At 46.3% G+C, this 144,179-nt stretch overlaps 1 protein-coding gene across 1 annotated transcript; it reads right to left on the bottom strand.

Moving 5' to 3' along the window:
* Window positions 1-51,287: 51,287 nt before the first annotated feature.
* Window positions 51,288-118,115, bottom strand: LOC146782749 (extracellular calcium-sensing receptor-like). Its single transcript, XM_085637226.1, has 5 exons — window positions 118,014-118,115; window positions 103,540-104,364; window positions 70,350-70,574; window positions 52,303-52,426; window positions 51,288-52,210 (listed from the first exon to the last, which is right to left on the bottom strand). Exons 1-5 carry the CDS (start codon window positions 118,113-118,115, stop codon window positions 51,288-51,290), a joined length of 2,199 nt encoding a protein of 732 aa, XP_085493352.1.
* Between the last annotated feature and the right edge of the window lie 26,064 nt (window positions 118,116-144,179).

Genomic DNA, 144,179 nt, shown 5'->3' with positions numbered 1-144,179 from the left:
TGCCTCACCACCAACACTGCTTCAACACAATCGATCATTAGACAACTTCTATTTACAGCAAAACGGGAGATTAATCAGAGACTGCATGCTAGTACCCTTATTTGCTACCACAAAGTTCAACGCATACCAAGAGGATTACGCATTCCATTGAAGTCAACCCTTTGTAAAAACAACACGAGGTTCACTGAGCGTTGGTACGCCATTCTAAACAAGTGTTCATTAGATCTTATTCTTCTGATAGTTGAAGAACTATCTATCCTTCTGGAAGAACTGGACAAAGAAGTGACGCAACTAAAACAGGACTTAAGCGAAAAAATGACCACTGAAGAAATGACCAAAACTCTTGAAGACATCAATGGCCAACTTGACAAGTACCAAACTGAAATCAACGAAAGAAAACTACGGAAATTCAAGAGAGACACCGTTGATTATAAGCTGGGAGAGGTGTATACATGGGCAGACGTATACGCTACACGCAGACAACAAAGATCTTATAATCGATCTACAGATGGTGAAACAACTTCATCTGATGACTCACAAACACAACCCAGGAGACCTATGCCCAAGCAAACAGCTGGATCAAGCAATAATCAACCGTCTACCTCTACAGAAATCCCTAACGAATCAGTTCCTTTTTTAGGAAGAGGCTCATCCGCAAGAGACGAACCAGGAGGTCCCAACGCAAGAACAAAAGATACGCCCATAGCGAAATCAACAAGGAGCCAGAGAACCTAGTTATCAACATCTCCAAAAAAGTTCTAACATCACAACAAATTCAAACACTTCAAAAGGGGTCTTCTTTTGTACCAACATATCACACTAACAATTTGGAAACCCAAGTCAACTTGTTCAAATTCATGCGAAACCTTCGACTCAAACATTTTTTTACCAACGTCATTGAACCCACCACGATCCAAGACAAAGGAACACTTATGGACTTACGTCCAAAAAGTAAATTCATGGCTCCCACAAGCCATAAAATCCTAGACAACTTTGAATTGATTGTAGGAAAGGAGTTAACCCAACTTTTTTCCGAACAACAACCGAAAGCCAGTAATTTGTCTATTAAAGAACATAACACCATCCAACAATTGTCAAGGGACAATAACATCACATTTTGCAAAGCGGACAAAGGTGGGGCTCTTGTTATTTTGGATACTTCTTTTTACATCGACAACGTGGAAAGCCATGTAAACGATTCTAACACCTATCAAAAACTCAAGACAGACCCTACTACAGAATTCTCCCTTATTTTGTCAACCATCATCAATAAGGCATTACAGTTTGGCACCATCAACGACAGAGACAAACGTTTTCTCTTAGTAGAACATCCTAATGTTCCGTATCTGTACATGATACCGAAGATCCATAAAAATCTGGAGAAACCACCATTCAGACCAATTGTCTCCACCAGAAACTCAATTCATGAACCCATTGGCAAATATCTTGACAGACATTTGCAACCTCTAGTTCAATCTATGTCTACGTACTTGAAGGATACTACAGACTTCCTCATCAAACTCAATCACATTCAGATCCAAGAATCCGATCAGCTCCTCTTATGCACCATTGACGTCAAGTCTCTGTATACTTCCATCCCTCACAATCTAGGTATACAGGCCATTGAATCATTTCTGATTGACACTGACAAAGACGAGGACATGAAAATTTTCTTACTCGAACTGATGCACTTCACTTTGTATCACAGCTATTTCACCTGGAACAATAACTACTATATTCAACTCTCTGGAACATCCATGGGAAATTGTGCTGCTCCAGCATATGCCAATCTTTTCATGCATCGCTTTGAACTTGATCACATACTAACACAGGAGGCTTGGTCAAAAAACTTACTGATGTTCAACAGATACATTGATGATATCTTCCTGATTTGGAAAGGTTCCAAGACGGAATTACTATCCCTAATCACCCAACTCAACACCATTAATGAACGTATTCAATTCACTCATGAAATCAACCTCAATCACATTACTTTTCTGGATGTTGACATTTCCATATCTAACCGTCAGTTCATCACATCTGTGTTCACCAAAAAGCACTGATCGCAATAACTTATTACATTTCTCCAGCTTTCACCAAAAATCACTCAAAAAACATCTACCATATTCTCAACTTTTGAGAATTAAACGCATTTCGTCTACGGATGAGATTTATCAAGAACAAAGCCATCGTCTTATTGATAAATTCAAGAAAAGAGCATACCCTGATCCCATTCTCCAAGAAGCTGTTGAAAGAGCACAAACCAAAAATCGGAGAGAACTACTACATACACAAGTTTCCACTACTCCTAAGGACTCACGTACAGTTTTTGTATCCAAATACTCAAGAGAAAGTCAAAAAATTAAAACAACTATCCGAAAATACTGGCCGCTGTTACAATCTGAGCCTGACTTTAAAGGCATCTTCAATGATTTGCCTATCTTTGCTTACCAACGAACACAGAATTTACAACAACTTCTTAACAAGAACCCTCCAGACTCCGCTAAAACATTCAAAGGCACTATCCCTTGCTTAAATTGTGGTGGCTGCAACAACATCATTAAGGGCACGACCTTCATGCATCCCTCTAAAGGCACACCCATTAAACTCAGAGTTACAGCCACGTGTGACAGTAACAATGTTGTGTACCTGCTCAAATGCCCATGTGGACTCCCTTATGTGGGTAAAACAGAAAGAAAAATGAAAACGAGACTCATAGAGCACAAAAGCAACATCAGAACTAAGAACACTAAATCCACTGTTGCAAAACACTACATGGAAAATAATCATAACTGCAGTCAACTAAGATTCCTGATTCTGGAACAAGTCAAAACGCAAAGAGGCAAAGACAATGGAGCTGTGTTATTACAGCGTGAACTTTACTGGATCCACAAATTGAATTCAGTTTACCCGTATGGGCTTAATGAACGTTTTGAATACAGCTGTTTCTTGTAATCATGATCTTGTACCTTTTGATGCAGTTCTGTCGCTGTACTTTTCTAAACACTCACCTTCACTCCACCCCTTTTTCTACTCTTGTTTTTCTGTTTAATTTTTTTCTTTTTTCTTGTACACTTGGTTTTTTGTTTGCTTTTATTTGTTTCCTTTTATTTACTCACGCGCCTCATTTCCCATCTTTATTATTCTTTATTTTTCAGTATTACTCTATTCTATTTTTTTCACATCCAGTTACTTTTTTTCGCCAGTCTTTCTTCTTACTTCATTAGTCACTTGACCGACTCGCGCGTCGTCTTCACGTTCACTACTTCCGGGTTACTCATATTTAGTTCCGGGTTTCAGGTGGCAAGTTTTCACTCATTCCGACGAGATTCCTTCGCTGTTCACACGATTGTGGCCATTCAGGTATTTATCTGCTCGCGGCAGTCTTGGGATTATCTTTGTTACACTTGGTAACCACACGCTTTACTTTTTAGCGGCCATCACTCACGCCACTTTAATTACGTTGCATGCAACACCCTTTGCTAAATCTTTATTCACGTCACGATAACCGACATTTGTCTTCCTTGTGTAGCACGTTTACCGTTCTAGTTCTGTATACGATATGCTTCATGTGCTATTCCATTCTCTGGTACCAGCTTTGCTTTACTGCACTGTTAAGCGCTCACCTCGCACGGTCTCTGTGCCGTTACTAATTCACCGTTTTCATGCTGTTTATTTTACCGCCAATATTCTTTACATTATTACCGTTGATTCTCTCTGTATTCAGTATACGTCCTGGATTTCTGCCTTACGTCCTCCTTTCATTTATTTTTTTCGTAGAATTCCCCCTGACGAAGGGCATGTCCCGAAATGCATCGGGGATATCTGTAAATAATTGGCTCTACATTACTTGATGGATATACTGTAATCCTATTGTGGTCTGAATCCACTATAACGTCAGTATGAACCACAAAGTACAACGTAAATGATCATATGAACTCAATATGAATTAAAAAGTATAAAATCAAGAAATATCGCTTGCATCACTTTCTTACAGCGGCTCTTCCGCTATTTGAGTGCTAATGTGAGGACGTCTTTCCCAGAGACGCATATTCTTTCAGGCAGTCAAGTCACCCCATCCTGGATTCCCCTGGGTGTCTAGTTTTCAGAAATGTATAGGTTTGCTAGGTTTCCCTAGGTGCCGGCAGGGCTAGGGTACAAAATCTACAGCTAGTCACTTTGCCAAAAAAAGGGTCATTTTTCACTCCAAAACCACGTTGCGTTTTGCGCCGTTTCCTGTTGCGGGCACTAGGCCGACCCGCACAAGTGAGGTACCATTTTTCTCGTAGGACTTTCGGGAAAGCGGGGTGGGTGGAAATTTGTGGATCCACGCAGATTCCAGAACTTTCCATCACAGAAATGTGGGGAAAATGTGTATTTTTTGTCAATTTTTTACGTTTGCAAGGGATTCTGGGTAACAGACCATGGTGGGAGGCAGTCAAGTCACCCCATCCTGGATTCCCCTGGGTGTCTAGTTTTCAGAAATGTATAGGTTTGCTAGGTTTCCCTAGGTGCCGGCAGGGCTAGGGTACAAAATCTACAGCTAGTCACTTTGCCAAAAAAAGGGTCATTTTTCACTCCAAAACCACGTTGCGTTTTGCGCCGTTTCCTGTTGCGGGCACTAGGCCGACCCACACAAGTGAGGTACCATTTTTCTCGTAGGACTTTGGGGAACGCGGGGTGGGTGGAAATTTGTGGATCCACGCAGGTTCCAGAACTTTCCATCACAGAAATGTGGGGAAAATGTGTTTTTTTTGTCAATTTTTTACGTTTGCTAGGGATTCTGGGTAACAGACCATGGTGGGAGGCAGTCAAGTAACCCCATCCTGGATTCTCCTGGGTGTCTAGTTTTCAGAAATGTATAGGTTTGCTAGGTTTCCCTAGGTGCCGGCAGGGCTAGGGTACAAAATCTCCAGCTAGTCACTTTGCCAAAAAAAGGGTCATTTTTCACTCCAAAACCACGTTGCGTTTTGCGCCGTTTCCTGTCGTGGGCACTAGGCCGACCCGCACAAGTGAGGTACCATTTTTCTCGTAGGACTTTGGGGAACGCGGGGTGGGTGGAAATTTGTGGATCCACGCAGATTCCAGAACTTTCCATCACAGAAATGTGGGGAAAATGTGTTTTTTTTGTCAATTTTTTACGTTTGCAAGGGATTCTGGGTAACAGACCATGGTGGGAGGCAGTCAAGTCACCCCATCCTGGATTCCCCTGGGTGTCTAGTTTTCAGAAATGTATAGGTTTGCTAGGTTTCCCTAGGTGCCGGCAGGGCTAGGGTACAAAATCTACAGCTAGTCACTTTGCCAAAAAAAGGGTCATTTTTCACTCCAAAACCACGTTGCGTTTTGCGCCGTTTCCTGTCGCGGGCACTAGGCCGACCCGCACAAGTGAGGTACCATTTTTCTCGTAGGACTTTGGGGAACGCGGGGTGGGTGGAAATTTGTGGATCCACGCAGGTTCCAGAACTTTCCATCACAGAAATGTGGGGAAAATGTGTTTTTTTTGTCAATTTTTTATGTTTGCTAGGGATTCTGGGTAACAGACCATGGTGGGAGGCAGTCAAGTCACCCCATCCTGGAATCCCCTGGGTGTCTAGTTTTCAGAAATGTATAGGTTTGCTAGGTTTCCCTAGGTGCCGGCAGGGCTAGGGTACAAAATCTACAGCTAGTCACTTTGCCAAAAAAAGGGTCATTTTTCACTCCAAAACCACGTTGCGTTTTGCGCCATTTCCTGTCACGGGCACTAGGCCGACCCGCACAAGTGAGGTACCATTTTTCTCGTAGGACTTTGGGGAACGCGGGGTGGGTGGAAATTTGTGGATCCACGCAGATTCCAGAACTTTCCATCACAGAAATGTGGGGAAAATGTGTTTTTTTTGTCAATTTTTTACGTTTGCAAGGGATTCTGGGTAACAGACCATGGTGGGAGGCAGTCAAGTCACCCCATCCTAGATTCCCCTGGGTGTCTAGTTTTCAGAAATGTATAGGTTTGCTAGGTTTCCCTAGGTGCCGGCAGGGCTAGGGTACAAAATCTACAGCTAGTCACTTTGCCAAAAAAAGGGTCATTTTTCACTCCAAAACCACGTTGCGTTTTGCGCCGTTTCCTGTCGCGGGCACTAGGCCGACCCGCACAAGTGAGGTACCATTTTTCTCGTAGGACTTTGGGGAACGCGGGGTGGGTGGAAATTTGTGGATCCACGCAGATTCCAGAACTTTCCATCACAGAAATGTGGGGAAAATGTGTTTTTTTTGTCAATTTTTTACGTTTGCTAGGGATTCTGGGTAACAGACCATGGTGGGAGGCAGTCAAGTCACCCCATCCTTGATTCCCCTGGGTGTCTAGTTTTCAGAAATGTATAGGTTTGCTAGGTTTCCCTAGGTGCCGGCAGGGCTAGGGTACAAAATCTACAGCTAGTCACTTTGCCAAAAAAAGGGTCATTTTTCACTCCAAAACCACGTTGCGTTTTGCGCCGTTTCCTGTCGCGGGCACTAGGCCGACCCGCACAAGTGAGGTACCATTTTTCTCGTAGGACTTTGGGGAATGCGGGGTGGGTGGAAATTTGTGGATCCACGCAGATTCCAGAACTTTCCATCACAGAAATGTGGGGAAAATGTGTTTTTTTTGTCAATTTTTTACGTTTGCAAGGGATTCTGGGTAACAGACCATGGTGGGAGGCAGTCAAGTCACCCCATCCTGGATTCCCCTGGGTGTCTAGTTTTCAGAAATGTATAGGTTTGCTAGGTTTCCCTAGGTGCCGGCAGGGCTAGGGTACAAAATCTACAGCTAGTCACTTTGCCAAAAAAAGGGTCATTTTTCACTGCAAAACCACGTTGCGTTTTGCACCGTTTCCTGTCGCGGGCACTAGGCCGACCCGCACAATTGAGGTACCATTTTTCTCGTAGGACTTTGGGGAACGCGGGGTGGGTGGAAATGTGTGGATCCACGCAGATTCCAGAACTTTCCATCACAGAAATGTGGGGAAAATGTGTTTTTTTTGTCAATTTTTTACGTTTGCAAGGGATTCTGGGTAACAGACCATGGTGGGAGGCAGTCAAGTCACCCCATCCTGGATTCCCCTGGGTGTCTAGTTTTCAAAAATGTATAGGTTTGCTAGGTTTCCCTAGGTGCCGGCAGGGCTAGGGTACAAAATCTACAGCTAGTCACTTTGCCAAAAAAAGGGTCATTTTTCACTCCAAAACCACGTTGCGTTTTGCGCCGTTTCCTGTCGCGGGCACTAGGCCGACCCGCACAAGTGAGGTACCATTTTTCTCGTAGGACTTTGGGGAACGCGGGGTGGGTGGAAATTTGTGGATCCACGCAGGTTCCAGAACTTTCCATCACAGAAATGTGGGGAAAATGTGTTTTTTTTGTCAATTTTTTACGTTTGCAAGGGATTCTGGGTAACAGACCATGGTGGGAGGCAGTCAAGTCACCCCATCCTGGATTCCCCTGGGTGTCTAGTTTTCAAAAATGTATAGGTTTGCTAGGTTTCCCTAGGTGCCGGCAGGGCTAGGGTACAAAATCTACAGCTTGTCACTTTGCCAAAAAAAGGGTCATTTTTCACTCCAAAACCACGTTGCGTTTTGCGCCGTTTCCTGTCGCGGGCACTAGGCCGACCCGCACAAGTGAGGTACCATTTTTCTCGTAGGACTTTGGGGAACGCGGGGTGGGTATAAATTTGTGGATCCACACAGATTCCAGAACTTTCCATCACAGAAATGTGGGGAAAATGTGTTTTTTTTGTCAATTTTTTACGTTTGCAAGGGATTCTGGGTAACAGACCATGGTGGGAGGCAGTCAAGTCACCCCATCCTGGATTCCCCTGGGTGTCTAGTTTTCAGAAATGTATAGGTTTGCTAGGTTTCCCTAGGTGCCGGCAGGGCTAGGGTACAAAATCTACAGCTAGTCACTTTGCCAAAAAAAGGGTCATTTTTCACTCCAAAACCACGTTGCGTTTTGCGCCGTTTCCTGTCGCGGGCACTAGGCCGACCCGCACAAGTGAGGTACCATTTTTCTCGTAGGACTTTGGGGAACGCGGGTGGGTGGAAATTTGTGGATCCACGCAGATTCCAGAACTTTCCATCACAGAAATGTGGGGAAAATGTGTTTTTTTTGTAAATTTTTTTTGTTTGCAAGGGATTCTGGGTAACAGACCATGGTGGGAGGCAGTCAAGTCACCCCATCCTTGATTCCCCTGGGTGTCTAGTTTTCAGAAATGTATAGGTTTGCTAGGTTTCCCTAGGTGCCGGCAGGGCTAGGGTACAAAATCTACAGCTAGTCACTTTGCCAAAAAAAGGGTCATTTTTCACTGCAAAACCACGTTGCGTTTTGCGCCGTTTCCTGCCGCGGGCACTAGGCCGACCCGCACAAGTTAGGTACCATTTTTCTCGTAGGACTTTGGGGAACGCGGGGTGGGTGGAAATTTGTGGATCCACGCAGATTCCAGAACTTTCCATCACAGAAATGTGGGGAAAATGTGTTTTTTTTGTCAATTTTTTACGTTTGCAAGGGATTCTGGGTAACAGACCATGGTGGGAGGCAGTCAAGTCACCCCATCCTGGATTCCCCTGGGTGTCTAGTTTTCAAAAATGTATAGGTTTGCTAGGTTTCCCTAGGTGCCGGCAGGGCGAGGGTTCAAAAACTACAGCTAGACTCTTTGCAAAAAAAGTGTAAATTTTCAGTGTGAAAATGTTGTGTGTTCACCTTAGGTTTTGAGCCACTTCCTGTCGTGGGCACTATGCCTACCCACACAAGTGAGGTACCATTTTTCTCGGGAGACTTAGGGTAGTTCAAATTTGTAAAGCAACTGTTATTACCTATTGATTTTTGATGCATTTCTCCCTTCCAAATGAAAGACATTGTGTAAAAAAAAAGTCATTTTGAAAAATGACCAATAATTGTCATGCAAATATGAGTATTCCCAATTTCGAAAATGTGCAAATATGCACTGTTTCTGAACTCTGTAATTTGTTCCCATTTCAGAAATACATAGGTGACTTTCATACCGATTTTTCCAAGTATACATTTTCACACAATAATTGCTATATACCCGGACCAAAAAAAAAAACATTACAAAATGCTGCTCATTTTTCTACTCTGGGTTCGTTGGGCTCTTGGTGAACCTACAAGTCCTATATGTCCCCACAACCAGGATGGTCTACCGGATGTAACGGTACATTGCTTTCAAAGAGATGTCATAATTCGAAGAAGTTACAGGTAAAAACGTTGACTCAAGAGGCTGCTTTTTTCAACAAATTTTTAATTTTTCCTATATTTGCCTGTAAATTTCTATAAAGAAACCTTGATGGATCTACGCAAATGACCCCTTGCTGAATTCAGAATTTTGTCTACTTTTTAAAAATGTATAGCTTTTCAGGATCCATTATTGTTTTGTTACCCTTTTCTACCGTTAACTGGAAGGAGGTTGAAAGCACAAAAAATAGCAAAAATAGGGTATGTCCCAGAAAAATGCCAAAACTGTGTAAAAAATGTTGGTTTTCTAACAAAAGTCTGTCATTCCCTAAAAGCTGTAGAAATTGTGATTTCAGCCCCACAAACCCTTTTTTGATACCATTTGCAGAGAAAAACCCAGAAGCTTTCATTTGCAGCCCGTTTTTCACATTTTTCACAAAAAAAAAAAAAAATTGCTGTATTTTGACTAATTTCTGGGAACCCTCTAGGAGAATCCACAAACCCTGGGTACCTTTAGAATCCCCAAGATGTTGGAAGAAAAGGACGCAAATTTGGCGTGGATACCTAATGTGGTCAAAAAGTTACAGGGGCCTAAGCGCGCACTACCTCAAATAGCCCAAAAAGGGCTTAGCACAGGAGGGGAAAAGGCCTAGCAGCGAAGGGGTTAAGTTACCTACCTGCATTCTAAAATAGCATGGAAAAAACACCATTTGGCCACGTACAGTGCAACACGTAAGGCGGCTCTGCATGGCTTGCTAGGCCCGCTCACTACACTGCTGACTGCGTTCAAAAAAGATGCATCAACTAAGATTGTGTCACACAAAGGTAAAGTGTCGAAATCTGTGGCCAAGGGACATACCCATGCACAAGTGCACTGTGAGAGGAATGCAACCCAAATCCAACCACCCAGAGGAACTGTGCCAACTAAAAAATGAATGAAACATGGATGTCGCATGTAACACAATTAACATTGTCTCTCTCACACACAGGTCAACGTCGTTGATCTCCCCCCAACACTGGGGGGCAAGACTCACAGGACCAGGCTCTGCGTGAAGAGGACCCAACCGGCAGCGACGACTCTCACCACTCCGTGGATGACCCAGACCAACCTGGCCCCTCTGGTGTCCAACCACCTGCAGCACCTGCGTCAGGTACAACTGTGCCAACCACCACCCCCATTCCTGCCACATCCCAGGAGACACCCAGGAGCCCTGCCCGCACACAACAACACAGCCAGTCTGTCCAGGAGGGACAAGGTTCTCCGGGCACCCAGGAGGAGGCAGGCGACACCGCAAATGCCATCCCTCAGGGGTCCCGGAGATCCGATTTGCCCACAACGGCAGGCCAGGCGCAAGTGGGCTGGGGTGGTGGGAGTGGAGGACGGCGGAGGCGCGAACCTGACCAGTTGGCTCAGGAACCGGTAATGTCACACGTCAGCAACATCCTGGACACATTCCGGCATGACACCAGGGGCATGGTCCAGATTGCGTCCACCCTCACAGACATCAAGGGGACCCTCGAGGAGATGAAGACCCTGCAGGCCGAGCAACATACCTGTCAACAGCGACACCAAGGACGGATGGAGGCAAGACAGGCTGAGCTCGTGGCGGTGCAAACTGACATGACCCGTGTACTCCGTCGGATTGCCGAAAACATGGGCAACCCTCCCTGTGCCACCAGGCGAAGAACATCACCACCCACAGGGAGGGATCAGGAGGAGGAGGATTCATCCGACGGAGCATCACAAGCATCGTCACGGCCTGCTTCTGAGGGTCCCCGCAGGAAGGTGGGTCGTCCACGCAAAAGACCGTGAGAGTCAGCGGAACATCACCATCTCCCAGGTCACCTGGCCTGGCACCTGGCCCTCTGGCCCAACAGCAGCACATCATCACATGAAATTCTCTGGCACATGGACTTGCTGGTCACTGTCTGACCAATGTTGGCAAAGACTGTGGCATAGACTCTGATGACTTCCAATGGCAAGGATACCAACTCCCCCTGTGAACTTTGGATTCTACACTCCCGCCAAGCACCTCTTGTCATCCCCCCAAACACGTACCCCACCATAAATACAAATCATCACAATCACGAGATGATGCCGTCATTTTGCATTATTCCACTACATGTGTGTGTTGTAAAGTCAAACCATGCCTGATTTCAGAAGTAACTCCAACCATCCATTCCCTGGGGTCTGAGTCTGACACAGGACACACATGGGTCACAATGTATCATCCAATACAGACATGGAGCACCATACTCACCCGTGATGGGCCCAACCAGCTGAGGGGGTGCCCGCACAACTGTGCCTACAGACCTATTTAGAAGAGCAACAGTCATGCGCAGAGGTCAGGGATCATGTGGAGTGTCCTGTGGTGCTACTCCCAGGTATGTGTAGACACGTGGCAGAACCATGTCCTGCATGCTTGAGTCAGGTGGATGTGGAGAATGGTGGGCCGGCCAAGGTTGGATGCATGGAAATGGCACAATGGGGTGTTGGATCACAGAGCCACAAGGTTGTGTTGTGGTTGTGGGCTGCATCCTGAGTGTGTGCGTGGATTGAGAAGGTCATCCTGCAGCTCTGTTGGACGTTGATGTGGCTTGGTTGCCGGATGTAGAAGCAGAGCTGTGCAGATGCACCCTGGATGTGGACAAGTATCATAGGAGTTGTAACGCACATGTCCGTAGAGTGCATGGTAGGATTAGACACGGATGTTGTAGTTGACCTGGGGGATGGTCTCTCTTGCCTTGAGGTGGATGGAACTGGGGATCTTGTGCATAATACAGAGTGTGCTGCAGCATGAGGCACAGATGCTGCTTATCAGCATAGCACATGTCAGCAAGCAATCCATGATGAACACCAGCTTGTTTGCGTGGACACTGGGTGCCCTTGCTGCAGGGCCTGTAGCAGCATGCGCCATGTCAAGAAAACAATGCCACAAGTTGCACACAAAGACAAGGATCTCAGGAAGGAACTATGCAAAAGGTGTATGTCAAGGAAGGAATGTCTGGTTCAACATGGCACACACACACACAATGGATGCACATGCAGCACAGTTGCCGTCGTGGAGACTGACATGCCACAATACCTACACAGCCATGAACATCATGCACAATACAGATTCTAATCCCTGACAAACATCTTGCATCTTGCTACTCTACACATAGACTCATATGCACTATCTCTGATGACTATGCCAGACAGGCCGCATGCACAGTGGCAACAGACCACCATTGACTGAGATGAGGCACCTTGGAGGCAGAGGGACACCTTTATTAGTCATGTGTGTCGGAATGCTAATGCAACTCTGTCAACACATACACAGGTCATGTGGATGAACATGTGGGACCGACACTGGCACCCCCCTTTGCACCACAGATGCTGGTAATCCATAGAACTGGCACACAAGTGACGGGTTACAGCTAAACACCCCCTGATGCTCACGGAGAGGCTGCTATACACCATTGAGCCTCTAATGGTGAATTCACACACCATGTCAACCCGGTGCAACCCGTATGTTTCCGAGGGCAGTGTTACACACATTGATGGCTTCATCACAATCCAGTATCCCATTACAGATGACTGTCACCAAGTCTGACCATCAATTCAGGTGAATTCACCTCCATGTCATGTGCCCCATGGTGATTCTACATGTATGCAAAGTAACCAAACATGAACAGGAGCAGTGCACACACATTCCAAACAAATACCACACCCATAAAGCCGTGCTGCATCCCTTACCCTAAGGAGATTTTCAAACTTGTCTGTGCATGTAACGCTGATTCAGCACATGTTGCTGTGTTCATGAGGAATAGCAGGAGCACAACAATGCCACCAGCAGACAGCATGCGCAAGTACCTGTTGATGAGAGACACACAAGGAGTCAGCCAAAAGAAGCACATCCGCATGCATGTGCATGTACTCGACACGTGTAAGGTTGTCAACATGCTAGGTGACAATGATGACTCTGGAAAAACATTCTTCTATTGCACCATCACTCGAGTGACACATCCAAACACACCTCTGACTCACTTTGCAGACATGCAGATGGACACACACATTGCAACACATGCCACACACGGCCCAATGCGTGCACACTCAGACACTGGAACTCACCACTAAGCAAAGAAGTCGCGTATGAGCCGACTACGGATGTCCTCCACCGCCTCCTCCTCCTCCACATCACTTGCCTCATCACCAAGCCCTTCATCCTCCACGGGTGGATGGTCCTGCTCATCCGGATCCAGGATGAGTGGCACACCTTTCTCCACTGCCATGTTGTGCAGCATGCAGCACACGAGGAAGATCTTGCAGACCTTCACCAGCGCATATGGGAGTGCGCCGCCGGTTTTGTGGAGGCAACGGAATCGGCTCTTCAGGAGGCCAAACGTCCTCTCTATCACTCGCCTGGTCCGCCCATGGGCGTTGTTGTAGCGGTGCTCGGCAGCCGTGCTGGGGTTGCGGAGAGGCGTGATCAGCCATGGCATGTTGGGATAGCCAGCGTCCCCTACATGGAAACATCATGGACAAAAGTGGGTCAGGAGAAGCAGTAAGACAGGAAGATGACGCTAAATACAGGACTGCCAGAGTATACCCACCAACAATACATGCTCGTTCATTGCGCAGCTGCAGCATCATTTCAGGCACCCTGCTACGCCTCATGATGTAGGCATCGTGTGCTGATCCTGGAAAACGAGCACAGACATGTGATATCACCATGTTGGCAAGACACACCACAAGGGCATTAATGGAGTGGTAATGCTTGCAGTTCCTATACGCTACCTCCTGTGCCTGTGGTGGTACCAAAGCCACATGTGTTCCATCTATGGACCCAATGACATGGGGCATCCCTCCCAGGGCATAGAACTCACGCTTGACACCTGTCAACTGCTCAGGATTTGGGAATTTAATGAACTCATCCAGGTGATCCAACATGGCCTCTAAAAAATCATGTAGAACATGGCTGAACATGGTTGGGACATGCCACCAACATGAGCAATGGTCTATTGAAAGGTACCCATTAGCAAAGAAATGTAGGGCTGCCATCACCTTCATCTTGGGTGTCAGTGCAGTAGGATACCTGTGTAGCGGTTGGAGGTGTGCTTCCAGCCGGGCAGTCAAGTCCTCAATCAACGGTTGGCTGAAGCGGTAGCGGCGTATACAGTCATGTTCCCTCAGGGCAGCCAAGTCTGGCATTGGTCGGGGGAGAGGCGGAGCCCTGCAGTAAATTTGAAGGGACAACGAAGAGTGAGTACAGTACACCACCAATGTCAATGTACTGAGCACATGTTCAACAGGCAATACACATATGCTACATACAGAGTCAGGTCTGTGCAACATATCCTGGACACGTATGCCAGGCAGGTGACACTCCTACCAAGAGCCAGCCACAAACGTTGATTCTCAAGCTCAACATGGCATGGCATGAAACTAGCTGTGGGCCAGTGTGAGTGAACAGGCAGACGCATCACAGGAGTGCCAGACATCCGCATATGTGCAGAATTAGTATGTTAATCATACAGACAGGTTGCGGAACACTAGAGGCACAGGTCACATGTCATAGAAAAAGGACAGACCACACACCTTGCCATGAAGGAGTACATGTCAAGACTGATCACACATACATTGAGAGTATGCAGATATGTCCTTGTTTTGAAACTCTGTGTCGATGCATACATACACACCTTACGTCGGATTACACATGTGGGCTTATGTGCGTAACAGTGTGCCATGCCCATCTGCACACAGACACATGTTGGTTGCAGCACCTGCCGATGCATTTGACCAAACACCTACAGCAAACCTATGGGAACACATGACACACACATGACATAGTTACAGTGTGCAACGCGGGCATTCACATCTCAGGTGTAATATTCCGTGTCCCTGGCATCAGGGGACAGTTGTGGGTGTCGGTGACTGTGCCATGCCAGTGACGCATGGCTCAACAAGTCTGTACTACATGCACACATGTCAAATGAGTGAAGGGGATGTGTGGCACATAGTGCACCATCACACATGACATGTGTACACAGCTCATCATACATTTATTTGCTTCACACCTCAGGAGTAATGTGCCACATCACAGCCTGACACACCTGTGCCCGACACATGTAGTACTGCACAGACAATGCCTTGATGTCCAGCCTTGGCCAAGTATGAAAGCTCTATTCCTGTCTGTGTGCCACCTGTCACCACTGTCAGGTGTGAAACGCACCGTACATACGCTCTGAGGGCGTGTGTACGGTCCCTATCACTATGGGAGTGCTCGTGTATGCGTACGCCATAGTAAGAAGAACCGTACAGGCGTGTGTACGGTCCCTATCACTATGGGAGTGCTCGCGTATGCGTACGCCATAGTAAGACGGACCGTACAGGCGTGTGTACGGTCCCTATCACTATGGGAGTGCTCATGTATGGGTACACCATAGTAATACGGACTGTACAGGCGTGTGTACGGTCCCTATCACTATGGGAGTGCTCCCATATGCGTACGCCATAGTAAGACGGACCGTACAGGCGTGTGTACGGTCCCTATCACTGTGGAAGTGCTGGCGTATGCGTACGCCATAGTAAGACGGACCGTACAGGCGTGTGTACGGTCCCCATCACTGTGGGGGTGCTGGCGTTTGCGTACGCCATAGTAAGACGGACCGTACAGGCGTGTGTACGGTCCCCATCTCTATGGGGGTGCTGGTGTATGTGTACGCCATAGTAAGACGGACCGTACAGGCATGTGTACGGTCCCCATCACTATGGGGGTGCTGGCGTATGCGTACGCCATAGTAAGACGGACCGTACACGCGTGTGTACGGTCCGTATTACTATGGCGTACGCATACGCCAGCACTCCCATAGTGATAGGGACCGTACACACGCCTGTACGATCCGTTTCACTGCATTTGGGGTGCCCTAGGTCCGTGGAACGCACCGTACCTGTGTGTAAATATTGAAATAACATAGGGGACACATGAGTGACAAGAATAAGGGCCTAAATGCATGCTGGTTGTCATGGAGACCTAGTTTAAAGTTTGAATTTTTGCATCAGGTGGCCAGCAGAAGTCGGTTGGAAACAATATACTTTGTTGCAAAGTGGTTGTTTACTTGACATCATGCTCAATTTTTAAACCATGCAAAGCCACTCACTGGGGTAGGTTTAAAGGGATTGGAGGAAACGTAGGATGCTAATGTGACTGACCAATCACTCTGTACTCCTGTAAATGAAACAGCCCAGCAAGGCAGATATAAGGCAGCCAGGTCCCATGAGAGAGCACTTGCCTGCATATCCCTTCATTCCACAACACTGCTGCTGCTCGTGATTCCTCTGGCACCATGTCCAGGTCTGTGGAGAGGGCCCAGCCAGTCACCATGGAGGAGAATATGGCGTTGGTGGATGTGATCCTCCCACAGTACAGCATGCTGTATGGTCTACCAGGGGAGCAGGTGGGTGCTGACTCCACTAGCTTAGACTGTGCCCCTTTTTTGTGACTGTGACTTCTGGCATTGTGTCCATGTGTGACAGACATGCAATGTTGTTTAGAGTGGGTCCCAGGGTGGGGAATGCCTCATGTCTCCCATGCAGAGCATGCTGTAGTTCCTGTGTGCACTCCTCACTTGCATAGTGCTTACTGTGACAATCAATGCATGGTGCATGCAACATTCAGCCTGGCTACTCCTCCTGGGAATGTTGTTTCTACAGTCCTGATGTGATTCTGTGGTCCCCCCAGTGTGACAGGTGACAGTACCCATAGATGTGTGTTTGTTTAGTGTACCTGTGCTGATAGTGTCCAAATGATGTGTTCGTCCCCTGGACATTGGTGTGTGTGTGTGAGTCTCCTGTCATGTGGGTGAGTGCATATGTGGAGTGTTGCACACCAGCTGCATGAGGGATGGATATACCCTGCCCATCTTATGTGAGCAGGGAGCAGTGCTGTGTGACTGCCGTGCTGAGCCAGCCCCACACCTGTGACACCCCACAGTCTAGTGGCACATGGGCAGAGTGAGGTTTGTACCCGCAGTTGTCAATGGCAGGTGATTGTCCTGTGCCTGTGTGTGTCTGTGTACTCTGCTGAGGTTGCGTCAGTGGGCTGGGGCATGTGACTGCTTTGAGGTGCTGTACATAATCCTGGTGTAGCTTGTGATGCACAGTGTGATCCAGGATCATTGATTGTGTGGCAGCCCTCATGCCACCTGTGTACTTTCAATGCCACGTAGTGCATTTGGCCTTCCCCAGAGGATAATGTCCCTATGACAAAGGTGCAATGAGTTGCCTGCATACCATGGCCTGTTCAAACAAGAAAAATTATTAATATGTGTGTCTCTGTGTCATTGCTCAGGTGTATTAAAGTATTCTCACTTTTGCATCCTCACAGGTAGGCGTCCATGCCAAGGGGGAGATATGGAAGCAAGCCGTCAGTGCCGTGAGGATTACGGAGGGTCGGAAGCGGCGCCTAGCCCAGGTGAGGAAACGCTGGCAGGATATCCGGTGCTGGATGAGGAGGATCGCACGGGTCCTGCTGGGGGACTCACCTGAGAGCCACAAGAACCGTGGGCGCCGGCGTCTGACCCACATCCATCAGCGTGTGCTGGCGGTGGTCTTCCCCGACTTGGATAGGCGCTTTTGGGAGAAGCAGCAGCAGGAAGGGGGTAGGTACATGTGTGTTTGTTGCGTGTCACCAGCTTTTGGAAGTGCGCAGTTGCATGGATGCACTGCCAGGGTTTAAATGTGCAGTGCATAACCTGTTCCCCTAAGTAAACCGGTGCTGTTCTCCCTCCCTTCCCCTCCTTGCCATGTGTTCCCTGGTCTGTGTGTAGTCACTCTTGCACAAGGTTATCTAGGCTGGCAGTTAATCCAAGTGCCCAATGCTTGCAGCATCATGTGTGGGGGTGGTGTGTAACAGGTTTTGGGACCTTGCCTGTGCCCTGGACAGTTCAGTCATTGTGGGGTCCATGTCAGTTGGCACTGATGGTGAGTCCTGACATAGGAGTGTGTCTTAAAGGTGTACTGCCTTACAGCATGCATGTCCAATGTTGTGCCCTCTGACATGATGTGCATGAGTGGGAGTAATGCATAGTGCAGGGACGGTTGCTTCAGTTGCAGTCATATCCATCCAGGACCATGGAGGAGTGTGGCCACTACCGTGCCCTGGGGCACCTTTCCCTAGGTATCATGTGTGTCATCCAACAATGTGGACATTCTCTGTGTCTTCGGCATAGGTTGGGCTCTGTGGCATTTTACCCTGGCCTCATCTGTATTTACATAAACTGTGCTACATGTGTCCACTGTACAGTGTGACCCAATTTTGCTTGTGCATACTCACAGTGGGCAGTGCCTGTGTGTATTGGTACGACAATCTGATGATGGTTGATTGTCAATGATATATGTGGACAGGCGCACCAGGGGTAGTTTGTGTACAATCAGGATTTAGTGCAGGCCATGTGTTTTCATCCCAGAGTAAGAGGTGTAAGTACTTCCTCTGTCTCAATCACATTGTCTCAGCTAGGGGGTGGTTTGTGCGGGCAAGGCCTACATGTCAAAATATGGAGTCTCCTTGCTAGGTCTGGCCTGTGTGTGATGTTTGTTTGCACATACACTCAAGTTGCAGTGACCCAGTCATGTTGGGCATGGTTTAATGTATTAGCTTTGCAGCATGTGCAAAAAGTTGATATACATGGTTCCTGCTCATCCCTTTTTTGGCAACGCTGTGTGGTGCAGATGCTGGGCACGATTATCAAGTAATTTGCTGTTGTGTCATGCTCTCCATTGTTTCTCAGTGGCATGGTGGGTCAACCAACTGTGTGTTGCAAGGCCTACATATGTACCTTGTATTGTAGATGGTACTCATGTTGCTTTTCAGGCTATGCACTGTGACCTATGTAGATTTGACTCATGTGACATATGTATGCAGGTGTCTGATTATTTCCTGTCCCTTCACCTTGCCCACAGCATTGTCGGGGGACTCAGAGGGAGACACGGGCACGGACCGTGAGGAGGGAGCGAGCACCAGTGCCAGCAGTGCTGTCTTGTCTGGCGCATCGAGTGGCACGGAGGCCGAGGGGAGTGAGGCGGAGGACCTGTCCAGTCCCACCACCGACTATGACGCTAACGGGTCCGAAGCTGAGCTCCCAGAGGGGGCGGAGGCAGCTCCCACAGCTGAAAGCAGCACTCCATCTCAACCCGCCCCCTCCATTACCATCACCGGCCTCCCACTTGCTCGAGTCCCTTCCCGCCGTGCTAGGTCACCACGTGTCTCCTTCTTGCCAGGCACCGCACCCCCTGCCCCTGTCTCCACTGCTGCCGTGAATGCCGAGTCTGTGGACATTCTGCGCCAGTTGCAGGTTGGTCAGACTGCGATGCTTAATGTCCTCCATGCCCACACCCGTGTGCTCACCCAGATGGAGGCATACATGGAGGGCATCTCAGCTGCGCAGTCTGACCAACGCCAGTTGCTGAGGTCCATAGAATCGACACTGACTGCAGCAGTGGATCTCCTGCAGTGCTGCGTCCCCCCCTACCCCTGCACCATCCACACTTCCCACTCCCATGCCTGTCCCACGCATACCCAGACGTCCCCATGAAGGCACCCCACCAGACACAGGCACCACACCACCAGGGAAGGCCAAGCACACACCTCCTCTCACTCACACACAGGGTGAAGTAGGCACACCCACTAGGTCGGGGGGCAAACGAAAGACACGCAGCCACAGTGGGAGTCCACATTCCTCACAACCCACTCCCTCCGAATCCACTCCCCTCAGCTCTCCTGGCCATGATTCCAACAAAGATTCCTTCATGGCCGCTCTGTCCCTGAGCCCCAAAGTGACACCACCCCACAAGCGGTCAAAGGTGTCCCCGGTCAGGGTAGTTGAGTCCCCCCCCCTGTCCACACCCTCCCCCAGTAGCGCTGCGACCCATCCCTCCGACCCCCCCTCCTTGGGGCCTGTGGTTCCTTCGGGTGCAGGGGAGACGCTGGGGGACCTTGCAACCGTGTGCAGCGCCATTCTCACCACCACCTTTGGCGCTGCCCCACCCGCTGTGGTGGAGTCCTCCGTCCCTGCACCCACAACACCTGCCCTTGCCCCTCCTGTCCCTGTGGTGCCTGGTCCTTCCCCCCCACATGATGCCCCCCCCCCCTGTGGAAGCAAAGGAGGTATGAACTGTGCAGGCAAGCTAAGGGACATGCGCCCCTATGTGTCCCCCACCAGGAATTGGACTATGGACTGCCCTATGGGCCTTGTACATATTGCACTTTTATTGACAATTTTATTTTTTCATGCTGAATAAAGCAATGATTTTTTTTCCTTTGTACACTACTGCTTTTCTGGTATTGCTGTTGGTGGTGCTGCTCCATGATTTGGGGTGGTGATAATGTGTTAGGTGTCTGGGAAATGTTGTGGTATGCTGCTCATGGGGTGGACCCTGGTATCTGTGTGCCATCACAAGGGCTCTGCAAATAATCTTTGCTCATGTGTGTTCTTACTGTATGGTGAAATTGTCCCAAGGTGTGTTCCTCCCTCTGTGGACCCTGACATCTTCCCTGCAGGGTGTTTCCATAATGTTGTGCTGAGCTGTGTGTACATTTCCTTGGTGTGTGACGGATCCGTTCAACTTTGGCCATGCATGCTGGGCAATGTCTCCACCTGCATCATTAGTGGCATCCTTGGTGGTCACTGTACTTGTGTATGCAGTTTATTGACATTACTTCATGTGGACATGTTCCCTTTTACACACTATGCATGTGTGTACTCCCAGCCTCGCACACATGTGTTACGTGTTCTGCAGGGTCTTTGGGCACCTGACTGACATTTGTGGCTATTGTATCTGTGGGTACTCCACCCTTTTCTTTCCATGGGCACTGCTGGGAGGACTCTGCACCCACCCCTTCTGTGTCTGGGCACTGCTGAGAGTGATAGGCACCCACCCCTCCTATGTCTGGGCACTGCTGGGAGGACTCTGCACCCACCCCTCCTATGTCTGGGCACTGCTGGGAGGACTCTGCACCCACCCCTCCTGTGTCTGGGCACTGCTGGGAGTGATAGGCACCCACCCCTCCTATGTCTGGGCACTGCTGGGAGGACTCTGCACCCACCCCTCCTGTGTCTGGGCACTGCTGGGAGTGATAGGCACCCACCCCTCCTATGTCTGGACACTGCTGGGAGGACTCTGCACCCACCCCTCCTGTGTCTGGGCACTGCTGGGAGTGATAGGCACCCACCCCTCCTATGTCTGGACACTGCTGGGAGGACTCTGCACCCACCCCTCCTGTGTCTGGGCACTGCTGGGAGTGATAGGCACCCACCCCTCCTATGTCTGGGCACTGCTGGGAGGACTCTGCACCCACCCCTCCTGTGTCTGGGCACTGCTGGGAGTGATAGGCACCCACCCCTCCTATGTCTGGGCACTGCTGGGAGGACTCTGCACCCATCCCTCCTGTGTCTGGGCACTGCTGGGAGTGATAGGCACCCACCCCTCCTATGTCTGGGCACTGCTGGGAGGACTCTGCACCCACCCCTCCTGTGTCTGGGCACTGCTGGGAGTGATAGGCACCCACCCCTCCTATGTCTGGGCACTGCTGGGAGGACTCTGCACCCACCCCTCCTGTGTCTGGGCACTGCTAAGAGTGATAGGCACCCACCCCTCCTATGTCTGGGCACTGCTGGGAGGACTCTGCACCCACCCCTCCTATGTCGGGGCACTGCTGGGAGGACTCTGCACCCAGCCCTCCTGTGTATGGGCACTGCTGGGAGGACTGTGCGCCCACCCCTCCTATGTCTGGGCACTAATGGGAGGACTCTGCGCCCACTCCTCCTATGTCTGGGCACTGCTGGGAAGACTCTGCACCCACCTCTCCTATGTCTGGGCACTGCTGGGAGGACTCTGCACCCACCCCTCCTGTGTCTGGGCATGTACGCTCGGAACATACACGGGTGGGGGTACGCTCCGTACATGCACGGGTGGGGTGTAGGTATGCTCCATTCATACACGGGTGGGGGTACGCTCTGTACATACACTGGTGGGGTGTGGGTACGCTCCATTCATACACGGGTGGGGGTACGCTCCGTACATACACTGGTGGGGTGTGGGTATGCTCCATTCATACATGGGTGGGGGGACGCTCCATACATACACGGGTGGAGGTACGCTCCGTACATTCCCGTACCCACGCTCTGCAGGCCTGGGTACGGCCCGTACCCATGCCTTTGGAATGTGGGTACGGTGCGTACCACCATTGTTGGGGTGCCGTAGGGGTCCGCATCGTACCCAGGCCTTAAGAGCGTGTGTATGGGTCGTACCACGCGTACCCCTACATCACTCCAACAATGGCGGTACGGCCCGTATCCACGCTCTTCAGGCCTGGGTACGGTGCATACCCCTACGGCACCCCATTGGGGGTCCGCACCGTACCCAGGCCTGAAGAGCGTGAGTACGGGCCGTACCGCCATTGTTGGAGTGACGTAGGGGTGGGCGTGGTACGACCCGTACCCACGCTCTTAAGGCGTGTGTACGGTACGTACCGGAATTGTTGTGTTGCCGTTTCGCGTCAACATCCACTTCCGTTGTGGCGGACGCTTGCGTTGCTGGACACGCCCCACCCCCTCGAGGTGACCAGGTCCTGCAGGTCAGGTATGTCCAGGGCATGTCTGATTTGGGACTTGGGTGGGGGTTATGTGTCCTCCCACTGCCCCCCCCTTTGCCCCTGGGTGTTGTTCTGACCTTCTGCGGCGTCTGCGTCGGTTCCTGTAGAGCAGGTGGACTGCTATGAGGGCTGGGATGACACGTAGGTTCGGGTCAATGGCTGTCCGTCGCGTACAGGTGCTCCTTGTGCGCGTCGTCCTGATTTCCCGGTAGTTTTTGGCAGCCGGAGAATATAATCCGTGCGGGGTGACGTTGGTGCGGATCGTACTTCCTGGTTCGTGAAACGAAGTCTGAATGCGTCCCGACGTCACGTCGGCGCTTTCCCGGATCACATTTGTATGTATATTTTCGTCGGTCGGTGTTTTGTACAATTCGTACGGAACTAGTGTTTCCATGCGAATCGTACCTGCATTTTTGTAATGGTTTTTGGCCGGGTACGAGTCGGACGGAGAAAATGCTCCGTCCGACGGTTTGTACCTGGTTTCTCCAGGATCGGAATCGGCCCCTAAGTGTGGACCGATTGTTGAGCAAATAAAAAGGGAGAAATATGTTTGCATTATCATATCCAATTTTGTTATATGCATGGTAATACCTGAGTGATTCTAAGACAAGGTGTCTTCTCAGAAACAAATCGTATGCATCTCTGTTGTTATGCTGGAGGGTTCTTTTTTGCTGGAAGACTGTCAAGTCGTTTACTTTTATATGTGTATACCTATCCAGAAAAAAGTCATCAGCTCCCCCAAGAGGCCGGAGCTTATATATACATAATGCACTGGGGAGGACTGGACAGGTTCATAACTGGTGTGCAACTCCACCACTTAGCAAATAAGTAACACAAATTTCACTTCATTAGTCATGGTTGTATGTGCAGGAATCCGTTCAGACATATGAATTATCACAATGGGGCACATTTACAAGCCCCTTGCTCCACTTTTGCGTCACTTTTCCCGTGTTAAAAGTGACGCAAAAGTGGCGCAAAGGGCTTGTAAATCTGCCCCAATATGTTTAGAAAAAAATGTGCGAGTGCAAAGGAAAATCTGGAAGCTTTACAACTTTAGCAATGGGTGCCAATCAGGAACTTTGCAATAGTCTGTAGGTGAAAAAAAATAACCTTGCACTCACCTAATCATGTCATAAACACCCTCAAGAGAAACAGAGGCACTCAATGCACGCTACATCATCGGAGTAGCATCATGTCACTTCCCACTTGACTAGGCATCATGACGGGTGGTGGTGTTGCGACTGAGGTGAGAGCAGAGTGTGGTGTGTCAGAGAACAGCAGGCCATGCTGAGCTACAGTGATAGGGCCAAGAATTATTTGCAACACTGGCAAGTTGAGATTCCCCCAACGGAAAGAACGGGGAGAAAATCTCTGTGGTATGGCTTGAGAGGGTGAGTGTACTGTAGAGTGGGCAAGCCAGACAGCTAAAGTTGAATTTGTTTTGTTGAGATTGTACATTGGCGGCGTAGGAGGGGTTGAGATTGATGCCAGCAGTAGTCGTGTGACTCCCCCATCAGTGGCTTGGTGGCCATTATTGAAAGGGGTCAGGGATTCATTAAGTTTCCGGAGCGACATTCAGTAGACATTAAATAGGTATACAGAGGTGTATTTGATGGGGGCATTAGTAGTGAGTTAAGGGCTAATATTTGAGGACATCACCTAGTCTGGACTTACCCCGGGGAGCTCCAGACTAGGTTATGCCACCTAAGGAGCCTCAAACTAGAGCCATGAAGAATGGCAAGCAATAGCAGTAGTCAATTATCTCCAAGTCAGCCTCAAATTTATTATGATGGACGGAATGCTGACAATGCAGACATTCTCCCCCAGTCAAGAGATCTGGGTTAAATCCATTGTTCTTTTGCCCACTACGCCACCCCAGTTCAGACATGGCCATATGCAAATCAGTCTTGACCCTGTGCCTCATGGGAACAGTCCAGCCCGAACTGCCAAGCCATGTCTTCCCTGGACCGGAATCAAGCATCCTAGGACCGGTTTCTGGCTATCAGCCGTCATCAGCCAGGATAGCTTGCCTCCAGTGGCGTAGTGAGCACGGGTCCCACGTCTGGGAATACCCATCCCACTTAGGGCGAAAAGCGTTACAACAAACAAATGATGGACGGAATGCTGACAATGCAGACATTCTCCCCCAGTCAAGAGATCTGGGTTAAATCCATCGTTCTTTTGCCCACTACGCCACCCCAGTTCAGACATGGCCATATGCAAATCAGTCTTGACCCTGTGCCTCATGGGAACAGTCCAGCCCGAACTGCCAAGCCATGTCTTCCCTGGACCGGAATCAAGCATCCTAGGACCGGTTTCTGGCTATCAGCCGTCATCAGCCAGGATAGCTTGACTCCAGTGGCGTAGTGAGCACGGGTCCCACGTCTGGGAATACCCATCCCACTTAGGGCGAAAAGCGTTACAACAAACAAATGATGGACGGAATGCTGACAATGCAGACATTCTCCCCCAGTCAAGAGATCTGGGTTAAATCCATCGTTCTTTTGCCCACTACGCCACCCCAGTTCAGACATGGCCATATGCAAATCAGTCTTGACCCTGTGCCTCATGGGAACAGTCCAGCCCGAACTGCCAAGCCATGTCTTCCATGGACCGGAATCAAGCATCCTAGGACCGGTTTCTGGCTATCAGCCGTCATCAGCCAGGATAGCTTGACTCCAGTGGCGTAGTGAGCACGGGTCCCACGTCTGGGAATACCCATCCCACTTAGGGCGAAAAGCGTTACAACAAACAAATGATGGACGGAATGCTGACAATGCAGACATTCTCCCCCAGTCAAGAGATCTGGGTTAAATCCATCGTTCTTTTGCCCACTACGCCACCCCAGTTCAGAAATGGCCATATGCAAATCAGTCTTGACCCTGTGCCTCATGGGAACAGTCCAGCCCGAACTGCCAAGCCATGTCTTCCTTGGACCGGAATCAAGCATCCTAGGACCGGTTTCTGGCTATCAGCCGTCATCAGCCAGGATAGCTTGACTCCAGTGGCGTGGTGAGCACGGGTCCCACGTCTGGGAATACCCATCCCACTTAGGGCGAAAAGCGTTACAACAAACAAATGATGGACGGAATGCTGACAATGCAGACATTCTCCGAATGTATGACATTGTTCTGCATTCTGTCCATCAATTGTTGTTTTTGCATTTGTCGCCCCGAGTAGGAAGGGTATGCCCAGACGTGGCTCCCTTGCTCTCCATGCCACTGGAATCAAGCTATCCTGGCTGAAGAGGGGTGAAACCCCGAAACCGGTCCTAGGATGCTTGTTTCCAGTCCAGGGAGGACCTGGCTTGGCAGTTCGGGCTGGACTGTTCCCATGAGGCACAGGGTCAAGACTGATTTGCATATGGCTGAGTTCAAACTGGAACGGCATGGTGAGCAAAAAAACGATGGATTTAGGCCCAGATCTCTGTACTGGAGTGAATGTATGACATTGTTCTGCATTCTGTCCATCAATTGTTGTTTTTGCATTTGTCGCCCCGAGTGGGAAGGGTATGCCCAGACGTGGGTCCCTTGCTCTCCATGCCACTGGAATCAAGCTATCCTGGCTGAAGAGGGGTGAAACCCCGAAACCGGTCCTAGGATGCTTGTTTCCAGTCCAGGGAGGACCTGGCTTGGCAGTTCGGGCTGGACTGTTCCCATGAGGCACAGGGTCAAGACTGATTTGCATATGGCTGAGTTCAAACTGGAACGGCATGGTGAGCAAAAAAACGATGGATTTAGGCCCAGATCTCTGTACTGGGGTGAATGTATGACATTGTTCTGCATTCTGTCCATCAATTGTTGTTTTTGCATTTGTCGCCTCGAGTGGGAAGGGTATGCCCAGACGTGGGTCCCTTGCTCTCCATGCCACTGGAATCAAGCTATCCTGGCTGAAGAGGGGTGAAACCCCGAAACCGGTCCTAGGATGCTTGTTTCCAGTCCAGGGAGGACCTGGCTTGGCAGTTCGGGCTGGACTGTTCCCATGAGGCACAGGGTCAAGACTGATTTGCATATGGCTGAGTTCAAACTGGAACGGCATGGTGAGCAAAAAAACGATGGATTTAGGCCCAGATCTCTGTACTGGGGTGAATGTATGACATTGTTCTGCATTCTGTCCATCAATTGTTGTTTTTGCATTTGTCGCCCTGAGTGGGAAGGGTATGCCCAGACGTGGGTCCCTTGCTCTCCATGCCACTGGAATCAAGCTATCCTGGCTGAAGAGGGGTGAAACCCCGAAACCGGTCCTAGGATGCTTGTTTCCAGTCCAGTGAGGACCTGGCTTGGCAGTTCGGGCTGGACTGTTCCCATGAGGCACAGGGTCAAGACTGATTTGCATATGGCTGAGTTCAAACTGGAACGGCATGGTGAGCAAAAAAACGATGGATTTAGGCCCAGATCTCTGTACTGGGGTGAATGTATGACATTGTTCTGCATTCTGTCCATCAATTGTTGTTTTTGCATTTGTCGCCCCGAGTGGGAAGGGTATGCCCAGACGTGGGTCCCTTGCTCTCCATGCCACTGGAATCAAGCTATCCTGGCTGAAGAGGGGTGAAACCCCGAAACCGGTCCTAGGATGCTTGTTTCCAGTCCAGGGAGGACCTGGCTTGGCAGTTCGGGCTGGACTGTTCCCATGAGGCACAGGGTCAAGACTGATTTGCATATGGCTGAGTTCAAACTGGAACGGCATGGTGAGCAAAAAAACGATGGATTTAGGCCCAGATCTCTGTACTGGGGTGAATGTATGACATTGTTCTGCATTCTGTCCATCAATTGTTGTTTTTGCATCAAATTTATTTATAGCACAGAGCCACCTAAGGGGCACGAGGACACAGTATCTCACTCACTAGCTGCTCATTCTACTGAGTTCTACCCACTACCAACACAACTTAGATATAAAGACATCTGTATTGGCAGTAATATAGTCGAAAGTGACAGAACTGTGTTCAGTGTGATCATAGCTAAAGCTGCAGATGAAGCGGTGGTGGGGGGCTGGTAACACCCTCGTCTCACTAGAGACTGATGGTTTTAACGGATTGCCATGTTTCATAAAAGACGAGCCTGTGCACCCTAGGATCGATCTAAGCAATGATATTGTCGCCGACAATAACAATGATTTTCTGTTCCTTCCTTGTGCCAAAAGAATCAGGTGTCAAGGCTAACCAGGCCATTTTCAATGCCCCCTCCCCATTGGCGGGAGACTATCAGTAATTTTGTAAATGCCACTTTTTGCCAGGCGAGAGCCTCAGAGACGGGATCAATAATGTTAACATTGCTTTGTAACGCGAAACGGGGGCGGACCCACAAATATGTCAAGCAATGGTGTTGGGTGAGTAGGTGTTGGGGACAAAAGTAGGCCTGATGACTGTATGACCTTTACTATGGGAGCCTCAAGCTTAATAAACAAACAATTTCAGAAGCCTGCCTCACACAATGGGCCACATGATGTCGGTCGGATCGTAACCGACAGGTGGTTGCTTGCGGTCCAACCAACATCTGGTGCCACAGTCTGACTGCTGCATTATGGTGCCACAGTCTGACTATCGGTCAGAATGTAATACCTTACAATAGGGTGTGCCTGCTCAGGCACTGCCGTAGGGATTACGGTGTCCCTTTCATACAGCTCTTCAATGGCGGTCCGACAGCCATTGGAAGGCTGCCAGAAACTGTTGGAAATGGACTGTGGGGCCCCTATCAGGGCACAGTCCCTCTACTGCCTACGCCACCCCCAAACATCCACACAGTGCATGGATATTTGCAAACATCCATTTTTCCAATGAAGCTTGTGCTGCAGCCCTTTTCTGGACGCAGCACAATCCACAATGGAAAAATTGATGTTTCCAACCGCCTCATGGGTGGTCACATGATAATGTTTCAGATGGGACCGCCGATTACTTGTAGGTCGGTTTTCATTCTGAGATGATGTTGGTCAGATGCGCGTCCATCATGCACTGGCATCATAATCGGGGCCAATATGTTAAACTGCTGTTTCTCTGGTTCTGTTTTATTGCTCAAAGATGTTCTTCATGAGATTAAAAGCCTTAGGCCACAGCAACTTATTTTGCAAATGAGATAAAGCAGTGCCTGAGTAAGATAGAGGGTTAAATAACTCGGTTTGCTGATTGCTGTGAGGAACTGGAGCTGCGAGTTTCAAGTTGTAAGGATAAACTAGAAAAAACCTCTACGTTGAACTTAAGACTAGAAAAAGAGATCGGTTTCTGTCTGAAAAGCAGGAGTATATGGAGGACCACTCGAAGTGACGAAGTTTGAGAATTGTAGGGCTGCATGAAGGGAAAGAGGACAGTATGGGCATGGCTGCATTTGTGGATTCATTGAATCTCCACAGGATTTGACCATAATGAGGGCCCACAGGTTGCCTTTTTCAAAATCCACGGAATGCTAAGTACCTTTGCACTATTTTGGCTAACTTCTCTGATTATAGGATCAAAGAGAAGGTGCTGGACAAAGCAATTAAGAGAAAGACTTCTTCTGCCCAAAATGAATTCATCTTTAGAATATTTTCGAATATTACAATTGATATAGCATGGAGGCGTTGAGATTTCAAGAACATGATTGGATCATTCAGTCCACTGGCACCCATGAGTCCTTCATACAAATGGCCAAGAATAAAGTGTTGTTTAAAAGACACGTTCATATCTTTTCTCAGATAGTAGAAGCACAATCATACCTAGCAGACATAAAACAGAGGGGGAGGGGGTTGCAGCTTGATATAAGGGATTGAGTTTGTGTTAGTGTTGCATCATTTTAGCCTACCTTTAAGATACCCAGATTACCTGGATGGGGAGGGTGGAGGAGAGGAGGCTGAATGGGTCTGAAAGGAAACAACACCCTGTTGGTCACCTACAGGCTCAGGGACGGTGCTTGGTTGGGAGGAAGGGTGGAACTCCTGCTACAGCCAAGGGGGGAGCAGGGGAAATTGGGTGGGAACTATGGGGGGTGTTGAGGTACATTGAGAAAAAGGAGGTTCAGTGCCAAGGTTTTATTAGGTTTCATGATAAATGCATTGTAGATGGTTTATTTTGGGGGTTCTGAGGGCTAGCTAGGCGCTGTCAAGGCAGGTATTGAAAGGTGCCTACTTGGATTTCTCATGCTGGTAAATGTAATGCAATTAATAAGGAATATATAACACACTTTAATAAGAAAGGCATTTTGGAGTGAGCTTTTTAGGTGGAATACATGCACTTTACAAATTCTATGTATTTTAGAAGGCTTCTGCAGAGGCTTATAACTTTTCACTTTGCACTTCTGAGTACACAACAGGCTAGTCCCATAGCTTTAAGGATTTGTGATTCCTGTCGGTATAACAGAGGGGAGCATATGTGTAATGAGTTGAATTGTTTTTTGTATTTTGACCTAAGGGTCGTAGTTTGTAGATCCTGGGGGGCAGATCTACAAGGAAGTGCCGCAGCATGGCAACACAAGCCCTTTGGCTGCGCCACACCGCAGCACTTCCAAAGCACAGGAATGCAACATATTTACAATAATATGTTGCATTCCTGTGCTCTCCCCTGCACTGGCGCACAAACTGCAGCCATGCGCTGGCGCAGGCACCCTTGCATCATGGGGAGATTGTTTGTGAACAGGAAGGGGCACCTTCCTGCACAAAAACAATCACTACAGGCATTTTCCTCCTTCAATGCGTGCTGTAGAATGCAGCACGCTTCGAAAGAGGAAAAAACAAGGAGAAATGAAAGCATTTCTCCTCGTTGCGCCTTGCTACGCATTGACACGCATTTCCAGATTTACGATTCCGCGTACATCTGGAAATGAGTCTTGTTCCATGGGTGTTGGGTGGGAACACCCAGAGCAGCACCCATGGAACGCTCCTTCCACGCAAAGTGCTGCGTGTGAAGGGGCCATATTTACAAGGAGAAGAAAAGTCACGCAGGGTGGCTTTTCCTCTCCTTGTAAATATGGAGAAGTGAAATGCGCCTCCAGTACGTCACAAAAAGTGACGTTCTTGTGGCGCAGGGGGCTCATAAATCTGCCCCAGAATTTTGACTGGCTAGTGCTCCTGGATGGGTTTTTTTGATTTTGGAAAGAGAAAATGGTGAACGTTTAATTGTTCTGAGTTGAACAATATTAGAGAAAAATAAGCAGTTGAAACTTGGATAAAAAACCACTTACCAGGATGACCGAGTTCGCTTTGTTTAAAGAAGGGCTGGTTTTAAATGTTTCTCCTCGTTGTGTGCAGCACAGAGGAGTAGCTATTTAAATAAGTCAGAACGCTAAAGTACGAGTTCACAGATGGCAGTCAGATACAGAAGAACGGTGGTGTTGGGCAGACTGCACGATCAACCTATTGCGAGTAACATTGCTTAATTTGCATTCACCGAGTCCCAGATCCCTATTTTTCCAACAACACAGTCTCGATCTAGAATCCAGATTCGACGTCTCTAACTACACAGTATTTGCTGATTTTAATTTCCACCTTGAGAACTGTTCAAACAAAGACACTGAATTAATAAGAGAAACCATTGCTAGTTTAGGATTAAATCAGGTCATTGGCAACCCCACCCTTGTAGCAGGACACACCATTGATGTGAAAAAGAGCCTCCTTCCACATTATCACTTACAACAAAGAGAATGCGTCCTTGGCACAAATCTATTCTCAGTAGAATATTATCGACTCATGATGGAAATTTGGGCCAAACTGTTGCCAACTACCATTCCTGGTTATACATCACTGTCAATTAACTTGTTCCAGTGATAAAATCATCAAACCATAGATTTATACCGTCTGAACCCTAGTATTTAAAGGAAATTGTGCCTCAACTAGAAAGACAAAAGAAGCAGCAGTACAATATTGCAGATAAAGATTTATAACAATTCCTTAGAGAACTATAAGGTTAATATTGGCGAAGAAAAATCATAAATTCTTCAATCAACAAAGTGAGTTCACCAAAGATTCTATTGAAGAAATCACTATCTGACATGTCCAAGAATATCAACTCCAATGCCAGCCAGATTTTTGTAATATACTTGCCTCTTTCTTTCAAATTAAAGTAGAGGACATTTTTTTCAGCCTTCTCAGCAAAACTTATAGTGACATCTAGATCATCTGAGGATATAGCCCGTATTATGAATTCAGAAGTTTTTAACCTATTTCTCCCCACTCACAACTGAGTAGGTACTCAAATTGACAAAATCCATGTAATCTGGCTCTCCCGAGGACCCATGCCCCCCTAAAATGTCTGAAATAATTTCTGGTCAGTTGAAAAATATTTTTAATGTTATGTTTCTTTTAGGTTATTTCCTGAAACTTTGGAAGAGAGCTTTCATCCTACCTCTAATTAAAAAAAACGTATCTCCTGTCATCTGATTCAAGTAACTCGGCTGACATTTCCAGCAAAGATCAAAGGCACGGCTAAGAACCAACAGTTGACAACCTTTTTTTATGCCAATGATCTTTTAGATGCTACCCAATTTGACTTTAGGCGCCAACATAGTGTAGAAACTGCATTCATTTTTGCATTAGAGAATATAAGAACCCATATCCACAGAGGAAAATGTGCTGCCCTAATTTTGCTAGATCTCTCTGCAGCTTTTGACACGGTCAATCATAATATTTTTTTGACTCCTTGGGGCTCAGAGGTACAGCCCTTGCCCTCTAATCATCCATTTTGACTGAACGAGAGCAATATGTAGCAAATGATTTTGTATCTCATTCCTACACTCTTCCATGTGGTGCTCCACAAGGTGCTTCTTTAAGATCCACTCTTTTTAACATATATAGTACACCACTGACCAAACGTATTAAATCTTTAGGGTTCTCAGTTATGTCCTATGCAGATGACACCTAAATTGTGGTGTCGGTATTAGGCAACCCAGATCACGCTGTTACCAATTTCCATAATTACAAGAAAAGCATTGGAGAATGGATGAATGATAATTGTTTGAAACTTAACTCAGGAAAGACTGAGATTCTCCTTTTTGTAAACATCACATTCTTTTGGTCCTCTAGCTGGTGGCCCCATGATATGGGTACATTGCCAAAGCCACCAGACAAAGTGAAACATTTTGGTGTACTCTTTGACAATCGACTGACTTTTAACAGCCAGGTCAATCAAATTGCCTTCTTGCCTTTTACATCTTAAAAACAACTAGGAATATTTTCACATTTATACCTAACAATCTGAAAAAGACAGTTATCACTGCATTAGTCCTCTCCAAATTAGACTATTACAATGCGCTGTACATTAGCATACAACAAAAGTTGCTAACCAAATTGCAAACACTGCAAAATGCGGCAGCACGTCTGGTGTTTGCACTACCCAAACATCAATCAGTAACTTGTGCACTTAAGAAACTACACAGGCTATCAATAAAGAAGAGAATTGCCTTTAAGGCCTTGCACATCGTCTTCAAGGAGCTGTGCAATATGAGACCAGATTATCTCATTCAAAACATTTATTGGTAAATCCCCACTAGACCACTGCATTCCATGGCTGAAAAAAACTATGTAGTTCCCCTCAAATTTAGGAAATCTTTTTGGGGAGGCAAGAGCTATATGGTTGGTACAGCAAAATGGTGGCATTCCCTTCCTCTCAAAGTGGAAAACTTAATAATCTCCTGCAGTTTAGGAAAGGCCTTGAAACATGGCATTTAACTTTTTAGACTGACTAGGAAACAGACTTAATCTTAAATTGTTATCTAACAAGGCAGCACCAAGTCAGCCCCAGGTACACTAGAGCTCTACAACACTAAATAACATAACATCAGCAACAGTTGATGGAGGACTGATTGTTGGAGGGGATTTCAACTTCGTCCAACAACCAGGCTTTGATATTTCTTCCAGTAAAAAGGTGCAGTTGAAACCCAAAATTGTGAACATTCTTGGGGAATAAAACTGAGAATTTTGGGGCTGATTGATACCTGGAGGACTGCTAATCCTAAAAAAAAAATGAATATACTTGTTTTTCAGACAGTTATATAAGAGCAGCTCATTTATATTCTTTTCTAATATCCTCCACAGTGGGGTTTAAGCATTTAAATATTTTTCCTTACGGTTTTTCTGATCATTCCACTGTGGAGTTATAAATTGCTTCTAAGGAGTGTGAGCAGTGCCAAACAAGATGGCCGACCTAGCCCCGGAGCTCCGCATCGCAGGGGGAATGCCGCGATGATTTTTGCGGCTTAATTATCATCTTTCCTAACGAAACGGAGTGTTTCCCATGTTGGAGGTACCCCTGAGCGGTATTCTTCGAGAATTATGATTTTTCTTCAACTTTAAAGGTGAAAACAGCGCAAAACTGCTACAGCTTTTCTACGGCCACCATTTTGATTTTATCAGAGGGATTTCCTCTTTACTTCTCCTCAGGTATAATGCTTTCTCCTGACTTTTACCATTATATTCCACATTGCCCGCCACTACATGCCTGACCAGCCTTTTTCTGACTTAAATGAGAACTAATTATTTTTGCCTAAACAGATTGCGCAATTAACTTTTGACATTTTTCTCTTCACAAGTTGTGGAGTATTTGCTGGTTTTTGCTGGTGATTTTCTCTTACTCCAACGCAATTTCTCTTCCCTGTGCTTTATGGGTAGGAGTAAGAAGATATTACTTACAAATAAGAGATCAACTGTTCATACTCCTGTGTCTGAACCTGCGCTTCAAGGAAATAGCATTATGGCGCAATCCGGATCTTCAAGGTTGACGGTCCTGCCACCATCCTCAACCAAACCACAAGCTCCAGCTTCTGCTAACAAACGTCTCAAACAGGACCCTCCCTCTCCACCAAAACTTGTTTCTCCGGTATCTTTAAACATTGTCTTAGAGGAAATCCGTGCTTTGCACCCATTTATTGAAGAAACAAACTGCCGTTTGAAATTTACAGATTTGCTACTAGTTTTAAATGCACCTAAACATAAACATAAAACAAACTTGTCTGGTCAGGCTCTACATTGTTTATCTCTCAAGATGTTTCTTCATTAATGGATAAATGACGGAAATAATTTCTTGATCTCCGACCAGCTCTGCGAACACTTGGAACGCGATATGGATTATTTAACCCCTGTTTATTCAAGGTTACTTTCCAGAACAACACCTCTACCTTTGATGATCCGGCAGAACTGAGGAAATTCATCCATTCGCACAACACAACGTCGATGGAAATCTCTGGTCCTCTTTCTTCTACATCCTCCATACCTTGACTTTCTTCTTATTTACTACAGGGTTTAGTTTGCTGTGCATTTTCTAACACTTTCTTTCTTTACAGTTTATTGTTAACAAGTGATATGTAACATGTCATTCTTATTTCTCATTTTTATCTTCTCTCCCTCTATATCTCTGCAGGTACTTATCTTCTTGATTTGTCTCTTTATCCATTTCCTATTTGTTTCATACGATCCTCGCTGTGATGCTTCCTACCCGGTTGGTTGTGCCGTCTTCTCCCTAGTGTCGCTACTCCACGTATTTTTTCTCTTGTCTTCCCTTACAAGGTACGCATTACAGTCGTCAATCCTTTCATTTCTTTATTTGAATTCCTATTTGTTAATGTTGGATGTCATGTACTGACTTCTCTTACTCTTTTTCCCATTGCTCTCCTCCTTTTCCCTTCTTTTTTCTCTCTCCTCTCCTGCTCTGCAACTTACTCCTTTTTTCTACTGTTTCATCTACCTATGGTTTTTATGGTTGATTATGTTATCCATTATTATTATCAATGTAACGTTGTTGTTGGTTCTCCTATTCTATATATATTACTTATTCTCTCACATTTAGAGTTGTTACTTGGAATGTAAAAGGTTTTATTAACCCTATAAAAAGGCAGAGAATTATTTCTCATTTAGCTTCCTATAATCCTGATTTAGCTTTACTACAGGAAACTCATTTGACAGAGGCTGAGGCTCTTAGACTCAAGCGCAATTGGATTGGTTCAGTTCTTGTTTCTCCGACCACTTGTTTATGGTCCTTCTCGCCCACTACTACAAACAAGTTTTTGCCACACAAAAATGCATTTTTTATCGTAGGGGGCGATTGCAATCAGATCATGGACCCCTTTATTGACCATAAATCTCAGAGGTGTTTTGTCCCTCACAAAGCCCACAAACAATTTCATAGTACCATTACACAGACACATATCGTAGATGCTTGGAGATTATGTAACCCTGACCAAACAGAATGTTATTTTTTCTCCCCTCCACATGGTTCCTTAACCCGATTAGACTATCTTTTTCTGTCTAAACCTTTAGCTCAAAATCTCATTTCATCTGCAATTGAGCCTATTTTGATTTCTGATCATACCACGGTGATTGCTGATTTTGATGTGCTCCCTCCGCAATCCAGGTCTTCCAAGTGGAGATTTAATAACTTCCTTCTACAAGACCCAGTTTTTTCTTCTTCCTGCACCTCTTTAACTGAGGAATTATTTTCTTTCAATGAAGGTCCAATCGTCTCTTCTGCCTTGGTGTGGGACAATTTTAAAGCGGCTGCTTGTGGTTTCATTATTTACTTTGTTTCTAAAAAAAAGAAACATGCCCTCTCTCAACATAAAGTTCTACTTGATAACATTAAATGTTTAGAACATTAATTCTACACTTCCTCATCAGATTCCACTTTACAGGAGCTTGTTCGCGCAAAGCTGGATTTTAATAGAATCTCTACTCTCCGTAGTAATGCCCTATACTATGGCGGCTGTAATAAGGTGGGTTATCTTAGAGCTAATTACCTCCAATCTAGAAAAGAAAGATCTCTGATAGATTCTATTCAGTCAGCAGATGGGAAGACTCTTTTTAAAGACCACACCATTTTGGATGAATTTGCCTCATTTTTCGAAACGTATACACCCCAGAATCTCCAGCATCGTCCGCTCTGATTGACTTGTATCTTGGCAATGTTTCTCCCTCTTCATCTTCAGATCTTGACTTCGACTCACTGGATTCGGATATATCGATCCAGGAGATTTCTAATTCCTTAGGCTCATTAAATAAAAGCAAACCCCCTGTCCCAGATGGTTTTGCTCTCGAATTTTCTCTCCATTTTTCTAATATTTTACTTCCAAAACTCTTTGATCTTTTTCAGTTCTTTTGCACTACTGGTGCAGCAAGTGGTACTTTCTTGGAGGCTTCTATCTGTCTTATCCATAAAGAGGGTAAAGATCCGAAATTTTGCAAGAATTACCGTCCTATTTCTTTGATAAATGTAGATTATAAACTTTTCGCTAAGATATTAGCTTTACGCCTTGAATCACTCTCACCTCATTTAATTGGCCCAGAACAGTGTGGTTTTGTCAAAGGCAGACTAAAATCCTTGTGATTCACATTTAGGGAATCACAAAATGCTATCTACATACATCTGGCTCTTAGCGAGGATGTAAGGTGACGTCATTTTGAGTAATTGCACATCCGAGGAGCTCCTGAAGGAACTTAGAGGCTGTGTGCAGGGCCGGCCTAGCTTTACTTGAGGGTATATTTTAGCAGGGTCATGAATTAATTATATGATTTGAATTATAGACTGCTGTTAATGAAAGTCAAAGGTTTATTAGCCAGATGGGCATCACTTCCTCTCACACTTTTAGGCAAGGCTGCTTTAATAAAAAGGGCAGTCCTCCCTTTGAGACATGTTTTATTTGCAGCTGCCCTACACACAATGAGTTAACATTTTTTTGCAAATGCAAGTTCGATGATCTCTTCTTTCCTATGGAATAAGCCTAAGTACCGAGTACTTCATATAGGCGTATGGAGGAAGGGGGGTTAGTCCCCCTTTTTTAGGATTGAACATTATGCACACTTTGCACAGTAAATATTTAGGTTTAATAAGACATGCACTTTATATAGTCACCTTCAGAATGTATTATTAGTTAGGATGCTGGAAAGAAAGCCAAATTGGAGACCTTCCAAGACTTACGAAATATCCCAAAATCATACAATATAAGACAAGGGCTCATTAAAAATGAGCACAGTTCTACTAGGCTTTTGACATTCCCCTATTATTCTAAAATTCAGAAACTCAATTAAACCAACCTGAATTAGAGGGAGGGACCACTATGGATCCAGCAATAGTAGCTAGGTGGGGAATTCATGGATTTCTGAAACTGGATGATTTTCTGCAGAATGATAGATGGAAAACTTGGTGAGAGATCACCAGTGAGAAAACATGCCTTCAATGGTCCTACAGGATCCTGCCTGAGGTGCTATGGAGCTTTGATGCCAAGGTCTTGTACAACAATGAGGAGCAAGGGCTAAATCTAATTGATGAAACAGACATGAAGAAAATGAACCTGTTGAATCTATATTTACTATCCTGTGAGAAAGTGGATATGCATGAGCAAATTTTGACAAAATGTCTCAGGGACGAGAATGAAGTAGTACCTCAAGATGTTTGGTTAATAATTAATTAATCACATTTTTCTGCCTTAAAAGGGGGGGAATTTCATAATATTCAATTTTTTGCAAAATTGCTGATCTATAGGACTCTCCAGTTTTCAAATAAAATAAGACAGGATTGTTCGAACCAATGTTTTAGGTGTGACATGGGGTAGGGTGGTCTCACATAGTGTATGGTACTATGGTAAGCTGTAGTTTTTGAGAAGGTATCTAAATAAAATCAGCTGAAAATCCAAATACCACAAAACCACATGCTGGCACTTGTGGGGGACTGCCCTATGCCGGGTACACCTTCAAAGCTCCAGAAGCTGGTATATATTGTTATTTTGGAGGCTTGGTCATTGATTTTGTAGAGATGGAGAGCCAAGCGTGTTCCATGCTTTGTGGGTTTATGGGGGAAAATGAAGATGGTTAGAGAAAGAGAGAAGGTGTTTGCTGCTAGGTCAGGTAAAGTAAAGACATTTTGTAAAATATGGGGTTCCTTGTTGGCAAATTGAGGGCCTGATAGGGTTGGAATTTTGCTTGGGAGGGTGTGCCGTGTCCTTCCCACTTATCCGTAGGATCTGCATGTTTGTTGGACAACATAAACTTTTGTCACCATCGCATCGCCGAAGCGCCTCGCATCACCGGAGCAGAGTGTCGCAGCAGATGCCGTCGCATCACCGGAGAAGCGTGTCGCTGCCGTAGCAGCTGTCATTATATCGCTGAGGAAGCGTGCCGCTGCTGCTCCTGTTGCATCGCATCACCGAAGCACCCCACATCATTGGAGAAAAGTGTCGCCGTCGCAGCTGATGCCGTCGCATCACTGGAGAAGCGTGTCGCAGGGCCTGTCGTGGCTCAGAAGATTCATTGAGTCGCCGGACGGCCGTTCGGCATGCATGCATTGTCGTCGCAACATCAAGAAGACGCCATTGTGTTTCATTGCACCGGATCTTCATTGCATCACTGTATTGCTGGTGGCATCGCCACGGAAGCGCAGTAAGAAACCGATACATCACCTCCCCACACCGAGAAGAACCGACGCATCATCGTCCCCTACGCAGCAGTAAGGAACCGACGCATCACCGTTCTTGTGTGTAAGGAACCAACGCATCACCTTCCCTGCAACAATTTTGTTGTATAGCGATACGCATCCAAAGGTAAATTGAACATAAGAGTCGTATTTACCATCTTAAGAGAACTACGCTATTTCTACCATTTTTAAAGTACAGTATTGTGGATTTTTGTAGTTTGTGGTCTTGTGATAAGTCTATATAAAGAATACTTATTTTTTATATACAACTTGTGTGGTGTCCATCTGTAGTGTTGTCACTGGATTACTGTATGTGTTCACAAATGCTTTACACAAAGCCTTTGAGATAAGCCTGTATGCCCGTGCCAAGCTACCAAGGGGTGAGCAGGGGTTATTTTAGGAGTGTACCCCTTACCCTGACTAGAAGCAAGGGTCCCTATTTGGTCAAAGGTACCAACCTCTGCAACTAGAGACCCCCAGTTCTAACAATTACCATTTCCCCATTTGGGCATTTCATTACGAACTCAGGTGGCCAGTCTTTTTCAGCCAAAAGAATATCGTAACCATATGTCAGGTTCTCTCAAAAGATAGCTTTGATGTTTCTTGGTATGTCCCTCTCCACTTGGAGTGTTATTTTGTATAAATGACAGGGAACACTTACTCTAGTATTAGGTGTTTTCACCATGATATGCTCACTCAGCGCTACTGCCACCATATAATCCATTAGGTTCCGGTGAGCTATTGTGATTTCTACCGCGCTGTCCAGCATCGCCACTGCCTATTCCCCATTCAGAAGCAGAGTCCTCAGTAGCCTGGGCATGCCTTTTTTTAATCCCAGCTACCTTCTTCTTTTGTGAATTGAGGTTTAGTGTTCTTTGGTTTGTGTCTTTTTTAATGATGTAGTTCGATGAGTGTTGTGATTCCTTCTGCGGTTTCACGCGGTCTTATGATCTGCGCACTGACCATCTACAGCTAGTGAAGGAGTACCATGAGTTTTGTGTAGACTACAGCAAAGACTGTACCCCAAGTGGCACAATCTTCCTTTCCAGCCCCAAGCAAATAGTCAATATCTGGGGTTTTCCTGTGGGCCCTTATGGGAAAAACTGCTTCAAGCTGGCTTGTTTTTTGTAGGGGTGGGTGGAATTTGTGTAATTGCACTACGCAAAGCTCCACGAAATGGTAAAAAATCTCCGTGAGCAAGCAAATGTTCCGCGAACATGCGGAATTGCTTGTTCCACCCGTTCGCGATGCTTTTTTTTTGTTCGCGGACGCTGTTTGCGTGCTCGGGGAGAAATATCTTTCGAACACTCATTTTGAAAGTGCAAACAGGCAAGAAATTTCGCAAAGCCGCGGATCACAAAGATTTTGGCAATTCCACGTTCTCTGCGGAACGCGAAATTACCCAAATTCCGCAAATTCCGCAAGCGAAACGGAATTCACCACCCAGGCCTAGATTTTTGTGCTATCCAGAATGGAAATTGCTCTTGACTGGTGGGAATCTTTCCCATAACAGCATTCTGTGTTTGTGGGCTGATATCCGTGGTAGCCAATTGTGGCTATGTAGCCTGAGCAGTCCGCGCAGGGTTAACTGTGTTCGCATTATGAACTGTGTAAGATTTCCATAAATCTTTACTAGATTTATGTATAGTGTACGCAATTCTGCTGCAGTTAATCTAGCAGTGTCAGAATGCGGTGTGTATGCAGCTAAGACCGGTGAGGTCGCTCCTTCTTTTCTGTAGTGTGTGGGAAGGCACCTTCAAGCCACTTTATATGTTTTCTTGGTAAGATAATGGAATTTCTATGTCCACATATGGAGTGTATTCTTCTGGTGTTAATCAATTGTGTATTGGTATTTGCAGCCGGGATAGAATTCTTCTGTTCTGAATGCTTCGTGTGCCTCAAGGTAATGAAGGTAACATCTCCACATGTTGCCGGGAGACCATATTGTAATAATGTTATTAATTTCATAGTAACTGCATGTCTGCAATTTTCTGTAAAGTTTAGAGCTTCTATTTCTTCTCCAATGTTTTCTCCATTATCTCCATTTGCAGACATTGTTTTTTAAAGAAGCAGAAAATTAATAAAGAATTGATGGAGATGGCATAAGCACAATGTGGGAAGTTTTTCTATCCTTCAAGCTTGAACAACCTACAGCCAATACGTAGGGTATACCTACTCAGCTGAGGTGGATTTCCCTACCACCAAAGACGTCTCCTGTTTGGAGGTGAGTAGGGGTATCTGTGAAAGCACAACTGAACTACTGAGGTAGACCATTAAATAAGTACCCAACCAGCATTGGTGACTCCATGTTGTTTAGTTCCCAATAATCCATAAGGTATGCACATTTATTGGACAGCATAAACATTGAGTGAGGTGCCTAGACTGATTCCAAGTACCCTCGCAGGATGTGCAGGCCTTGAGACTAGCTAGCTCATGGTGCCATCATAAGCCCCCTAATCCTACCAGGGAGCGAATGGTTTCTGGCAACCACTCAACATGACAACCCTGACCCTTCAGGGATTGGGGTAACAGATCAGAAACTCTTGTTCAATACATTTATTGAACCAACATTATTCTTGAATAAAATACATGTGCTGCAATAATCAGTAGACAGAAGCAGATGAAAGTTATTACAAGCACCAAGAGAGAAGATAGTAGATATAGTTCTACCATGGTGCTAAAACAGTGTTTATATGCAGGCATATAAAACCAGGTAGTAATCAAGCATACTCCTACTATGCAAACCCTACTCAAGTCAAGTCAAAGAATCTTTATTCGGTGATTAAAAAACACCATAAAAGCACACTCATATTTACATTTTAAAAAGTCATTAAACATTTCAGGGTTCTTTGTACAGTGAATTAACAAAACATAAATACAACAATATAGCCATATTTAACACTTAAAAGTTAAAGTAAAAACATTTCAGTCTTCTCCTCTAGTAAGCCTTAAACGAAGTGCTACCTTGATAAAGTTCATAATACTACACAGTGTTTGGGGTTCCTCAGCTTTCTGTAAGAATACAAGTGCCTCCCTAGCGTGGACCAAATTAGCATTTTTCAAAATATTTACAAGGTATCTGCGTCTGGGCATTGAGTAAAAGGGGCAGAGTAGAACAAAATGAAGGGAGTCTTGCGGAGACCTGTTGTCGCAGCCGCAGGGCCCCTTCTGTTCTATTGATGTAGCAAACCCCGCTGGTGATGCCAACATAAATGGGAGAAGGTTCAATCTGAAACGGCACATCAGGAACCTATCCTGTGCATTGTACATGTGGAACAAGTATGGCTCCATACCTTCCACGCTCTTCACTAGGTGATGGGCCCTCACTGTCTTTTTACACCCTTCAGCCTCATCTCTGCGTAGGTTTTTCCGCTCTAGAAAAATTCTCCCTACATGCAGTTTATTCTGGGCTACAATAGTTACAGGATGAGTAAAGAGGTTCCCAAAACATAGCTCCTCCAGGGTATTCTTCACATAAAGGAGCCAGGGGATGCGCATACACTTGTCCCTTTTTAGGCAGTCCAATAAGATTTCTCTACTAAGTGTCGCATCAGGATTGTACCAGATTTTTAACCAAGCGATAATAGGCCTCAATTTTATCAAATCTTCTATATATGGTCTCCCTAGCTCCCTATGGGCAATCAAACCAGCAGTACTTTGTGGTACCCTCAAGAGTGATTTCAGATATTTATTTTCTTCACGTTGGATACTAGTGGTATTGACAAAGCCCCATACTTCTGCCCCATAAATTACCTTGGAGCATGATACTGAGCTGTACAGATTTATCACCTGTTCCGGGGACCATCTTCCTAGCCTCCTGCCATAGCTAGCAATTGCCCCGTTAGATGCAATCATTTTACCACAACGTTCCTCCACCAGGGTATCAAACCGCAGGGCACCATCGAATGTTACACCAAGGTATGGAAACGTTTTGACCTCTTCCACAATGTGACTCCCTATTTTGTATGTAAATTTAGAGGTGGTTTTTTTCCCCGCCAGGAGCACATAGGATTTACTCAGATTTACAGAAAGGTCCAAGGCACTCATGAACCTAACAAAACCATCAATCAGGATTTGTAGGCTCCTTGGTGTCCGTGCGATCAGTACCGCGTCATCTGCATAAAGCAGAACAGGAATATGACGCGACCCAACCCTTGGGCAATCTGCCTTCAGACCCAACAGAAACTGCTCCAAATTATTAATATAAAGGGAAAACAAAAAGGGAGCAAGAATGCAGCCTTGTCGGACTCCACTCTTACAGGGAAAAGAACTAGTCAGCCCCCCCTCCCTATTAAAGCGGACTTTGGCGATGGTGTCACTGTGCAGTTCCCTCAATATATTAATTAGACCACTCTCTATCCCCATACTAAGCATCATGCCCCACAATTTTTCCCTATTGACGTGATCGAATGCTGCTGCCAGATCCATGAAACCCATGTAAATGGATTCATCACTAGCCATGGTATACTTGGCAGTCAGCAAATAAAGGTTCAGGCACTGGTCACTAGTGGACCTCCCTGCCCTAAATCCGTATTGAGTGTCCGAGAAGATGTTTTTTTCCTCGGTCCACTCGGACAGTCTATTAAGAATTGCCCTCCCCAAAAGTTTTGCTGACACATCAATCAGGGAGATCGGGCGGTAGCACTTTGGGTCATCCCTGTTGCCCTTTTTGAAAATCGGCACAATTACTGCCGTGGACCAAGACGGGGGCAGGCCACAGATGATAGCAGTATTAATAACCCTTGTCATTAGGGGAGCCCAGAGTTCGATGTTACTCAAAAACAGATCAGGGGGGATTCCATCAGGCCCCGGAGCTTTATTTTAGGTCAGGCCCTCAATCCCTGCAATGATCTCCTTAATGGAGAATTCTACCAGTGGAGCCTCAGTTGGAATGGCCGGTAGGTCTACAGTAGAACCAGGCTCATGATTGTACAGGCCCCTATAGTGGTTAACCCACTGCTCTGGGAGAATATTGGCCCCTATATCCGGGGTATCTTTTTCCTGGAAAGTTGGGTTATTAATTATTTTCCAAAAGCCTGCTAGGTCCTTTCTTTCCCCCGCTTCTCGTAAATCTGCCCATGCTTCCGCCTGCAAGGCAAGTTTCCTCCTCTTAATTTCCTTTTTATAAATTTCTCTGCACACCTTAACTTTGTGGGGGACCCTTGGTTTAGTTTTAAGGCAGCTTTTCAGCTCCCTCAAAGCTTTAGAGCAGTCTTTGTCGAACCATCGGGGATTCCCGTGGTTCTTAAATGGGACACTAGTCTTTAGCAAACCATCGACCAGATTAGCGATCTGGTCGAAAGCTTCCATTATCCTCGGTCCGCGGACTTCTGTGTCCAAACAATCATTAATAGCAAGTATGCCTGCGTCCACCAGGCCCTTGTAGAACTTTTCCCCGTCTATTTTAGCCCATTTAAGTCTCCTGCCTTGGTCTGTTGCTCTCTCAGTGAAGGTGCGTTGAACTCTAATACTTAGACCCACCATATACTGCAGCTCCAAAACAAGAGGGTTATGGTCACTAAAGCCACTCCATTCGATCCCTACACTAGTTGTCTTATTAATTAAGGACCTTGAGACCAGAATGTAATCTATGAAGGAAGAGCATCCTCTACCCTTAAATGTGGGGGGGAGTGTGCCATCCTCCTGCATCCCTACCATATTAATGGTGTGTTCAAGGTCATATTTAAACCGTAACATTCTGAAAGCTGAGCCCAACGGCGTATGAGAGAAATGCGGTCCCTTCTCCATAGGGCATCGGGACCAATCTGTACTTATTTGGACCAGTACCGGGCACAAGTGGCAATTATAATCACCCATAACCACCAACCCATGTGGCTGCCCATTTTTTTGGCCTGTTATGACCTGGCCCAACCTATTATCTAATTCAGTAACAAGAGAGATGTTAGATCCCGCTATCTCGTTGTTATAAAGGTTTACTGCAACAAATCTAAGACCTTTCCCAGTGAACCTGACTGCCTGAATCCTGTGGGAATTCCAATCAAGGCAAGTGTAACTTCCCGGAAGGCTCAGATCTATATAAATAGCTAGACCTCCCATGGCTCTCCCTGATCTTGATTTTTGAGCAGGAACAAAAAAACACTTATACCCTTGCAGGTGGAAATTATTCTCCTGGGCCCAGGTCTCCTGCAGACAAATTACATGGAATTTTCTGATATAGTCAAGCCACTCTTTGTTATTAAATTTCCCAGCCAGGCCAGCTATATTCCATGAGATGATTTTTAGTGCCTCACCCCCCTGGACCCCTCCTCCCTGTGACCCACCAGGTGATTCTCGCACTTGTTTTCCCAATTCCGATCCCTGTGCGTCACCTATACATGCAATATCTACAACCCTAGGTTCATCCAGCACATAACTCCGGGCGCAACTTGATGACTTTTGTTTTGTCTCGGGGCTGTGCTTCTCCCACTCAGCATTTGGAACCCCTCTACCCCCTATACCCCATATACCATTATCTCTTTGTCAATCTACCCCCTCAAGACCATCCAGGCAGTGGAACTGATTGAATGTATGGGAGGGTAGCTCTGGGCGGCTAAATAATGGCCTGGGATTGAACTCGTAATGAACACCCCTTCGACCCACCCTTTCCCAGTTGTCATATGAACGGGTCACGTGTACAGGGGCTGGGGTGGGGGGAAAGAAGAAAGACACATGAAGTGTTTGAATTGTTGTTACCTGTGATCTATTCTTTCCCTGGCATATGTGAGCAACTGTTCCAGCATCCCTGAAGCTCACCAATATGCAATCCCCTATGATGGATTTGCGTGTTCTCCCTATCCAAGGCACCCTTCTGACCATTATGATCTCATTGCTTAAGTGTACGGGTAAGGGTCTATTCAAATTTAGCCACTTAATCACCCTACTTTTCAGAGCACAGAAATCCTCGGCTTCACCTGCCTCTAGTGGTGGGACGCCCGCCATGACTACTGTAAAGTCATTCGCCTCTGGTGGTAAATTGGGTCTACGTGGCCTGGGGGGAAGCTTCATTAGTGGAGTCGGTGCAACACTATCTGGGGGCTGTACCGGGGGAACAGCATTTGCAGGGGGTATAGGTCCTATGGGGTTAGGTGGCTTATTTGGGGCAGGGTTATTCCTCTGGGTTTGTGGTGGGGCGGCCGCAGTTGCAACCTGTGAGGGAGCAAGATGCATAACACTTTTTGGAGCTGTTGGGGTGGCAATAGGTTTAGGAGCCCTCTCATGAGAATTGGCCGGATTTTTCATACTGCTTAGTGTAGCCTCAAGAATGGTTAGTCTGATTTCCACTTTTTTGATGCTTTCACTAATTGGTAACAAAAGTGACCTAAGCAGGAATTCCAAATTACCCAGCGGAGCAACAGAGAGGGGGGCATTAACAATGTTGCTAGCCGTCTCTTTAGTCAGGACGGGAGCCACACCGTCCTGTGCAGCGGGTTTAGAATGTAAGTCAGCCACCGTTGTCACAGTTGATATGGAGGGTTTGGATGACTTCCCAAAATCAGAATGAGGGATCTTTGGTTTGTTTTTAGCCTGGGCACCCCTCGACTTCCTCCTACGTTTGTTTTGTGGGTTCCCAAAAACCCCTTGTGCTACAGCTATTTTAGGTTTGGCTTTCCTAGACTTTGATGCTGGGGGCGGTTGAGAAATTAAGTCAATCGTCCCCCTACTTGGGCTTGTGCTACTCACTGGGGTTGAGCTCATAAGTACCACTGGGGGCGTTTTTGTAACATCCCTAAGCAGGATCGGAACATCTTCATTTAGTGTCAAGTCTTCGCTAGGTGTGGGAGGATAGTCTCCTAGAGGTCTACCTTTCAAATTATCTATAGAGCGTCTCCGCTCAGCTCTGAGCCGGCTTAATGTGTTCTCCTTGTCCCCATCTCCCCCCGCCCGAGGAAAGTAATTCTCTAAGGTCATATTTTTTGTTCCTGCCTGCCTTATGGGGGTACTTTCCTTTACCGGGGACGGCATGGTATCTTAGAGTGTGATAATAGCTATGGGGCAATTTATCAGCTTGTTGTGCTAGGGACTTAATGGCAAACGGTAGAACCAAGAGGGTAGGCCCAGCCCGGCCTACTCCGGCCTATGACGGCCACAGACGGCCCCGCCCTTGTCCCGGGCTTCTCCCGGCGCCCTCCCGCGCGCTCCCGCGCAGCGGGATCCCAGTGCAAAAATAAAAGAGAAGGAGGTGGGGCGGGGGGCGTGGCAGTCAGGGAGAGCGACCCAGGTGTTATGGGTTGACCTCACGCAGGGGCTCCTGGGAGTTGGAGTCCCTGCGGGTCCGCTCGCAGCCCTGTACTTGCCTGCCAAAGCCCAGAGTCCGGTGTCCAAGTTCAGAGCCCCTCTATGCTCAAGGCGCCTCTCTCCACACCGCGAAGCGGGACCCGCGAAGAGCTGCGGCAGAAGAAAAACACCACAGGTGCAGGGAACAGCCCACGGCGAAGTCCAGGCAAACAAGGTATCCCACGTCGATCAGGAAGGGGGCTGCTTTCAAGTGCTAGGGCGGGGGCGTGGCAGGCCGGGAGAGCGACCCAGGTGTTATGGGTTGACCTCACGCAGGGGCTCCTGGGAGTTGGAGTCCCTGCGGGTCCGCTCGCAGCCCTGTACTTGCCTGCCAAAGCCCAGAGTCCGGTGTCCAAGATCAGAGCCCCTCTATGCTCAAGGCGCCTCTCTCCACACCGCGAAGCGGGACCCGCGAAGCGGGTCCGGCGAGGAGCTGCGGCAGAAGAAAAACACCACAGGTGCAGGGAACAGCCCACGGCGAAGTCCAGGCAAACAAGGTATCCCACGTCGATCAGGAAGGGGGCTGCTTTCAAGTGCTAGGGCGGGGGCGTGGCAGTCAGGGAGAGCGACCCAGGTGTTATGGGTTGACCTCACGCAGGGGCTCCTGGGAGTTGGAGTCCCTGCGGGTCCGCTCGCAGCCCTGTACTTGCCTGCCAAAGCCCAGAGTCCGGTGTCCAAGATCAGAGCCCCTCTATGCTCAAGGGGCCTCTCTCCACATCGCGAAGCGGGACCCGCGAAGCGGGTCCGGCGAGGAGCTGCGGCAGAAGAAAAACACCACAGGTGCAGGGAACAGCCCACGGCGAAGTCCAGGCAAACAAGGTATCCCTACTCAGTGTATGTCTAGAGTGCATGTAGGTGTGACGTCAAGACTCCCCCCAAGTGACAATCCAATGCAATTACCTAGCGAGAGAGAATGTAGGACCCCATCTCATTCACGGACTGGACACCCCTCATGGAGATGTCAGACAGCTGCTTGGTGAAGTATCAGCATGCAGGAACCCTCAGTGTCAGCTGAAGTGCTTCCTTTGCTAATCCTATGAGATGCTGATTATTTACAATAAAAAGCATTCTTGTGATGTACAAATAGATTAGCAATGTTATGGATGTGTGAATAGCCCTGTCGACCCGTGGATAAAGATAGACATTTGTACATTCGTACTTAAAAGCCTTGTACAATGTGTTTGAGACATTGTGTTAATCTTATACGTAGCCAAATGTGTAAACAGAAGTAGTTTCAGAAAAACGAATCCAACATTGACACACGTGAATATGTGCAAAGGTCACAGCAGTAATTTTATTAGGAAAAAGAGGACAATGTAAGAAACGAGCAGCTTCGCTACATGGGCCTAAACCCGAGCACATAACTGGTGATTCCATGGATGGTCGGTTGCTTTCTACGGCACTTTATTTATTTGTGTATTTATGAAGTGTATAGACTGTTTTTGGTAAATAATGTGTGTGCACTGTACCACCAAATAAAAATTTAAATATAAAAAGAAAAAGAGGTAAACTGAGCCAGACTTCATTCTGTGCCAAGGAAATGAAAGTATATTTGGGAATACTGTACCTGGCTAGACACAGTTTCACCTTAAAACAGAATACAATCCTTCACCAAGCAGCACCATTGTGTTCACTATCCAAATTAGGCAATAGTCACATGTCTCACTGAAAAGTGCAAGAAAGTTAGGGTCAAGTTCCTAGTTCTTACATGAGCTTTGATTGTAAAATTACATTTTATGTTGTTGGTCAGATTTCAGTGTCCAGTTATTAGAGTCCCATCTATACAAATATTGTCAAATGTACATGACCATGCAAATGTGCACTGTATGTGAGAATGGTTTCATAAACTGATAGGCATCACTATTAGGTGACTCTCCATATTCACTGATGCTGTCAATCTTTTTTCTCAGCGGCACACAGTTGCAGAGGTCACCAAGCATGCATAATAAAGGAACGCTCTGAGTCCTCAGTAACCTTGGGTACTGAATCTACAATGAAAAGTTAGCTTCACTATGCCTCCTTGAGTCTCCTGGTATCATAGTTGCTATAAAAGTTCCACTATCCAGCTGCATGTGTGGGTGCACTACACTTCAATAATAGCCAAGATATGTTTGAATCTATTTACAATGTCAATAGAAGGTCAGGAGATAGAAAGTGCACAATACCAAACACACAATGAAAGTATTACAATATAATTGCTAAACAAGAGCCGCAGGCTTTACATACTTAGTAATGCGCACAATCAGTAGATCATTACTGAAATACGGGGACACCCAGTGAGACATTAGTGGAACCCGGGGACCCTCTGCCTTAGCCATTCCTAGAATTTTAACTTCAAAACAATACACGAAAATAAAGAATCAAGTATACGCCAAGCAAACTCAGATATGGAAACAATGTGTTTAATTCACAATCAAATTTTGCTTCCTTATTTCATAGAATTTATTTCATTTTAATTTATCAATTATAATATATTCAATTTTGAAACAGTTGTGGACCATTTAAGTAGGCCTAGCAGACCACTGGGGTCCTTGGAGCACAGGTTAAGAACCACTGTAGTATATGATTGTAAACCTTGCCTCATCCCTGCAGTGAAAACCACAAAGCCACCACATTGCTGTTACCTAACTGTTAAAAGGTTTAAGAGATATATGCGCGTATGTGATATTTATAACATAGCCAAAGTCAGAGGAGCACTATACGTGGGCAAAGATGCAGTTAACAAGTGATTTGAGAGGCGGCTGATTTGATGGTGTTCTTTAAAGTACTTCTTCATCTCTCTCCTGAATTGGAGCAAGATTGGTTTGCTCCTGATGAAGATGCTCCCAAACAATGCAATGGTTGCCATTAATATTTGACAATTATCTATGTGCTGCAAAATGGAGGACTGGCATTCCGCCTTCCAAAATGAATCCTAAGGTTTTCCTTTTTCCTTATTTCCCCCTATATAGTAATTTCTACAATATGGTAATTGTCCCTGTAGATAAACCTCTTTTGTATCACACCTTTTTAATTTAGATGTGTTATGTTCCATTTTCCAACCTGAAAAAAAAGATTTACTAGTGCCTTTTGTCTGAGAAAATCTCCAACCATTTTCAGAGTGGAAAATATGTAGACATTTTATTAATTCCTACAAACCTGCAAGAATCTGTCTCAAAATGATTCAAAACAATCAAAATGTACATGAGGCAAACTATGTTTATTTTCCAGTTTGATCATGACTCAAGCAGAAACAGTGCATCCTTTCTTAACAAAGACCATTATCTGATTGCCTGAAATAAAAGATTGTAGGATTTATTCATTGATTTATGCTGGATCAGTAATACACAGTAGTGTTTAAGGACTTGGCATCAAAATACTCTGGAGACCAACATAAAATAGTGAAACATCCCTGGCAGCTGACATGTTAGGTGTATATTTTAACAGCTGTCTGGAGGTAAATTCCTACTAGGGGATACAGATTATTTTAGCTAAATAAGCGAATAAAGAACTATTCAGAAGTGAGTTCTAATCCACCTGGGATTCCATATGATCAATGCCCTTTAGTTTTGCAAAAACCTTTTTCAGGATGCATTTATATGGAAAATAAAGGATATGAAAAGTTAAAATATATAAATGTTTGTGACATGCGCAAAAACAAAAGCTTCACCTGGATAGCTAAATCGCAGTTCACAGGCTGTGTGTCTTTTGATGTTGGACTAACATGCGGTATATCTGTTATTAATTTATAAACAAATAATACCAGTAAAGGTCTGAAGCCACATTGATTTATACAGTAGTTCAAGGATTGCACCACCTTAAAGAAATCGTGTGTCCTAATGTGGCATAGCTATGGTTAAAACGTCTTCTTAATGTGACCTGGATCCCGGCTCATTAGATATGCTTTTGTGTTTCTGTTTGGTCTAAAAAGGATGTTGTAACACTTTGGAAAAAATATACAGAAAACTAGTGATGAACTTGAAGATAAAATAGCAAAAATCTCCATGGCCACCATGTACTTGCCGTTAGTGCTGAGGTAGGCAGGAATAAATGAGATCCAAACGCTGAGGAAGGCGACCATGCTGAAGGTGATTAGTTTAGCCTCGTTGAAGCTGTTGGGGAGATTCCTGGCCAGAAAGGCAATTACAAAACTTATGGTCGCAAGAAATCCAAGATATCCCATCATGGACCAGAAAGCAATGGTGGATCCTTCGTGACATTCTACTGTGATGATACCAGGGTGAGTGTGGATGTTATAGACTGGAAAAGGAGGTGCGACAACCAACCAAACACCGCAGAGTAGAATTTGGATTAGAGTACAGAAAAAGATGATTGTGTATGACAACATAGGCCCAACCCACCTCCTTAAGTCACTATTGGGTTTTGTGGCAGCAAATGCTATGACCACCATGATGGTTCTGGCTAAGATGCAGGAGACACAAAGGGCAAAAGTGATACCAAAGCCAGTCTGGCGAAAAAGGCATTTCTCTGATGTTGGGTAACCAATAAAAGCCAATGAGCAAAGGAAGCACATGGTGAGAGACAGGAGCAAGAGGCAGCTAAGGTAACAATTGCTTGCTTTCACAATAGGTGTGCTTCGGTAATGAACATAAAGCCCAAGGATGGCAACAGGAATTGCCGAAGACAAAAGACTGACTGCAGTCAAGATGGCTCCAAAAGTTTCATTGTAGGAAAGAAACTCAGTGATCTTTGGGATGCAACGGGTACGATTTTCTTTGGACCAGTGATCCCAGGGACATTTGAAGCATTCAACAGAATCTGACAGATGACAAGAATGAAACATATTCAAGTTTGTATTTGTTGACATCTGAAAATCATAAATCAAGCTCTCATGCCAAAGCTTCAATTACCTGTTTGGTTGGAAATCTCTCCCGGTAGACAGCGAAAACACAGGTAGCAGCAAACGGGTTTTGTTGGTATGGCAGATTTTCTGAAGCCTGGAGGGCAGCTGGGACTACAAACAGAGCCAGGGATCTGTAGATATCAAACAACGGTACATGAAAACGAAGGTGAAACATAATTCTGATTCTGAATACACCAACTCCAAGGGGCAAAACTGCAGAGACTGAAGGCACAATCGAAGCACAAAGGTAAAAAAAAAAAACATGGGTAAGAGCAAGGTAACTGCTGGGCCACCATTGGGTTCTGAATGTCATCCACGCACCACTCTTGACAGTTTTTTGGCATTGACAGTGAATCTTTTCTCAAATGAAATCAAAATGACAAAGCCTTTCCCTTTCAACTGAGGTTTTTGGTTCTTTGCCCTTGACATCTTCAACTCATTCTCTACCCCACTACAACATAGAGCCCTCAACTTCCTCTGTTCTCCCTCCCACACCATTAGGACTGGAAGTGCTGGAAAGGGATAAGGAGAGTGGTCACATTTGTACTGACTTGGAAGAGGTTGGAGCAGAGACAAATGATGGATGTGGGACCTTAGCCTATTCACCAAGCCCAGATACTGGTCAGTCAGCTAAACATAGGGAAAAGGCACAAAAACAATGCCGCTACAGTCCAAAGTAACAATGAGGGCACGTAAGCTGAATGACCAAACGAGCGAGCCCACAGAGAATGTCGACCCTTGGGATAGCCTGTCCATTCAGTTAGGTGAACTGTTGGATATCAAACTACACTCAGTCTAGGAAGGTAATGATTGACACACAGGCCAGGAGGGATTCTGCTCTCCAAATGTTGTGGCTTGTTGGGAGCAACCTTCCTGTCTCACCATCCCCAAAGTTGTGTGTCGGTTTCTTCATTGATGGTGACCTCAGGCTCATTGCATATGGGTTCTGATTTTGCTCCTTCCATGTTGCCTTGTGATGATCCAGAGTAGTGTGTGGTGATAGCCTGAATGTGTGCAACTCTAACATTAAGAGTGGGTGGGAAACTCCGCTCCACTGGTGGAGTATGTGAAGGTTTGCAAACTTCACGTTCCACTTGGAGAGCGAAGTTTGGCAAAAGTACTCCACCTCCTTTGAAGCGTAGTAGAGCCTACTGACGCCGGCCCACCCCCATCATTGTAGGTGTGGTTTCAGCTATATGGGGAAAGTAAACAGTGTCAGAACTTAAAAGAGTTCAGATTCTGTCCGATTTAAGGCCCCCACAAACTTGTGCTTGGCAATGCCAATGGCCAGTCGGACTCAGTCTCTACTCTACGCTTCAAAAAATTGAATCTCCAGTGCGGCCTACCCCTCCAAAAAGGAGAAACGTGACCATCAGCACTGAAGCCACAAGCACCAGGGGAAACTGTCACCTATTCACCTTTTCCCCTGCAACTGCACCTGGAGTACCACCCTGAGAGTGCCCCCCGTGTCAACAAAATGGCTGTCAGTGACCATATCCTGCTCCAGTCCTGAGCTAATTAATTACTGAGCAGTCTCTGTACACACTGCATGCAGCTGGGGCACAGGCAAGACAAGTAGGTGAATGAATTTAAGGCAATGTATGTAAGTTACTGAAGTTCTTTCTAACCTGCCTGTGTGATCAGATTTTATTTTACAGCCCTGCACAAGATGCGCTTGGAAGCATGTCTTGTGCAGACTCATAGTAAATACCTGAATTTGACACCCATAACCATGAGCTAGTGGTTTTCATAGCTAATCAAAGTGTCATAGTTAAAATACATCAATTACAGCTCATTAATCATTCACAAACACAATATGTGCTCTGCTGTTGTGTAAAACTGCCTGTCGCCACTTCCAATTATATGAATGCAGCTTGTATTAGGCAACAGGAAAGAAGATTTAGAGTAAGGTATTACGATGAACTGTTATACAGACACTAAGGATAAAATATAAAACAATCATTAGGAATAAAAAAAGAGCCTATAAAGACAGTTGCTGGGCAAGTTTGCTATCGGTAATTGAAGACAAAAATGTGAAAGGTTTGTGGAAGTTGGTACAAGAAAGCTCCGGTAAAGTATGAGGGTCTTTGCAGTGTTCGGTCCTCAAAGATAATTGAGTGCATTATCTGGGGGAAATTTATGGGAAGTGGCCAATGTTAGATAAAGCAAGTACAATAGCATGGCCAGGAGTGAGGGAAGAGATAAAGGAACACTTTACCTCCAGCCACATTAGGAAAATAATATCTAGTCTAAACCTAACCTGAGCAGCTGGCCCAGATAATTTGCCAGCAGTAATTATAAAAACTAAGTCGAAGTGGTGGTCAGAGTTCTTTGCGAATATGTTCCAGGGGATCCTTAATACAGGGATTGTGCCAGGTAACTGGAGAGGAGCCATCGTAAGGCCAATCCATAAAAAAGGAAACGTAAACACCTAAAAAAATTACAGATTAATAAACCTTCTAGACATAGGTGAAACATTTTTCCCCAATGTAATTTTGGGATTACTTAAGGACTGGGTGGAAGAAAATCGGATTGTGCCCCAAGAACAGGGAGGGTTTAAAGAGGGACACTCAACAGTAGACCACTGTTTTGCACTCTGGTCCATTGCGCGGGAGTCAATCGAGCAGAGGGGAAGTCTGTTCTGCTGCTTCGTGGACCTCCGAGCAGCATTTGATTTGGTGGACATGGAGCAGCTGTGCGAGACTTTGATAGGGTATAACATCCCAGGGGATATATTGGGCCTGATTCAAGCACTGCATACTGAAAATTGGGCCCAGATAACCCTAGATGTAATGGGGAGTTTATCTAGAAAAATCCAGATTGGTAATGGGCTGAGGTAGGGGTGCATATTGGCCCCGTGCTTTTTTCCTTGTTTATTGCAGACTTGCCCTCAACCCTATGTAATGCAAGAGGGGCAAGCCCGAAGCAAGACAGGAAACATATTTAATGTTTACTTTTTGCGGATGACCTGTAATTATGGACCAGACGGAGACCGGCTTACAAAGAAAATTAAACAAGTTTAATGAATACTGCCATGTCAAAAAACCTTGTTGTTAACATGGATAAGACAAAGATCTTATGTTTTGGTAGAAGAAAAACAGGGTTCTCTTGGTTTCTGGGCACCGAGAAGTTGGAAAAGGTAACAGAATATAGATATCTGGGAATGTGGTTCGAGAGAAGCCTCCAATAGCATACCCATTTTAATGCACTAAAACTGAGGGCATCGGCTTCAGTGAAGGGATTAAAAAGATTTAAGAGTGTGTATGGCGAAATGTCCGATCGACCGGTCCTAAATGCTTACTTAGCAATGGTACTAAAAATGGGTGGGACGTGGAGGAGGGAAACATTCTGAAAAATCTATTCTCGTTGCCTAAATCGTCAATGGTACAGGCAGTGAGACTAGAATTGGGAATCACCTCATGGGGTATAACAGCTTGCATGGCTCTATTGTGTTTCTGGCAGCGCTTGGGATCAGGAGATGATGCTAAAATCTCTCAATGGTGCAGAAACAAGATGGTAAACAGTGAACTAACGTGGGCAAAAGGGATCAGAGCCACTATGAATAAGACGTGTCATTTGATAAAGCTCATGCTGTGCACCCAGTCCCTCCAATTTAAGATCGATCAGAGGGAAATTAGGAATCTGGGAAAAGAAATATGTCGATCACAGGACCAAGATTAACTCTTGAGGAAAAGCTCAGTTCTCCATATGGCCTTAGCATGGCAAAATGAACTACATTTTCCTTATATTGACAGGCTACCTAGTTGCCCGTTAGGGCGAGAAGTGCTGAGGTTAAGAATCAGGGTAAACCCATGCTATGCGAATAAAGGGGTAAAAAGATATTTGATAAACAGTAAGGGAAAATGCACCTGCACCTTAGGAACAACATGTGATATCATGCATATATTACTGGATTGCCAGAAGGTTTTAGAAATCCGAAGAGAGTTTTTAGGTCCGATTTTTAAAACGTATGATATTAAAAATATGCCCCAAGCAGTAAACCTTTTAGTGTTAATGATTCATTTAGACATAGCTTGTACCATGGGGAAATATATAAAAAAAGTTAAAGAGTTCCTCAACTGTAATTAGTCTTGAGGTGCCTATTTTAATAGCCCTACGTTGCGAACGAGCCATGAAAGGGTAAAAGTAACGCGGAAGGTAATATACACATTTTTTATGAGATTAAAAAAATGAATTGTGGCTTTTAGAAGTTTTTTAAATAATTGTAAAATGTTTTGAGGACCATTGGCCCAAATAATTTTGAATATAGAGATATTACCTTGTGACAGTTATGAATTACAAGATAGGATGTTATTTTATTATTTTTATCTACTCATTTTCACGAATGGCATGTTGTCTATTTTGTATACTTTTATGGTTGTAAAAGATCGAATAAAGTTTCTATTGAACTGAATGCAGCGAAAGTGCGGCAATGAATTAGGCATCTTTCATCTCAGTGCCTCGTGGTGGTGCATACTTGATTTATCTTGGTACGCTCTGGCTGCAGAGAAAGAACTGGTTAAGTTGTGGCACAGCTGTGCGGTTGGTTGTCTCCGTACAGGATGGCTCTTGTGTGATTCTCGCCCACAGTCCTGCCCACTTGCAGTTGTCCAGTTGTAATGGCTTCTCCTGGTGTGTGTTGTTGTTGTTTTAGCTGTGGTGGCTTGCTGGGCTGCACCCGTTTAGGAATCTGACACCCCAGTGTTGTGATGGTCTTTCGTCTTGCGAAGGGACTGGGAGTTGTGCCTCCACTGGAGGCTGTCCGAGGCCCCGGGAGGTAGAATGTCACATAGTCATGTTATCTTCTTCGGAGTGGGGGGGTCTGCACTTTAAGTTGATGAGCCGGCAGTATGTTCTGTGAGCGTGATCTACTTATTCAGGGCAGAGTGAATTTCTTCTTTCCTTCATTTGGGTAGGTTAAAAATAGGGAGGGGCAGGCATGGAGTTTTTATGCTACTCTGCGGATTTCCGCGTAGTGCTACTCCGTGAGCTAGGCCCATTCCTAATATTAAACTCCTTGGCTGGAACATTGCTGGTTTCACCACAAAAATGACCCGTGAGGGATGGCAGACTCTTATTAAAGGCTATGATATTGTGCTCATGCAGGAAACATGGGCTGCAACTGAGTTTTTAGATGATGGATTTTCATGCTTTTACTCTCCAGCCATGCCTTCTCCTATGGGTCGTGCCAAAGGGGGATATGCCGTTTGGTTTAAGGTGGATATTGGTTGTAAAATTATTTCCATAGCAACTGAAACAGATACGCTACAGGCTTTCGACTTATGCTGGCCTAATAAGTACAGCATTTAGGTAGTGAACTTTCTATAATAATGAATTTTCATATAGGTTTAATTTGCTTTTCAGTGTTTGTTTTCATTGATTGGCTCCCTTGATGATAGGGAGTCCCAGGCCGGCAGACCTTTTAATTACCTTTTGGCAGGTTTTTTTAATGCCAAATTGGGCATATTGCCGCATTTTTCACCATTCATTTGGGATGCCCTCATCATGAAAGCAGATCTTGATGCTATGTATTCCAGGGGACATTTATTGTAACCGCATCTGGCGGCCTATGACCTGGAGAATGAAGTTTCCTTTAGTGCCACAACAATCATACCTGCTTTCACTGACAGGGGACCCGGGTCCACAATTGATTACTTCTTTACATAACGGAGTCTACTATCATTTATTATGGGGGTGAGGTCCGTGCATCGGCGTTTAGTGACCATAATCTCATGTTGTTGCTGATTATGGTCCCAATGAAGCACCAGTATGCGGTTGCTGAAAGTAGTCAGACACTAACCACTAAAGACACTGGTCATAAAGTAGTCTGGCGCCACACTGACATGAAGCTAGTCATGAATTACATTGTGGGCACTAGTATGGACCTACTGACCCTCTATTCATCAAACGCACAAGGCCTTGACATGGCCTTAAAAAACTTTGGGAAACTTATCTCCTGTGTAAAAAGCTTTATAATCAAGCCCATGGCAGGGCTCCCTGTCAGGACAAGCCATGCAGAGTGCTAAGTGACAATCTGCATAAGACTATAAAGCAAATTCCTAGAAATCAGATTTTAATTCCACCTGCCAGGAAAGTTTATGCCATACCACTGAAAAAGTGAAAAACTGTAATCAAAGATGAGAAGTGGGAGGCGATAGTGGTAGCCTGTCAGAATAAAGACTCTCAGCCATTTTGGAAGGCGGTGCAGGAATGCATGTTATGTTATGTTATGGCAGTTTGTAGAGTTCAATGGTTACTCCATTACAGAGTGTCCCTGTGCTGAATTCCTTCAGAGGCTAATATCATTATTAAAAGCAAGAGATAATGAAAATTCTAGGGAGCAAGGTTTTTTCAAACAACCAAGTTTTAAGTTGCTTCCTAATAACTAATTCTGAGGGCTCCTGTCTTAGGTATATAGTTAGAGATGTCACCGGTCCTGCCCTAGACAAAGTCACTGTCCACATTACCCCAAAAGAGTGGCTAGATAAGTTTCATTTCTTTATGCCTCCAAAACTGTGACCATAGATGAGGGACTGACTGAAGCGCTTTCCTGTGGCAATTTGTCATTTAGGGAGGATGAAGTCCTCAAAGCCATCCATGAAAGTCTGTGTAAAAAAGTGTCGGGCCCGGACGGGGTACCTATGGATTTATTCAATGAGGACCTAGGATTTTCGCTACCTGTACTTACCTCTTTTATTAACACAGTCTGTCTTTAGTGTGGGTATTCCACCATCTTGGCGCCTTTCAATTGTTGCACCCGTTTTTAAAAAGGGCAACGGCAACAATCCTAGGTTCTATCACCAGATATCCCTGCTCGACTCCACCACCCAAAAAATAGGCAGAGTTGATCAACTCCTCCTGTGGTTAAGGAAGATTGACATTATATCCTGGGTTCAATACGGTTTCTGGAGGGGCCTAGGAACTATCGATCAGTGTTTGAATTTACATCTTACTGTGACCAAATACAAATATGCAAGGGGCACCCCAATTCATCTTGTGTTCATGGACCTAACAAACTCTTTTGATTGCGTAAATATGTCAAAATTATGGGAAACACTTGAGCCTAATGGCCTTGCGGCCTACTTGGTCTCATTTCTTAGACTCCTCCACCAAGTTCTAATGGTCTCAGTAAGGTTTGGAAAGGCTGGTGAGTGTATTCCATTATTCTAAGTCATTTGTGTGAGTACATCACAGTTGCGCATTCGCCCCTATCCTCTTCTTACTATATGTGGAGAGGACGTTGGATGTTGCTGGGGCAGATGTCCTGATTGCCGGGAATAAAGCTGTGCCTGCTCTATTATATGTGGACGATACGGTGCCTCTCGTTAGAATGGTGAATGGCCTGAAAACATTGATTAGTGCTGTTGTGTAATTTATAAAGGGCCTTGACCTATAAACCTACTTTTACAACATGTTTAGTATGGTGTGGTGCCCTAGGAGCACTAAAACGTGTACCCTATAGATTGGAGACAAAAACAATTGATAGGGTTACCTCTTTTCCATATCTTGAACTGGAATTTGATGATTCCTGCACATGGTCTGCATGCTTTAGAAGCAGGTTGACCCGCTTCTCTACTGTTGGCACCATTGTTTCTATTACTGCGTGTTGTGGTAGAAAGCCAGTGGCCTTGGTATTAGAAATCTACAAAGGAAGTGCCTCCTGACTTTGACTTATGGCATGGAGGTATGAGGCCACAGAGATGCTGCTATCATCTAAATAGAGGAAAATATACGTTGTTGTCGTCTGCTGGGAGTTTCTCCCTCAACCTCTAATTTTTTCTTACATCAAGAACTATGGTTTAAGTATCTTCAGGACCTTATTGCCGCTACTCCTGTGGCTCTTTGGTGTTCCATCTAGTCAAACAAGGAGGCAAAGCTTAATCTGGAAGTCGTTAGAGATTGTCTTTCATATGACCATGGATTGAACATCTCAGGGTTAAAGTATGTAGGAGATACCACCGCCGCCCTGGGGTGTGCATACTTGTTTGGAGAACCCAGATAGCATTAGCAAGAAAGAAAAAATCTAGGTTCCTTAAGCACAGACAAGTCACTAGGAAGGCTGTGGAAGGGGTGAAGCCATTTGTAAAAGACTGCTGTCTGGTCCAGATGACAGCCGGGATTGCCCCATACTTATCATTTGTGCAGAATGTGTATGAACATACGTTTCTAACTCAATTTAGGCTAGGGACTATAGGATTGTTATGTTTTCCCATAGGCCAATATCCACAAGACAATATTTGTATCTGCCCATGTGATGAGCAATCAAACCAGACTTAATTACAATGTGTTTTCTTTTGCAAAAATTATCTCATTTTGCACCAGGAAAGTTTGATTGTGTTTTATATTATGTTTTTCTTTTTTACAGATCCACGCATGTGCGAGAGATACCGTTCTGACAGAAAGGGACAGGGTCAAATATCAATAAAAACTAAGAAGAGTCCCTTTTGTATTTCACACTCTTACTTTCAACACCAAGGGCCTGATTACGATGTCAGTCGGAAAGGCTCTGAAAGGCATTCGGATTTTCCTATATAATTTCCGAACCCATTCGTAATTGGTCAGTCCGACTGACTGATTATGATGGAAAGGTAACTGTTCAGTCATTCAGAATCGGTTCCGACAGGAATTTAGAAACTCCGAGTCAGTCAAAGCTGATTCGTACAGCACTATGGACCGCATTTTCAATGGACATATTACGATGTCGGATTTGGACAGCCTTTCCGACTCGGACCGTCCAACATGAAAAGGCTGTTGGAAACTGACGTTGGGGGGCCCTAGCAGGCCCCGCTTCATCCTGAGGCCTCCAGTTGGAGGCCATGGGGGTAACCAAAGGACCCCCCTGTAGAACCTTGCACTGTGTGACAGGGCCCATGGGGAGCCCGCCACAGGGTGGAAGGTTTTCCGAAACAACCCCTTTTTTCAATGGGAGCCTGTGTTTTTAGTCAGAACAAGGGTCGGAACCGCTGACTGCAAGTTGGTTCGATCAGATTCCAACAAGGAGTCTGGAGGTTTAGTTTCTGACCAACATCGTAATGAGGCCCTACATCTTCATATACACCATCAAAGGGAAATCCAACATTCATGTGCATCCACTCAATTATCTTGACACTGAACTCTGTTTTATGTAAAAATGACGAATTTATTAAATATAACCAGTTCTTTATCGATCCACAATCATCAAAATTAAAAATACTTTATCCAGTATTGCCTTGCTATAATACAATATTGTTGTATCAATTCTAAAAAACATTTTTATAAAAAAACAATGTACATATTTTATGCAACATCACATTACTGTCAAATACCGCCCTAATCTGATAATCAAGTATCTTGTCAGATCAAATTCCTTTGATCTATACAGTCATAGAGCTAAAAAATACCATCATGTAGAAAGAGAAATAAATATAAAGTAGTCGACGCAGCGTTTCAGTGGTATTGAGTTGGTTCACCCCATCTTCTTCAGGACAAAGTTTATTAAAATATAAGTGTATCTTAAAAGATAAAAAACAATAGTCAAACATCCAATCTCCTCATTCCTACTCCTCTTCTCTCCATCCACACCTTTTCAAACTTACTGGACTTTCCACTTGTATATACACAATCATCCGCTCCAATGGCAGAACATTACTTTCTCACAGAATTGTTCCTTATTATTTACCAGACAAGCCATGGGTTATTCCTTAAATGCTAATTTAAGGAATAACCCATAGCTAATTAAACATTGTTCTTATATTCTTTTATACACCTGTTATTGTTATCGGGATTCTAAGAGCTAATATCTCATGATTGGTGACCACCTTTAATCAATGTTCCCTATATATTTGATTTCTTTTTCTCCATATAACTGTCAGGCTTGCTGGAGATGGCAGGTCCATGGCACCTTGTATGTGGGTTTCATTTCTATATTTTAAAATAAATATATTTTTGAATGAAGAGAAGAGGAGTAGGAAGGAGGACAGTGTCTTTGATTTTAATAAATAAATGTCTGTTTGGTTGAAAATAATGTTAAATCTATATGCCACTGATTTGCTTTATTCATTTGGAAAACCTGCCAGGAGATTAAGTTTTGCTGTAAAGTGTTTTTGGACACAGAGAAATGAGCAAGGTTGAGAATTGATGGGAATTAGACATGCACATAGTCAAGGGCACTACCAGAACATTCCTTTGCACAAGCTTCAAATATGGGAATTAGACATGCACATAGTCAAGGGCACTACCAGAACATTCCTTTGCACAAGCTTCAAATACAGACTTTACTCCTTAATGCCAAGGTGCTATACAGAGCAATGTTCTACATGTGTGTGAATGGTTACAGTTCCCCACCCAGAAAGCCGAACTGTCCCATGGATCTCTTTCTCACAGCAGAATGCATACACTTCCTCAAGAGGTAGCAGAAACCAATCTTATCTCAAAACCCAGAGCAGCTGATTCAGAAATATGCAATGGAAGCTAGATTCTGCTTCAGGGAGATTTTTTTTCCACCAACATTAACAATTCCACTTACATCATCAAAATCAATGAACGAGTGTCAGCAGAGCTTAAGACTTATTAGAATTCTAATAATGGGCAGAACTGAGACAGAATCGGGTGCATGCCCCTGGCTCTTCCAAATCCTGTACCTGCACCAGAGCTATTACTTTCTTGTGTTGGAGAAGTAAAATTACCCCAACTGAGAAGGCTAGCTTGAGCGTCTAAACCATGCATGTTGCTTACATATGACTCACTTGGCACTTCAAGGCAGCTATCATTATATCTCATCAACAAGAATGCATTAGCTAAATCTGTAAGGGAATTACCCTCTTCATGTGATTAGAAAGTGTGATGATTGGGTTATAGGGTGTGAGTTCTAGGAGAAGAGTAGTTGCTTGCACCGAGCTGCATGACTGCGCAATCCTTGGGAAGTTGGTATATACACTACAAAGGTGAATAGTTGACATACTATCCATTGGAGGATGACTACTTAATCCAAGGGAACATTGTTTAGAATCCATTAGGGCATACATGTGATATCTGTGGCTGGAATCCCCCTATTATAGCAGCCTGTGTCTCCCTTTTCTGCACACTAGATTCACAATTTCTTCATGTTTCTTCACGTAGTGGTTTGCAGCTCTAGGTACTACCAGGTCATGTAATTTCCCATGCACATAATTGCAGACACAAACGTATAAATCAAAGTAAATGCACTTTTACTTCTAAAATGGTTAGCCCTTCTGGGTTTGCCAATACATATTTCTATTTGGCGACGCCAGGTTGAACCAACTGGATTACCAACCACAGTTTTGTTTTACACTTTCAACTCTCCCAAAAGGATTGCAAAATAAACTGGGAAAAAATGTTCAAAGAATGCCTTTGCTCTTAATCTGAAATATAGCAATTTCAAGAGATGGGGCAAGAACAATTGTTCAAGAAAGCCTTTGCTCTTAATCTTAAATATAGTAACCGGAATTGATAGGGGCAAGAACAAGTCTTGGTCCATATGAACCTGCCCGCTATACCCTGAAAAAGAATACCTTGAGCTTTTAAACTTCTCAGATTGTTGTAATATCCTTGGTTGTTCTGGGCAGAACCATCTAGGTCTTGTGAGTACTTAACCAAGTTACAGATTCTTGCACTGTTGATATAGAAAAGTCATTTAGTGAATTACATAATTAATGTGAAGTGAAAGATTGGAATGCAGGTTGAGTTCTGAAGAAATATGGAACAATTCCTCTCAATGTATTGGAGGTGATTTGGATACTAACTGAATACATTTATTTTGTTGTTAAACAATAATCTTTCTGTATTATCCTTACTTCTGTTAGTAGCTTGATTTGACATGTGGCTAGTATGGTGTTCTCCAGTGATGTTGTTAAACACGTGAAAGGTGTTTTTTTTAAAGACATTTACCTTGCAATTGCAAGTTTTTCTGTTATTGTAATACTGACAATTTATTGGGTTGCCGGGTTAGATAAAGAGCCGCACTTCCATATAACTAAGTTTGACTGGGGTTAAAGTATAGGTTAATGCCAAGTGAAGTGGCTGCAAGATCTAGTGAAATTGCATGTCTAACTAATTGGTTCCACTATTGAATATCGACTACAGAAATTTCTAACAACATTATCGGAGTTAGTCAGTTACAACACTTTATTTCACCAGTACAAAAAATCAGCATAAAAAGTATACTAGATACAATAAAAAGCAGAAGAGGCGATAAACAATCATAAAAAAGACATAGAAGTATATATTACAATGATATCGCCTATGCTTAACATTGAAATACACATTCATTAAAATGAATCAATGAGAACGTGTCAATTAAAATCTCATTACACTTTCACACATCACAAATCCCGCTTCCTTCTTTGTAGAGCACTCCAAAGAAATGAGGCCAGGCAATAAAAGGTGAAGGGGTCTGGTAATAACTTTAAAAAGTATAAGGCTAGGCGTCATTGTTGGAAATTAAGAGGTGACATTCGTTGAGCAATATATTTTTTCATTTTCTGTCTATACAGACGAGGGGTAAGGGCATCCTTAGAGTAAGTGTTGGAAGGATAACCCAGCGTAAAATGGACGTAATTCAATCGGAACCTCTTTAAAAGTTATCTATGCTGGGGATGCGTTGCAAAAGGTAGATATACGAATAATCAATTGTGCTAATAGATATTATTATTTATTGCTTTTGTGTGATTAGACTCCCATCTTACTCTAATATGTTGCTCCAGCAGTAAAGCGTTCAATTTAGATCTTGAAACAGTTGTGCATGAGATTGGATCGTCACAAAGTCTGGGCACACCAATGGAATACAAACTACTCTTAAGAAATTGAAGTCACTTTACTTTAGTTAAACCATCAAGCTTTAGGGAATCTCTCATGATTTCATGTGTTAATTTTAGCTCTTCTCTTCTCCACACTGAATGCCACACAAGAGGTTGTGCCGAGCGGATCTGATCTGTAATAAAGGGAACATCCAGTTCAAGATGGCAATTGTGAAAGGAATAGGATTGGAGAACACCTACCAATCATTTCCAAAAGCAGTCCGCATTTCTTTGTAAAGCGTTTATGCTAGTCGTTCCCCACACAGCTGCCCCATAGGTGGCAACTGATATTATTTGGCTTCATATATCTTTTTGATTGGGTGCATTTGTTTGGATCCAAGCTTTTTCATAAACCTAGATAGAGCTCCTATACTTCTTTCCATCAGTATCCCCCTAATGAGAACCATATTTTGCCATGTATTTTTGGAATCAAATAGTACCCCCATGTAGCAAAAGGTATTCACTGTCTCCAGTTTCCTCCCTTCGATATGCCACCTCAGGAATTTGTTTGGTCTCTCTCCTGCCACAAGTACAAAGGATTTAGACTTGTTTACTCTAAGATTTAGGTTTTTCATAAATCTAGTGTAAGTGCCAGTCCATGCCAGCAGCACTGCGTTGTCTGCATAAAGCAATAGGGACACCGGACTAATATTGACAGTGGGTGTATCTTCCACCCCATTCAGGTATAATGAAAATTGGAAAGGGGCGAGAACGCATCCTTGCCATAAAACACACATGGTGCCAAAATGTTTAGTGCATTCTCCCTCCTTCCCATTAGTGAACACCAGCCATGGCAGCAGTGTACATCTCCCAGATGAAAATGAAATATCGGCATCTCTACACCCATTCCGTTATAGCCCATAGTTTCACATGGGCCAGGCAGTCAAAGGCGGCCGACAAATCCATAAAGGACACGTATAAATGGCTTCTTTTGACTGCTGTGTATTTGACGATTAGCAGGTTTAGATTGAGGCACTGATCAATCATCCCTTTTCCCTTTCTGAAACTGTACTGTGTTTGGCATAAGGTATTTATTTCCTGAGCCCAAGCCTCAAGTCTGTTCAAAAGTATGCGACCCATTAGTTTTGCTGTACTGTCAAATAATGATATTGGCCTGTAGTTTTTGGGTGAGGCCTTATCCCCCTTTTTATGAATCAGAATAATGACTGACTTTTTCCAAGAGTGGGGACCGCTGTTTTAGCTATGACATTAAAAACATTAGTAAGAAGCGGGCCCATATCTCTTAATTGGTTAAAAAGAAATCCATTGGTACCCTATCATGGCCAGGTGCCCTGGATGTATTACAGTGATTCAAAGCGGTTTTCATTTCATCAAGATAAAAGACTAAGTTGGTTTTGGGTGGGAATGCTAACAGTTCAGATAGGGATGTGGATCCTCCCCAGGGAGCCCAAAAACCTTTTGAGGTGAGACACCCAAACCTCGTTGGTAACGTATGTGTGGGCAGTGATCTATAATTCATCTTTGAGAACTGGAGCATTAATTATGAGCTAGAAGTCCCTGCTGTTCTTTAGGACTGACACTTGTTTAAGTTTTTTTCCAGGCTTCCTCATTCAAAGCCCTTGTCCTGTTATCTCTGGCTGCTTTATATATGCAAGGCGAAGCAGTTTTGCCAACTCAACGTCTCTTGGCTTTTCTCTCAGCGCAGAATGGATATTCTTAAGGGTCTTAGAATAGGCATCATCAAACCAGCGTGCTACTCCCGGCGCTTTACAAGTGCAGGGACTGAGTAAATTGCTGTGAATTTTGGCAAAGATTTGTTCAAATGCTGTTGGAGTTTCTGTGAGTGATGGGCAGGATCCAAGCAAACTAGAATTTACAGGGCCTTCTTGGCGACAGTATTAGATGTAAACTTCACCTTGTCAATTTTGCCCCATTTCAGAATTATCCCATTCTTCCTTGTAATTAAAGCTATGGAAATAGTTTTCCTGGGGCAATGTACTAGGGCCCCGGAAACTTTTGCAAGTGATCGCTGCGTGGTCACTAAATGCATAAAATTCGGTCTCAGTGTGAACAACCTGATTAACTAAGGCTTCGGAGACGAAGTCAAAATATAGACAACAATAATACAAAACCCCTAAACTAATAATAAAAGCAACAAAAAATACTGTATCCAAAATATCATCCTACAGAAATATCTAATGTTAAAACTTGTGTAATGAAAAAATGTAGGCTACAATAATAATGTCTTTTAAAAGTCACATTAAAAACAGCAAACATATCGAAAATAATTGGAAGAGTTTATATAGAAAATACATTTTTAGATGTAAAAATATTTAAAATTAGTCTGACATTTAAAAAGTTGCCATATAAGTTAAAATATATTTTATTTAAATTTGATGAATTTTATTGATTAATTAATCTTCAAAATATACTTTACATTACAATTATTCACATACACACCTGCTAGAGTAAAATGCTTTATTTACAAAACATGGATCAATTTAAAAGGATAAAGCAACTTTTTTTAAATGTAAATTTATCATAACATGAAGTTACAATAAAATATTTTTTTCTATTTTAAATGTTAAAATTGTGAAATAAATAATTACATATAAAGCTATCACTAAATAGAACAACTTTAATACCTTTAAATGTTTAAAAATTAACTTACATTTGTGGGGTGAATCATATGTACTATTCTCACTGCAACACAAATAACATTAGAGAAAATGTAGATGGGGAGGGTCAGATTTTCTATTGCCACTCAAAGCTAAGCAAAACTGGGAAACGTTTTGGAATTGGGGGTGGAGGGAGTCATATAAACTATTCACACTCCAAAGTGAGCAACATTGAAGGAAAGGATTAAAAGCTGGGTAGGTCAGATTTTATTATTCCCACTCCAAATTAAACTAAATTGACAAACGTGCTGGGCTCTGGAGGTGTCAGGTTTACTATTTCAATTACAAAGGAAGCAACATTGGGTACAATGTTGGAAGGACTACTGAAAACTAAGTAATATTAAGGTAATATTAAGGTAAGTATTTGATGCCGCTGGGCAAAAGACTTACTATACCACTCCGAATGAACCAATATAAGGGAATGTGTTGGATACTGGGGTTGGGGAGGGACAGATTTACTTTTCCCAATACAAATAAAGCAACACTGGTATAAGGGTTGGACACTGGGGAGTTCTGAGTTACTATTTCCATTTTAAGCAACATTGGGGAAAGTGTTGAAAACTGAAGGGGTCTGATTTACTATTCCAATGTGAAACTAAGCAACATTGTGGAAAAAGTAGGACTTTGCGAGTTTCATATTTACCATTCCCACTCCAAACTATGCAACATTGGGTCAGATTTACTAATCTCACTCCAAACTAAAAGATAAGTAGGTGGCAGAAATACTATTGCCACTCCAAATTGGGCATAATAACTATAAAATCAAAAATATCAGAACTTTGTTACCTATTAAAAATATAACTATTCCAAAAATGAAACATACAAGTAATACAAATATAAAAATTATTAAATATTATCATTTCTGACCTTTATAAATTTAGAATAACACAATAGGTGAGGCAATTCGAGGCATTTAAAAAAATAATAAATATTTTGAAAAACCAAATACAAACTTTTCAACAAAAGAAGTTTCTTAAATTAACTAAAAAAGTAAATATTTTGTACCAAAAACGTTCTCAAATATTTAATTTAAGAACATTTTAAAACTTTACCAATCAAAACTCCTATAGAACCCAACAACCCAAAACAAAGACCAAAATAATATATATTTAAATTAAAAACTACAAAATAACCTTTCAAATGCAAGTAACTTCAAACATATTAAAATATTACATAAATATCAAATATATTCGATTAAAAATCACCCCATTAAAACACAACAATTTAAAACTAAACAACATTTAAAAAGTGAATGATAAAATAAATTACACATTAGCAAAAAATATAAACTTGGTATTTCAAAAACCAATATTACATTTAATGATATTTAATACTTCTATATTATTGAAAAAAGAAAAAGAATATATTTCAAAAAAGAAAAAAAATATACTTAACATTGAAATTCAAATGTTGATATTATGGTACCCTCAAAATCATGAGTAAGTACCATTGATATTCTCTCACCAATATTAAGGATGCACGCCAATGAGACAAGACTATCAAAGTTGCATATATTTTTATTTTGACAGTATTCTGACTCTCCTTTGTTAAAAAAGAAATAATATTCCAGCATTACTCTCGATGAAAACAGGAGGGCTTTCCGTGTTTGGCTTTGCAGACAACTGGTCTTAAGGGTAGAGTTCTTTCTATATTTTTGTTCATACCTCATGGATGGAGGACTGTATGGGCCGCTGACTTTATGATGTATCACAGTCTATGGTTATATGTTTTAAAGCAGATACTAGACTGTGTACTACTTTCTTTGTAATTTTGATGAAGAAAGTACATTGAACTGGATGAATATTAATATTTCTGCCAACGCACTATGTGATTCAATACTGGTAGTATGTTGGACTGATTGGTCTACTCGAATGTTGGAATTAACATTTTTGATTCCACATCCATGAAAATGATCCCTTGCACCGATCCTCATTAGTTCTAACAGTTTCTGTTGCTATGCTTGTCACTAGCAATGAGAAAATGTTACCACAATTACAACTATAATACACAATTTACATTAGCTACCAATAATGTCCTAAATCAAATCTCTATATTATGTCTCATGTGCAAAGCCATGCTCCAGAACAATTCTACTACATAGCTAAGCTATTCACCATTTTGGGTGGCCAAAGAAGACAAAAAAGCCAAAGTTTTCTACAGATTAAAGCAGTAAGATTTCAAAACTCATTTGCCCAGTACAATTGTATATGCTGGTACTGTAGATACTTATCAGAAATCTCTGCCTCTTGACATTAGAACCCCTTCAACCCACCCTACCTACCACAACGAAAGGGTTAGAAAATCACTGTTCAGTATCTTCTTGAATTAATGTGTGGCTCCTCACTGCACAAAGGTGATATCTTTTCAGACTTATTTTAATGTTTATCATGTTTATTGTGATTTTTCTAAATGAGTTCTCTATAAAGCACCCGAAAACTATATGTGGTATAGGAGCACTATTTATAACTGTTAACTAACTATAAATGAATACATGACTTGAACGAGTGCTTCATTATTTTGAGTTCACTCTATTTTATATTTATTTTCTATAGTGACATAGTGCAATGATGAATGAAGAGAATAACTCGGATGTCTCAAAGTTTTTCAAAGCTTTTTCCTACCTGTGTGTTTCCTAAAGCCCATTGGACAGCGCTGACATTAATGATAAGAGTCTTCCCTGGAGGAGCACTGTAATCATAGGTTCCCACCTTCACATGTCTGATATTGCCATCAGGACCCTGCTGCCAGTTCACAATATCGTACCATGCTGGAGGGTTGCCATTTTCATCAAAGAATGTCTCTTTGTCCTCATTTTGCAAGTGTACATTTTTAAGGTAATGGATTAGCTGTGGAAAGGAGAAAATCACTTTAGTAACTCACAGATGTTCTATTGCTTCTTTAAATATTTGTGCTCATGAATCTCCCTGCCCCTTTGATTGTGATTTAGAAAGGTAATTCAAGCTATCAAAAGTAAACTAGTATTGCTAAATGTATCAATCATGCTTGGTAGCTTTCTTATATGTAAAGCTTTAAGGCTCTTCAGTATATATAGACAAAGGGGCCGATTCCGATCCTGTATTTTTTATTCCCGTACGACCTGTATCCGTAAATTTTTCCATACGAATCGTACAAGTCCCGTCCGACCCATGAAGTACGATTCGTATGTGAAAAATACATATGGATCTGCCCTATCTGTACGAATCAGATCGGGAAAAGTAGTACGAGACGGACCCGGACACTTTTCTGTACGAAGCCTAAAAATACAGTCCGACCGAACAAGTACGATCCGGACTGCCTTTCCGATTTACGAATTGTACGGAAAACGTCCCGTACACGGGGAATGACTTTACCCGCTACGAAGCGAACTTTGTACGACTCTTATCCCTGGAAAAGTTGTTCCCGGGTACTTGTCGTACAGGCCCCCCATGCATATGTACGCACCTTACAACAACAGCTCATATGTACGCACCTTACATACGCAATGTTGGTGGACGCACCGTACATACGCAATGTTGTTGTACGCATCAATGTTGATGTACACACCCTACATACGCAATGTCGGTGTACGCACCGTACATATGCAATGTCAGTGTACGCACCATACATACGCAATGCCGGTGTACGCACTGTACATACGCAATGTTGTTGTACGCACCAATGTTGATGTATGCACCCTACATACGCAATGTCGGTGTGCGCACCGTACATACACAATGTTGGTGTACGCACCGTACATACGCACTGTCGGTGTACGCACCGTACATACGCAATGTTGTTGTATGCACCAATGTTGATGTACGCAGCCTACATACGTAATGTCGGTGTACACACCGTACATACGCAATGTCGGTGTACGCACCGTACAAATGCAATGTCGGTGTACGCACCGTACATACACAACGCATGGAGGTGTGTGCCTGTACGACTCGTACCCCTGTACCGTAGTGAACCACGGACACTGTAAAACAGCACAAGGAGGGGCTATTTGACTCTCACAACACCACAAAACACATCTACACTGCACAAAAAATGGAAAGGACTGACCGGGCCACATCCAAACAGGCAAACAGAGGGGCAAACTCAAAACCACGCCTTATAACACACCCACCAAAAATTCAAACTGAGGCCCACCCACAAATGGACCAATAAAAAGGGCCCACACACACAAACCATGAGCCTTTGCAACATACTCACTGCAGCTAGAGAGCACACACCAACAACTGCACCCATCCACCTTAACATATACACCTTCACACAACCTCCTTCACACATACCCCCTCTTCACATCCAGACCCACACCTTCACATTCAGACCCACACACCCACAACCATCCACACCCTCACCCCACACCATGCCCACAGACAAGAATCCAAAGTTCACAAGGGAGGAGCTGGAGATCCTTGTCAATGAAGTCATCAGAGTCGAGCCACAGCTGTTTTGAACATTGGTCAGACAGACCAGCATAGCCGAAAAATCACGCCTGTGGCAGAGGATCATCGATAGGGTGAATGCTGTTGCACCCATCAGAAGGACCAGGACTGAATGCCAAGCCAGGTGGTACGGTCTGCGGAGGGCGGTCAAGCGAAAAATGAATGACGACTACGCCCAGAGCAAAATCACTGGAGGTGGTGGGCCCCGCAGACCAGAACATTTCCATCCCTGGAAGGAGAAGGTGAGGGCCATGCTTCCGCCGGTGGGAGTACATGGACTTCAAGGAGTTCCAGAGCCTGGTGAGTACACAAACAACTTACGTAACATGGGGGTAATGGCATCCACACCCCAACTACACCAAATGCACGCAACTACACCCGAGCCCCCACCGGCCAGGACCACAGTAAAAAACAACACTAATGCCAATAACATGTGTATCCCCCATTGAGAAAGCAAGGCTATGCTATGTCCCATGCTACACGAAGCACCAACCCAAGAAAGGATGTCCTGTATGCTGGGAGGGTGGGTGTCACAAAACGCATCGTTAAATTCCAAATCAGACACAATTGCCCTCATCCCATATGGCCCAGCTACATACCCATGCACCATGCGCAATGCACAGGGATTGGGAAAGTACTGACAAGATAGCTCACACTTGGCCCAGGTGTAGGCAGCCCAAGGCCCTCCTGTGACCAGTGCAAACACAAACACCAAGACAACAAGGTCAGATATCTAGGACAGGAACTCACACTCACTGTCATGGCAGCATGCTCCATGGGGGGACAGCTACATCACCTGGGAGCCCCAGTGCCAAATCACACTACACCCACCAGCAGGCCCTGTCACACACACCCCTTACACAAGCTGACACCCCCAGGACAGGTAATGGATTTACAAACTGTCACAATGGACATGCAACACAACAAGACCAATACATAGCCGAAGAAGCATCCAAGCCACAAATCTACATGTCAAAGACTCAGGAGAACATATCAATCTGTCCCCCGCAACATACCCATCCACAAGTGAACATTGAGGAGAATGCTAGGCACATACAACTACCTGGAGGAACAGTGCCAACTTGAATGTGTATGAAACATGGATGTTGCATGAAACAGCATTAACACTGTCTGTCTCTCACACACAGGGCAACGTGATGAATCTCCCCACAACAATGGGGGTGAAGAATCACAGTCCCAGGCTCGGGAGGAACCTGATCCCACTGGCAGCAACACCTCTCAACACTCCGTGGATGACCCCAACCGACCTGGACCCTCTGCTGTCCAAGCCCCTGCAGCATATGGTTCAGGAACATCTGTGCCAAACACCACCCCATTCCTGCCACATCCCAGGAGACACCGAGGAGCCCTGCCCGCAGTGAACAACTGAGCCAGTCTGACCATGAGGGACAAGGTGCGCCTGGCACCCAGGAGGAGGCAGACAACACCGCCACTGCCATCCCTCAGGGGTCCCGTAGACCCAATGTGCCCACAACGGCAGTCCAGGCTCGTGTGGGCAGGGGTGGTGGGAGTGGAGACGGTGGAGGTGAGAACCTGACCAGCCAGCTGAAGGGACCGGTATGTCACATATAGAGGACATCATGGACGCATACCGACGTGACACCAGGGAGGTCAGCCAGGTAGTGGTGGCCCTCACAGAGATAAAGGGGACCATCACAGAGATGAAGAGCCAGCAGGCCGAGCAACACACCAGTCAACAAGAACACCAAGGATGGATGGAGGCAAGACAGGTTGAGCTCCTGGCGGTGCAAAGGGGCATAAGCCATTTACTCCGTCGGATTGCCAACAACATGGGCAACCCTCCCTGTGCCACCAGGCGAAGACCAGCACTAGCCAGAGGGAGGAAGGAGGAGGAGGATTCGTCTGCTGGAGAATCCCAAGCATCGTCAAGGCCTGCATCTGAGGGTCCCACGAGGAAGGTAGGTCGTCCACGGAAAAGACCGTGAGAGGCAGCGGCCCATCCACATCTCCCAGGTCACCTGGCCTGGCACCTGGCCTTCATGTGCGACAGCATCACCTCATTGACTGACATCATCTGCCACATGGACTTGCTGGTCACAGTCTGAACAATGATGCCAAAACTGTGGGCTGGACTCTGATGATTTCAAATGCCAAGGATCCCATCTCCCCCTGTGAACTTTGGATTCTATGGTCCCTGTATTGCACCTTTTTCTGTGCACAAATCACGCCCCAGACCTATAATAAAAAAAAGAATATTTGTAATTTTATGTTGCAGTCATTTAGCATGAGTCCATAACATACGTGTGGGGATATGTCAAAGTATGCCTGAGTGTGGAACTAACTCCAGCCATCTAGACGCTTGGATCTGAGTCCGGTCGAGGACACACATGGGTCACAATGTATCACCAAATATAGACATGGAGCCCAATACTCATTCGTGATGGCCTCAAGCTGCTGAGGGGGGGCTTTCAATACTGCTCAGACAGACCAATTTGTAAGAGTATCATGAAGGTGTAGAGGTCATGGGTCATGTTGAGGTGCCCGGGGAGGGAGTCCCAGACCAGTTTGGCGAGGTGGGAGAACTATCTCCTGCATGCAGTTTTCCTGTGGATGTGATGAATGGTGGCCAGGGCAAGGTGGGCTGCACGGAGTTGGGCCAACGGGGTGTCGGATGACACACATCCAAGGTCGGTTTTGGGTCTGGGGTTGTGGACTGCCTCCTGAGTGTGTTTGAGGAGTCTGAAGGTGATCCTGCAGCACACAGTGAGCCATTGTACCTATCTCAGGTGGATGGTGATGTGGCTGGGGCGGGGTATGTTGAAGATGAGGTGTGCGGATGCACCCTGGATGGGGAAAGTCCTCATGCAGTTTTGCTGTAGTCCCTCCGTAGAGGGCGGTGCTGTAGTTGACCCGGCTGGTGTCGTGGACCTGGGGTACGGTCTGTCTTGCCTTGGAGTGGATATATCTGTGGATCATTTGCAGCATGTGGAGGGTGTTGCAGCATGAGGTACAGATGGTGGTGAGTTGCATGGTAATTGTGAGCCATGAGTCCATGATGAACACCAGCTTGCGTGCGTGGCCACTGGGTGCTGGTGCGGTTCCCAGGCCGGTGTGACACAAGGAGTCGACCCAGCCGTAAGGGGACAATCCTCAGATGATGACCTCAGCCCTGTCCAAGTCCAGCCTCAGGTGGCTGATGTATAGCCCTTTGTCAATGGATCTCATGCCTTCTTGAAGGTAGGATCTGGCAATGGCTGGGTCTTTTTTGAGGTTGAGGAGCAGCTGGGTGTCAATGGCATACGAGATGATGATGAGGTCGTGTGCACATTTGATGGTGGAGAGGGGGTCATGGAGACATTGAAGATCGTCACGCTGAGAGATGAGCCCTGGGGCATGTGCCAGATGACCTCAGTGTACTACATGCTGCAGGGTGGAGGCAGACTCCCTGGGCCTTGCTGGTGAGCTACTTTCTGATTTAATCCTGGGCCCTCCTCTGGATACCAGTGTTGGAGATGTGTGAGCTGACAGTGTGTTAGCACATGGTGTAGAATGCCGTTGAGAGGTCTAGGGGGTGGGCTCACCATTGTTGAGCAGGGCAAAGTAGTCGTTGGTGGTGGCAATGATGACAGTTGCAGTGGTGTGATTACTGTGGAAGATGGTCTGGTGCCGGTTTCCTGGAGCTGGTTGCGTGGAGGAAATTTGTCAGTTGCTTGTTTAGTGTCTTCCTGATGACATTTGCTGGGTAGGGAAGCAGGATGATGTACCAGGAGATCCTGCGGTACTGCCGTCCGTTGGTTAAGAATGGCCTGGGGCTCTGCATGCCTCCTGCACCCATGGAATGTGGCAAACAGGTGGAGAAGTGTGGCTCAATGGTTAGAGCCGCAGACCCTGATGCAGAGGTCTGGCCCGGGACCAGGGTTCAATTCCCCGCCTCGGCGGGTCTTGGGCTCAAAAAATTCCTCGGACCTGATAATTCTCGCCTCGGTGCCTATTCCAATCATGGAGTCCCACTCTGCAACTCTGGGCAATAGCTTGCATAATCTCCACAACGGCCCCCACAACGCTAAAGGATGCCTGGCCTCCACCTTGGGGGTGCCCAGGAGTGGACGCCTCACAGGGAAAGCCAGGATGGGTTCCACAGCGGTATTCGTACAAGCGCCTTGAGACCCTTGCGGGTGAGTAGTGCGCTATACAAGTATCAATTTACAATTTTACAATTTACAATTTAAACTCAAAGGAGACATTCATGACGCGCTGGACGTGGGCTTCAAGGGTGGGGAATGATGTGGTTGAGATGTTGTGTGGGAAGGGGCCTGATGGAGAGCCAGAGTGGATGGTGCACATGAGCCAGGTTGTGTACTTGCTGCTGACAGGAGTCCAGAACCTGAGGGGGGTTTGTCCTGCGGATAATAGTGCTGTCTGCCTCTGTGTGCCAAGGCTGTTGTGTATGGCCATGAGCAGTGGTACAAAGTTGCAAGGGATGTGATCTGCCTTGTAAGGGTGGGGTGTCTTGGATGGAGATCTGCTGTCAGTTCACTCACAATGCTGATGAGCTCCTTGATGTTGTGTGTTTTGGTGTCTCGGCACTATCTGAAGGATCTCCACTTGTCCTTGCTGATGATATGGTGATGTGTGTATGTGGCGTTTTCCAGGGCTGTAAGGTAAATGATGGCTCTTTGTGTTGCAAGGTTTGCACAAGAGTCCGGCTAGGTCTGTAGGAGTCCAGTAGGTCTGCCTTGTCCCAGGTGCCTTAACTGTCGTCGTGCTTCACAGGAAAGTCCGTCAATGTGGCAAGATTGTTGGATCAGTTGCTGATCCAGTGCGTGAAGTTGCAGGGTGTGGCAGTGGTGTTGTTTCGAGTGTCCCACACAGCTTGTCTGTGGTGACTTACATCAAGCATCTTTGGGGGATCGTTAGTGGGGTGTGGACAAGTGTTTTGTTTTGTCGGAGACGTGGATTCAAATGTTGATGGACCAATGATGGATGGTGGTGTGGTTCTCCTCCAGCAAGAAGTTACTGGCCCCCAGCCACATGTAGCCTGTGGAGGTGAGGGTGTGCGTGCAGATGTACGTGTTGATGGCTTAGCGGAATTGTGGATGTAGGCCTGGAGATCTGTAGATGAGTGTTACTCTGAGGGTTGCCAGGGAGTTGCTGCAAACCCGGATTTGTGACTCTGAGGGTGTACTTGTGAAGAAATTGCAATTCATCCTCCGGGATTCTTGTTGCCGTCCCTGCGGGTGATCTTGTATCCGTCTGAGATGGCAATGAAGACGTCATGTGCTGAGGATGCTTTTGTCTAGGTTACTGTCATGAAGGTGAAGTCTGGGGCTGTAGTGTTGAGGAGGTAACAGAGTCCAATGGCGTGCTGGTGGATGGAGCGTGTGTGGAGTAGGAGGCACATTACCTGGTTGTTCGGACAGGGTCTGGTAGGCTGGGCAGCGCTGTGTAGGCAGTTGGAGTAGCACACTCAGCATGCGAAGGTGTTGTGTGTGTTTTTAGGGGTTGCCTGATAGCAGGACGATGATTGTCACGAGGACATAGCTTGGAGAGTGGCTGCAGCATGAGCCTGTTGTGTGACGTGGGTCATGCAAAGACTAGAGGGTCTTGCACTGTGCATGTTGCAGGTGCAGACGGTCCTGCCTTTGGCACGGCGCTGGGGCTACAGTGGCACAGAAAAGCTGCTGGTTGCATTTCTAATGGGTGGAGGGGGAAGGGCTGAGCATGTTTGAGGCGTGAGTGTTGTAGAATCAGGGCACTCGGAGTGTCAGGGCCGCAGGTGAGGCAGCAGCAGGCGGAAGGGGTTAGAAATTATGCAACAATTAGCACACAAAGACAAGGATGTCTGCAAGGCACAGTGCAACAGGTGTATGTAAAGGAAGGAGTGTCAGGTCACTCATGGGTTACTCCGAGAAAATGTCTGAACAATCACCATGAATTACAGCCACTGTATCAGGCAACAAAATGCAGAGATGCGCAAAAGAGACACACCATCAGCAGGCATTCACGTTCCGATGTGGGGAGCAACCTGCACAAATACATACACAACCAGGTACATCATGCACAATAGAGATCATTAGCCATAAAGCCCTGCATGCATGTTGCCAAAGTACACATACACTCATATGCTCAATCTTTGACAATTATGCCATAGATGATGCATGCAAACTGGCAAGAGATCTGCAGTGACAGAGATGAGGCACTTTGGATTGTGCTGAACACCTTTATTCCACATACACACACAAAAGGATATGCATCCGTATTAACAGACTCACAGGTCAGTTGACAGAACATGTGGGACATACGCTGGACACCCCCTTCACAACATGGATGATGTAAATCCCAATGAACTGGCACACAAGATAAGGGGATCAGCCAAACACATCCTGCTGCACACGGAGAGGCTGCAATTCCCCATGGAGCCTGTTGTTGTGATATCCCCCTCTATGTCCACCCGTAGCATCTGCAATGTTTCAGAGCCAATATTCACACACATTGATGCCTTCATCAGACGCCATACTCCACTACAGATGACTGTCAATAAGGGTGACTATCATGTCATGGGAGTGATGTTACATGTTCTATGCTCCATGGTGAGAAGACATGTATGCATGGTACCACAACATTCACAGAAGCAGTCACCACACATTACCAACCCGTACCACCACCAAAAAGCCTTGCTGCAATCCTTACCCATACTGACATTTCAACATGTCCGTGCATGGAACGTTGATTCAGCACACGTTGCAATCGTCACGAGGAATAGCAGGAGGACAACGATGACACGAGCAGACAACAGGCGCTAAATACCTGGGAATGACAGACACACGAGAAGTCACCTAAAACAATTCTCACCGCACACATGGACATTTCTAAAACATGAACAATGTTGAACACATGTAAATTGCAAAGAAAGTCTCTCCGCAAAATTGTGTTGCATGACATCATCACTCGAGTGACACATCAGAACACACATCCAAGTCACTTTGCATTCAGTCAGCTGGACACACACATTGCAACACATGCCACTCAATGCTACAAGCTTCCACACTCATACCCAGTGACTCACCATTATGAGAAGAAGTTGCGTATGAGCTGACTCCGGATATCATCCCCCTCCTCCTCCTCCTCATCACTAGCCTCGTAATCAAGCCCTTGATTCTCCACGGGTGGATGCTCCTGCTCATCCGGATCCAGGATGAGTGGCACTGCCTTCTCAACTGCAATGTTGTGCAGCATGCAGCACATGATGAAGATTTGGCAGACCTTCTCCGGGGCATAAGGAAGGGAGCCGTCTGTCTTGTCCAGGCACCGGAATCGGCTCTTCAGTAGTCCAAACGTCCTCTCAATCATTCGCCTGATCTGCCTGTGTACATTGTTGTACCGGTGATCTGCAGCTGTTCTTGGGTTGCGGAGAGCTGTCATCAGCCATGGCATGTTGGGATAGCCAGAGTCCCCTACATGGAAACATCATGTAAAGAAGTGGGTCAGGAGATGCCGTAAGAGACAAAGATACCGCAAGACATAGGACAAAAAGAGTATACCCACCAACAAGACATGCTCGTTTGTTGTGCAGCCGCAGCATCATTTGTGGCACCCTGCTACGCCTCATGATGTAGGCATCATGTGCTGATCCTGGAAAACGTGCACAGACATGGGAAATCAGCATTTTAGCAAGACACACCACAAGGGCATTTATCCAATGGTAATGTTTGCGGTTGCGATAGGCTTGTTCCTGTGCCTGTGGTGGTACAAAAACCACATGTGTACCTTCAATGGACCCAATTACATAGGGCATCCCACCCAGGGCATAGAAATCACCCTTGACATTTGTCAACTCCTCCGGGATTCTTGTTGCCGTCCCTGCGGGTGATCTTGTATCCGTCTGAGATGGCAATGAAGACGTCATGTGCTGAGGATGCTTTTGTCTAGGTTACTGTCATGAAGGTGAAGTCTGGGGCTGTAGTGTTGAGGAGGTAACAGAGTCCAATGGCGTGCTGGTGGATGGAGCGTGTGTGGAGTAGGAGGCACATTACCTGGTTGTTCGGACAGGGTCTGGTAGGCTGGGCAGCGCTGTGTAGGCAGTTGGAGTAGCACACTCAGCATGCGAAGGTGTTGTGTGTGTTTTTAGGGGTTGCCTGATAGCAGGACGATGATTGTCACGAGGACATAGCTTGGAGAGTGGCTGCAGCATGAGCCTGTTGTGTGACGTGGGTCATGCAAAGACTAGAGGGTCTTGCACTGTGCATGTTGCAGGTGCAGACGGTCCTGCCTTTGGCACGGCGCTGGGGCTACAGTGGCACAGAAAAGCTGCTGGTTGCATTTCTAATGGGTGGAGGGGGAAGGGCTGAGCATGTTTGAGGCGTGAGTGTTGTAGAATCAGGGCACTCGGAGTGTCAGGGCCGCAGGTGAGGCAGCAGCAGGCGGAAGGGGTTAGAAATTATGCAACAATTAGCACACAAAGACAAGGATGTCTGCAAGGCACAGTGCAACAGGTGTATGTAAAGGAAGGAGTGTCAGGTCACTCATGGGTTACTCCGAGAAAATGTCTGAACAATCACCATGAATTACAGCCACTGTATCAGGCAACAAAATGCAGAGATGCGCAAAAGAGACACACCATCAGCAGGCATTCACGTTCCGATGTGGGGAGCAACCTGCACAAATACATACACAACCAGGTACATCATGCACAATAGAGATCATTAGCCATAAAGCCCTGCATGCATGTTGCCAAAGTACACATACACTCATATGCTCAATCTTTGACAATTATGCCATAGATGATGCATGCAAACTGGCAAGAGATCTGCAGTGACAGAGATGAGGCACTTTGGATTGTGCTGAACACCTTTATTCCACATACACACACAAAAGGATATGCATCCGTATTAACAGACTCACAGGTCAGTTGACAGAACATGTGGGACATACGCTGGACACCCCCTTCACAACATGGATGATGTAAATCCCAATGAACTGGCACACAAGATAAGGGGATCAGCCAAACACATCCTGCTGCACACGGAGAGGCTGCAATTCCCCATGGAGCCTGTTGTTGTGATATCCCCCTCTATGTCCACCCGTAGCATCTGCAATGTTTCAGAGCCAATATTCACACACATTGATGCCTTCATCAGACGCCATACTCCACTACAGATGACTGTCAATAAGGGTGACTATCATGTCATGGGAGTGATGTTACATGTTCTATGCTCCATGGTGAGAAGACATGTATGCATGGTACCACAACATTCACAGAAGCAGTCACCACACATTACCAACCCGTACCACCACCAAAAAGCCTTGCTGCAATCCTTACCCATACTGACATTTCAACATGTCCGTGCATGGAACGTTGATTCAGCACACGTTGCAATCGTCACGAGGAATAGCAGGAGGACAACGATGACACGAGCAGACAACAGGCGCTAAATACCTGGGAATGACAGACACACGAGAAGTCACCTAAAACAATTCTCACCGCACACATGGACATTTCTAAAACATGAACAATGTTGAACACATGTAAATTGCAAAGAAAGTCTCTCCGCAAAATTGTGTTGCATGACATCATCACTCGAGTGACACATCAGAACACACATCCAAGTCACTTTGCATTCAGTCAGCTGGACACACACATTGCAACACATGCCACTCAATGCTACAAGCTTCCACACTCATACCCAGTGACTCACCATTATGAGAAGAAGTTGCGTATGAGCTGACTCCGGATATCATCCCCCTCCTCCTCCTCCTCATCACTAGCCTCGTAATCAAGCCCTTGATTCTCCACGGGTGGATGCTCCTGCTCATCCGGATCCAGGATGAGTGGCACTGCCTTCTCAACTGCAATGTTGTGCAGCATGCAGCACATGATGAAGATTTGGCAGACCTTCTCCGGGGCATAAGGAAGGGAGCCGTCTGTCTTGTCCAGGCACCGGAATCGGCTCTTCAGTAGTCCAAACGTCCTCTCAATCATTCGCCTGATCTGCCTGTGTACATTGTTGTACCGGTGATCTGCAGCTGTTCTTGGGTTGCGGAGAGCTGTCATCAGCCATGGCATGTTGGGATAGCCAGAGTCCCCTACATGGAAACATCATGTAAAGAAGTGGGTCAGGAGATGCCGTAAGAGACAAAGATACCGCAAGACATAGGACAAAAAGAGTATACCCACCAACAAGACATGCTCGTTTGTTGTGCAGCCGCAGCATCATTTGTGGCACCCTGCTACGCCTCATGATGTAGGCATCATGTGCTGATCCTGGAAAACGTGCACAGACATGGGAAATCAGCATTTTAGCAAGACACACCACAAGGGCATTTATCCAATGGTAATGTTTGCGGTTGCGATAGGCTTGTTCCTGTGCCTGTGGTGGTACAAAAACCACATGTGTACCTTCAATGGACCCAATTACATAGGGCATCCCACCCAGGGCATAGAAATCACCCTTGACATTTGTCAACTCCTCTGGAGTAGGAAATTTGATGAATTCATCAAGGTGCTACAACATGGCTGCTAAAATATCACGCAGGACACGGCTGAACATAGTCTGTGACATCCCTCCCACATCTGCTATGGTCAATTGAAACGTACCTGTGGCAAAAAAATGTAAGGCTGCCATCACCTTCATCTTGGGGGTCAGCGCAGTAGGATACCTGTGTTGCGGATGGAGGTGTGGGGCCAGCTTGTCTGTCAAGTCCTCAATCAACTGTTGAGTGAATCTGTAACGGCGGATGCAGGCCCGTTCCCTCATGGCAGCCAAGTCTGGCATTAGTCTTGGAACAGGTGGTGCCCTGCAAAACATAGTTTGGAAGAATGAAGATTGAGAGTCGGCCAACATCAATCTAAATCAACAGAGCACATGCTACACTGCTAATACACATCAGGTAACTATGGAGTTGGGTGTGTGCAATATATACAGGACACATATGCCAGCATGCTTGCACTCCTACAAAAAGCCTGATACACCTGTTGATTGTCAAGTCTACATGACATGCCCTGAAATGATTAGGTGGACAGTCTGAGTGAACAGCCAGAGATATCACCGGAGTGGCACACAACCACATAGCTGCATTGGAAGGATGTCATCTCATCCAGACAGCTGACTGCAAGGCACACGCACAGGTCACATGGAATGTCAAATGTACATATCAAACACAGTGCGATGAAGGGGTACATGTGACAACACAAAGACACAGCCATTGAGACAACGCACACATGTATGACTGGAAAAATATGATGTCCGATGCACACAGACCCTACAGCTGTGGGAATCCAAATGTGGCTTGGTGTGCGTAGATGTGTTCCATGCCCATCTCCACACAGACCCCTGTTGGATGCACCAACAGCAGTTGCAGTTGACGGGACACTGACATCAAGCTCATGGGAACACATGACACACACCTGACATAGTCCCAAAGGGGCACGCTGATCATGACAGATCAGTTAATAGAGTGTCCCTGTCCCTTGCATCAGGAGACAGGTGCAGGTGTTGATGACTGTGCCACCCACTGCTGCTGTGCATGACACAGTTGCACTACAGACACACATGTGGCAAGTGTCAAGGTGATGTGTGCCACATAGTGCCCCATCACACATGACATGTGTCCACAGGTCATAACACATCAATTGTGCAACTAGATGAGATGACCTGTGCAATATCACTGGCTAACACACCTAGGGCCTGCACATGAAAGTATGCAATGACAAGTACATGATGGACATCCATGTGAGACTTGTAGCCCTCCATTCCTGGGATGTGTATGCCTGTATTACCATTGTAATAGTGTGAAATGCGTAGCCATACGTGTACTACCAGTGCGTACACGTACGTGTACTACCTTAGTACACGTATGTGTACGCACTGGTAGTACACGTACGTGTACTAAGGTAGTACACATATGTGTACGCACTAGTTGTACATGTACGTGTACTAAGGTAGTACACGTATGTGTACTACCAGTACTACCAGTGCGTACACGTATGTGTACTACCAGTGCATACACGTACGTGTACTACCAGTGCATACACGTACGTGTACTAAGGTAGTACACAAATGTGTATGCACTGGTAGTACACATACGTGTATGCACTGGTAGTACACGTACGTGTACGCACTAGTTGTACACATACGTGTACTACCTTAGTACACGTACGTGTACTACCAGTGCGTACACATACGTGTACTACCTTAGTACACGTATATGTATGCACTGGTAGTACACGTATGTGTACGCACTAGTTGTACATGTATGTGTACTACCTTAGTACACATATGTGTACGCACTGGTAGTACACGTACGTGTATGCACTGGTAGTACACGTACGTGTACACACTGGTAGTACACATACATGTACGCATTGGTAGTACATGTACGTGTATGCACTGGTAGTACACGTCCGTGTACTACCTTAGTACACGTCCGTGTACTACCAGTGCATACACGTACGTGTACTACCAGTGCGTACACGTACGTGTACTACCTTAGTACACGTACGTGTACGCACTGGTAGTACATGTACGTGTATGCACTGGTAGTACATGTACGTGTACTACCTTAGTACACGTAAGTGTACTACCAGTGCGTACATGTACTACCTTAGTATACCTACAAGCACTGGTAGTACACGTACGTGTACGCACTAGTTGTACACGTACTGCCTTAGTACACGTACGTGTACTACCAGTGCGTACACGTATACTAAGGTAGTACACGTACGTGTACGAACTGGTAGTACACGTACATGTACTACCTTAGTAAATGTACGTGTACTACCAGTGTGTACACATACATGTACTACTTAGTACACGTACATGTATACACTGGTAGTACACGTACGTGTACGCACTAGTTGTACACGTACGTGTACGCACTGGTAGTACACGTACGTGTACTACCAGTGCGTACACATACATGTACTACCTTAGTATACGTGTACGTACTGGTAGTATACGTACGTGTACGCACTAGTTGTACACATACGTGTACTACCTTAGTACACATGCGTGTACTACTAGTGCGTACACGTACATGTCAAACGCACTGTGCAACTGGTGCCGTAGGGGTACGTGTGAAATGCACCGTACCTGTGTGTGGATTTCAAAATTACATAGGGGACACATAAGGGACAAGTATTAGGCCCTAAATGCATGCTGGTTGTCATGGAGACCGAGTTTTCAGTTCAAATTTGTCCATCAGGTGTCCTGGAAAAGTCAGTTGGCCACAAAATACAATGTTGCAAAGTGGTTGTTGACTTGACATGATGCTCAAAATTTGAACGATGCAAATGCTGTCACTGATGTATGTTTAAAGGGATTGGAGTAAACATAAGATGCAAATGATTCTGACCAATCACTATGTACTCCTCAAAATGAATGCCCCTCAGCAAGACAGATATAAGGCAGCAAGGACCCATGAGAGGGCATTTGCCTGCACAACTTTCTTGTCGACAACATTGCTGCTGTCTCTGCTTCCCTGGACCATGTCACGTGCTGTGGAGAGGGCCCAGCCATTCACCCTTGAGGAGAATGAGGACTTGCTGAACGCCCTCCTCCCACTGTACACCAGCATGTATGAGAGACCAGGGGAGCAGGTGAGTGCTGAGTCTACTACCTTTTCCTATGTACCTGTTGTGTGACTGTCAATATTGTGTCCAGGTGGGACTGACATGCAATGTTGTTTAGAGTGTGTCCCGGGGGGGGTCATGCTTATGGCTCTCATGCAGAGCATAATGTAGTTCCTGTGTGCACTCCTCACTTGCATAGTGCTTACAGTGACTTTTACTGCATAGTGCATGACACATTCAGCCTGGCAAATCCTTGGGGGCTTTTTTTCCTGTTGTCCTGAGGTGATTCAGTGGTCCCCCCGGTGTGACAGGTGACTGTACCCACAGATGTGTATGAGTTGAGTGGACCTGTGGTGAGAGTGTCCAAATGATGTGTACGACCTCATGGACATTTATGTGTGTGAATGTTCCTTGTCATGTGGGTGAGTGTCTATGTGAAGTGTTGCACCACAGCTGCATGGTGGAGGCTACAGATCTACCCATCTGATGTGACAAGTGAGCCGTGCTTTGTGTCTGACTTGCAGAGCTAGCACAACACCTGTGACTCCCCACTGGCAAATGGCACATGTGCAGAGTGAGGGTTGTATCCGCTGTTGGCAATGACAGGCGCGTGATCTGTGGCTGGGTGTGTCTGTCCAGTCTGCTGAGGGTGCGTCAGTGTAGTGGGACATGTGACTGCATGGCACGTTCTGGCCATCAGCCTGCTGTTGCATGTGCTGCACAGTGTGTGGCATGATCATTGAGTGTGTTGCACCCCTCATGCCACCTGTAGACTTTCAATGCCATGTACTGCATTGGTGCTTGCACACAGGCCAATTTCTTGTTGTGAATGAGGCTATTCATGTCAGCATCCTATGCCCTGTTCAACATTTCAAAGATGTTCTAATGTGTGTCTCTGGGACATGGAACAGGTGTATTGATGTTGTGTCACTTTGTCATCCTGACAGGTAACTGCCTACGAGAAGGGGGTGATCTGGACCAACGTCGTCAGAGCTGTGAGAGCTGCGGGGGAGCGTAGTCGGCAGCTGCCACAGGTCCGCAAGAGGTGGCAGGACATCCGGTGCTGGACCCGACGGATCGCCCGGGTCCAGCTTGAGCTCGACCCTCCTGGACCCCACGTCGGCCGCCGACGCCTGACCCCCCACATGAGACTTGTCCTGGGGGTGGTCCTCCCTGACCTTGATAGGCAGTTACAGGAGAGACTGCAGCAAGGAGGGGGTAGGTACATGGCTTTTTGTCGTGTTATGTGTCGCCAGCTTTAGCAAGTGCTATTTTCATAAATACACTCCCAGAGTTCATATCTGCTGTGCATTTTCTGTTCCCAAATGTCACCTGGGTCTCTTTTTAATCCCTTCCTCTCCTTGACATGGGTCCCCTGGTGTGTGTGTAATCACATTTGCACATGGTCATCTAGGGTGCCAATACATCTTTCTGCATCATGTGGGAGGGTGGTCTGTGACTTGTGTTGGTACCTTGCCTGTGCAATGACCTGTTCACTATGTTGGGGGTCCATAGTTGTTGTCACTGATGCTGATTCACAACATAGGAGTGTGAGCTTTCAACTGGACACCCTTGCAGCATGCATGACCAATGTTCTGGCCTCAGACATGATGTGCATGAGTGTGAGATATGCATAGAGCCATGACGGTTGAACATGGTAGAGTCAGCTCATTCCAGGACCACGGAGCAGTGTGCCGACTACAGTCCCCTGAGACACCCTGGCCTCCTAATCATGTGTGTCATCCAACTCTGTGCACATTCTCTGTGTGTTCAGCATAGGTCTGCCTCTGTGGCATTGTTCCCTGGCCTAGTTTGTATTTTGCTAATGTGTGCTACATGTGTACACTGGACAGGTATACACCATTTTGCTTGTGCATACTCACACTGGGCAGTGCCTGTGTGGCTATTCACAACAATCTGATGATGGTTGTGTGTCACAAATATGTGTTGCCAGCCCCACGAGGTGATGTGGTGTAAATGAAGCAATTTTTCAAGCACAGTTGTTGTAACCCTGAATAAGAGGTGTCACTTCTTGATCTGTATCAATTACATTGGGTATTGGGGGGGCGCGGGAGAGGCATACATGTGCAACCCTGATTTTTCATTGCCAGGTCTGACTTGTGTGTGAGAATTGCCTGGACTAAAATACACTGTGCAGTGCCCCTGTGATGCTGGCCAGTGCTTAATGTATGTGCTTTGCAGCCTGTGTAATTTTTTTACCAACATGAATCCTGCTCATACATTTTTTGCACCTGTGTGTGGTTCTGATGCAACGCAGTTTGGACTTTGTGTGCTGACATCTGTGTGTGCATTCTAGCTTGCCATGAGGGTGTCCCCACAGTACAGCTGGTCTTTTTTACCACCCAATTGCAGGCCCATTAGCGTATGCATTGTCCTGTGGACATGTGTACCACTCCAGATGACAGGCAGTAGGTCATATGTGTAGCCAACTGTGTTATCAGGTGACGGATGGCCTGGTGACAACTGACATGATTCAAGTTGTTACTCTTCAAAAATTGTACCTTGGCACTCACAGCACTTGTCAACAGTTCTTCATGATTTAAATGTGGAAACTTGAGGATTTGTGTTAAGAACACTGATGTGCCTGCATGAAAAAAGTTTACCAAGGAAGTGCACACAAAACAACATTTCCACTTTCATGGAACACGCTGGCACCTTTTCAAAGAAGCCACTGTTCTAAATAAATGGTGTTGCAGATTCTCCATATACATGTTCCCATGGTGGTCTTGATTTTGTGAGACTCCTTAGTTGTCGGTGATACAAACCAATGAGTGTCAAGACATCAAGACCTCCGTGGGCCCATGTATATGTACTTTCTGCAACACCATTTACTTCTAACAGTGGCTCCCCAGAAAAGGTGCCAGCTTCTTCAATGACAGTGTCAATGTACTTTTGTGTGCACTGCCTTGTGCGACATATTGCATGCAGGCACATGAGTGTTCTTTTCACGAAATGGGCAACTGGCACATTCAAAACATGTAGATTGGGTAAAGTATTGTGAGTCCCAAGGTACCAACATTTGTTTGTTTTGTGTTCCAAAGGACTTACAAGTCTCTGACTGTGGTGACACCTTGAGTATTGAGGTGTGTTAGTTTACCTTGAGTGCACCACTACTGTTTCTTTCAGGGTAAACAAGAGGTGTCATGACTTCATTGTATTGCTGTGCTCACCGGTTTACAGACACTAGCTTCTTAGTGTATTTCTCATTCAAGTTGTGGCCTTTTGTGTATTTATTTTCCTGGTGTCCAAGTGGCATGGTGGGTCTATCAACTGGGCAGTACAGGGCTTACATATGTGCAGAGTAATCTAGCTGTTACTCATGATGCATTGCCTGATATGCACTGTGACCAATTGTTCTTGTGCTCGTGTCAGATGTATACAGGTGACTGATGCTTTTTTGTTTCTTCTCCTTGCCCACAGCATCATCATCCACAAGCGAGGGAGACACCAGCATGGACCTTGAGGAGGGACACAGCGACAGTGCCACCAGTGCTGTGGAGGCAGAAGGAGCCAGTGGCACGGAGGGCGAGAGGAGTCAATCGGAGGACCTGTCTGGAGGCGAGGGCATGTACGACACCGACGGGTCCCAGGCTGACATACTTGAGGAGGCGGAGGATGCTACAACAACTGGCAGCATCCCACCATCTGTACCCGCCCGCTCCATTGCCATCTCCGCCCTCCCAGTTGCTCCCGTCCCTTCTGTCCATGCCGGGTCCCACCGTGTCTCCTTTGGACGAGGCACCGCAGCCCCTGCCCCTGTCACCCCTGCTGCCCTCTGTGAAGAGTCTGTGTACACACTGCGGCAGTTGCAGGTTGGTCAGGCATCGATCCTGCATGTCCTCCATGAACACACTAGACTGCTCACACAGTTGGTGTCGTTTGTGGAGGGCATGTCATCAACGATGACTGAGCAACGCAGGATTCTGCGGTCCATGGACTCTTCACTGACGCAAGCAGTTTCTCTCCTGCGGTGCTCCATCCCCCCCTACCCCGGATCCATCCACACTGCCCTCTCCCATGCCTGACCAACGCAGACACAGACAGTCACAGGCACACACCCCAACAGACACATCCAGTACACCTCCAAGTAAGGCACAGCGCACACCTCCTGGCACGCACACTCAGGGGGATGTAGTCACACCAACATGGTCTGGGGGCAAACGGAAGACACGCAGCCACAGTCACAGTCTGCAGTCCTCACAACCCACTTCCTCCAAAACCACTCCCGTTAGCACCCCTGCCAAACTGTCACCCAAAGAGACCTACATGGCTGGTCTGGCCCTCAGCCCCACTGTGACACCACCCCACAAGCGGGCAAGGAAGTCCCCGGGCAGGGGAGTTGAGTCCCCCCCTATGTCCACCCCCTCCCCCAAGAGCGCTGCACCCCAACCCTCGGCCACCCCCCAACCGTTGGCCCTGGGGTTTCTTCAGATGCAGGGGTTACTCTGGACGCCCTGGCAGCAGTGTGTAGCGCTGAGCTCGCCTCCACCTTTGGCACTGCCCCTCCCCCTGTGGTGGAGACGTCCAGCCCTGCACCCACCACACCTACCCAACCCACTCCTGTCCCTGCGGTGCCTGGTACTCCCACTGATGATGCCCCCCCGGTCGACAAACCTTGAGGTGACTCTGTGCAGGCAAGGTAGGGGCGGACACAGTCGCCTACGTCCACCCTTGGACTAGAACTATGGACTGGCCATTGGCCTTTGTAAATAGTGTCTTCTTAATTTATTATTTTTGTGTGCTGAATAAAGCCTTTTCTTTTAGTTTCAACACTATTGCATTTCAGGTACTTGATGTTGGTGATGAGGCTCATGAAGTTGGTGTTCTTGTAATGTGTTAGGGTTCTGAGAAATGTTTTTGTATGATGGTCATGAGGTGGACCATGGTATCTGTGTGCCATCACAATGTCTGTGCAAATATTCATTGGTAGTGTGTGTCCATTTGGTTTTGAGACATTGTCCCAAGGAGTGTTCCTTCGTCTGTGGCACCTGACATGTTCCCTGCAAACAGTTGCACAATTGTTGTGCTGACCTGTGTCAACATATCCTTTATTGGTGACGGATCCCTTCAACAATGGCCATGCCTGCTCACCAATGTCTCCTGCTGAATCGTCTGTGCCATCCTTGCCAGTCACTGTACTTGTGTTTTGGGTATGTAGGAATGGCATCAGGGACCAATTGCCCTTTTTCAGCACTAGGCATGTGTGTAATCACAGCCTAACACACAAATGGCATGTGTTATGCAGGGTATTTGGGCACCTGACTCACAATCGTTGGCATTGTATCTAGTCGCAGGGTACCCTATTCCTTCCATGAGAGACAACATCTGGGTGACTGGACCAGCACCTGGACAGTCCTATCACCCCTCATATGCCTGGACACTGCTGGAGTCCTCTGCACCCACCCCTCATATGCCTGGACACTGCTGGAGTCCTCTGCACCCACCCCTCATATGCCTGGACACTGCTGGTAGTGATATGCACCCAACCCATATATGCCTGAACACTGCTGGTAGTGATATTCACCTACCTTCATATCTCTGTCCACTGCTGGGAGTACTCTACACCCACCCCCATATCTCTGTGAACTGCTGGGAGTCCTCTGCACCCACCCCTCAAATGCCTGGACACTGTTGGAGTCCTCTGCACCCACCCCTCATATGCCTGGACACTGCTGGAGTCCTCTGCACCTACCCCTCATATGCCTGGACACTGCTGGTAGTGATATGCACCCATCCCCATATCTCTGTCCACTGCTAGGAGTCCTCTGCACCCACCCCTCATATGCCTGGACACTGCTGGTGGTGATATGCAGCCACCCCCATATCTCTGTCCACTGCTGGGAGTCCTCTGCACCCACCCCTCATATGCCTGGACACTGCTGGTAGCGATATGCACCCACCCCTCATATGTCTGGACACTGATGGTAGTGCTATGCACCCACCCCTCATATGTCTGGACACTGCTGGTAGTGATATGCACCCACCCCTCATATCTCTGGACACTGCTGGGAGTCCTCTGCACCCACCCCTCATATGTCTGGACACTGCGGGGAGTACTATGCACCCACCCCTCATATGCCTTGACACTGCTGGTAGTGATATGCACCCACCCCCATATCTCTGTCCACTGCGGGGAGTCCTCTGCACCCACCCCTCATATGCCTGGACACTGCTGGAGTCCTCTGCACACACCCCTCATATGCCTGGAAACTGCTGGAGTCCTCTACACCCACCCCTCATATGTCTGGACACTGCTGGTAGTGATATGCACCCACCCCTCATATGCCTGGACACTGCTGGTAGTGATATGCACCCACCCCCATATCTCTGTCCACTGCTGGGAGTACTCTGCACCCACCCCCATATATCTGTCCACTGCTGGGAGTCCTCTGCACCCACCCCTCATATGCCTGGACATTGCTGGAGTCCTCTGCACCCACCCCTCATATGCCTGGACACTGCTGGAGTCCTCTGCACCCACCCCTCATATGCCTAGACACTGCTGGTAGTGATATGCACCCACCCCCATATCTCTGTCCACTGCTGGGAGTCCTCTGCACCCACCCCTCATATGCCTGGACACTGCTGGTAGTGATATGCACCCACCCCCATATCTCTGTCCACTGCTAGAAGTCCTCTGCACCCACCCCTCATATGCCTGGACACTGCTGGTAGTGATATGCACCCACCCCTCATATGTCTGGACACTGCTGGTAGTGATATGCACCCACCCCTCATATGTCTGGACACTGCTGGGAGTCCTCTGCACCCACACCTCATATGCCTGGACACTGCTGGTCGTGATATGCACCCACCCCTCATATGCCTGGACACTGCTGGTAGTGATATGCACCCACCCCCATATCTCTGTCCACTGCTGGGAGTACTCTGCACCCACCCCCATATCTCTGTCCACTGCTGGGAGTCCTCTGCACCCACCCCTTCATAAGCCTGGACACTGCTGGAGTCCTCTGCACTCACCCCTCATATGCCTGGACACTGGTGGTAGTGATATGCACCCACCCCCATATCTCTGTCCACTGCTGGGAGTCCTCTGCACTTACCCCTCATATGTCTGGACACTGCTGGTAGTGATATGCACACACCCCCATATCTCTGTCCACCGCTGGGAGTCCACTGCACCCACCCCTCATATGCCTGGACACTGCTGGAGTCCTCTGCACCCAAACCTCATATGCCTGGACACTGCTGGTAGTGATATGCACCCACCCCTCATATGTCTTGACACTGCTGGCAGTGATATGCACCCACCCCCATATCTCTGTCCACTGCTGGGAGTACTCTGCACCCACCGCTCATATGCCTGGACACTGCTGGGAGTCATATGCACCCAACCCTCATATGCCTGGACACTGCTGGTAGTGATATGCACCCACCCCATATCTCTGTCCACTGCTGGGAGTACTCTGCACCCACCCCCATATCTCTGTCCACTGCTGGGAGTCCTCTGCACCCACCCCTTCATATACCTGGACACTGCTGGAGTCCTCTGCACTCACCCCTCATATGCCTGGACACTGGTGGTAGTGATATGCACCCACCCCCATATCTCTGTCCACTGCTGGGAGTCCTCTGCACCCACCCCTCATATGCCTGGACACTGCTGGAGTCCTCTGCACCCAAACCTCATATGCCTGGACACTGCTGGTAGTGATATGCACCCACCCCTCATATGTCTTGACACTGCTGGCAGTGAAATGCACCCACCCCTCATATGCCTGGACACTGCTGGTAGTGATATGCACCCACCCCCATATCTCTGTCCACTGCTGGGAGTACTCTGCACCCACCGCTCATATGCCTGGACACTGCTGGGAGTCATATGCACCCACCCCTCATATGCATGGACACTGCTGGTCGTGATATGCACCAACCCCCGTATCTCTGTCCACTGCTGGGAGTACACTGCACCCACCCCTCATATGTCTGGACACTGCTGGTAGTGATATGCACCCACCCCTCATATGTCTGGACACTGCTGGTAGTGATATGCACCCACCCCTCATATGTCTGGACACTGCTGGGAGTGCTCTGCACCCACCCCTCATATGTCTGGACACTGCTGGGAGTACTCTGCACCCACCCCTTATATATGCCTGGACACTGCTGGGAGTCATATGCACCCACCACTCCTATGCCTGGACACTGCTGCAAGTGATATTCACCCACCCTCATATCTCTGTCTACTACTGGGAGTCCTCTGCACCCACCCCTCATATGCCTGGACACTGCTGGAGTCCTCTGCGCCCACCCCTCATATACCTGGACACTGCTGGAGTCCTCTGCACCCACCCCTCATATGCCTGGACACTGCTGGTAGTGATATGTACCCAACCCTCATATGCCAGGACACTGTTGGTCGTGATATGCACCCACCCCCATATCTCTGTCCACTGCTGGGAGTATTCTGCACCCACCCCCATATCTCTGTCCACTCCATAGGGGTACGTGTGGTACGCACCGTACCCAAGCATTCATGTGTGGGTACGGTCCGTTCCACTGTTGTAATGGTGCCGTAGGGGTACGTGTGGTACGCACCGTACCCACACATTCATGCGTGGGTATGGTCTGTACCACTGTTGTAATGGTGCCATAGGGGTATGTGTGGTACGCACCGTACCCACGCATTCATGCGTGTGTACGGTCTGTACCACTGTTGTCATGGTGCCAAAGGGGTACGTGTGGTACACACCGTACACGTCCACTTCCATTGTTGTGGTGCGCAGGGGTTGCTGGACATGCCCCCCAAGTGACCAGTCCCAGGTGGTAATGTATGGCCTCCATATTATAGGTTTGGTTTTGAGTGTGGGGTATGTTTCCTGCCCCTCACCCCCACCCTGGCCCCTGGGTGTTGTTCTCACCGTCTGCGGCATGTGCGTCGGGTGCGGTGCACCAGGTCGTAGGCCAAGAGGACCGGGATGACACGTACGATGGGGTTCATGGCTGTACGTTGCGTACCGGGGCTCCGTGGCGTAGGGTTCTGCTTTCCCGGCAGTTTTTCGCTCCTGTAATCAAAGCGTGGTACGTAGTGACGTCGGGACGAATCGTACTTGCTGGGCCGGAAAACGCTGCTTAAATACGTGCAGATGTCGCATACAAGCAGTTCCGGATCAGATTCGTTGGTATTTTTTAGCTGTATTGTCTTTTGTACGATTCGTACAGAAAAAGGCTTTCTGTACGAATCGTACTTCCTAGGTTGGAGGATGAGTTTACTTGGTACGAGTCGTACGGAGAAAACGCTCCGTACGACTTTTTGTACTGCCTTTTTTACAGGATCGGAATCGGCCCCCTAATGTCATCTGTAAGACATGTGGTTACTAGCAAATCACCCAAAACATGTACAATCTTAGAAGACCACAAACTTGACAACAGAAAAATGACTACATCCTGTTTAATTCTACATATATGGGATGCTAACATAGGTGTAAAACTTGCTGCAGATAGCTCAACATTGTAAGCACGTTATGTTACTGCCTACAATAAAAAGGCAGACAAAACAGATACGAAGGAAGTATGGGAAGAAATATTTGCTAAGCAATCCTTAACATTGTACAGATCTAGCCTATAAATGCTATCCCACCGTGAGGTTAGTAGCTATGAAGCATGTTACTGCTTAAGTTCCTCAAGCTTATTTGGTAAATTAAAAGCAATCATGTTGCATAGGGAAGGCTTGTCATCATCACGTTGAAGAGTTCTAAAAACCCTACCGAAATTGAAAACCTTGCACATTTTGATCCCACAAACAAAGACATTTTGAAAAACAAATATGTTGGACACATACTATCCAAAGAGAAGTCCATTGTTAGAAAAACTATGCCTCTATGAAACTGATCAGTTCTACACATATAGAAACAATGTGACAGAAGATATCACCACCAGTAAAGTTCAAGTAGAAGGTACCAACGGTTGGTTAATACACCACTGTAACCCTACTGTTATTAATCATCATAAATTAAGTTGTGACACAGGAGATAAGAAAGAAGTTTACTATTTAGCACTTCCTCAATTATTTAAAAAATGACACAAAGAAGAACAACGTATATGTCTCTTTCAGTGCTATGACAATGCATTTAATGTTTCTAAAAATAACATTGCATTGCCTGAATTTCGGAAATACTTATAAATGCTCAATCAAGAAATAGGAGAAGAAAACAATATTAATGCTGAAATTCAATGCAACGCACAATCAACTAATAATACTCATATTTACAGGAATATTTAGCCACTTGGATTACTAATTATTAATGCTGAAGCTCTGGTTTTCATTGAAGATTTTCAAAATGTAATGGACCAAGTCAAAAAGGAAGTACATAATTTAGATAACTTAGTATCTCAATTAAATAGTGAACAACTAAAAATGTACAAATACATAAAAGAATCAGTAGAACATGGACTTCAGTATAAAAATGAAATATGTGAATGTACTACTTATTAACCTACATTTCAATATGTAAGTGGACAAGTAAGCACAGGGAAACGCTTTCTTATTAAAGCAATTATTACTTACGTGTATAAAGTTGCTTGCTCTAATTTATCCTGTGTACTTGCTGCTCATACTGGCTTAGTAGCACATAACATCAAAGGAATTACTTTACATCATCATCTACTCTTATTACCTGTGGAGCATGATACACTGTAAGTCTTTAAAAAAATTAAACATTTTGATTATATATAGTGTGATTTCTAACTTAATGTTGGTGTTATTTCATCTTCGTATTCACGAGGAACTCAAAATATCCCATGATGTGCTGTTTACATACAATTAACACCTGTAAAAGGTCAACCAAATTTCAACAAACTTTGGAGCAACTCGGAATTATTTGGGAAGTATAGGTAATGTCAACATTTGGTTGCATTCCACATATGCAGAAATGACACAAAATATGATGCAAGCTAACGATGAAGAATACGCTTAGATATTGAAAGATATTCACCTTGGCATTGTAACAAATGAAGCAAAGATTATGCTACATACACGAAATACAAAAAAACTATTCCTACCTTAATTCACTGCTGAAGTTATGCATTAACGTCTTTCAAAATCACAACCTATTTGTTTAATGCCAATGGTAGAAGAATCTGCACAATTAAATTATGAAATGCCACACCTTGAAAAAGAAACAGTTCTACATCTTCCTTCTAAAGATAAAGTGGAGAAACACGTAGTAAACATACCTATAAGCAAAAATGTACCTACTAAATTACAGAAGATGAAAACATCTGTTTGATGTACAGCAGAATTGGAGAAAGAGTTACAGCTATGTAAAAACTGTTGTTTAATTATGTGTTGAAATTTAAATAAAGAAGAATGACTAACAAATGGAGCCATGGGATTTGTAGTGGACTTTGTAATGTCTGGAAAAACTCAAGACATTTAATTTATTGTGGACAAATGTGACCACATATAACATCAAAATCATGTCTTCTGATCTTCAGCCAGAAGTTTCTGAAAGATTTAGATATTCATAGAGAACAGTTTCCTCTTTATTTGGTTTATGTGGTAACAATGCACAAGTCGCAAGTACTAAGTTTAGATTATGCACTCATTAACATTGGTCTCTAAATCAAAAGTGGGAAGGAAAAGCAAGATATTTAAACAAGCTCCTACACCCTGGTTCCTCCCAGGAAATGGCTCACTATTTATCAGGGTCAGGGTAGTTCCTCCTAAGCCAAGTGGTCACAAAGAGTTGAACCAGATGGCTATTATACGTGTTGCTGAAAGATCAGAAAATCAGATCTTAGTGCCCTCACACATCTTGCCTTGAGATCCCAAGAATCGGGTGGCCCTTCGTCAGGGCAAAAAGTCTATTTATGCCCCTCTCTGGGGATACAGGTCTCCTTTCTAATAAAGGATGACCTCTGAGTGTTTACTGCTGTACCCCTGGATGGGTGCCGGCCAATGATTCCACCTAACAGAGAGGGAAACACAAAGTGGAAAGGTACAAGCGACAGATAGTTAAAAATCAGGCTCAAATTTCACTGTATTGGTGCAATATTGTATTCACTAGTACATTGAGGAATGGCAAATTGTCAAACAATACCTTCAGGAAGCCTACAGATTGCAACAATTTACTGCGCTACGACAGTCATCATCCCAATTCACTTTGGTACAACCTTCCTTTTGGCCAGTTTTTACAGAAGCGCAGAAATTGCAACCCCCTCTATAACTTCAAGAACAAAGCTACCTTATTGTGCAAAAACCTGAAAGCCCATAACTACCCTGCATCCGTGATAAAGAAATCCCGTAAGAGGGCTCTCAACAGCAACCGAGAGGCACTGCTGGAACCTAGGCACAAAGAGGAGGAAGATATCATCACCTGTGTAACGATATACACACCTAACACCAACAGGATAAAGAAGGTGATAAAAAAACATTGGCGGATCATTCAATATGGCAACCTGAACATCTCAATCGCCCGCTTCAGCTTGAAACGCATGAGCAACCTGTTGGTCCACACCCGCCCACCTACCAAGCAACAATAAACACAAAGAACACTCTGAAATTTGACTCCTGTCAAAGGACATGATCCTTGTGGCCAATGTGGAGTGTGTCACCTGAGAAAATACTCGAAAGAAGTAATCCTCAACAATAAACAATTGCAATACCAAGAATTGCATTTATCTGATTGAATGTCTGTGCTCACTGAGATACATAGATATAACCAATAACCACTAACAAGACTCGCATTATTGAACAGCGAAGCAAAATCCGTTGTCAAAGAAACACCACCAAAATGAGCATACACTTCATCGATCATCACCGCATGACTGAGGAAATGAGCTTGACGGTGCTTGAAACCAATACCTCTTGGTGCAAGCAACAACTCTGTAAAATGGAGCTGAGCTAGATTTTCCACTTTCTACCCAAATCACAGGCTTTAACGATGATATTTCATGGCACAAACTGAATACCTAACCATCAACCACTGTGTTGAAAGAACCTGTCTGTTCCACTGAAACCCATCACTCACTGTGTACCTGGCTGCACACCCTTCCCTATGGCCATTTATCTTGTTACTATAGAGACTTATTACAGGGACTCTAAAGGAGGACCAGACTAGCCCTGCACCAAAGAGCAGTGATTTGCTTCAATCCACATGTCTGTGCAATTTAGGGAAGGTGTCACACATCACTGTTGGTTACCTTTCCCTTTTACCAACAACACTCTCAAACACTCCCAAGATGGCTGCTGAACGAGCTAATACCGATATAGCCATCGAATCAAATACAATGGTCCTCAATGTGGGACCACTAGCTCCATATTAATGATCAATGGAATAGGTTGGGCCTACTGCTGTGTATCATTTCCTTTTTTTTCTCCACCTTATCTCGGTGGCCCCATGACTGACCTCAGAACCACTCTTCGAAAAACCTATTTTATTCTCAGTCCCCCCTCCAGTAGGGCCGCCGCGTTGACCGTCCAACATATACACACCAGGCACTGCCTGCAAGTGACGAGAACCACGTGACCCGCATCACTATTAGAGGGATGCCAACTCGCTGTTACAGCATTCCAAGCCTTATGGAGCTGGGTAGGTCAGATGGCAGTGTCCAGATCACCTAACAAGTACGTTTCCTGGGAGCGGGGCTAATGCATCAACTGAATGCGATAGCGTGCAAAATGCCGGTTTGCACATAACTGGTTATGGGGCTTCTCTCGCCCCACCCCCCTTCTCCTTTCTATGATTACCGTGTTACATGTTGCATTGTTTTTACGGGGCATCAATAATAATAATCTCATGGCTCCAGTACTACAAGACAGGGTACGCGAGGATATAGGGTTTACCTGTTCCATTCACTTCATAAACCGATAAAATGACACAAGTGCATGATACATCTACACTTTATAATTTCCTTATTGGATCACTACACAGAGAGCATTTGGGGAATTTTCCACCTTGTTTCCCGCTATTAACTACCATGCCGCACTTCACAGTATCACCACATGGCCTTAATATTCTTATGTATAAAGTACCCTACAGTAGGGTCCTGCAGTCTTTTATTATATTCTACTCCTGACCACATTGCAAACCCAACTTAAGACAATAGTGCATGAGGCATCAACACTTTTAATAAACCTTCACAGATCTGAATACACACAGCATTGGGAGCATTATTCCTCACCACAGTGCAATTACACTGCTCTTATCACTCATTTCACTCAGTGTGAAGATGTGTATCCGTGCCGTATTACTAATAACGATGAGTTTATTGGCCTTCAGCACCATGTTTTTAACCTATGACTACGGATGCTTCTTCTTTTTCTTTCCAATGAAGGTGTCCCTCAATGTGCCCGGGACCCTCCATTTCGCCTAAAGATCATTACTCTGCCTCTCTTGAGGTAAGTCATGATGATGAAAAAACATGGATCCTCATACATCACATGTGCAAGCCTGCTGTGCTCTAGATCACGCAATTGATGTTGTTGTTTACATTGGTGCTTTGTCCCACATGGTAACTCTACGTGTTGCATATAAGAATTTTAGAAAATGTCTGTTGAGCTTTGCACTGTGATTATTGGTTACCTCACTGTCTAGCCAAGCAGGTACGACATGTATCACAGATGAATCTAGTGTATCGACTACAGTACCTATACAGTGCAATTTGACCCTGATTTATAACTATCTGTCGCTTGTACCTTTCCACCTTGTGTTTCCCTCTTTCTAGGTGGAATCGTTGGCCGGCACCCATCCAGGGGTACACCAGTAAACACTGAGAGACCATCCTTTATTAGAAAGGAGACCTGTAGCCCCAGAGAGGGGCATAAACAGACTTTCTCTTGGTCCTGATGAAGTGCTGCCCAATCCTTGGGCTCCCAAGTAACCCTTGGTGGAGCTGATGTAGTGTCGCTTCACAGAGTTCCACAGAGTTGGGAAAAAAAATCTATGGAACTCCGCTCCGCTCCCAACCTCCATCCCCCGAAAAAAAATATGAAATATTAAAACATACATTTAAGAAGAAAAAAAAGGCACTTACCTGTACTGTGGTGTCTTCGGGCTGTACTCCTCCACCTCATCATGGTCTCGCTCCCAGAAACCCCTTCGTTCGACGTAGTCTTGCACGAACTGTACGTCAGGTGTAGGGGTTTGCGGGAGAGAGACCACGGCGAGGAGGAGGAGGGCAGCCCAGAGACACCACAGTACAGGTAAGTTCCTTTTTTTTTTAAATGTATATTTTTTTATTTTTTATTGGGGTAGTGAAGGCGGGGAGCCATTTTTGTCCGGGGGCTAACTCTGCTCTGCTACAGAGTCAGAGTTTTGCCTACAACTCCATGTTCTCAGCGGAGCATGGAATTGGCAAAACTGCACACTCCGATGGCGGAGCGGAGTTCTCTGCCCGCCCTTACTCTCAAGGAACAAAACATGCTGACCACATTTGAATAGTAGCTATACTGGTACTTGATAAGCACATGATAGAACCACTGTTTTTACTTAGTCCTGGTACCCTTTTCCTATAAAACGTTTCTTAGGATACCAGAGCCTATTTTAGTCACCATTCACTCACCACACTTATTCAGTTCCCTCACTTGTACTCATCCATACAGCGTTCTCAGATCAAAAGATCCCTGATAAAGAAACCCCCAGGCCCATCAGGCATTGCAGCACCGACCTGATGAGGAGCACCCAATGATGAAGCATAACACCCTAATAGGTGTGTGAGGGTACTAAGATCTGGTTTTCAGATCTTTCTGCTGCTTGGGTAATAGCCATCTGATTCAACTCTTCGTGACCACTTGGCTTAGAAGGAACTACCCCGACCTCATTGGGTCAACAGTTTTCAAAGACTGTATGGCATATGTTGCTCTATCTCGAGTTAAAAAACGTACAGGTCTGTATATTAACACCGTCAATGAGACAAGAATTAAGGCATACAGTAGCTATGTAACAGAGTATAATAGTTTGCAAAACAGTTATGCTCCTCATCTTGGTTAATATCCCATTTTGTAAAAAACTGTAAATGGCGTTTAAAATAAAAATTGAAACAAACTACAATGACAAAGAAGAATTGGAAGTAGATACCCCACCCCAGGAAACTAAACACACAGAAGTGATAGGATATCATTTGCAAACAACCACATATGACACTCCACAATTCCATAAGAAATATGGTAGATGTGTGTAGAGGTGCTATACAATGAACTAGAAGATGCTCAAGAATTATGTATGGCTGGTCTAGGAATAATAGCTACAGAAACTCGCCTGAGTTGTGACATGTTTGGTCTCAGCTATTCTTGGAAATATGAATGCTTGAGATGTCCACATTCAAGCACCACTGTTACAAACTTTGAAAGGTTTGTGTATCTACCAATAACTTATCGCTAATATATTCCATTTAACAATAACAAGGTGTGCAAAACAAATGATTTCCAACCTGTAACTTATCTCCACACTTAATTGAACAATGGTAACCAATAGGTCATTTTTATGATTCAAAGATGTACTGTCAATAATAGAAAAATAAATACTTATAGTTCTATCCTTATTGCTTCACAAATTTCTATTTCAAGACACATCTCTATTACTTATGTCATAACTTTCCATCATGGAGAGACTGCAGCATCGGGACACTTCATATTCTACTTAAATAATAACCAAGGTTTGACAGAATGTAATGATACTACTCCTACATTTAAGCACAGACTGCCTAAAAATTTACCTTCTTATTTTACATCAAATGTTCTAAGTTATGATGTTACCATTTCCAAAAGGCAATAATGGAACTCATGAATGTTAGTTATATACTTCAGGAGATATGTCAATATATGCCCTGGCATGGGTGGTGACATTTGCAAAAGTATTGTTATTTTCTATGTGTTCCCAAATTTCAAATTACTTAGTTGGATATATCGTAATTTGGCACATTCACAGCATCTATGGTGGTTTTCACAATCCAATTGATTTGTTTTTCTCTAGTGTTTGATAATGTCTCCTACCATGTGGTCATCATGAATTATAAATGATCTAAATGATTACATAGCAGTGTAACTGAAATATCCTGTGTGTCTGAAAAACACATAAAAAGGAAAACATGTTAGATTGGCTTTGTGTTATGTTTATTAAATTCAAACATATATCAGTGTAGATGTCTATTATTAATTACCACCTATTATGAAGCCACCATGAGGCACATGTTTAACTTACCTTACCCTTACCCTTACCATTTATCTTTATATTAACTACATTTTGATATTTCTAATACCTGAAACAAATATGGTTAATATTGGTAGAAGCTCTTTATCTTTTGAAACATTAGATTAGTTGTGAAAATAAACTTTTTTCCTCTTTTTCTTTTTAGATTTGCGATGGAATTTTTTGGGAATGTCAACATAGCAAACCAACACAATAGTTTCAACAGAAAACAGGATGACAACAATGGCAAAAAATTGAGGCTCTTGTGGAGGACACTGGTGAGACATGACAAGCTCAAGATGGATGGTCATTTATCTCTCTCTTCTGTAACAATGACAGTACAGTATAGGAGAGAGTATGCTGCCGGACTGCATTAAAAGATATATTGGCACCGCAGTACCAGTCGCAGGTACTGCTGGAGAGACAGATGCACCCGGTGTTGATGGAAGTGATGTTGGTGCAGCATACCAATGGCCACTGTTGTACAGCGATGTATACCATCAGACACACACCAAGATCAATTAAGATAACATTTACCTACCTGCAATGTAATCTGCTAATCAAAAAATATGCACCAAAGTTACTTGTACACATGCTGATCAGGTCAGAAAAATAGTGTTTTCTTTCACAATCTCATATATATTATTTGGAAAATACATACCTGCCATGGATAGAAGTCTGAGATATTTGTGCAGGTCCCTTGAATGAAATGCCCTCCATCTTGTATGCAGAGCCTCAAATCCTCTAAAGCGAGTGCGGTGGCATACACTGCATTGTAAATATTGTAGGTGATTCTAAAGTCAGACATGCTGTGAATTGGAAGGCTGTTCAGTTTCTCATTACCTGTGCACATCTTGGTTATATTGTCCTTGATATGTAGGACGTTTTCATGGTTTAACCATTGGCAACCAAACGTTTCTTCCCAGAACTTTCTGGTAAAAGGATCTTGTTTGGTGGATGATGGGTGAATGCCAATAAAATACTCTTGAAAGTTCATCATTTCTCCAATGCGGTTTGCAAACCCAATGGTACCGCCCAAAATTTCTGAGTATTGCTTGATGGAGAGGAAAGAAGATGTGGACCAGGCTTCGCTGGCAATCCAAATCTTTCCAGTCATATTCTGCCTCAACATCTCATCCAGTAGAGGAATCATCTCAGCACTGGAACAAAAGGCAACAATGGCTTTGGCCATTGAATTTCTCATCACTTGGGCGATATGGACTGCATTCTTATCTGCTTGGTTTAGTTTGAAATTCTCATTGAAGGCCACACAAGCACCAGCCTTGATTAGCTCGCGCTGTACTATTTGACTCCCATGTTGTCCATAATCATTATTTGCAGCCAGAATACCAACCCAGGTCCATCCCATGTGGATCACTAACTGGGCCAGTCCAAAAGATTGAAATTCATCACTGGGGATGGTGCGGAAAAAGGAAGGAAACTGATGCCGGTCACTCAGAATTGGACTTGTTGCAAAGTAACTAATCTTTTGTAAAAGAAATAGAAAAATATTTTACAATTGTGCAGATTAATTTGTAATTTAACAATATTAGCAAAAGATGAGCAGTATTGTTTGAAGTTGAACCAGATCCTGCAATCAATAAGAAGCAAATCCATAGCTGAGGTAGCCTGTAAAACACTGTTTTACAAAATGTATGTTTGCAATTAGAAGTGTGACTTTGGTCCATATGAATGTCTTATTTACTTTGGAGTACAAATGTGTTTCTCAATATTTGAAATAAGCTGACACATAAACAATTATGACACGATGGGCACAGCAACCACATTACTTCTGAAGTATGTCACTCCATGGCTTAAGCATACACAGCTACTGCACCTAGGATTACAATTATTGAAAGGATCACTTACATGATTCAATTATTACCATACACTTTTACACACTATAATGTACATGTACTTACTCTCACAAAGGAGTTTAGAAATTAACTGAAGAACTGGAAAATGTGAAACAGGGGCTGGTATATTTTTGCTAAATTATTTAAGCAGAATTCATCAAAAAATTGGAGGATGGCCAGTAAATATGTACCAACTAAGTATCTAGAAAATAAGGTAATTTCAGGAAATTAGAGGTAATTTCAATCACTGGGGTAAAGAAGCACAGCCATTGAAAAACAACCAAACACTTAGGGCACACAACAGGGAGTTAAACAGTTCAAAGCAACATAGGTATGCCACACTCGAGACACGCATATAGCAAGCAGCTTGTCCCAAAAAAGTTAGTCTGAGTACCCCACACACATAGGTGAATACATCTGAGCTGTAAAAGAGAAACACATTGCCCACAAAACAGAAAAAAAGGCAATCTCAATACTATTATTAAGGACAAACATCCATTATGAAGAGCAGAGGACCTGTCTTCACAGACAACAGTGACCAAAGTCAAATATGTCATCAGAAGATAGATATGGTCATATTTATGAACATCAATAGAAACCACAGAGCTGCAGAGTCTCAGGAAATGCATTACTGAAAACCTATTACCATGAAAATGCAGGCAGATAGAAATGAAATCATTTTATTGCAAGATTAATTAAAGTCATTAAAAAGCAAAACATACATTTAAAAAAACACAAGCAACCAAAAGCCAAATAATCAGATATAGATACATAAGTCCAAATCATAATGTAACCAATTAGTAGCCTCTCATAGAGTACGATTACCATATCCTGATAATATTAAAAAATGGTTAAAAAAGATCAAGGATGGCAATGTGATCAATAAAATTCATTAGTGATCTGATTTCTTTATGGTAAAAGAAGAAATAGTTATTATTAATGTATTTGTAAATACATTATTGGGATTCTTTGCAGACAAATCTAATAAATTGATATTAAAAAGTGAATAAGTGCTACAGTGCAATCAATTCCAGAGAGGACTTTAAAAATACATCACATAAAGGTATCACAGAAACTCTCTTTTCTCTGTTCAAGGTAATGTTGATCATGATTATTCATTTCTTTGATGCTAAATTTTTATAAATTTTAGAAAGCTGGATGTCATCTGGCAGGACTTAACCTTAAGAGTAACCTCCACTGTAGATATCGAGTTCTGATAGATAGGCAGACACCTGAACATCTTTTTCAGCCAGTATTTCAAAGCAATAGCAAGATTAGGGCAAGTACAGATGATGTGAACTAATAACTCAGACACGGTCCCACATATGCGGCACAAACTGTCTAAGCATTGCCTCAGTCTGCTATACCAGAATGCTCTAAAAGGAATAATCCTAAACCGGTATCTCATCAGAGCTATTTTCCATCTGAGGTGCCAAGGCTGCTTTAAATAATAAGGGCCCTCTGCGGGATCATATAGCATTAAAGCCTGCTTGGCGTGTAGTTTTGTACTCAATTCCTTAGCATCTGTGTTAATCGATAACAGTTAAGCCTGTTTATTTATTGTTTTGGAGAGAGCCCCATATTCCAAAGATCAATGACTTCTAGTGGCTTTAGAGATCTTTCCAGGTTAGTCGATCAGCTGGAATTTATTCCAGTCCAAAGATAAAACTTCAGCATGTTAAAGTCTGCTCTTTTTAGCTTGTTACAATACGAGAGAAATCTAGCTTGAATAATAAGTTTACAGCTGGTCATACTGAAGTGTAATCTTAACTGAACTTGGAAATACATGAAGGTAAACCCTAGATTTAGAAACCACAAACACATTGTAATCCACTTATGCTATGCAATGCTATGTCCATTTTTTAGTGCACAGCTCACCCCAGAAATATTTTTATAAGTGAACCAGGTGCTGTTTGGGCCGAGCCTGGGTCAGGGCTAGGTGAAGAACGAGGTGTTTTGTTTCTAGTGGAATTCAAGAACTGAGGAGGAGGCTCTCATGTGAAGGGGCTGATTGTTCTAGGCTGTGAGAAATGGGGTTGTTAGTTGACTGTGGTGTGAGCCCTGGTCAAGCAGCAACCACTATCCTTGTCAGGGTGAGCAGTAAGCCAACCCTAAATTAGCCTGTGCGCAATCTTTTAGTAGCTTCGAACAGAGTGGTCAGGTTTAACTTAGGACAACGTGTAAAGTATTTGGTCAACATTTCAGACTGCAATGCATAAGTTCCAAAGAGCTGCCAGGCTGCGGAGAGGAGTCCGTCATCGTCGCATGACATTGATAGGGATGCAGGGACTTGCATTCATAATGCGTCATGCAACCGAGGCTCCGATGAGTTGTGACGCTGGTCTTTGCAATGGGCCCAATCCTTGCAGCAGTGGAAATGCGTCAGTTCTACTCTGGTTTGTGCCATACAGTAGAGGAGATGTGTTGGCTCAGATGGATCCACAGAGGCCGACAAGCACCTTAAGCCCACTTCCAAGGGTCCAGGACTGGAGTGGTACCACTTGGCATGGGTCTCTCACAAATGGCAGAGTGCAGGTGCAGATGCAACATTGTTGGAAACTTTTTATGTGCCTGAGACTTTGGTTTAGGAGGCCAGCCAACTAACCCTTGGAGTCACTCTGGGTTCTGGGTTCAACAGATGTACGTCCAGTCCTCACCCAGGCAAGAGGTCATCAGACAGCATGTCAGCAAAGAAGGGCAGCAGTTCCTTCAGAGCAGCAGTCCAGCAGCGTGGTAGTCCTTGTAGCAGCACAGCAGTCCTACTTCCTGGCAGAGTATCCACAGGTTTAGAAGTGGACTGAAGAATTGGTGTCTGAGGTCCAGTATTTATTAAACACAGTTGTGCCTTTGAAGTGGGGAGAAAGCGGTACAAAAGGAGGTGGTGATGGACAGAGCATCAGAACCAATCAAATACTCACACCCAGTCAACAGATCTGGGTTTGATCCATTACCGTTCTTTAGCCCACTCTGCCACCCCAGTTCAGACATGGCCATATGCAAATCAGTCTGACCCTGTGCCTCATGGGAACAGTCCAGCCCGAACTGCCAAGCCATGCCTTCCCTGGACCGGAAAAAAGCTTCCTAGGACCGGTTTCTGGCATTTCAGCCGTCTTTAGCCAGGCCTGCTTGAATCCAGTGGCAAAGTAAGCATGGGACTCACGTCTGAGCATACCCTGCCAACTTATAGCGACGAAAGCGGTAAAAAAGGAGGTGGTGGAGAAGCTTTTATCGGCTTGCCCTTGAAATGTGCATGTGCCCTGCCTTCCTAGCCCTGGCTCCAGACCAGCTACAGTGGGTATGCATCCCTTTGTGTGGAGACAGAACACAGCCTATTCAAGTGTTAGGTGGGCTGGGCCCAGCTCCTCCCTCCCATTTGCAAGTGATAACCCATTCAGTCACACCTAAGCTCCCCATTGTGTGTGGTTGTCTAGGATGCATACACAAAGCCCAACTGTCTCCCACACTCAGTCATATCAACCAGAGATAGGCTGCAGGCACCAAATGGCTAAGGCGAAAAAATGCCAACTTTCTAAAAGTCACATTTTCAGAATTGCAAGTTAAAACCCAACTTCACCATAAGTTAGGATTTTAAATTGTGACTCCAGAGACACCAAATATGAAGGGGTTACCTATTCCCATTTAGAAATTATACTTATAGAATGTAATAAGGTAATTGCAGGGTTATCCTGTGGAAGAGGTAGGCCTTGCAGTAGTGAGAAACACATTTAAGAGATTTTCACTTCCAGGAGATGTAAAACTGCACGCTGCCTAGGTGATCTGCCTAGGTGCTCTCCAGGGTCTACCTTAGGGGTAATTTATATGTGTTAAAAAGGAAGGTTTGGGCCTGACAAAAAGTTTCTTTTTCTAGATTGAAATGTCAGTTTAAAGCTGCACACACATCGGATTGCTCTATGGTAAAGATCTGATGAATGTCTAATGCGACTGACCCGCACCTTAATGTGTCCTGTTTTAAAAAAAATCAATTTAGCTTGGCAGATTGTCTGTCCGTGTTGGGCCTGTGATAACTGATGTCGGTACAGTAGGAGTTGGGTTCTTGAAGCTACAATGGGCTTTACCCATCTAAGCATTGTATATAATGCACATGACTTTAATTTTGTTTCATTTTCTAGCAGACGGTATTCATTCTCCATCCATTATGCTCTCCGGCCTGAGTACTGTGCTGAGGGGGGTCCCTGCACCTCGGGGGCCCCCCGCACTGCGGGGGCTGCAGGGGCCTGCGTTACGCCCCTGTAAGGTACGTTCTACAGTGCTGGAAATGCTGCCCAACACCAATGAAATAAACAGTTATTATTAAAATAAAGTGATATACAAAACATGTAACTAAAAAACTCTGGTGGCAACGATTAGTGAAGGAAACATATTTGTTGGAGCCGGCCTCGTGGCGTGGTCCTGTTCCCCCTCGCTCCGCCGCACGAGGTCCCATGCACCTCGGGGCTCCTCCATCTTGGATTACACGTCACTCCACGTGACCACCTCCGTGACCCTGCTCTACCCGGCCTCGGTCCCAGCGAGGCCCGACATCGAGGCGCCAACCCCTGGCTCGGGGGATACCACGTGAGCCCTTCCCACTCCCAGCGGAGGGCAGTATCGATGGGACCCCCAACCGTCCTTCCACACCTAGGTGCTATCGCCCCACAGCTCTCTGGGGCCTGGCGCCTCTCCTGCTGGGCGTCTGGCCGCGCCCTACCCGGCCTCTCCGCCCTCCTGGGCGCAAGGGTCCGGACATCAAAGGGCTCAAGACCTATATCTGGGGCGACCCGACAACAAGATGACAGTTGTATCACGGAGTCAAGAGCCCTGCTGATCGGATCGCGCTGACCCTACGGAGAAAGACTCTTCCTGAACCTACCTACTGAGCCCTGCTGACGACGTCGCAGCTCCATCGTGCTTACAAGACCTTCATGAACCTTTGGGGCCCTGCTGACGCCGTCGCGGCCCGACCTTGTTGCAACAGACCATCAGAGCCCAGCTGACCTCGTCGCGGCTCGACCGAAGCGGACCTACCACCGGAGCCCTGCTGACTGTGTCGCGGCTCGATCCAAGCGGAACTACCACCTGAGCCCTGCAGACGCCGTCGCGGCTCTCCACGTCCGAGCCGCTCTGAGACCAGCACCCAAGGTCTGGCGCAGAGCCTTCCCGTACCTGACTGGTACTAAGACTGTCCCGCTACCCTATCCCTCCAAGAACATTGAGACTCTTACCGGATCACTCGATCCCATTGTAAATATTGAAACGTACTCCTTTTTATATAAAGAACCAAGATAAGCAACTGATACGGAGTCCTGTGTGGTGGTGTTACTGGGCCTAGTACGATTATAGGAGAAGGACCTCTCCTCGGAGGCTTCTCAGCGGCGCTCGGCTATAACTTGGCGGTAGGAAGGTGCCCGGAGTAGTCTCTCCGACTCCCCGGTGGTCCTCCCTCCAACATTTGGTGGCCAGCGACGGGATCCGAGCCAGACGCAATTGTACAAGCAAGTAATGCACCCACTACCTAACCAGACGGAAAAAAGAAAAGGGAACCATGGACGGCCAAGAAGCAACCGTGGCCGCAACCTTCCAGCTGGAAAAACTGGAAGAATACACCCACAAGGAACTAAAACAATTCTGCAAGGACAAAGGGATCCCAACCACGGGATTGGGCACCAAGGAAGAAATGCAGAAAGCCCTGAAAGCCTGGGCCGAAGCTGAGGCCACTCCACCCCGCACCGAAGGGACCTCGGCCCGGAACGAAAAACTGACGACCACAAACCCGACGGATGGGGGGCTAGGCATTCCCGAAGCCAGCCTATCCCACGAAGAAATACGAGAACGAGAGAGGGTCCGGGCACACGAAATGGACCTCGCGCGACTCCGGCTGGACGGCGAGCTCCAGCTAGCGGAGAAGAAAATAGCCCTGGAGCAACTACGGCTGCAGGAGGAAATCGAGGAAAAGAAATGGCATCGAGAACTTGAAGAGAGACGGCTAACCCTCGAGCATGAGAGGAGCCTCAAAGAACTCGAACTGAAATCCAAAACGGGGGAGACCAGCACCCCCGGGGCCCGGGACGCTCTGCCACTGACCGAGCCAAAGGTTCATATCCCCAAGGATGTCGTCAAAGAGTACTACAAGAACGACGACATCCAGCAGTGGTTCCGAGCCTACGAGGTAGCCATGACCTCCCATCGGGTACCCCGGAAGGATTGGGGTGCCGGCCTATGGGGGAGGTTCCTCAGCGAGGGCCGTGATACCCTGCTGCAACTCCCCAACGCAGTGATGACCTCCTACGATCACATGAAGGAAGCCCTACTCACCCGCTACGGACTATCAGCCGAGATGTACCGGCAGCGCTTCCGGGACTGCAAGAAGCTCCCCGGTACCACCTGGGTCGAGTACGTGGACTTCTTCAGCCGGGCCTTTGAAGGGTGGATAAAAGGGAGCAAGGTCACCTCGTACAATGAACTGTTCGATCTCATTGTCTGGGAGCACCTCGCCAACAACTGCTTTGTGGAACTAAGGCAACACCTCCTAGACAGTAAGTTGACCGAGCCCCGGAAGCTCGCCGCCGAAGCAGACCGATGGGTCAACACCAGGGTCCCCCGGAACCCCGTGGGGGACTACCAACGGAGTACCACGGGACCTCCTCACCAGCGGGGCGGAGGAGGGGGGTCCCACCGCAGCCGAGAATTCCCGGCCGGACCGCCCAGAAGCCCGCCACGAGGCCAAGTCGCCAACCACACGTCCCCGACCCTGGGCCGAAGGGGGACCCCCATCGCCCGACCGGGACCCCGACCACCCGTGACCTGCTTCGGCTGCCAGCAGACCGGCCACTATGCAAGCGACCCGGCCTGCCCTGTGAACCGACGAAACGGGACCGCTGGGCCCCCTCCACGACAAATAGCCGCCGCTGCCCTGGGGGAAGGAGAAGAAGAGGAGGAAAGCCGCGAGGACGGGTCCCCCGAGTGGGAACCGGCGGCCATGTCGCTCGTCTGCCTGGGCTCCCGAGAAATGGTGACCCGAGCGGCCATCCCAAGCAACACCCAGAAGTACCAGCAGTGGGTCACCATCAACGGACGACGGGCCGAAGCCCTCCGGGACACTGGGGCTAGCGTGACCGCTGTCCGCTGCCACCTAGTGACCCCCGAACAAATCCTGCCACATGTCCTATGCCCTGTCCGGACCGCGGACAACACCGAAAGCATGTGCCGGATGGCCAGGATCCCCTTCGAGTGGGGAGGAGTGTCCGGCACCCTAAAAGTGACCGTCCGCGACGACGCCCCCGTGGACTGCCTCCTGGGGAATGACCTAGAGAGCTCCCCCTGGGCCCAGGTGGAGCGCCGAGAGCATCTGGGGATGCTAGGGCTGCCCGAGTGGGCCTGCGCCACCACCCGGTCCATGACCGCCCAACCCGCCGCTGCCGCGGCCACCGACCAGCCTACGGGATCAGAACTATCACCCTTCTCCGGCACAGAGGAACCCGACGATGAAGCCGGGCCATCCGAACTGTCTCCCGACGAGGCCGCCTCCCTCAGCGAGATCCCCGAGTTGGCTCAGTGGCGCCACGATGGGGGCCCCACCCGCGAACAATTCCAGCAAGAACAAAAGGCCTGCCCGTCCCTCGAGGGGGCCCGACAGCAAGCGGCCGCCCAGGCCTCGGGGGACCCCACAGGAACCCACTGGGTCTATTGGGACAATGACTTACTATACAGCGAGCAGAAAGTCGCCGAGCTGGGAGCCGGCCGGGTGTTGGTGGTTCCCCTCCGGTTCCGGGAGTTCCTCCTGAACCTGGCGCATGACGTGCCCCTCGCCGGACACCTCGGGCGGGACAAGACTTACAGCCGCCTAGTGACCCATTTCTATTGGCCCCGAATGCGGAGAGACGTGGACCACCACTGCCGGTCCTGCCAGACCTGCCAGGCTAGCGGAAAAACGGGGGGTCGAGTTAAAGCCCCCTTCCAACCATTTCCAGCCGTCCACACCCCGTTCGAACGAGTGGGGATCGACATCGTGGGGCCCCTCGACCCCCGAACCGCCCTGGGGCACCGCTTCATCCTGGTACTGGTCGACCACGCCACCTGATACCCTGAGGCCATCCCACTCCGCACTGTGACAGCTCCAGTGGTGGGCCGGGCCCTGATGGGCATCTTCTCCAGGGTGGGGTTCCCCCGAGAAGTGGTGAGCGACAGTGGTACGAACTTTATTTCAAAATACATGAAATCCCTCTGGCAACAATGTGGGGTCACCTACAGATTCACTACCCCTTACCACCCCCAGGGGAACGGACTGGTCGAGCGGTTCAACAGGACCCTAAAAGGGATGATCAAAGGTCTGGAAGAGCCCCTGCGGAGGAGGTGGGATGTCCTTCTGCCCTGCCTCCTGTTCGCCTATCGAGAGGTACCACAGAAATCCCTGGGCTTCAGCCCTTTCGAACTATTGTATGGGCACCCCGTCCGAGGGCCCCTCAGCCTGGTCAAGGAGGGCTGGGAAGCGAACGTCCAAGATGCCCCCCCCGACGTCTACCGGTACCTCCTGACCCTGCGGAACCAGACTCGGAAGTTCCGGGCCCTGGCAGAAGCCAACCTCGAAGCCAGCCAAGAAGACATGAAGCGCTGGTATGACGCAAATGCCTCGACCATCGAGTTCGAGCCAGGCCAGCAAGTCTGGGTCATGTCACCCGTGGACCCCTGCGCCCTGCAGGATAAGTGGGCCGGGCCCTTCAAGGTGGTTGAGAGGAAGAGCCCCGTCACCTACCTAGTCGACATGGAGTCCCCGAGGAACCCCCTCCGGGTCCTGCACGCCAACCGGCTCAAGCCTCACTTTGCCCGAACTGAACTAAGCCTGCTGCTGGCTACTGATGATGGGGGCGAAAGCGACTCCGAGCCCCTGCCAGACCTCCTGGGGTCCTCGGGCCAAGACGGCTCCTTGGAGGGAGTCCACCTCTCCGACACGCTGACCCCAGAACAGCGCCATGATTGCCGGAGGCTGCTGCAACCCTTCGCTGCCCTCTTCTCTCTCACGCCCGGGGTGACCCCCTGGTGCGTACACGACGTGGATACTGGGGACAGCCCCCCTGTGCGACATCGCGCCTACCGAGTACCTGACCGAGTCCGGGCCTGCATACAGACCGAGGTCGCCAAGATGCTCGCCCTCGGAGTCATTGAGCCCTCAGACAGCCCGTGGGCCAGCCCGGTGGTCTTGGTGCCGAAGGCCGCCGCCCCCGGTACTTCTCCGGAACTCCGATTTTGTGTAGACTACCGGGGCCTGAACGCAGTCACCAAGACCGATGCCCACCCCCTGCCCCGGGCAGACGAGCTGATCGATCGCTTAGGGGCCGCCCGCTACCTAAGCACCTTTGATCTCACCGCTGGGTACTGGCAGATCAAGCTCACTCCCGGCGCCCAGGAACGATCCGCCTTTTCCACCCCCGATGGGCACTACCACTTTCGGGTGATGCCCTTTGGTATGAAGGACGCCCCAGCGACCTTTCAGAGGCTGGTAAACAAGGTCCTGGCCGGGCTAGAAGCCTTCAGCGCGGCCTACCTCGACGACATTGCAGTCTTCAGCGACCACTGGGCCGCGCACCTGGGACACCTCCGCGAAGTCCTGGCCGCTCTCCAAAGGGCCGGGCTCACAATTAAGGCCAGCAAGTGCCAGATCGGTCAAGGATCTGTGACCTATCTGGACCACCAGGTGGGGAGTGGCCAGGTGGCGCCCCTCCAGCTGAAGGTCGATGCCATCCAGGCGTGGGAGCCCCCCGCAACCCAGACCGCTGTCCGGGCCTTCTTAGGCCTCACAGGCTACTACCGGCGATTTATTAAAGATTATGGCAGCATCGTGGGCCCCCTTACGGAGCTCACTTCCAAGAAACAGCCCAAGGTGGTGCACTGGACGCCCCGCTGTCAGACCGCTTTTGAAGCCCTCAAGGCAGCCATGTGTGCTGCCCCGGTGCTACAGGCCCCTGACTACAGCAAGGAGTTTGTGGTGCAGACCGACGCATCAGAGTACGGGGTCGGGGCGGTCCTCTCCCAGATGGACGCCGAGGGCCACGACCGACCTGTGGCCTTTATCAGCCGCCGACTGCTGCCACGTGAACAGAGGTGGAGCACCATCGAGCGGGAAGCCTTCGCTGTGGTGTGGGCCCTCAAGAAGCTCCGGCCCTATCTTTTCGGCACCCGCTCCAGGGTCCAGACTGACCACCCACCCTTGCGGTGGCTCATGCAAATGCGGGGCGAGAACCCCAAGCTGTTGCGATGGTCCATCTCGCTAAAAGGGATGGACTTCACCGTGGAACACCGGCCCGGCAACGACCACGCCAATGCTGACGGCCTGTCCCGATTCTTCCGCCTCGGCGAGGAGAACCCCCAAGGAGATGGGTGACTCTCCCTGCCTTCAGCTGGGGGGACGCGTGTTGGAGCCGGCCTCGTGGCGTGGTCCTGTTCCCCCTCGCTCCGCCGCACGAGGTCCCATGCACCTCGGGGCTCCTCCATCTTGGATTACACGTCACTCCACGTGACCACCTCCGTGACCCTGCTCTACCCGGCCTCGGTCCCAGCGAGGCCCGACATCGAGGCGCCAACCCCTGGCTCGGGGGATACCACGTGAGCCCTTCCCACTCCCAGCGGAGGGCAGTATCGATGGGACCCCCAACCGTCCTTCCACACCTAGGTGCGATCGCCCCACAGCTCTCTGGGGCCTGGCGCCTCTCCTGCTGGGCGTCCTGCCGCACCCTACCCGGCCTCTCCGCCCTCCTGGGCGCAAGGGTCCGGACATCAAAGGGCTCAAGACCTATATCTGGGGCGACCCGACAACAAGATGACAGTTGTATCCCGGAGTCAAGAGCCCTGCTGATCGGATCGCGGCTGACCCTACGGAGAAAGACTCTTCCTGAACCTACCTACTGAGCCCTGCTGTCGACGTTGCGGCTCCATCGTGCTTACAAGACCTTCACGAACCTTTGGGGCCCTGCTGACGCCGTCGCGGCCCAACCTTGTTGCAACAGACCATCAGAGCCCAGCTGACCTCGTCGCGGCTCGACCGAAGCGGACCTACCACCGGAGCCCTGCTGACTGTGTCGCGACTCGATCCAAGCGGAACTACCACCTGAGCCCTGCAGATGCCGTCGCGGCTCTTCACGTCCGAGCCGCCCTGAGACCAGCACCCAAGGTCTGGCGCAGAGCCTTCCCGTACCTGACTGGTACTAAAACTGTCCCGCTACCCTATCCCTCCAAGAACATTGAGACTCTTACCGGATCACTCGATCCCATTGTAAATATTGAAACGTACTCCTTTTTATATAAAGAACCAAGATAAGCAACTGATACGGAGTCCTGTGTGGTGGTGTTACTGGGCCTAGTACGATTATAGGAGAAGGACCTCTCCTCGGAGGCTTCTCAGCGGCGCTCGGCTATAACTTGGCAGTAGGAAGGTGCCCGGAGTAGTCCCTCCAACTCCCCGGTGGCCCTCCCTCCAACAATATTATACATATTTCTAAGCCGTAGAGACAGGCTCAAATAGATAGCAGAGTCCATCTCTCTCGACCCCCAGAATGGAAACACAGATCACCGAATAACATGTTGACAAGGCCATAACACGGGGTAACTGGTTAGGTCTGCAACCATCTGGTGACAAAGACATGCAGGAGTTATGAACACTAAAAATATGATTTCACGAGAAGCCATCACCCCACCCCCAGGTGGGGCGGACAATGACCAAGCCTCCACCACCACAATCTACAAGTCTCAAATCGCCACTCTCAACACACATATCCAGACCGTTCACCCCAGCTGGCAACCATCAAACATCAATGCTGGCATCCACAACTGTGCATTGGAGTCCCACACCTGGGACAAGGCCATTGTGTCCCCACCCAGCTGCCCAGCCGATGCAACGTTTCCAGCATGGCCTCCCAAGCCCCCAAATCACAGTCAGCCTTTTCATCTGTACGGACTAAGTCCAGGCGGCGCTCCTCAGCTACTCCCCATTCGCACATGTCAGTTCTCCATGTACTCAGCCGAGGGGGCGTGAATTGGGTCCAATGAATAGCATTAATTGTTTGGCCAATACTAGCCCCAGCAGGGTAAATTTATGTTGCATTTGATTCCTCAACTTGGCTACCGGCAGAACCCCAAGAAGACAGTGCTTAACAGTCACCTCAACACCGATTCCCGTGGCAGTAGCTCTAGGACCATCGACCAGTACATCTGTAGTCTGGTACAATCCCATGTCGTGTGTGCAAACATCGTGGGTTCAACGCAACAAGGGCGGTATGCCGGTGAGTATGCCAACTGGAACTGTGTGAGTTTAAAGCGAGCGTAGATAGCCGCCTCCCGGACCTATGCACATGCTTGTCACCACTCCCCCTCCATAAGGGGTGAAGGTATGTCCACTGACCACCTGCCCTGGATGGGGGAGATGTCAACTTTACAGTTTGCCTTCAAGGCCCCGTCCAGGCAGTGGATCAGACCCCTAAAGGAGCCTGGATCAAGGATCCCCAACAAAGTATGAGATTCTCCTGGTTCTTTGGGGAAAGCTGTCTATAATGTGTGCGCAGTGCATGAAGTTTTTGTGTTTTGCAAAAACTGTCCCTCTGGGATCCGATAGCATTCTCTCGCAAAAAGGAGAGAAAGGTCCCATTCAGGTATAAATTGCCTGCTGCCACACAGACACAATCGAACCATCCCGTCTAATCAATCACCGTTTGTATGTGATGGACGCTATGGAGTCACTGTAGAGGAAGCAGCCATGCATACGGGCCCTTTGCAAGACCAGGGTAACTGCTAGTTCCCAGGCCCACACAACCTAATGAACCACACATTGGCAATCTGGGAAGGTCCTGGAACCACTCATAAGACACCTCAGGAGATCTTCCCCTGTCCCAAATCAGCCAAAAGCTCCTTCTCCGTATTCAGACCACCTGCGCACCACTGTGCGACATACTAGAGGAGGTCAGCAGGCAAAGACCCCCCAAAACCATATACAGTTTCGGAATATCAAATTTCCCCCTGCAAAATTTCCCGGCCCACAACAAAGAGGTAAGGAGGCAATTGAGGGCAAAAAATACAGTTCTTGGAATAAAACAAAAGGAGTTCTGGAGAACGTAGAGACAGCGCTGTGGAGGACCATCTGGCCCTGGGTCACATGCCCCACAATAGACAGGGGAAGGCAATTCCAAAAGCTAATGGAGGACTCTAGACTAGAAAGGACCGCTCCAACGTTCAAGGTGTATTGAGCCCCGGCCGAGTGCGTGACCTGGATCCCCAAGTAACCTAAATGATCACATGCCCATCTAAACTCCAATGCAGGAATATCTGCAACCTCTTTCTCAATCAGTGTCACCAGCGGGAATATAACCAACTTCTGGGTGCTAACATTCAACCCCGACATGGCTCACAATGCCGACAAGATGGCTAAGAGGGCGGGATCACTTCCTCAGGGGGAGTTACATAAAGTAATGCTTCATCCACATACCGGGATACGACATGCGTACGGCCATCCACAACAACACCGCAGCAGGCCGTGTTGTGTCATAGTCGGATTTCCAGCGGCTCTGTCACTAGAGCAAAAGCAGTGGGGACAGCGGGCATCCCTGTCTCGTGCCCCGTTATATAAAAATAATGTCTGAAATCACTCCACTACTACAAACCCATGCCATTGGATGACAGTATACTAGGTGAACTCAGGAAATACATTTCTGACTGAAGCCCATTCTTTCCAGAACCTCCCATAGGTAGTCCCACCGCAGAGCATTGAAGGCCTTTTCAATATCTAAAGCTAAGGCAGCTGCCCATATGGTCATAGTCGCCAAAGCATGTAGTACATGAGATAACCTTCGCAGATTAGTATGGGTTCCCCTGACTGGCATAAACCCGCATTGGTCCCCATGGACTGAAAGTGTTACCACCCTACCTAGTCACATTGCCAATACCTTAGCCAATATCTTAGTGTTGACACCCACCATGGATAAGGGCCGATAGGAGCTGGGCATATGAGCATCCTTGCCTGGGTTGGAAAGCATAACAATCTGGGCCTCTCTCATAGATGAAGGTAGAATCCCCACTTGTTTGGCCTCCTGCAGGATCTCTAACAAACAAGGTCTGCAAAAGCCTGGTAATACTGTACTGGTAGACCACCCCATGGCCTGGAGATTTACAGTGTGCCATATTCGGTGCCACCTCTCGCATGTCCTCCAGTCAAATGTCTTCACCTAGGCTGTCAGTCTGGACTTCCGAAAGGTGGGGAAGCTCACGATCATCTAGGAATCACCCCACAACTGCTGGGTCAGTCGTACATTCTTTCTATACACTGTCACTAAGTGAGCGTATAGTAAGGAATTGATGCTTTCTGTGTGGACATGGGACATTCATCTGCTCACTTGAGTCAATATGATGGGGTGCTCACACTTAAGTAACCATGGCAATAACTGCTCCAATTTGCTGCCCCCTTATGGTGGGGTAACTGGCGATATTCACGGTGGAACAGACAGTCCAACCTGCCCCATATGTCCCACACCTTGCATTGGGCATGCAATAGTGCCTCCCTCCCCGCCGGGCTCCTCACGCTGCAGTCTAGACAAGGCATCCCCCTCCGTAGAGAGATCTCAATGTGCTTTCTCATACTACCCACCTTGCAACAGTACTATCCACGTGTTACCACCTTAGGTGTCTCCCATCCATCCCCCTCCCATTTATTTTCAAAGTCACCTCTCTAAGCTCCCCCAGAACATGCTGTCTTTCAGAGCCTCTTGCTCCAAGCACCAAAGGATGACCCCCTTCTGACCACATCCTGCCCCCATTCCAGTACCATGGGCTTGATCCAAAATGAATCACCCCAGCACCCTCATCTGCAGTTCCGCAGAGGCATCCCTCACAGGGAGTAGGAACAGGTCTAGCTTACTAAACTATGTGCGCAGGGAAATGACAAGACTAGCCCCGTTCCCCCGGATGTGTCAAGTGCCATATGTCCACATAGCCCATGCGATCCATGGCACCTCTGAGAGCAGCAGACATGTTGGGCTTAGTGTTTGCCTTCCGGGGTGTCTGTTCAGCATGCCATCCAAGACACAGTTAAGGTCCCCAGCCACAATATAGGGGTATACCGACATATGGCAGTAAGCAAGTCCCAAAGTCAAGGTAGGAATCACCAACATCCACATTCGGGGCCTAAACATTCAGCAGGAAGATGTCTGTACCATCCAACTGACCATACACCAAGACATACCTCCCCTCTATGTCTGCATCACAACTAATGACTTCGAATGGGACCAGTGGGGCCACTCAGATCACCACTCAACTAGCATAGGATGAGTAAGTAGCAGAGAACATCTGACCTCTCCATTCTTTTGTGGAACTTTTGAGTCTCTCGGCCTGATAAATATATTTCCTGCAGCATAGCAACATGGATCCTGTGCCTATGGAGGAAGGTTTTCACCCTATACCATTTTACCAAGAAACTAAGCCCACGTACATTGCAAGTTACCAATTTAAACTGAGACATCAATCAATCCATGACTTTGAAAAATCTCATCGCATGTACCCCGCCAATGCTGCCATCAAAAACGTCTATGAGAATAAACAATAACCCTCACCCCCCGGGTAAACACTGAAAAAACAAGACATGCCTCCCTAATCATATTCTCACACCCAACTCCAACCCTGAACAAAAAAGAATTACTAAGAATCAACCAATGGTCCCAAGCAACCCTCAGCCCTTTACAATGAGGGACATTTTGCAAATCCAAATTCAAGATCAATGCTTACCACTCACACAACAGTAGGTTTTACCACTAGGGCCACTGCACTACACAGACACACTACATTCAACCATACAATACGACCATGCTAGGCTGAGGAGGTGCCCCGACTGCCACATCCATCGGTGACCTGTAGAAACTCACTCCACCTTTGGCCATGACGCACACCCAATCGCACTCGCTCAGCAACCCCAGACACAAAAAAGCTCACAACAAGGGAAAGGGGGAAGCAAGCCCGCATTCACACTATTCCTGCGCCCATCTCGCGTAACCTAAGAAGGAATCAGCAAGTTGCCCTCAAAATACTCATACCACACATACTGTTGCTCTCTCGTTCCAACTGGAAGACTCCCCCATAATGGAGCCCCCCAAGAATGACACACACAATCACAGCAGTATAGCAGTAGTTCAAGGAACGGTAGTCTGGGGGTGACTTCCACAATATCGCCCATGCTGGCATCCAAATTCAAAGTGGTTACCACCTCCACCTGCACTCTAGCTTCTTCACATTCCGTCTGTAGCAGTGCTGGACTGGTTCGAGGTGTCTGTCTACCCTCAATCCCAGAGTCCAACCGCTCAATGTCCAGGGAACTATCCTTCAGTACTACCACCTGTTGAGAGGAGCAGCATGCCTGTCCGCCTCGCCATCCTTACTTGCTCCCCCTATGCGAGCTCGCATCCCCTGAGTATGTCCAGTTGGTCCTCTCAAAGTCAGAGACCGACCCTCTCCTCTCAGATCCAGCCAATCTCCTGTGGCCTTGGGATTGGAAAAGAAATGTGCGCGCCCTTCATGGATAACTCTTAATTTGGCAGGATATAGCAGCATGTATTGTAACTGCATCGCTGTCAGTTTCTGTTTTACACCACCAAAGGACATCCTCTGTTGTTGTACCAGAACTGTATAATCGGGGACAATATGAATAGTATGATTTTGAAAGCCAGGGTCATCTATCTGTCTGACCTCCTCAAGGATGCAGTCACAGTCTCCGTAGATCAGGACCTAGGTGATGAGCATGTGAGGGGCATCATCGGCTAGGGGAACTGACCCAGAAGCCAGAGTAGTCCGTTCTATCATAAAAAGAGGGGGGAGAGAGAGGCTGCCGGAAGCGCTGTTTCAATCAAGGAACCGTTCAGAGGTTCTCCCCTTGGCTCCCTTTCGGAAGCCAACAAACCACAGATTGGATCTTCTAGAGCAGCCGTCCACATCATTGGCACTGAGTTCAAGGGCTGTGGCTTTTGTAGAGAGGTCAGTGAGGTGCCACCCTGAGCTGTACTGGTCCATCTTGGTCTGCTGCACCCCTCACTGCAGTCTATCTTTCCCCATGACTGTTCCCTCCAAAATTAGGAACCAGGCATGTCTCATCCCGTGTCCCTCTCCATCTCAGTCTCAATTCTCATGTCATTCAGCTAGGGCAGTTTGGGGGGCAAGTCCCCAGAGTGGTGCCGCAGCAAGGGGTAGGCAGATCTGGCATTGTCCCCTCCAATGACCCTCCAGACAGACTGAGGAGCAGCCACAGCAGCAACAGTCAACAAGCCACCACACCTCACACCCATAGGCTACCAGCTCCGTTCCATGTTCCGTGTACCACCACCAGTCAGAGTACCATCTCAACAAGTGGTCCCCTCGTAGCACCTGAGTCCACAGCAATCAATTAGGCTTCGTAGCACAGCCGCACACCATGTCCCCCACAGCTGACCTCTTACTCAGGATCCAGGCCATAGTGAGGAAAGATTCTGCAGAGGCTGAACACATGCAGGAACGCACCTGCACCATATCGCAATGCAACAGGAGTATAAATGGTCAATTCAGCTCCCACCGGGGAGGCAGATAGTCTGTGGTGCCCGCCGTGTGCTACCCAGAGAATGCAGGCATGGCAGGACAGTGCAAGAATGCCACAATAGTTGTCAGGCGCAGGAGGGGACCCCCTTGCACCACCAGCCAGCTGCACAGCTCTCCACCAAGGAAAGCAATGTCACTCACCAGTCAAGTCTAATGCTGGTCCAGGAGTCCCCTCATCTCCAAATATGGCCTGTGCAGGCAGTTACATGATGTGTTGGACCGTTGCTCTGCTTTCCCAGTGGTAGGCCCATGTGTGGGCTCCCACAATGCTGGCCAAGCTCTAATGCGGCACTTTACTGTGGGTGCCACAACTGTGCTCCAGGGCACTCGGCAAGCTGGGTTCCTGGTAAGGTGGTTATCCAGTGTGCGGGGCTGCCACTCTGCTCTCCTAGCGGTCAGCCCCTTGCAGATCACCACACCCGGGGGGGCAACTATCCAATAGGATACCAGGGGGATGACCAGGATAATTTAAGGATTATAAGTGGCTGGCACGGAGCTCCCTAAAGTGTGTTTGTCGTGGCCGCCATCTTGGTCATGCCCTGGTATCTGACTCTTAAAATGGATTCCTTGTCAACTCAAAATTTGAGTTGAGTACCAAATGATGCTTATGAATGTTTTCAAATGGAGAAAAAATAAAATGGAGAGGTACCGTATTTATTCAGTTAACACTTCATTTAACTTTTCCCCCATTTCAAAGTGTTGCATTTACAAACAGCAGGCCCCTTAGTCCCAATGGGCAGTTTACACTGTGCCATAAGTATATAGGAAAAATACAGCCATTTTTAACTTGAGAGAAACTTAAAATACAGAAAAAAGTTCCATGATAAGAAGTGTTTGGTAGAATATTTATCTGCACTTGCAATTTCTCTAAATTAGAAAGAACATACATGTAACAGTGCCACATATGGCAAAAGGTTTGTCATGTGCTGCAAGTACATATGACACAGGCTCTCAGTCACCCATCCAAATATATCCCCTTCATACTCACACATGTTCATACTTCCCCAAAGACCACGCTCTCACTGACACACATGGCAGTCCTTTTATTGTGCCCTTAGTCATAGTATTTAGTTCAAACCATAGTATCTGGCTCTATGAATATTAGGCTTTAAGTCAATATAGCTGGGCATGGGGGTGTCTGGTTACAATGCACAAGTTGTTTAGCCTACAGTAGTTCACAATGATTTTGACTGATCAGAAGTAGCTCTCACTACACAAATTGTTGAAGACTCCTGGGCTAGATGATGTATCTGGCTTGGATTAGTTAAGTTAGGACATGAGAAGGGATCAGGGTACTCAACAGCTTACTACAATTATGCTTTTATTTATTTAATCTGAATGAGAAAACAAAATATTGCATTGTAACTTTTGACCAATGTTTGAGATTGTTTTATGAAAAGTGTGTTACATCAATAAAGACAAATAAAAAGTCACAAAAGAAATGTTCTTCCTTTCATTTCTTGTATCCATACAGGTCAACCCCCATCAGCAAAAAAAGCATTTTGAAGGCCATCGCCAAGTAGATGCAGACCCTGGAGATCAACAAGTGGAACAGCATTCACTGTCGGAAGAGGTGGGATGACCTACAACTCTGGACCACGAAGTCATCAGAAGTTCAGTTCGGCAAGTCCTCCCAATGAGGGAAATGTGTGCACCGCACCCTGGCCCCCCCTAGTGGTATGCATGCTTGCAGTGGCTCCCTGGATCTTGATGGGCATTTGAGAGCCCAACAGCAGCATCAAGGGGGTAAGTTCTAGGGTGGAATCAGCATGTTAATAACTAATTTTTGTTACAACAACTTATTTTGCCATCAACATTAAGGTTGACACATCCAACGTAGAAGAAGAGTTTTTGAAAGTGTACGTTTTGCACAAGTTATGTAATAATGTGTTTTTTATATGAATTTGTGGAAAAGGATACCACCTGATTTCTGTTCACTATCAAAGGACTCGTTTCAGCAGACACATGCCTACCTAAACAACAAATATACATCTGGTTGTTTGATGTTTTAAGGGACAATTGTAGCAAACAGGCCACTAGTGTTTATTGTGTCAGATGTGATGCTCCTTCACTATTGTGAATGATGTAAGGTTAGCCCTATTACAGGTGGCATAGCACAAAATGCACTTATGATACAGTGGAAGTTCCAAACGTCACTTTGGTAAGTTGGTTTTATACACAAAGAAGAGTGAGCAAGTAAGCCAGAATGTCTAGTAACATCAGATTCAAAAAATATCCCAAATGTGTTTTGATTACAAAATACTATTTCATTCATGTTAAAAGTAACAGATTTGCATGATGCCTTACTCCTTCTCTAATGCGAATATAAGCAAGTCTGTTTTTTGGAAAATGTTTGTGAGAGACAGAGAACTTTTGGAATAACACAGACAGGAATATGTACACATTGATTACATAATAACACATACCCAAAACCATTTTACAATATCTTTTGTTATGTCCAGATGATAAATCAATGATGGAGAAAGTTGGGATACTTAAAAGGACTTTTGCAAATGGAACTTTCAATCAAATATATGTCAGAGTATCCCATCTGGAAGACTCAAAATCAGGCCCAACTCCTGACTCATTAGGCAAATGTAGATATGCATCAAGGTGTATTATGCTGCATATTGTGAATTACATTTGAATAGTTGATGTAAGAATGATATGTGAATCAGTGTATGCAATATTTACTGTGATATGTAATTGAAAGCAAGTATCATTTACAAAACAAATTCACAATGGTTAAGCAAACTTCAAAAAGCTAGAGCTATTTCGGAGTCAAATGTTAAAATGTGTTTGCTCTGTACTGAAGTGTATTAGATATGTATTAAGGCCAATGGATTTACTTATGCTGTAGAATTCATTTGTCAATACTTCCAAAAATACTCTCCTTAACATAGTGTGTGATACATTGATAAGCTACTTCAGTACAGAATCTATGTAATAATTTTACATGTGAAATAAACTATATTTACTGGAAGTAAGTGTTACCATTGTGAAATGCCCAAACAAAGTAAACTGCCTTTCAGTTTATACAATATTGGTACAACATTGCGATATTTGTTCGTGCACATTGATTCATATATTACTTTTTGTGAATGAAAATAATGCAGATTTTTGTGCCATTCAAAGATGTTAAATAGTTCATGCAGAGAATAAAAAATGGATAAGAGACAAGATCATAAATGATGTAGGAGCTATCATGGGGAATTACAAAACTGTGACCAAATGGTTTCTGAAAATGTTGCCTACAAGCTTATGATAATGTAGAACCAAAGTTGGAGAGCCTTGAAGCAGGTGAAATATCTAAACTTGGAAAATGTTTTGTGATCAAAGTTCATGATCAGCTCTATTTACATAGATACAATAACACTATTGTATATGTCATTTCAGCATCATCAAGAGCAGGTGAAGGAGAAATCAGCCACTTAGGTGGGGAAGCAGCTGCCCACTGTGTATTGTGTGTTGTGACTACCAACACCGATGGACACAGTGGCACGGAGGGTGAGGGAACTGACACGGCAGTCACAAGCTCAATATCATCTTTTGAGGCCTCCACAAGTAACCAGTCCCTAGTAGTGGTGGACCCTATTTCATCTGTTTACCTGCATTTTTGTCTGCTACCCAGATACCCATCTCCATCCTCCTTCTTGCTCCCTCCCAGTTGACCATACCCGCCCCCATAAATGGGGTAGCATCTCGTTTGCTGTAGGCATCTCACCCCCTGCCCCTATCTCCCCAGCTGAGCTGAGTGAGGAGGCTATAGATCTCCTATGAAACATTTCTGTAGGCCAGACTGCCCTCCTAAATGTCATCCAGGGGCTTAGTTGCCATATGCAACACATGGTAGCATACTTGGAAGGCATTCATAGTGCTATTTCTGGCCTGTAAAGAGCAATTTCAGGACCAGCCTCCTCACTGACAGCAGCCTCCCAATTAGCCCAACCTTGTGCCCTTCAACATCCCAAATCCCAATTTCCAGCACTGTCACAAGCCTACTCACTCCTTTGCACACACCCACTACAACAGACACAAGCAACACACACACACATAAACACAAAGACACCAAGAAAGACAAGCACATACCCAAACAACATAAAGATCCTACACATACCTACCACAACCACTACTACCCCTAAAACCACCACACCCATACCCATCACCACACCCACCACCACACCCACCACCACCACACCCATCACTACACCCAAAAGCACCACACCCACCACAACCACCTCACCCACCCCCTCCACAACACCTACATATACTACCACCACACCCACAAGCACTACCACATCCACCATAACCACCACACCTACAAGTCCCACACCCATCACACACACACAAGAACCACCACATTGACAAACACCACAACTACACCAACCACCTCGACAGCATACTCATCCAAACACACCCCTATGTTAAACAACACCCTATACACAAACCCACACTCTCATCATGCCAACATACACCTGCCAAGAAGCACCCACCCAAATGTGCTAAACATGCATCAGACACACATGCAACTGTACAACAGACAGACACACACACATCACACACTGCAGCTCCCTCTACCTCCAAAACCCAGTCCTTTCCCACACCTCCTGCCCTTTTTCCTAGTTCTGCTTTGACCTTCACCCCTTCCAAATGCCAAACCAACTGGGAATGGGACCAGTGGGGCCACTCAGATCACCACTCAACTAGCATAGGATGAGTAAGTAGCAGAGAACATCTGACCTCTCCATTCTTTTGTGGAACTTTTGAGTCTCTCGGCCTGATAAATATATTTCCTGCAGCATAGCAACATGGATCCTGTGCCTATGGAGGAAGGTTTTCACCCTATACCATTTTACAAAGAAACTAAGCCCACGTACATTGCAAGTTACCAATTTAAACTGAGACATCAATCAATCCATGACTTTGAAAAATCTCATCGCATGTACCCCGCCAATGCTGCCATCAAAAACGTCTATGAGAATAAACAATAACCCTCACCCCCCGGGTAAACACTGCAAAAACAAGACATGCCTCCCTAATCATATTCTCACACCCAACTCCAACCCTGAACAAAAAAGAATTACTAAGAATCAACCAATGGTCCCAAGCAACCCTCAGCCCTTTACAATGAGGGACATTTTGCAAATTCAAGATCAATGCTTACCACTCACACAACAGTAGGTTTTACCACTAGGGCCACTGCACTACACAGACACACTACATTCAACCATACAATACGACCATGCTAGGCTGAGGAGGTGCCCCGACTGCCACATCCATCGGTGACCTGTAGAAACTCCCTCCACCTTTGGCCATGACGCACACCCAATCGCACTCGCTCAGCAACCCCAGACACAAAAAAGCTCACAACAAGGGAAAGGGGGAAGCAAGCCCGCATTCACACTATTCCTGCGCCCATCTCGCGTAACCTAAGAAGGAATCAGCAAGTTGCCCTCAAAATACTCATACCACACATACTGTTGCTCTCTCGTTCCAACTGGAAGACTCCCCCATAATGGAGCCCCCCAAGAATGACACACACAATCACAGCAGTATAGCAGTAGTTCAAGGAACGGTAGTCTGGGGGTGACTTCCACAATATCGCCCATGCTGGCATCCAAATTCAAAGTGGTTACCACCTCCACCTGCGCTCTAGCTTCTTCACATTCCGTCTGTAGCAGTGCTGGACTGGTTCGAAGTGTCTGTCTACCCTCAATCCCAGAGTCCAACCGCTCAATGTCCAGGGAACTATCCTTCAGTACTACCACCTGTTGAGAGGAGCAGCATGCCTGTCCACCTCGCCATCCTTACTTGCTCCCCCTATGCGAGCTCGCATCCCCTGAGTATGTCCAGTTGGTCCTCTCAAAGTCAGAGACCGACCCTCTCCTCTCAGATCCAGCCAATCTCCTGTGGCCTTGGGATTGGAAAAGAAATGTGTGCGCCCTTCATGGATGACTCTTAATTTGGCAGGATATAGCAGCATGTATTGTAACTGCATCGCTGTCAGTTTCTGTTTTACACCACCAAAGGACATCCTCTGTTGTTGTACCAGAACTGCATAATCGGGGACAATATGAATAGTATGATTTTGAAAGCCAGGGTCATCTATCTGTCTGACCTCCTCAAGGATGCAGTCACAGTCTCCGTAGATCAGGACCTAGGTGATGAGCATGTGAGGGGCATCATCGGCTAGGGGAACTGACCCAAAAGCCAGAGTAGTCCGTTCTATCATAAAAAGAGGGGGGAGAGAGAGGCTGCCGGAAGCGCTGTTTTAATCAAGGAACCGTTCAGAGGTTCTCCCCTTGGCTCCCTTTCGGAAGCCAACAAACCACAGATTGGATCTTCTAGAGCAGCCGTCCACATCATTGGCACTGAGTTCAAGGGCTGTGGCTTTTGTAGAGAGGTCAGTGAGGTGCCACCCTGAGCTGTACTGGTCCATCTTGGTCTGCTGCACCCCTCACTGCAGTCTATCTTCCCCATGACTGTTCCCTCCAAAATTAGGAACCAGGCATGTCTCATCCCGTGTCCCTCTCCATCTCAGTCTCAATTCTCATGTCATTCAGCTAGGGCAGTTTGGGGGGCAAGTCCCCAGAGTGGTGCCGCAGCAAGGGGTAGGCAGATCTGGCATTGTCCCCTCCAATGACCCTCCAGACAGACTGAGGAGCAGCCACAGCAGCAACAGTCAACAAGCCACCACACCTCACACCCATAGGCTACCAGCTCCGTTCCATGTTCCGTGTACCACCACCAGTCAGAGTACCATCTCAACAAGTGGTCCCCTCGTAGCACCTGAGTCCACAGCAATCAATTAGGCTTCGTAGCACAGCCGCACACCATGTCCCCCACAGCTGACCTCTTACTCAGGATCCAGGCCATAGTGAGGAAAGATTCTGCAGAGGCTGAACACATGCAGGAACGCACCTGCACCATACCGCAATGCAACAGGAGTATAAATGGTCAATTCAGCTCCCACCGGGGAGGCAGATAATCTGTGGTGCCCGCCGTGTGCTACCCAGAGAATGCAGGCATGAAAGGACAGTGCAAGAATGCCACAATAGTTGTCAGGCACAGGAGGGGACCCCCTTGCACCACCAGCCAGCTGCACAGCTCTCCACCAAGGAAAGCAATGTCACTCACCAGTCAAGTCTAATGCTGGTCCAGGAGTCCCCTCATCTCCAAATATGGCCTGTGCAGGCAGTTACATGATGTGTTGGACCGTTGCTCTGCTTTCCCAGTGGTAGGCCCATGTGTGGGCTCCCACAATGCTGGCCAAGCTCTAATGCGGCACTTTACTGTGGGTGCCACAACTGTGCTCCAGGGCACTCGGCAAGCTGGGTTCCTGGTAAGGTGGTTATCCAGTGTGCGGGGCTGCCACTCTGCCCTCCTAGCGGTCAGCCCCTTGCAGATCACCACACCCGGGGGGGGCAACTATCCAATAGGATACCAGGGGGATGACCAGGATAATTTGAGGATTATAAGTGGCTGGCACGGAGCTCCCTAAAGTGTGTTTGTCGTGGCCGCCATCTTGGTCATGCCCTGGTATCTGACTCTTAAAATGGATTCCTTGTCAACTCAAAATTTGAGTTGAGTACCAAATGATGCTTATGAATGTTTTCAAATGGAGAAAAAATAAAATGGAGAGGTACCGTATTTATTCAGTTAACACTTCATTTAACTTTTCCCCCATTTCAAAGTGTTGTATTTACAAACAGCAGGCCCCTTAGTCCCAATGGGCAGTTTACACTGTGCCATAAGTATATAGGAAAAATACAGCCATTTTTAACTTGAGAGAAACTTAAAATACAGAAAAAAGTTCCATGATAAGAAGTGTTTGGTAGAATATTTATCTGCACTTGCAATTTCTCTAAATTAGAAAGAACATACATGTAACAGTGCCACATATGGCAAAAGGTTTGTCATGTGCTGCAAGTCCATATGACACAGGCTCTCAGTCACCCATCCAAATATATCCCCTTCATACTCACACATGTTCATACTTCCCCAAAGACCACGCTCTCACTGACACACATGGCAGTCCTTTTATAGTGCCCTTAGTCATAGTATTTAGTTCAAACCATAGTATCTGGCTCTATGAATATTAGGCTTTAAGTCAATATAGCTGGGCATGGGGGTGTCTGGTTACAATGCACAAGTTGTTTAGCCTACAGTAGTTCACAATGATTTTGACTGATCAGAAGTAGCTCTCACTACACAAATTGTTGAAGACTCCTGGGCTAGATGATGTATCTGGCTTGGATTAGTTAAGTTAGGACATGAGAAGGGATCAGGGTACTCAACAGCTTACTACAATTATGCTTTTATTTATTTAATCTGAATGAGAAAACAAAATATTGCATTGTAACTTTTGACCATTGTTTGAGATTGTTTTATGAAAAGTGTGTTACATCAATAAAGACAAATAAAAAGTCACAAAAGAAATGTTCTTCCTTTCATTTCTTGTATCCATACAGGTCAACCCCCATCAGCAAAAAAAGCATTTTGAAGGCCATCGCCAAGTAGATGCAGACCCTGGAGATCAACAAGTGGAACAGCATTCACTGTCGGAAGAGGTGGGATGACCTACAACTCTGGACCACGAAGTCATCAGAAGTTCAGTTCGGCAAGTCCTCCCAATGAGGGAAATGTGTGCACCGCACCCTGGCCCCCCTAGTGGTATGCATGCTTGCAGTGGCTCCCTGGATCTTGATGGGCATTTGAGAGCCCAACAGCAGCATCAAGGGGGTAAGTTCTAGGGTGGAATCAGCATGTTAATAACTAATTTTTGTTATAATAACCTATTTTGCCATCAACATTAAGGTTGACACATCCAACGTAGAAGAAGAGTTTTTGAAAGTGTACGGTTTGCACAAGTTATGTAATAATGTGTTTTTTATATGAATTTGTGGAAAAGGATACCACCTGATTTCTGTTCACTATCAAAGGACTCGTTTCAGCAGACACATGCCTACCTAAACAACAAATATACATCTGGTTGTTTGATGTTTTAAGGGACAATTGTAGCAAACAGGCCACTAGTGTTTATTGTGTCAGATGTGATGCTCCTTCACTATTGTGAATGATGTAAGGTTAGCCCTATTACAGGTGGCATAGCACAAAATGCACTTATGATACAGTGGAAGTTCCAAACGTCACTTTGGTAAGTTGGTTTTATACACAAAGAAGAGTGAGCAAGTAAGCCAGAATGTCTAGTAACATCAGATTAAAAAAATATCCCAAATGTGTTTTGATTACAAAATACTATTTCATTCATGTTAAAAGTAACAGATTTGCATGATGCCTTAATCCTTCTCTAATGCGAATATAAGCAAGTCTGTTTTTTGGAAAATGTTTGTGAGAGACAGAGAACTTTTGGAATAACACAGACAGGAATATGTACACATTGATTACATAATAACACATACCCAAAACCATTTTACAATATCTTTTGTTATGTCCAGATGATAAATCAATGATGGAGAAAGTTGGGATACTTAAAAGGACTTTTGCAAATGGAACTTTCAATCAAATATATGTCAGAGTATCCCATCTGGAAGACGCAAAATCAGGCCCAACTCCTGACTCATTAGGCAAATGTAGATATGCATCAAGGTGTATTATGCTGCATATTGTGAATTACATTTGAATAGTTGATGTAAGAATGATATATGAATCAGTGTATGCAATATTTACTGTGATATGTAATTGAAAGCAAGTATCATTTACAAAACAAATTCACAATGGTTAAGCAAACTTCAAAAAGCTAGAGCTATTTCGGAGTCAAATGTTAAAATGTGTTTGCTCTGTACTGAAGTGTATTAGATATGTATTAAGGCCAATGGATTTACTTATGCTGTAGAATTCATTTGTCAATACTTCCAAAAATACTCTCCTTAACATAGTGTGTGATACATTGATAAGCTACTTCAGTACAGAATCTATGTAATAATTTTACATGTGAAATAAACTATATTTACTGGAAGTAAGTGTTACCATTGTGAAATGCCCAAACAAAGTAAACTGCCTTTCAGTTTATACAATATTGGTACAACATTGCGATATTTGTTCGTGCACATTGATTCATATATTACTTTTTGTGAATGAAAATAATGCAGATTTTTGTGCCATTCAAAGATGTTAAATAGTTCATGCAGAGAATAAAAAATGGATAAGAGACAAGATCATAAATGATGTAGGAGCTATCATGGTGAATTACAAAACTGTGCCCAAATGGTTTCTGAAAATGTTGCCTACAAGCTTATGATAATGTAGAACCAAAGTTGGAGAGCCTTGAAGCAGGTGAAATATCTAAACTTGGAAAATGTTTTGTGATCAAAGTTCATGATCAGCTCTATTTACATAGATACAATAACACTATTGTATATGTCATTTCAGCATCATCAAGAGCAGGTGAAGGAGAAATCAGCCACTTAGGTGGGGAAGCAGCTGCCCACTGTGTATTGTGTGTTGTGACTACCAACACCGATGGACATAGTGGCACGGAGGGTGAGGGAACTGACACGGCAGTCACAAGCTCAATATCATCGTTTGAGGCCTCCACAAGTAACCAGTCCCTAGTAGTGGTGGACCCTATTTCATCTGTTTACCTGCATTTTTGTCTGCTACCCAGATACCCATCTCCATCCTCCTTCTTGCTCCCTCCCAGTGGACCATACCCGCCCCCATAAATGGGGTAGCATCTCGTTTGCTGTAAGGCATCTCACCCCCTGCCCCTATCCCCCCAGCTGAGCTGAGTGAGGAGGCTATAGATCTCCTATGAAACATTTCTGTAGGCCAGACTGCCCTCCTAAATGTCATCCAGGGGCTTAGTTGCCATATTCAACACATGGTAGCATACTTGGAAGGCATTCATAGTGCTATTTCTGGCCTGTAAAGAGCAATTTCAGGACCAGCCTCCTCACTGACAGCAGCCTCCCAATTAGCCCAACCTTGTGCCCTTCAACATCCCAAATCCCAATTTCCAGCACTGTCACAAGCATACTCACTCCTTTGCACACACCCACTACAACAGACACAAGCAACACACACACACATAAACACAAAGACACCAAGAAAGACAAGCACACACCCAAACAACATAAAGATCCCACACATACCTACCACAACCACTACTACCCCTAAAACCACCACACCCATACCCATCACCACACCCACCACCACACCCACCACCACCACACCCATCACTACACCCAAAAGCACCACACCCACCACAACCACCTCACCCACCCCCTCCACAACACCTATATATACTACCACCACACCCACAAGCACTACCACATCCACCACAACCACCACACCTACAAGTCCCACACCCATCACACACACACAAGAACCACCACATTGACAAACACCACAACTACACCAACCACCTCGACAGCATACTCATCCAAACACACCCCTATGTTAAACAACACCCTATACACAAGCCCACACTCTCATCATGCCAACATACACCTGCCAAGAAGCACCCACCCAAATGTGCTAAACATGCATCAGACACACATGCAACTGTACAACAGACAGACACACACACATCACACACTCCAGCTCCCTCTACCTCCAAAACCCAGTCCTTTCCCACACCTCCTGCCCTTTTTCCTAGTTCTGCTTTGACCTTCACCCCTTCCAAATGCCAAACCACCCTACCCAAACACAATCCCACCCATCCAAATCCCAATCATAGTCCTTCCTCCACTTCCAAACCACCCCTCTCAAACCCACCCCTCCAAAACCAAAACCCAGCCCTCCCACAACTTCTGAACCCACACCACTGAACCCGACCCCTCCCAAATAGGCCTAGGCATAAAACTCTGCTCCGCTTACAGAATTGCAGAGTTTATTAACTCTGCGTTCTGCAGAGAACACAGAGTTACTGATGAACCTTGCACTCCGCAGCAGAGCAGAGTTTTTTTTGTTGGAGCAGTTGTAATGTCATTTAGCACATGTGTGAGCAACTTGATAGGCTCTTGTGAGTGCCCACAAGATATTCTAGCCATTTGTGAGCACCATAAGATTTCCAAGCTGCCCACGAGTTCCCACGAGATGTTGCAGCCACTAACGCGCCTTTTGGCCAGTGACTCCAGTGCTTGTTTTGGGACGTACGTGATCGCGAGCGAGCACGATCAACTGCGGCTGCAACCTGGGGAAGATTCTCTCTGTGAGAAGCATCTAAATCTTCCCGAAATGACAATTTGGAGTAAAAAAACCTTCTATTGTTGACCGTTCTCATTGGTTTTTAGTAAAAGGAGTCCTTTTTTTATTTTTGTTCCAACCGGAAGTAAGTGCCACAGAGTCTCCAACTTCCTCTTCCTGTCCAGCAGGCTCCTACCAGTGCTTTGTTCATCTCCTGGTTGATTTTCATTTGAATTTGGAACTGGAAGGATCACTCTTTGTGTCTGCTGTATACAAGGGGCCTAGTTATTTTTTGCATGTGTTTTTTCTTCTTTTGTAAAGGAAAAATGTTGCTCAGTTTAGTACATTTCCTCCATGTTTTTAATACATGTGCAATAATCTTTTAATTCACTATGTGTTCTAGTCTACCAATTGGCCTTCCAGCAAGTAGGCCTATTACTAGTCATGAGGACATGAAATAACTGTTTCTGGAGTGTCTGTTGAATTGAAACATCACTTAGGCCATGGATGGCATTGGATTAAAATACAAAATGTGTTTTTGTTGCGGTCATTCAAATTGTTTTCAATGCAAACAGTGCATAGGTGGGGTAATGACTTTGGAAGATGCGTGTTGTTATAAAAAAAACGTTGCCCTGTTAATTTTTGCTTTTGGAATTGCTGAATTAATGCTATGTTCTCTGTCTTACCATGCTTCCTTTGTCTGGTAAGTGTGTGAGGGTTTTTTGCATAGTCAGTGTCAATAGGCCTGCATTTGTTCTTGGTTTTGCAGGCCTCCTGCTTGTTGTTGTAACCATGAGGCTGGCAGCCATTTTATGTAGTCAGTCAGTGTGCTTTTGCCATAGACCTGCATGAGTTCTTGTTCTTGGTTGTGGCCATGCCTCCTTGCTTGCTGTTTGACCACGTGCTCAGTGGCCATTGTTTGTGGGCAGCTAGTGTGCTTTTGCAATGGCCTCCATGTGTTCTTTGTTTCCCAGGCCTCCTTCTTGTTGTTGTGACCATGTGGCTGGTGGCCATTTTGCATAGGTAGCCAGTGTGCTTTTGCCATAGGCCTGCATGAGTTCTTTGTTTGTGGTTAGGCCTCTTTGCTAGGAAAAATATTGCACCGTTTAGTACATTTTCTCCATGTTTTTTAATAAATGTGCAATATTTTTGTATTCACTATGTGGTCTTGTCTGCCAATAGACCTTCCAGCCCGTAGGCTCAGTACTAGTCATGGGTGCATAAAGCAACTGTTTCTGTGGTGTCTGTTGGATTGACACATCATTTAGTCCATGGAAGGCATTGGATTGAAATACAAAATGTACCGGCCAGTGTGCTTTTGCTATAGGCCTGCTTGTGTTCTTCGTTTTTGGTTATGCCTCCTTTCTTGCTGTTTGACCATGTGGCTAGTGGACATTTTGTGTGTTATGCTTGAGGCCTAGTAGCCAAATGCTCATACTAATGTACTGTATGAACAGTGTTTTATATATATTATTACATCCTTTTTTGTATTTTTTATCTTCACCACTCTTTGCCTTGCAAATGCCAGTGGGCACCACATTTGATTGTCATGGTATTAAGTAGTAGTCTCCTTCCCCTTGTGCATCCGCAATTGAATTATATTTCTAACATTTGTATTTTCTAACTTTTTACATTTTTTTAAATTTAATTTTAATTTGTTTTATTCATTATTTTCATTTCTACTTGTTCATTTTTGCAAATTTTTGTTGAATTATTTTTCCTTTTTTCTAATTTTGTAAGTGTAAAAAAATTCTAAATATATTCGTTCAATTATTTTTTTTTATATCTTTTAAAACTTTTTTTGTTTCATTTTTTAAGTTTTTTATTTTCCCCATTTTCCTAACATTTGGCAAGAACCCCATGTGGTATTGGCGACACACAGCTGCATTCATTTTCTAATGATTATTCCATTGTCAGTTTTCTATTATCACCTGCACCTCCATGAGTGCCTCTTCCCGTTCCCAACTTGATGCAAATAATCTATGTGTTGTTTTGGCTCTTTCTTACCCTTCCTGAATGTACATGAAAGTTTATGTTGGTGTGGTTTTAAGAATGGATATTGGATACACTGTATTGTAAATTATTTATAACTTAAGTAACCACACTAAAGGATACTACTAATTCAATTGCAACAATGCCATGTTTCACTAATGTTCTTCTTGCTTGTTTGCTTTTAGGTGCACAAGAGACAACATCACCCACAGTACTGCCAGACAGAAGGCCTGTGCACATTGTGATGCAAGCCAACACAACACGGACATCTCTTCAGCTTCTGAAGCTAAGTGCCACTGTCAACTGACAGTTTCAAGATGGCCCCAAAGAATGGTGCTAACAATAAATCTGGCTAGTGGGAAAGAGAAGACGCCAATTTCCACCACTTGCGTGCCCCCAGGACCTTTTTCAGAAAATGTGTTCCTGCTCCACCAGCCTCCGTTGGAGCAAGTTGGGAGCAGCACCCCTGCATCAGCTGATCCACTCCACCTTAGGCCCAAGCCCATGTATGGAACATAGGCAGCCACTCTAATCACAGCAACGTTGATGATCACTGACTTTGAAATTGATGTATCTCTTTTGCAAAGTAGTACCCAATTGTTGCAGTAAACTCAGATAAGTGGACATCAACAGCCGCATCCAGCAATAGTAGTTCCTTCCAAAGTAGGAGCAGTTCATGAGATTAAGCTTCATGCTGAGGAAGTAGAAGAAGCCGCTCTTTCAGAAGATCCATTGCCTTCCAGATCTCCAGCAAGAAAAAGGAGGGTAACTCCACCATCTTCTTCTCCAAGCCCCCCTTCTGATGATCAAAACTCGACTTGGATCCCACCTCAATCTGAGAGTGAGACACGCCAGGGAAGGATAGGGAAAAGAAAGGCTCCTGAAAGTGTTAGAGTTATGGATGCAGAAGAGGAGAATGTCGACGAGCTAAAAATAATGGATGTTAGCCCGGCCCCAGTGGAGACCGACGTTACCCCATCTCAACCTGCTCTAAGGGATGTAGCACAGATACCACCACCGCCAGCTGCAATATTTGCAAGGCCCCGGCAGTGACCTACATCCACAACCACCTTAGTAGGAGTAGGCACAGCAGAGATGCAAACGTCACCACTTGTTTATCTGACATTGGCAGTGGCATCAGCATCAGAAAGTAGACCTCCCCAGTTTGGGACTTCTTTACAGTTAGCAAGAAGGAGCTGAACATTGGCATATGGTCCATTTGTGTTGCAAATGTTAGTCAGGGTAAGCTTGGTACAAACTTTGGTATCAGAAGCGAAACAACTCATTTGAGAAAACAGCATACAATCGAGTGGGAGGAGCACCTTAGCAGTCCAAAAACTGGGGGTGAAAGGCTGAGCAGGGAATCCAAACCGATCATGGTGGAAGGTGAAGAAGAGGAAGACATTTTTGTTGCACAAATCACCCCTGTCCACAGCAGTGCCGTAATATTGCCCAAATCAGCTACATACCAAGGGCACAAGACTCAGGACTAGACACCAAGTCAAGAGCATATAGTGACTGCCCCGCTGAGACACGTATTGAGGCTACCACCGTCTTCTCTCAAGAAGTCACTACAACAGTGGTACCAGAAAAGAAAAAAATCCAGGCCACTATTTCTGGCACGTTTAGGCATGAGAGACATTATGAATACAATCACCCAGTGGCGCGTTTGTACATCGCAAAGCTGATTAAAATGTTAGTGCTGGACCTCTTCCCTTTTTTTGTGGAAGAGGTGGGTTTTCTACAATTCGTGGCAGCCATCTGCCCGAAATAGAAGGTTCCCAGCAGGTCCTATTTTGCCAGAGTTGCTGTTCAGCGCTATATCACGATGTGCTGGAATTGTTGGGCAAGCTTTGCAGAGGTGTGCTGTTCACACTATCCATCTGACGGCAGACATGTGGACCAGGTGCCAAGCCACTGATTGCATGTACATCACTACACACTGGATCTTCTTTTGTGGGGTTTAGAGATATTATTTCTGCAGGTGTTGACACTGCTGAGATTTTTAATGGTGCTCAGAAGCATGCGACAGTAGCCATGTTTGCCATGGAGAAATCCCATACTGCTGCATACATCTTGGAAGACATTAACAACAAGGTCTTTGAATGGTTGCTACCAAGAGGGTTAAACATTGGATTTCTTGCCACGGACAATGGCAGTGATATAGTTAAGGCCATGGCAGATGGTGGCCCTTTCATGGTCCTGTGTTTGGCGCACTGCATCAACATCATTGTACAGGACTTTCTCAAAAAAGAAAACGGAGTCAGCAACGTACCGTCGATCTGCAGAAGAATCTGCACTAATCTCAACCATTCTTTTAAATCCCGGAAGCAGGTGAGAATCATTCAGCATGATAATAGAATGCCGGTTAAAACACTCATACAGGAGGTGCCAACACATTGGAACTCGACTTATTACATGTTGCAACTTCTGTTTGAGCAGTACTGACTGATCAATGAATATCTCATGCAAAGAGGGGATGCAACTGTGAAAGACATGATCATTGAGATGGACCAATAGGGCGTAGTCAAATGCCCGACAGAGGTACTGCTTCCATTTGTGGGTTTCACAGGGAAGTCAGCAAGAAGGATAGTGCCATGGTCCAAGCTATCCTATTGTTGCATATGCTACAGAAACAGCTAAAGAAGGTGTCTGAAATGTCTGCCGGTGTGGATAAAAAAAGATGAGCTGCTGGTGAGCTTACTCCTTTCCTTATCAATTAACACAAGGGTGCAAAGAGACATTGTATCATCCAAACATTACATCTGTGCCACAATTCTTGATCCAGGGTATAAACAATTCCATCGTCAATAAAGAGAATGGACTGCAGAGAAAGCCAGTGAAATAGAAAAAGAACGGCTGGGAATTAGAGGCCCACCACTGCAGGGCACAAGTTCTGTGGTGCAGCCTCCAACTTCAGAACTTGAGGGTAATGCTATTGGCTCACAGGAGCCAAAATCAACAATATGAACACCAGCAACAACAAGAAGAGGAACATCAGCCCCAAAATCTGCATATGATTGATTTAAGGCAGGGCTTAAGTCCAGTGCAGAGGAAAAGGCAAAAAAGGTTGAGCAAGGTGGAGCACCAATGACTATTGAGAGGATGGTCAAGGCCTATCTGGATGACCCAACAGACATCTATCTTGAGCAAAACCCTTTAGTGCATTAATATGGAAAGAGGCCCAATGGCAAGTGCTCAGCAGGCTGGCAATAATGATTCTGCCTTGCCCAGTAAACAGTGTGTCCACTGAACGTGTATTCAGTCCAGCTGGTGCAGTCATGACAGTGAGAAGGACCAGTCTCTTTCCCCAACATGTGGAGAGATTAACCATGATCAAAATTAATCATCACTTTAGTCCACTGAATTACACCATACCTGAAGTACGGCAGGAGGATGATGAGAGTGATTGGTCAGACTCAGGTGATGGTAATTGTATGTTAGCTGACCTACTTATGGGTGAACCACCTGAGTTTTAGGACAACCATAGAATGTTCTATTTTTATCGCTACCTTGACCACAAAAACAACAACAAAAAGATATAGCTAGGGGAACATTATTTTATTTTGCTTGTTTGTGTCTCACTGACTAATACAGCCCCAATGTTTTAGACACATTTTATTGTCAGATTGGAGTTGGACCAGTGTGCAGTGAAGAAGAAGCCCCTCGCTCCCCTCAAGGACATTGGAAAGACAAATCAGCGCCTGCCTCCATCCTGTGCCTATCTATCCTTTCTTTATTCCCCTAGCTGGATGCCCCACATTATTTGATTTACAAGACTGGCCAATGTGTATTTCATAAAACATTGGATCAGTAATGTACCACCGTGACCGCGCTTGAATTAGAACAGGTAAATGGCATGCACGCACAAAAGGCTGATATATATGATGAGTGATTGTTGTTTGTGAGTATTTCGAGATGATTCATGTGGTGGCAGACAGTGAGACTGGGTGTTTAGATTGCTTAACTATGACTATTAAGCTTGATTGTGTTTCTGATGATGTACAATGCTGGTTGCCTAATGATGGGTGATCATTTTTTTCCTGAAGGTGATTTTTTCCTTCCCCTTTGACACTTAGCGTGAGTTTTTTGATGGGTCGACACTGCTTTGTTTTCTGCTTCACACTCCTCAAAGACCCAACCAGTCCCTTTAGCAAACAAACTCAAATCTAGTTTACACAATAAATGACTCAATGTTTCTCTTGTTGTTCATCAACAGAAGTGCACTACAGGTTAATCTAATGCATTTGAATAAGGACTCATTCAGTACGGAGTTGGACACAATACTCAGAGTCAGGAGGAAGATGGAAGGACTCAGGGTGTGACTACTTGAACAACTGCCATCAGAAGAAGGAAATGATCAACTTCACAGAAACCAACATTTGGTGATGACTCTAAGAGGCCTACTCAACTCTGTGGAGTAGTTGTGACAGCGGTGCGTTGATTTTACTTGATTTTGAAAATTGAATGTTGCTGAGTGTGTGTGCTCCGCCTCCCCCGTTCTGTTCCAAAGCCTCCGAGATCATCTGCGGCGTACCCCAGGGATCCTTCCTCAGCCCGACACTGTTCAACATTTTCATGGCCCGCTCACACACGTCGCCCGACAGCACAACCTCAACATAATCTCTTACGCCGACGACACTCAAGTGATTGTCTCCCTCACCAAGGACCCCATCACCGCCAAAGCCAACCTCCACGAAGGAATGAAGGCCGTCGCCGACTGGATGAAGATCAGCCGTCTGAAGCTGAACTCGGACAAGACGGAGGTTCTCATCCTCGGCTCCAACCCGTCAGCCTGGGATGACTCCTGGTGGCCAACGGCACTGGGGGCAGCCCCGACCCCCACCGACCACGCACGCAACCTGGGAATCATCCTCGACTCAACACTCTCAATTACCAACCAAGTCAACGCCGTCTCCTCCTCCTGCTTCAACACCCTCCGCATGCTCCTCAAGATCTACAGATGGATCCCGACAGATACAAGAAAGACAGTCACCCAGACACTCGTCAGCAGCAGACACGACTACAGAAACGCCCTCTACGCGGGATCCCGACCCAGGTCATCAATCGACTACAACACATCCAAAATGCCTCAGCACGACTGATCCTCAATTTACCACGACACAGACACATCACCCCCACCAGAGAAACCTGCACTGGCTCCCCGTCAACAAGAGGATATCCTTCAAGCTCCTCATCCACGCACACAAGGCACTCCACAAGATCGGCCCAGTCTACCTCGACAGGCGGCTCTCCTTCTACACCCCCAACCGACAGCTACGCTCCACCGACCTCTCACTCGCCACCATCTCGGGCGTACAAAAAACAACCACCGGTGGGAGAACCTTCTCCCACCTCGCTGCCAAGACATGGAACACCCTCCCACTGATCCTACGACAGAACCAAGACCTGCTGACCTTCAGGAGGATACTGAAGACCTGGCTGTTCGATCAGTAGCAGCCCCACCTCCCCCCCAAGCGCCTTGAGACCCTCGCGGGTATGTAGTGCGCTTAACAAATGACTGAGTGATTGATTGATTGCTGGCTGGCTTAAATTTGAAACTATACAGTGGCTGGGTAGGGGGTCTGTTGTAGGTAACTGTAAACAGACATGTGGTGATCATCACATTATGCACATGCTAGGCTGCATATTATTATTGTGATGATGATCATGACAGTTGCCAGTTTGATCAGCTTGATACATGCGGCCGCAAGTCTGTAATTGTTGGTTGTTGTAATTGCTCTCACCTAATTGATCACAAATCAGTCATAAAATGAATGATGGCAAAAATGACTATTCTTCTCTCTTGCACTGCCTCTGAGTCTTCTTGGTGTACTCCTTATGAAGTATACCTTCTGCCCTTCTCCTTCGTTCTACAATATCATTTTTGTTTTACAATCATCAGGCCTTCTCCTCTACTGCACAAAAAGGCAAAAGCACCATAACACTCATGCTTACCTTAGCGGACCCCATCCAGGTCATAAGTAATAATAATTTTTTAGAACTGTGTGTGTTGTTCACTTCCCTTCTACATAATTTGTATTTACTATTTTACAAACACAGGTGACAAAACACTTAGATGTACAATATTGCAACATGGGTGTCTCTGGGGCTGACAAACTGTTTGGTTGCGTTACGTTTAAGTTGTGTCATAGCCATTCATTTGTTTCCTTTTCCTCCCATAGCAGGTTGATGATGCTTGGCTGCTCATTACCCAGATAAATCTTGTCTTTATGTACTGCAGGTCTTTGTCACACAACTTTCCCCAAATCCCCTTACCCATCCATTCATCAAACCCCTAACCCACTTCCCCCGGTCTGTGTGATTTATTATGGTGTGATTAAATAATTTACTCCATTAATAGATCACACACTTGGGTGCCAATTCCGATCCGGTAAAAAAATTCCCCGTCCGACTCGTATCCGGATTTTTTTCCGTCCGAATCGTCAAAGTGGCGTACAAACTGCCAAGTACGATTCGAACGGAAAAAAGTCCATACGAATTGCATTGGGAAGATTTCCCCACACGTCCTCGGGTCGGGAAAAGTCACCGACACGTCCCCGGTCGAAAAACCCACCGTGCGGAAAAATAAAGTCCGACAGCGCAAGTACGATCCCTCCCGTCCTCCCCATTTCACAACCGTACGCAAAAAACACCGTCCGAACCGAACTCCCATAGCAACCATGGAGACATGTGCCCACATACGCTCCGAACACCCCACCACCCCCCCGCCCGCGCATGCACGCACCGAACCCCCACCCCAGCAGTGCATGTACGCCCCGAACCCCCACCCGTGTATGTACGCCCCGAACCCCCACCCGTGTATGTACGGACCGTACCCACACCCGTGGAAGTACGGCCCATACCCCCACCCCAGCAGTGTATGTACGCCCCGAACCCCCACCCCAGCAGTGTATGTACGGCCCGAACCCCCACCCGTGTATGTACGCACCGAACCCCCACCCGTGTATGTACGCACCGAACCCCCACCCCAGCAGTGTATGTACGCACCGAACCACCACCCGTGTATGTACGCACCGAACCCCCCCAGCCGTGTATGTACGCCCCAAACCCCCCCAGCCGTGTATGTACGCACTGAACCCCCACCCTTGTATGTACGCACCGAACCCCCACCCCAGCAGTGTATGTACGCACCGAACCACCACCCGTGTATGTATGCCCCGAACCCCCACCACAGCTGTGTATGTACGCTCCGAACCCCCACCCGTGTATGTACGCACCTAACCCCCACCCGTGTATGTACGCACCGAACCCCCACCCCAGCAGTGTATGTACGCACCGAACCACCACCCGTGTATGTACGCACCGAACCCCCACCCCACCCGTGTATGTATGCACCCAACCACCACCCGTGTATGTACGCACCTAACCCCCCCCACCCGTGTATGTACGCACCGAACCCCCACCCGTGTATGTACGCACCGAACCCCCACCCCAGCAGTGTATGTACGCACCGAACCACCACCCGTGTATGTACGCACCGAACCCCCCCCAGCCGTGTATGTACGCCCCGAACCCCCCCCAGCCGTGTATGTACGCACCAAACTGATGAATACAGGCCCCAGCTAGGCCCGCAAAGCACAAGGGTTCGCTCTCCTGTAACGGAATCTATAAGGAAGTTGGCACGGAAACTGCAAAGTACAAAAACAGCATTTATTAACCCTTAAGGGTGGTCCTACAATCCACACAACACTCT

The sequence above is a fragment of the Triturus cristatus genome, chromosome 12, assembly GCF_964204655.1.
Source record: "Triturus cristatus chromosome 12, aTriCri1.1, whole genome shotgun sequence".
NCBI lineage: Eukaryota > Metazoa > Chordata > Amphibia > Caudata > Salamandridae > Triturus > Triturus cristatus.
The sequence above is the reverse complement of the archived record's forward strand: the minus strand, read 5'-3'. Positions and strand labels throughout refer to the sequence as shown.

Coding starts and splice junctions, on each gene's coding strand:
- LOC146782749 (XM_085637226.1), bottom strand. CDS start 118,115: ATGTCGGGGTTGAATGTTAGCACCCAGAAGTTGGTTATATTCCCGCTG. Junction 70,575..103,539: donor CAGACTTCTATCCATGGCAG/GTATGTATTTTC, acceptor TCCTTTCCACAG/CTAATCCATTACCTTAAAAA. Junction 52,211..52,302: donor AGAGATTTCCAACCAAACAG/GTAATTGAAGCT, acceptor GTCATCTGTCAG/ATTCTGTTGAATGCTTCAAA.